Consider the following 123,339-nt stretch of genomic DNA (forward strand, 5'->3'; position numbering starts at 1 on the left):
TTCAAGAATTTGTCTCACTTTTCTCCCATCCTGGTGGTCCACACTAAATCCCAACTCTTTCTCCTTTGCTTTCTTATTCCTGCCTTCCTGATCCACTATGGCCCCAGCATCCACAGCTTCACCATTCTTTTTCTTCACCTTCAGACTGCAAAGTCATTGGGACAAAATGTGAGAGAAGATCTCCAATATGACCAACTCAGTTTACACAGATCTTAACGGTGGTGCTATTGCTTTCCTATCCACCTCCCTCTTTCCAAAGGAGGTTAAGAAAGACTCTGAATCCCTGTCTCAGTTGAAGAGACTGTTCAGCCCTCTGTAAAACTGCAAGGGGTATGGACACTTGTGAATTTGGGAGAAAAAGCAGGCTGGCTCTCTCCCAGGGGCAGGGCTTTGCACATCAAGCTGAAGACAGAGAATCTGGCCCTGCTTTAAACAGGAGGGACATAGTGTGAGTAACTCCCTCTGAAGTCAAAGAATTTTGCCCTCAGATATCCAAGGGCAGAAACCAGGAGCCATAGAGTCAGCCTTTGTGCCAGATGATGGAACAAGCACCCTTCAGCTGTAAAAAAATACCTCTGAACACTGGGATAAAGCTGGAGCCACTGGAAGTGTCCTTGCAGCCACAAACAGATTTATGACCCAAAATTCAAACAGGAATTATCATTGCAACCACTGCTGATGCCAGGAGACATTCATTCCCTGCCTATCCATCCTGTTTGGCTCACAGATCCCAGTGGTCCTCCTCAGGACAGCCACGCAATCTATGTGAAAGCACTTGGCTTCTGTGGATGCCATGAATTTTCTGCGTTCCCTACTATGCACACTCGCCAAGTAAGTCTTGATTTAGCTACAGTAATCTCTGCTGCCTGTTCCCACAGAAAGAAATGTTTATTTTATAGGCTCTGATCTCAAATGGATGGTAATAAATGGCCTGCCTCTGCATCAGAACAAGGTCGCTGACCCAATCTGCTGCCCAGCAAACGTATATATTCAGCCAACCACAGAACTGCAGTAAAAGCCAAGCCTGCCCCTCACCCTGGGCTGCCAAGCTGGCTGCCTTGTGTTGGTGTATTGCAAGCAGAGAAAACCTGGCCTTGTAAATGTGACTTGAGAGATGACGGGACATCAAGGAATTGCACTCTCGGAAGGACAGCAGGCCCTAATTGCTTTTGCCACTGCAGATCCAATATAAGCTACACAACCAAAAGGGAGAGACTTCACAGCTTGGCCAGTGGGAGCTTCCTGAGCTATGAAGGAGCAACAGCACTTTGGCCCTAGAGGGAAGTAGCCCATACACATAGCTGGAGCGGCTTGAGGCACCTCTCCTTCACAGGCAAAATGCACTGACTAGCTGACGCACTGCAGACCAGCTTGAGAAATGGGAATGTTCTGGCAGAGCCTGCTTTCTGGCTATGATGCTTCCAGACCAGAGGACTCAGATGAATGTCTGAGTCGGGCTTGAAGTGTTTTATTGCAAATGGCCACTTTGACACCACCACACACGTGTATACTGTCACGTTTTACAGTAGGGCTCATGGCATTTCCAGAGCCGGCAGCTTCGCAAAGCCTCACATCAAGTTAGCCAGCAATTCAGCATGTGGTCACTGTGCTTCCTTCAGCAGCGGCTCCCTGACCACACGATCCTCAGTTCTTTGGGACTCTGGCGTGGGACTATGGTCTCATTTCTGTCCACTCAGCCAGGACACAGTCAATGGAGTTTTCACCAGTTTTATGAGCCTACACCAGGAGGGCAGATGACACCTGGCCCAGCATAAAGCCTGCCACTACCAAGGGAATCTGCCAGGATGGTTTGAACCAGCAGAGAGCTTGTGCTGGACCAGCATGCTCTCTCATGTGGCTGCAGTGTTTTGGATCCAGTAGTAACAGCCCTAAAGACAGTTTTATGGTGTCATTGGGGTGAGGACTTTGCTTGAACTCCTTTGGTTTAAGCCTTGATTTAAGCTAATACATAATTCATAATGGGGATGATAACAGATGGCAACTTGTTAAGCCACAGGAACTCAATCAGTTCTGATCACATGACAACACCCTAAATAATTTAAATCATATCCTACTACAAGAGCTGTTCTGCTGGGGCCCCGTGTTACAGAGAGACGTCAATGCCACACTGTGGGAGTCATCTTGCAAGGCAGTTGTTACCAAGTCCCCCTGTTTGCAAAGGGAGAAACTGAGGCACAAGAGCAAGTGGCTTCCACATGCTCGCTCCATGAAAGCAGATAGCTGGTGTCCTCCTGCTTCTCTGCACCAGATCCCAGCCATGAGGCCCTGGTCTCTCCTTCTCTATAAGTTGTGCATGTTTACAAAGATATTTGCAAGAGGTAAATTCAGACAAAAAGAATTACTTAAAAAAGGGCTGGGGGGTGCCTGTCCTCCACAGCATGGCTGCTAACTCCAAGCAGACCCTCCGGAGAAGTTTATCACCAGACCAGACCTATTAGCAGGTATATGATCCAACCAGGATAAAGGGGTGATTCAATCCATAAGGAAATCCACTGAAATCAATGGAGCTAAAAACTAGATTCAGATCCCAGCTTTCCACTGGCAAAAACCCACCCTTGCTCCTCGTTTACCTTGCTATACTAGAGAGGTTGCAAGGGCAGGGTCAGGAGAGTGTATTCAGACTACTTCTTACTCCCAATTTTCATACTCTACTCAGCAATGTAGCAAATCAAAGAGCCAGTGGGAAAAAAGACTTCGTAGAAAAGGATTCAAAACTGGAGCAGTCCAAACCATCGTACTCTGAAATATTAAACCCAACTCTAGGACTCCTAATACTGGGTCAAAAAAGTCAGAGCTACATGATGCAAAAGTGATGATCCAACAGAAATTCACAGGTTTACCTTTTGCTGTTGCAGGCTCTAGATTAGATCAGGACTTTGCTCTCTCCCTGCAGCAAAAATAAGAGGATAAAGCCATCTCATCTGCTCTGGATAATTCATCAAAAATGCAAGCGCATCCACTCTTGCTACAGATCCCATTTGTTCTCTGGGTATGACACAGCAGTGAAATGTCAACCCCCATTCTCATGTCAGAATATCTCTTTCTTCTTCAACCATAGGAGGAAACTACCTTTCCAACACATGGCCTAAACCTCAGTGACATGAAGACCCTTCAGTGTCTCTATGAGAACCAGGAGGCCCTGCCAAACTCCTCAGCCACTTCAGGAAGCAATGTGGGATGAAGGACAGCAGGGATTTTTCTCTTATGAGTTTCAGCACCTTCCTTTTCTCTCCATCAATTCCCAAGCTGCCACATGCACATGAAATCCGGAGCTCTGCAGGAAAGTTTCATTGCCAGTGAGCTGAAGCAGTCTTCTGAATGAGAATACTCTTTAGGAAAGAATGTTCCAGAAATATTCCAACACGCTCTGGATTACAAAAATGCTTCTAACATCACAGGGGAAAAAGCACCATAAAGAATACAAACGTTTAATGAATTATTGTTAACATCTCGGCATACTTATCTACTCCTTTGAGAAGACACACTGAGTTTTAGTCTTCTCTGGAATTCCAATCAACCATAATCAGCACAGTTAGTCCCGGCTGAAGCACAGACATTGGCTGCTAACCGTAAGCATAATTAACACAGACTGCTGTCTCCCGCCTCCTGACATATAACAAGGGAACACTGCCTACACTACATTCATCCTTAAACATCACTTGACCACCAGACCATTTTCACTCTTCACTTCTAAAATCACCATCCCCTTTTTTAAACACTTCAAATATAAAAGCACTCATGTGCTGACCAGCTAAATTCTCCTACAGTAACTGTTGCGGGCACTTCATCTCCTGAACAGAAAAGAAACTACCACCTAAAAATCCTTCCCCATCACAAAGGTGTTTGAAGCCCTGTTTGCTGGTCTAAGCACAATGCATGGAGTTCTTCAGCACACTAGTTCTCACCAAATCACAAGCGTGAACTTTCTCTCTGGTGTACTATTAGCACTTGGCAAAGATGTTTGCAGAAATACCATTACATAAAACAAAGCCCTGTGTGTACAAGATGGACCAGATTCTCAGCTGGACTAAACTCTTTGAATTCAAGGCAGCTATACTAAACGACATGAGCAGAGATACAGATCTGTGTTTCCTCTAAATCTGTGTGTTAGCAGTGAAAGACATAACAGTAGATGGTAACAACCCTGTCCTGATCTTCAGGCAATGCTGCAAATCAGAAGATACCTCATGCCATGGAGGATCCTAAAACAGAGGAGCTTCCCCTCCAAAATGATAATCATCCCAAAACTTCTCACAGACAAAGCAGTTTTACATTCAGAAGGAGGCTCTGCAAAATGCCTCTGTGCTGTCTGGGGCAGGGTCCAATTCTCCTTCACCTTGCTAAGTGACTCCAAAAGTCTAGAGAAGTTGCAGCCGGGGGCAGCCAGTACCGAAGCAGGCCCCAAGGAAAGCGTGAACCATGGGTTTAACCACAGAGAATCTGTCAAGAGTGATTTTGTCCATTTGAGTTTGGACCTAAGGAAGCAAAATCCATTTTTGCCACCATGAGTGAATAGTCCCCAGACAAGGCTTACAGTCTCTCCTCCATTCCTCCATCCCCACGGCTGCCTATATGAGAGCCAGAACAGCCAAGCTGCTCTCCCTGGGGTGGGATGCCGGGAGGAACCTCTCACCAGCAGCGATGGACACTGTCTCTCTGCCTCGCCTCAAGCCCAGGCCCAGTGATCAGCCCTGAGGGGAGGCCCATTTTACACACAAGTTATTCAACTTGCTTTTCTCAGAAGGAAATCTGCAGGAACCCACATCACTCACATGCCCACCTGTTCAGGCTCCTTAAGGAATGCCTCTTTCCATCTGAAAAAGCAATCTGACTTTTTTTTTTTATTTCAAGCAAGTAATGACGTCTTTCTTATTGCACAAACCACCAAGGCACTAACTTCAAACCTTACACTTCACTCTCATTACAGGGAATAGAATTATAGGACATTTTTTAACATGGGGAACTGGAGTGGTCTGAACCCAGACTGAACTTAATCTCCTAAACAGGCCCAAACCCAAATCTCTACTCCGAGTGTTTCCGAACTTCAGGGTACATTGCATCTGGCTTATGTCTCTTGGTCCCGAGCATGCCAAGTCCTGCAGTTTCCATGCAGGTCCTTAACACGCTCCCAGCAAACTGGTGCGTTGGCTACCTGCCTCTGGGGAGGAGAGACCAAACAAAGCACAAGATACTGCAACACAGTGACCTTGGGCGATAAAATTGCCCGAGGAAAATGAATAGCCGGGGTTGCAGGGAACAGCTCTAAAGAAACCAATGCCACAGCAAGGAGTGCCAAGGACAGCGAGCTTAGCAGAGGGCGCTGGAGGGAGGGAGGCTGAGGCTGGGAGCGCGGGATGATCAAGCTGAGACAAACCAGAGAGGGAAACGCTACATGCCACGGTGGAAGGGGGTTCTATAGACTATCCAACAGTGTCCCCTGGTGGCAGCGGCTAAAGCCTGCCGCGGTGGCAGGGCTCTCGCCCAGTCACCCACGGCCGGCGTAAATTGCATGTCTCTATCTTCTAATTACATGAGTGACTAATGTAAGTGGATAAATAACGGTTGCTCAGTCATTTTGATCTTGCCTGTAGCTATAAGGTCAGGGTATGGTTTTGGTCAAGCTGAAGCGTGAGAACTGCAAAACAAGTTATCTACGTGAATGCACACACTCCCGCTCTGGACTTCTCCGTGGCGACCTGCGGACTTGCCCAGGCTGGTCACCAGCAGCCGGACCTGCACAAGCTAATCACTCAGCAAGGCGGCTGCCACATGTAAAATGTCTTTTGTGCAGCTGGCCAGCAGGAATCCAAGGCTGTCTTCAAAACCTGGCTTGTTGCATTGGAAAAAAAAAAAAATCCTTTGGCTGTTTTTCCAGCTTACTCTTTTCATTTCGGTTTTAAAGAAAATTCTGGTTCAAAGGCCCGACCTTAGAAAGGTGTAAATCACTATAAAAATACAAAGTGGAGATTTGGAGTGAACTCAGTTAGGCTTGGAGGGTGCCTTTCCCTCAAGCTAGCCCAGACAGACAGTACCAGCACAGAGCAGCTTACTGCTAGCAGTGAGCTTGCAAGGCAACGGAAAGAAGTGGTGAGGCTGGGCACTAAGTCAGGAACTTTCCACTTTCAGATGGCTGGTTTCTCACCAGCACGGGAGCAAGGAAATCACAACACTGCCAGTAGACCACTGATACACGTGAGCAGTCACTGCATGGCAGACTCCCAAAAAAGATGTCACAAACTTCAGAAACCACAGAGGTGACACATACACCCTCCTGAAAGGAGGGATGGAGAAGCAGAGGCGGGGGAGATCCAGCGAGATAGAAGCCATTTCTTCCCGTGATGGCAAATCTGTGCTGAATTTTTTTCATGGAAAGGTTCCCTTTCCTGGCACCCCAACTCCTCCCACCATAATCTGACTTCTAGTGGTCCACAGGCCAAGACCGCCAGGTGTAGCCCAGGGCCTGAAGAAACCCATGGGCTGCCAGAGGAAAAGGCAAGCTCAAGAAATGGGCATGGGGCTTCTCTCCTGCTCACCAAACCCACATGCCAGACGTGTTGTCAATCTGAGCAGTACAGAGAAACCCCAGTGCTTTGGGACTGTGGCTGATGCATGCTCCCCAGCATTATGGGGGCAGATGTCAGCCAAGCTCTGTTAGCCAGCATATGCTTTCCCACCTAATGCTGTGTTTTAGCTGTCACAGGACAACAAGAGCTGGTCAGGTAACCAGTTCCACGTTAACCCAATGTATCCTTGCACCTACAATGCCCCCCCAGGATTCAGAAACCCAAATGAGGCACCTCAGCTGCCCTAGCAAGCATTAGTCATAAAAAATATATTTCTTGGAGTGGGAATCAGCAAAGGCAAGCAAGCAGAAACATTACTTTGGATGCCTCTTCCTCTGAACACTATGTGCTGTCAGGCTTCTTTACCTCCGGAGCTGGGAATGCTCTTCAAGGGCAGGCACTCCCTGCTGTGGGGTACTGTGGATCAGAAGTGATTTTTTCCTTTTAAAAGCATAAGAAAGAGTACCAGCCTGGCAGAGCGCTCAGCAGGTGTCCTGTGCCTCAGGACAGTGGGTTCCTAAAACAGAGAGGTCTCCTCAGGATCTTAGCAAAAGTGCACTGAGAGCAGAGCCCAGAGCCTGCTCCTCCTGTCCAAGCACACAAGGCCTTCTCACGTGGGTAACTCTGCCCCGCTCTACCCCTCTGCTTCCCAGCGAGAGTGCCCCAAGCCCTCCCTCAGCCTGCCCAGGCCTTCCCTGGCAGCTTGTGGTTTCAGGCAGTCTCTGGGACTACGATATGGAAAACCCAGCTCTCCCACTCCCTGTGTAGGTGTCTAGACTTTGACTTTGCCTAGGGTTTGACTCAACAATGTGGGCATAGTCCCCGGGAACTTCCCAGCTGTGGGGAGCCAGACAGTGACAGCGCAGACCAGGCAGTACTGCGGTGGTGTAGAAACAGAGCTACAGGCACACAGGGCGATCTGCAATCCACACAGGAGGTGCACAGAGAGGCAAGGTGACCCCTCGAGTAAGACAGGTAAGAGAGGTGAGACGCTTGGGATCACAGTATCTTTTTCTTTTTTTTTTAGAACTAGCTCTGTGGCTCCATGTGCATTTAGATGAAAAGGGAGATACCCATCAACTTGTGTAGCCCCAGGACACTCACCGTTCTGGGGCACTCTGACCCAAGCACTGCCTATTTCCATCTGCTGCTCCTTCAAGAGTACACACAGTACATATACTTCCAAGTCATATTGGGTTTTGCTGCTGACAACGATTATTTTGATAAAAGACAAAACAAAAGAACACAATCACTCTGAAAAACAGCTAACTTTTCCTAGCCCCTCCCCGTCTTGCTGTAACATGAAATTTCAGTAATCCAAAAAGGAGATAGTGCAGATTAATGAGGTTCTCCAGGACATAAAAAAAGGTTGAACACAATGTCAGACACTGCCAGTACAAAATAACCCACACAAGGGCAGGAACAAGCACAACATGCAGCAGGAATGTGCAGATGTGAAACCATTACATCCCACTTGTTAAAATACCTGTATTGAGCAGTCCAGCACTCAGCTTCACACTAAATCACTCAGGCAGCAGCCAGGGACAGGCTCTGAGCTAGTGTAACCCCAAAGGGCACCGCTAAGATCAAGTCAGAGATGTCTCTTTCAAACAAGTCTCTGTTCCCAGATTGCTCCCACAACTCCGTTACATCTGGAAGTGTAAATTCTCTGAAATGTTTATGTCATAATTATGATTTTCCAACATTTACATAAAACTCTCATTTACAAGAAAAAACAGATTGAAGTCTTCCACCATGTGTTCAAGAATCCAGCTAGCAGATTTCTGCAGTTTCTTACATTGCTTTCTTGCATACAATGATAAAATCATTCATACGTTATTTTTCCCACAACTGATTTCATGCGGTGCTGAAGCTCCACATAAATCCTCTCGTGAGGTCCTGGAGGGGATATTGGAATCACCTACAAAGTCTGTAACTCCGACCCAGTTTATAAATCACAGCACACATCAGATTCCCCCACAAGGCTCCAGCAATCATCCCTTGGCCACCCGGACACTCAGGAAGGGCAGGTTTCTCAGCCCAGATCCAGAGCCCACCTAGGACCAAGAGAGGGCAGTGTGTCCTGCACATACAGCCAGCATGCCAGCAGCTCTCGGGGAAAGAAGCGAGTCTCATTTCCTCACTGCAACCACATAGCATTAGCCTTGTTTCTTATGGCAATTAGGCTCATGCTATCCATTTGGGGTGCATCTCTGTCTGTCTAATCCTACTTGAGTCCTTTGGTCAGCCCTAACCAAGCTGGACACTGAGGTGCAGGCCTCAAAGGTAGATAATTTCCCTCAGCTTCATAAAAACTGGGAGTCAGGCAGAAGAATCATGTTCCCACTGAAGACCGGCTGAGAAGTTTGCCTATTATTAGCCATCAGCAAATCCACATGTGGAAAGGTAAAAGACAATCAGATACCCTAGAAATTCAGCTATATTGCTGTTCAAGAAACTGCATGCTTTAAAGAGTGAGGTGATTTGCACCTTTCAGGAGAGGAATAATGAAAGCAAGTTGCTGCATCTACTTTCAGAAGAATATTTGAGAAGTACAGAGACTAACTCCCGTGTGCCTGAGACTGAACTGCTCCAGGAAAAGAACCATTCCCCCCTGCACACCAGGCTGAATCCGCTCCAGACAGTAAGAGTAAAAGCAAGCAAAGACTGAGGCTGAATGCAGCCCAGGACAGAGCTGCATGCATCTGCTGTGTAGAGGGAGGGGAAGACAGGAGAGGGGGGCTGTGCAGCAGGAAAAGTGTCTCTCTTCACCCTGAAGATGGGAGATCATGCTGTAAAAGGCAAAGCTAATGGGGAAACAGTACGCTGCTTCTCCACTCCCGCTCCTGCCCCCATAAATCCACCCCATTGTAAAGACAATGCTGAGGTTCAGAAGTGGATTATTTTCAACTCTGCCACTAACCTCCTTTGCAGTCCTGGACAGATTCTCCCCTCCTGGTGGGGATTACCTTTAAATCAGAGCATGAGCTAGAGATGTGAGATCTCTCTGTGCATTTATAAATAGCTCACCTACACATTTCACAGGAGGGCTAATGCCAGTAAGCAGCTTTAACGGCAGCCCCAGCAACAACAACGGCAGCAGCAAAAACGCTACCACCTTTCTCCAATGTGTCCTTACTTCCAGCATCCATCATACTAATAGGGACAATTAAAACCTGGAAGAAGCCCCAGGATACTGACAATTAGTGACTGTAGGCCAGGCCTGAAACATAGTCAAGGATCAGTAGTTACGAATCTGTGAAACAGGCTGGGCAAATCATATGAACTGAGCACAACTGGCACCTCTGGTCCCCACCTCATTCTCCCCACAAGCCTGGACCACATCTCACATGTCTTCTGCACCAGGCAGTGGCCCTTCTCCTGCCCACACACCAGCCAGAGCTTTTAACTTGCCAAACAGTTTTGCACAGATCACCGAGTGGGAAAGAGGAGAGGTTTTAAGGTGTAAATAAAATAAGCCCAACCTGGCTAGTGGAAGGAAAGTGATTCGTCACTATTAAATCACATTAGAATCAGCATACTGTGGTCAGGACTCCCAGTGTTAGGGATGTGTTGCAGATATGGGTTGTGCCACTTGGCTAGACCCCATTAGGAGACAAACACCTGGGCAGCCACAGCCTTCCCTGTATTGCATGACCTAGTGCAGCAAACAAGTCCTTCACCCCGTAGCCCAGCCAAGGCCCACCCTTGAGTGTACAGATAAAACGGGTTGGATCACTAATCCGCACCAGAACAGCAGGAATTGACTGCTCTGTAGGCTGTGAGATGGCATGTGTGTTATGCTGGAGTTTCTGCCCCAAATCCTACAAGTGAGGAAGGTTTTGCTAGGTCATCTAATAAGCACCATCTCCAGCAGAACCAGCTCAGATGCTGCTACTGGTCTTGCTTCCAACACTACTAGGAATTTAGCTGATTTTACGCAAATAAGTTTTAAATTATTGTGTTGTCTCTGCTTTTGCCTATTTGTCACTGTAAAAAAACTGTAAAACACAGAAAGTGTTTTCAGTCCTGCTGCACACAGAGCACCTTTCTTTCCACTGAGGTCTCTAGCTTTGACAGAATCGACCTCAAATTAAACAAGATCCAGCCTGGCCAGCAAGAGGCCTGCAATCCTGCTGCAGGACAGGATTCGTCACTGCTCAGTAACGTTAGGATTTACAGACCAGTCAGCGCCCACAGCACCACGTGCTGTACAGATGGAGTAAACAGCCCCTGCCCCATAGTTTTTTAAAAGCAGCAGCCAGACAAATGCAACAGAGAGAAGGAAGTGAAGAATTAACCGTATCATTATATCTCCACATAAAGTCTGATGGAAATTGTCATCTTGTAGTAAAGTGATTTCCACTATGATTATTTGAGGATTGAGGGGATCAAGAGTTTATTTCATGCTTTAGAGAAAAAGTATGGATGTACTTGTGAGAGCAGCGCACAGACAGCAGAGACTGCAGCATTTGTGGACTGATGACAGCCTCGCACAATGTAATACAGCATTAAAAAAAAAGGGAAGTTGTTGCTCCAGTATGGTAACAGATCAAAGGCTGGGAGCATCCTAGGAGTGAAAGGAGTAGCTGATAACAGGGTACAGTAACAGAGCTGATACATGGGTGCGACTCAGCCCTGAAGCGCTTTGCTAGTGAAGATAGCCTTCAAATGAGTCACTGACAGATCAAATGCATTGTGAAAGGGACAACATGGCTGTGTGTGCCAGCGGGCAGATGAGGCAGGAGAAATCCAAGGCTTTAGGCTCTCACAGCCTTGAAGAACCTCTTGGTATTTCTGAAAACTTAAGCCTTGTGTTTGAATCAAAAATAATCACATGCTTCTAGCTCCCCTGTAGTCCCACCTGCAGATCCCTAAGCACAGCACCAAGGCCTTCCTCTGGCACAGAACGGCTGCTGCTTCCCACACAGAGCTGAGTTTCAGTTTCAGCTGTCCTTCAGTCCGCACTTAATAATCTGCATGAAATGACAGAATCTGCCCGAATAAGAAATTGAGAAATCCTGTGCAAACACAACCGAAGCAGTGGTCATGTTAAAGAAATTCAAAAGGGGAAAGAGGTTCTTCCATCACAGCCCCTCTGCCTAAACACCCCCAGATTTTTAGTCAGGATAGTGGTTTTCACCTCTCCCACCTCCAAACTCCTGCATGGGGCTGCTGGTCCCAAGCAGCTGCAGTGCTCTAGTACAAAACCCCGGCAGCAGGAACACAACTGCGGGTTTCCACATCGCTGAGGGCAAACAAGGTGGTGTTTTGATCAGGACGTAGAGGTGCCTCTAAAGAGCAGGAGAGAGGTTGTGGACCAGTCTTTAATATAAACTAGGTTTTTTACACTGATTTAAGCCCAGCACCACACAGGCCTGTGTTGCCATGGAACAGAGTAAAATAAAAAATAAAAGGCACCAGATCTGTAAAATGGTTTCCATTTGGTGATTCTGTCCCTCAGCAGACTCCTTCTGACCTATTCTGTGTTTCACCAGTTAGAGCTTAAAAATCCTCCAGCTTCACAGAATTGTTTCTCAAGCTTCAATACAGAATTTAGACAATGAGAAACTGAAGAAGCAGGTCTTGCTTTAAAGGTCAAAACCTAATTCAAAAGGAACCTGCACAGGGAAAAAAAGCCAGCAAGGAGTTCCCTGTTGCTCTATCACATTGCACCGTATTTCAGCCTACACCAGGGAAATGCCTACTGCTTTTGTTCCTGGATATCAGATACACACATACTACAGAAAACAGCCTTCACCCTCAGAGTACTGCATGTTACTACAAGCACGGTTGCCACACTGCACTGCCCTTAGCTAGACTGATGTAGTCTGTAAGTTGAGCATATCCCGTCAGCGTTGGATTCACTGTACTGTTTCCTACCTGCCTAAACAGTCTCCATGCTGTTCCCCTCCACAGTCTCTGCTTGTTTGCATTGAATTCATACTCCTATTCACAGCTCTACTGATTATAAGACTGCAAAGTCTGTAAATGTTGGATTGGTATCACAACAGCCATGACACTCAAACAGAGTATCATACCGCATCTCCCCTCCCTACAGCAGTGTGTTAACTTCGGTGGCTCCGTATCACAGGATGGGAAGGATTCCTGAGAAGGGATCAGCAAGCAAGGCTGGGACAATTTGAGGGCAAAATAAAAGCACCCCAAGGTTACTCTGTAAAACTGCGTGGTGCCTCACAAACTTGTTCAGTGTAACATGAACACCAGAAGTTTCCATTTCAGATTGTTTTGCTCCTAAAATGTCACTGCATGAGTTTGTCCCTGCACAAACTGAGCTCTACAGTCTACTATTACGTCAAGTTTCCTCAGCTAACTTGGCTGAAGGATACAGTGAGCATTCAAGTGCCTGCCCCCTGGGTGGGTCTCTCAGGGTGCCGCTGCAGCTTGACACTGAATATCCTGTTTGTATTGTTTCTCCCCTTTGCCAGCAGCTCAGCCAGGGCCATTCCAGCATCAGAAATAATTCTGTCATTGCAGTTCATCTGATATTGAACTCACATGTCAACACGTCATTTATCTAAAATGACAGTAAAGAACTGTAACCAACATAGGGAGAGAAATGATCTTTAAAAGAAGTGATTTACCTACAACCACACACATTAAAAATGGATTAGTCATAACTGCAGGTTTTTTCAGGGCTCTGTTCCAAATCTGATTCTACTCAATGGCTTCACTCTGCATTTCTGCATCTTAGTGCTTTCAGCTTGTTTTATGGTTCAGCCATAGCTTTCATTTTCCACAGCTTGTGAAGCTGTTTCAGGAAGAATGAACCACCTCCTTGCAATTGGTTCATTTTCCAGCTCAGAGCCGTGGAGATGTGTTGCAAGACCCACGAGACGGTCTGAGTTGAAGAGCTGAAAACAAACCCATACAGTGAAGCAGAAGAGGCAGATCTGCTCAGCCCCTGGAGTCAGCTGTTCTCTCCTTTCAGTCGTGTTTCCCTCAACATACTGTTCCGCTCACGTCATGCTGCTTCCATTCAAGGGAAGCAGTATGAAACTTCATTTTTGTATTCAGGAGACCAGCGGGTACTCAGCTTCTGCTGCAGAAAAAACAGTCATGGTTCAGCTCCTGTTCCCTTTGGACACCAGAATAACAATGGGGACAGACTTGCTGGAGGAGGCACATCAACACCACGAGATCTGTTCACCTTTCTTCTTTCCCTTTCAGCCCCACTACGGTTTGTAGCAGTTGTAAAAATTAATACATGTTGAGGAGCTAATGATATGCCTCCATCCCCCCATAAGGCTTGTTAGATACCCATCTTAAAAGCACTGTATTAGAGCTAAATATTGTAATTATGATTACTAGTGTACACGAGTCCCAGCTTGAAACCAAGGTAAACTGCCTCTTCGCAAATCACTGCTGACAGCAGGTTTTGCCTTGGCAGTTACCCCAGTACAAATCTCCTTTCTAGCTGGCCAAAAGTTGTGAAGGCAGCAAAAACTCCTAGCGTAGAAAAAGTCTAAAAGTATATGGCATGAATCTGTCAGCTGGTGCTTGTGAATAGACTCACACACTTCTTAACGTCTGCTAAAAATCTTTGTTTTGTGTGAAGCTGCATAGCAAATGCATTTTGTTATCTGTCCATTGCAACTGTACTTTTCAGGGGGTTTGCGTAGTTCTTCGCTACACAAATGCTTTTAACCCCTCTGCTAAAGGCAACCAAACACGATTCATTAATATCTACATATAAGAAATGTGATTTCCAATAATTCAGGGTGATGTGCACTATCTGGTCCCTGAGGCACTTTCTTAAATGCCACCTATTACATTTAGCTATAAATAAAGCAGAAGCAGGAAACTGGAAGAGACTGGGTGGGACAAGGAATAAAAGGAAGGAAGGAAAGATAAAGTCATTCCAGAAAACCTAAATTCTTCGCAACTCTATACAAAAACTGGTTTCTACGCTATCTCAGATACTCCTTCTTCAGGTAGTAAAGAGTTCCTTTGCCCCAACAGCCAGCTACACTAAAAAGCACGAAGTGCCTTGCCCATCCAAACCATAAGATTAGGGAAACCTTTGTAAATATGTTCCTCTTGTCAGTGCTTGGTATGTTTAGGGGTACAGAGAGACAGGATATTTCTCACCAGCAGGTTACCTTCTTGTCTGCATTGGGTGATGAGATTTCCTGTAAGACAATGCCTTTTGCTTTGCTGCCTCTTTTCAAGACTACAAAAAAACATTTACCCTGCAGCCTGTGGAAAGTGTTTCTGTTCATCTGGCAGATAGGACAGAAGCCTCTTCTTATCATCATGAGACCCAACTATATTAGGTGCCTAATCCCAAACCATTAACATCAGTGAGAAAAAGAGTCTTCTTCCCTTCCAAACGAAGGAGCTGGGTTTCATACTGACTCATACATATTCCTCATTCATGCAATAACTGCAAAGGAATTTCTTCTAGCTACTGTAACTCCTGTTTTCATACAATTCCTTCTGTGCTTATGTACCATATAGTGATGGAGCCCTGTAATTAAATTTTGTCCTGATTTCCCATATTTACTCATTATTTATAAAAGATTTATGAACAGTAAGTTTTAGCTAGTACTAAGCTTCCCTTGGTAACATATTCCTATGGTACTTCTAACAAAATATGAGAAAGATGCTCTTTTACCCTGAGTAAAACATATACATGAAATTAAAGATTTGGTGGCAACATAACAAACTTTACCTTCCCTTCTATCAAAGTCTCTAAGTATATATGTAACAATCGTGGCTGGGAAGGCACAACAAAGAGGGAAACAAAATCAGGGTGGCAAAGGATGTTTTCCAATTACATCTGAGATTTTGGCTGGCATTCCCCAACACCTGTAAACAACAAGGGGAATCTTCAAGTTCAACAAGCCAGAGAGTCACCTCTTAGTTTGGCTGTATGTGTATGTTTCACCAGAACAACACAGCTGTTTCTCTTTGAGGGAAAACACTGCATTCGCTGTTTAAATAGTGAGCAAGCTGTAAACACAGGACTGGCTTTAAAACAGGCTTATGAAGAAAAGCATAAAAGCATTTTCAGTTAGAAAGACAAATTAACTGAAGACTCCTACTGTAACATCTCTGCAGAAGTCATTGCAATTCTCCATCAAACTCTGTTTTTAGGCTACCTGGCAACACCATGGTCAACCCAAAAAGCCAGGTTCAATGTCACAGCATGACCACTTACCAAAACAGTAGTTTCTGTTCCAAAATGTCTCTTTTCTGTAACAGAGGGGTTCCTCGTGTCCAGACATGCTTCAGGATACACATATGATGCATTCTGTAGAAAGTAACTACCTTCCATAAAGTAACGCAACCAAATAACTAGTACATGTGTGTCATATCAAACTGGCAACTACACAGGTGCAAACTCCAAGTTATGCAAAGGCAAATCTTGAGGATATTTGCTCCCCATTTCAATTTCTTTCTTTGCCTTGCCTCCTTGCACCTCCTGGTGCCCCATCAGGAAAGACTCATTCGCTGCTTTTCTTGTTCTCAGTTAGACAAGTTTGCTGTGCTTCTCCCTGCAACTTTTCTTGAAGTGACAATGCATGAAAGACATTTGCAAACTGGGACTTCGAGGCTGAATAGCTTCTAGAAAAAGATGCACCCGTTCCTTCACTAAGCTGGAATGTATGATCTTGTCCTTTAAGTAGTCTCAAGAGACATGCTGTCAGGAAAGTCTGTAAAAACTAATTTTAGGAGCAGTACACCTCACTGTCAGTTATGTCGAGCTGCTGCATCCAAGTGTTATCCTTACATATTGGTAAATTCAAATTCCCTTCAAACTTTCTTCAGGACAGCTGGACTACAGAGCGTAGGTAACTTAACCGTAAAGCATTCTCCTCTTTCTTAGTCACCTGGGATTACAATCAGTTCCTCCGTTACTTTCGGTATGTTTTCATTAGTTAGCTCAGCGCAAATTTACAGGAGCACTTCCTTGAAATAAATCTGAAAGCAATAATGACATCTAATAAAAGATATTACTTTTTCCTACAAACTTTTCTTCCATTAGTAGGGGAAAATGATGCCAACTGATTTCATCAGGCTCTGAGAATTAAACCATTATTTATAACATGCTTCAAAAATGAGAAAGTGTAATTTAAATGTTGGTCATGTGAGCAAGCAGTGAGTCAATATTCAGCATATTAATTGAATGCATTTGAAGTGCTGGAATTTTTCTGAAGCCTGCCAAGCTTGAGCCATAACAGTTTCTTTTATAACTGGAGATCAGCACGAATGAAAGACCTTCCTTAGATCCAGAAGCTGAAGTTCAGTGTCATACGCACATTACCTCCATTCCACTGAATGTCAGCCTACAGGAAAAAAAATCGGAGATGAATGAGCAAGATGAAGGAGTCATGATTATCTTTTGGGTCAGTATACAAGGAATATGAGACCACTGGTGGCATACTGCAATCTAAAATTAATCCGAAACCTTGCCAGTCCAACAGACTGATCCATCAGTTTGTCTCTTTCTACAGACAAACTCAGGAGCAGAGACAGACACCGAGCTCTGAAAGTTCATGTAGGTTAGACACCTAAATACTGTTCGTGTCCCCTACACTTGAAAGTTTCCTTTACACTGAATGCGATTTTTATCTAAGACTTCAGACAGCTGTTTCTAGATTCCTAACCCCAGTGCTTTCAGTGATATCAGCCACTGTTAACGCAAAGTAGCTTGCCAGAAAACACGAGCCTCCAAAGGCAAATGTATATATGCAGATACCAGCACTGATACTGACAAATCTTTTATGTTTCCTCCTTCCTCCTCTTCTCGGGACATAGAAAAGACATTGTTAAAACAGGTGATAAATTTTGCCTGGAAGATTAACAGGAGATCCAGATCTCCTGACTTTCGTGCAGTACCAGAGTTCACTAAGTGCATTTAAGAAATATATACAACTTGTTTTCTGCTTTGGGCACCAGCAATTTTTAAAATTTTTTTGCTATCTGATTGCACTTTACTTCATTTTGTACGGATTTGCATCCTCTGTTTGCTATATTACACGCTTGAAGAACACATTTCTACAGAGAAATAAGCTGGAAGCTGGCAGTGATGGCAGCGCTCAGCCTGCAGTTAAGTAATAACTTCTCGGTGCGCTTCTGTGAACCACATCCTCCACTCGGGCAGGCCCAAAACGCCACTGCTCACCTCCTCCATCCCAGGACTCGCCGTCCAGCTGCCACCCACAAGTGCAGGCAGGGCAGGAACTTTCGGCAGGGGCCAGGACTTCGCTTCGCTTTAAAACCGACCCTCATCACCTCAGAGAAGGACACCTGCCCACCCCCTGCCCGAGCAGCTCCCTCCCCACAGTCACCCACCTGGTGCGCCAGCCCCTGCCCGCTTTCCCGCCTTGCCCAGCCTCCCCTCGCCCCCCTCGGGCCTGTTCGTGTTTCGCAGTGAAAGCCCAGCCACCGCCCCGCCGGCCGTGCCCCTTGCGGGGCTTATTCACTAGAAGAGCCGTAGTTAAAGGAGGAACTACCGGCAGCGGGCAGGAGTCCGGGCGTGCAGCCTACACCCGGCAACCCGCCTCCCCCTAGGCAGGCTCCGCCGCACAGGGCCGGCCCAGCCAGCTGAGGCACCGCCAGGCCGCAGCGTGGCCCGACCCTCCCGCCGGGGCCCCGTTCCCCCGGCAACGCCGTTCCCCCTCACATGACCCTCCCCGGCCGCGCCCACCCGCTCCCGTTGCTACGGCGACGGCCGCTCCCTCGCATTCCTCCCCCCCTCCCCTGCCAGTCCATTCACGCCCGGGCTGCACCTCCCCTCTCCTCCCCGCGCCGCCCCACTACTGCCTCCCCCTTCACGTGATGCGGGCCCGGCGTGCGCTCCCCGGCTGCGCTTCGGCCGCCGCTTCCGGGCTGAGGGGGCGCGTGTGTGAGGGCGCGCGCGGGGGGGTGGGGGCGGCCGCCGCCGCGGCGGCTGAGGGGAGAGGCGCTCCCGTCAACATGGCGGCGCGCGGGGCGGGCAGCGCCTGAGCCCGGCGCCCCTCGGTTCGCGGCCCCCTCCTCCCCCGGCGCGGCCCGGCCCGGCCCGGCCCGGCCCGGCGCCGCCATGGAGAGCGAGGAGGAGCAGCACATGACCACGCTGCTCTGCATGGGCTTCTCGGACGCGGCCGCCATCCGCAAGGCCCTGCGCCTGGCCAAGAACGACATCAACGAGGCCGTGGCGCTGCTCACCAACGAGCGGCCCGGCCTCCACTACGGCGGCTACGAGCCCATGGAGAGCGGACAGGGCCCGCCGGGCGGGCACGGTTCTCCCGCCGGCGGGCAGGGACCCCGCGGCGGCGACGGGGACGGCGGCGGCGGCGGAGGAGGCGGCTTCGACCCGCCGCCCGCCTACCACGAAGTGGTGGAGACCGAGGTGAGCTGCGGGCTGCCCCGGGGCCGGCCTCCTGTCAGCGCCGGCCGCCCCGCGGGGCGAGTGGAAGCTCCCCGGGAGCCTCCCTGCTGCGAGCGTGCCGGCGGGCAGGCGTCGCCCCGGGGCGTGGGTCCCGCGGGAGGGTGCCCCAGGGGAACTCCCGCTCCCCGCGGGGTCGGCCCCGTCACCCCACGGGCCGGGGCGGCTTCTTTTCGGACCGCCCTCCCGCCTCGCCGGCTTGCTCCCGTTCGGTGCCGGGGAGTGCGCGCCGTGGCTCTTCGTTGCGATCTCTGCAAGGTGAAGAGCACCCGGGCTCTTCCTTGGCATTCTAGGAATGTGTGGCTACCGTAGGATTTTTTTTTTTTTTCTTTCTTTCTCCACCTCTTGTGCCTTCTTGCATAATCCGAGTGACTAACGAATGCCTAATTTTTTTTAACTGTTTGCACAATGTGAAGGAAAGTGCAGTGTGGGTATTACTTTGAGTACAGTTTTATTTGGATAAGCTAAGCATAAATTCTGAAATAGGAATGCAGTGAGTTCAAGTATTTTCAAAACAAAGGCTTTAACTCATAACTTAAATTATAGCCGTGTTCTAAAATGGACCTGAAATAGATAGAAGTGCTGGAGAATGTCAGGCTTTCCCAGTTGCTCTCCTTCCTCCTTGTCTGCCTTTTTCTCTTCTCTCTTCCATCCTCTTCCAGAACTCTGAACTCCTCAGCCAGCAGATACGCTCATGGTGCTTTTCCTGCTGCCTGGAACAGTCTTGTAGCGCTTACCTATAAAGCCACCGCTTCCTCCAGGTCTTTTTTCCAAAACTTCCCAGAGTGCTCATATGAAAAGAGCTAATTAATAGCGTCCAGACTATGGAACTCGTGGGGATGAGGACAGCACAGCCCTGCTGTGCCGTACCAAAGGGCCACCTTGCGTAGTCTCTGTCTCAAGAAGTGGTCAATAGCAGATGCCTAAGCACGTGAATAAAACCAGGGAAACTCATGTACCCTCCCAGGCTTCAGTGAACAGTATCCTGAGGATTTCCTGCACCAGAAGCGGTATCTTTCTATGAACGTGTGTGTATGTATCTATAAATACATATATATGAAGAATACATGCACATATCTTCTTGTACATAGCTACACTGGCACAGATCATCCATATCCATAGCCTCGGTATATTGAAGTCCAGTCTTGCAGAATCAAGATATGTGATCCTGTTCACTGAATTAACTGGGTTAGATCCTTAGCTCATATAAGCTGATGATGTATGCTTGTGGAGTAAGGTGGTCTGTGGGACGGCATGTGTGCTGTGCAGAAGAGGAGTCGCTGTTTAACTTCACCGATTGAAGCAATAGGGAACTGGTTTCTAACCTTTGCTTTGAAGGGTTGGGAGTGAATGAGAGTTCTGCTTGTTTGCATTCAGATCTGTCTAGCCACCAAGAGGGTGGATTTTACTATCAGATATAGTTACAGTTGGGACAATCTGGGTTGTCAGTGTGACATTTCAAGAGAAGCTGTCAGTGTGAACTTCAGAGAAGCGCCTTTTCCCCCCCCTCTTATTCCTATTACAAACGACACTGACAACTCTGGCTAAGAGGATTTTTTCCCCCTGTTATTTCAGCTTGTGTGTCCAATCAGACTTACTTACACTTTATAGTTTCCTTTGCCACTCATGTTCTTGTTTGTTTTGACTTGTGTTCTTGTTAACCCACAGGAGGGGAAACCAAAACATTTCAATATAGGCAAATGACTGCACAAAGTAGGCATTTCAGAAGGATTGAAGTATCTTGCTACATGAAACTTTATATATAAATTCAGGCCTCGATTTAGTAATTGGATTCATTTGCATATGAGCATCTGTCAACTCCTGCACATGTATGCAAAACAGTATTTTTGTAATATAAGTTATACCTGTAAGAATCTTGAGACTTGGGATTGTTGCCTGTGCTTATTTGTCTAATATTGCAGTACAACCTAGCAGCTTTTGACATATATTTTATAAAAGGGGGAAAAATGATATATGATCAGTTCTTGGGTTTTTTATTCTTCACATGTAATCTAGAACCACATTTAATAAACTACAGCTGTTACTTAGGTGGTTAATCAGTCGGTTTTCCATTCAGCACAAGCTTATGGCATATAAAGCTGTACAGAAAGCCATTGCACAAATAGCTATGTTATTCATTGTAGTCATATACATTACGTTGAAACATATTGTGCCCCATACTATCTTGTGGTAATTCAGATATTATTTCTGTTTTCCTTCCTCTCAGTATCATCTCTCTTTCTAACAGCTCTTAGAGTGTGTATTCCTCCTTCTCATCATAATACCAGTTTTAACTTCTATTTAGTGGGGAGGTAGTGGCGTGTTAGATTTTTGGTTTGATTTTTGGATTTTATGTATCAGCAATGTACATGAACATATAAATCAACAGAGCACAATTATTAGAAATTTTGCCCTAAATAAAATTTTCCGGTCTAGTAATCTTCATGAACAGAATTTAGGATTAGATTGGTTTTTAATTTAAAAATAACAAGAAAGCTTTAGTCATTCTGCAAGACGTGTGTGTAACAGGTCTGTACCTTGTATTTACATTCTTCTTTTGTCTGAGTACAGTTTACCATGCATATAAGAATAGATTTATGAATGATTAAACACTTTACATTTTCCCTAATCAGTAATGAATCCATTATGTTTGCATATGCTTACTTGGTTTCTATTAAATAACGTTAGAATCTGTTCTGTTCAGTAAGCATGTTGATCAAAGAAAGGCTTGTCTGTTGGTTTTCTTTGGGAATAGCACAGCAACCAGATACATATCATACTAGTAAAAACATGTTTTCTTTAGATAAGATAGTAAAACCAGTGTGAATCCTCTTTCGGTGGTCCAGACTGCTGGTCTTCAGGGGTGTCTGGAAGTGTTACAGAAGCCTGAATTTGGAATAACTGGCCCAGAAGCAAGACAGCTGCTATGAGCTGGCCCGACATGTGCTCTATGCTTTCTATGTGAGACTTGAGATGAAGACGTACATAAATTCATTTTCACAAGGGCTAAAACTTCAGTTTCAGTAGGCTAATGTCTTCCAAAGAGCATACAATTGATTCAGATTTAAGTTAATAGCTGTGGCGTGCCTCTGGCATTGATGCTGTTAGCGTGACCATGCTTAACTCATTAAAAGAAAAAGGCCAGACAAACTTGGAAATACAAAGGGGGCTTCACATTCGTTTGTGCAGTCTTCCTGAAATATCAGGAAGTTCAACTTTAGGTTTACAGTTGGTGTGAAGTTTTGCCCTGTGTAGTGCCAAACCACTTTGATAGGCTGAGATCACCTGCTTTTACAAGAGGTAACTTTGCCTGTTTGACATAACTTCTATGTTTATGTCTGTTGGCTGAAGTAAATCTGGTAAGTGTATTTTGGCAAGAATCTGGGATTTCTGTGTTTATTCCTTAGGCAACATACAGATTTTTACAGTGTGATTCTTTGCTGAGTGGGGGGGGTGGAAGGATGGTATACTCATCTTTTCATATGACTGACAATAAGCTGTTTTATGAACTGCTGCTAAATCCTTATAATTTAAGATAAGACTATAAATGAATGTGATGACAATGTCTGTCAGCGTGTCCATGAATTGCTATAAGTGCCACAAGTGCTGACTTTCATGAGTTGGGGAGGAATGGGATGGAGAAGAGGAGGCCAAATGAATGTGGGGATTGTGACCAGAGAACCTAAAATTGCGGTAAGGGGTAGGAACCCACTTACACTAAAAATATTGAACATACAACAACGGTTAATTTTATGAAATTTAATAGTAATTAAATAGTAAAATAATCTTGATTTGTTTTTAAACAGCTTCTGAGAGTCATTACTATGACCTTTTGGGTAAATTGTGATTAACGGATTATATTACGTTCTAGCTATTCCTGTCTCCTTTAGCGTGTGCTTTTTTTGGTTTTTGGTTTTTTTTCAGTTGAACTGGATCAAAAGCTCATATATGCCAGATTTTACTAGATAAGATTTATAATAAAACCTGTCCAAGATTGCTTTTGAGGTGCTGTGTGATTTCAAGAGAAGGGGGTTTTGTAAAAGAAACAGGCCAGCGACTGTAATGAGTAACAGTGCCAGGAACATTCTCACTAGTCATGCTGCAGAACTGTTGTGTTCAAAACCTTCTCTCTCCTCATTAGAGCTTAGTACTGAAAGCAGTTCTGCCACAGATGCGCTGCGTCACGGTGGATGTGTAACTTAAGCTCTGTTTTAGCTTTTAGTGTGTAAAATGAGGATAATGTGTGCTTTACTAGGAGTACCACGGACGTTAGGCTTGTGAAGTTCTTTGATCCTTGAATAGAAGGAGCTATATTTATTTAAAAACAAAAAAGATATTTAGCCTTCAAGCAAATGAGGTGGATTCATGCTACAATTTTATGAATTTAAGTCAGTCTCCTGTCTTGTAAGTAGTGTTGAGCTTTGCAAATTAATATTTCTGGCATTCTCATGGAAGTTTTACAGTGTGGCTTGTGTAGGAATTGGCCTTGTAAAACAATTAAGCAATCAAATAAAGCTCTGTGGTGGATTCTGGCATTGAGTCCCTGGCTGGATGCCATCAGAATGTCAAGTGAAATTAGTATTTTAGCACTCCTGGTTTTTGGCATCACTGTTTTCGAAAATTAGTGGCCCTGATGTAGAACCTCTTTCTAGATTCTGGTTACGTTAATGCTTTCTTGGATTTTGAAAGAAAATACCCCAGTTTTCATTCTTGATATAACACAGACTAATAGAGATGCTACATCAGTTAGGGAAAATAGGGGTAATACTGAGAGGTGCAGTTGGTTAATTTTAAATGTAAGTTTTGTTTTGAATAACTTATAAACTCATTATCATGTAATGTGATTGTCAGAGTAATCTTCGGATTGAGAGGAGCATTTTATAATTACTGGTTCATCAGTGAAGGTGATGCCTGTGGGGTCAGTGGAGGGTAAGAGACAACTCTGTATAGCCAACTTCTCAGCTGGGCAGGAAGTGTCTTTGATGTAAAGTTCTCTGGAGGCATTTTCTGGTCATCTTCCCAGTTTACAGTGCTATTCTGTGGCAGCTGTTTAATAAGGAAGTGAAATACTGAGGAAGAATGAGAATAAAAACAAATTAGCCAGTGTTAGAAGTTAATTCCAGCAAATCATTTGGATTGCTTTTAGATTAAGGAATAGTAGCTCTTTGTATGAGGAGGGCAAAGATGGAAAGGAAGTGCCTGTTTCTTTTGTAAGCTCTTATTTTGAAAAAAGCCGTGTATTTGTGCTGCCATAGGAATAGTCTTTGGTATGTATGTTTCAGTTATGCTTCGTTGGCCAAATTAAAATTAATTAAAGAAAGCCAATGTGCTCAATGTTTATTGCCACTCGATGTTCCTGCTCACTACTTTACAGCAGTTGTGGCTTCTCTTGTTCTGATGCCCAGCAGAGCGTTGTTGAGAGGCATTTAAAGATTTTTTCATATTAGTTAATCACAATTCTGTAATTATATCTTGTAGAACTTGATTTCAAACTCATTGTCAGCTGCTTTGTCAGTTCTAATTTCTGTCTCACTATACATCAGTACATATCCATAGACCAGAAGTACAGATGAGTGTTCAGCAGTGTTATTGAATTGATTCTCCCTTCCAGAGCCTGACCTTGGTCACTAAAATGTTATAATAAATACTTTATCTAGTGTTTCTGCAGCTCTTCTCTATTAATGCCTGGTGTTTTGGCAAAGGGAGATAGGAGTATTGACTTAAAATTAAGTACTGAAATGCTAAGCATTTGTGATTCATTGTTTTATTGTGTTAAAGCACAATGTTTATCTGATATCACACAAAGTTATTTTCAGCTATTTGGAAATAAGCATGGGTTTTATGCTTATGAAAACTCAAGGGTTAGAAGGAATAATGGTATCAACTCAGAGTCTGGCTGTTTGTAGTTACACTAATGGACTAAGTTTTTTAAATATATCCACAGACAATACTGAAAACACATGCAAGATAAGTGTTTTCTCCTTGGTTCCTTATGAATGGCATTCTTAACAGTGCTTTCCATGACCTCTCCCTGGCCTACAATTACTTATCAAACTTTAAAAAATGTTGCCAAAAGTGGTTGTAACAAATCTGTCTCGGATTCCACTAAATACTATGGTAATAGTAGTATAAAAGGGCAAAGGTATTCCTCCTGTTTAAGTTAAACGAATCTTGTAATTCAAATGGGATTTTTATAGAGCCTCAATTATTTTGTTTTGCTGTAATGCTTAATACTGTGTTTATCTCTGAACAGCTAGGCAAGTACATTGGGAATATTGCTTAGTAACATTGCACCATCACCCTGGAAATCAGGGAGACCAGTACAAACAATGTTTTTAGAAAATCCTAGTTAATTTCTAGCTTTGCTGAATTTATTTTTGGTTTTATTTTTCAAATTTATATTGTGTTCTTATTCCCAGTCTTATACAGTTCTTGGTTGTGAGAGATGGGGGGAGCCATGGGGTTTTTGTGGTTGATTTATTATAATCCCTTACAACCACTAAGAAGGGTTTAGCCTAACCATGCATTCTTGATAGTGCACTTGTACTACTCTCAGTTAAGGTCAGTATCCAAAACTTTCTGTGAGAATATTCACTAAATAAATCAGAATTTTCTTAGGACGTCTTTATGGTGAGGTGAGAGTCCAAATCAGCTTCAGTTAGGTGGAGCCTGTAACATAGGATTTATTTTCCTTTAGTGATAGACTGGTATCATTCCTTTACAGTAACATGATGAAATGCTAATATTTTTTCTTATGACAAGACTACATTTGCTTGTGTAAAGTACTGCATAGTAAAAATTTGAACTAAAGAGCTTAATTTCTATGCAAAAAGAATAAAACATCCATGTATTCCCCAATGAGCTTACTTTCTCGTAGCAGAACATAAATAACAAAAAGCATTCCTATCTATCACTGTGCTCAGAAATTTCGCATACAGATATTTTCGTGTGGATGAAAATGCAAGGGCAAGATGCTGTATCTGTTTAGGACTTAAAAGTTAAAAACTGTTACTATACTTTGCAAATAAATGTTTGTTCATCAGTAAAACATTTAGGAAATCACAGTGGGTTTTCTTACTGCCAAATAAGAAACATAATGTGGGTTGAATGAGTTTGATCTGATGGCAAGAACAGGCAACTGGGAAATACTCTTCAATTTTGTTCCCACATCTGCCACTTAACATGAGTTTAAAGAAGTTTTTAAGCTCCTGGTGCACCAGTTTATAAAAAGCAAATAGATTACAGGCATGAAAATGTAACAATTTTTTTAAACATTCAATACCTCATGTTTAGTGTGTTCAAGTGCAAGGTGGTAGCTTTTATTTATTTGAAAGCCTTTTAATTCTTACCCCTGTGATTCAGTTCTAGGTAACAGAATATCCTCCTTTCAGGAGTTAATTAAAAGAAAAAAGAATTGGCATCCAGGTGTGAAAGTAAAAGCTGCTTTAATCAGTAGTTTGGCAGATAGAGGGACTGTCAAGTCATGACTTCAGGATTCATAGCTTCTCCCACAAATTGATGGTCATAACAGATCAGAGAGCAGAGAAATGTTCTGTCTGTTTTTATGGGTTTTTGACGTATTTCTCTTACGTTGTCTCCACCTGAGCATCTTGCAGTACTTTGCAAACACTAGTGAATGGTGCATCAGCATGCTGTGGCAGGGGGAAGTATCACTGTTGACACATTACAGTTGGGGAAGCTGAAGCATTGAAAAATTGATTTCCTCATTATTGCTTAGTATGTTTGTGATAAAAACTGAAAGATGGACCTAGAATTTTTGGCTTCTAATTCTGGCTGTAAGCATTTTTGTCATTACTGCTTTTCAGAGCAATTAAATTTGGTCCTGTTTGTAGGTACATAGTAATAAAATATGGTTTCGGTTTTTTGTTTTTTTAACAATACAGTGAAGCATCAAAAATGTGTTTTCTTGGCTATAAAATGGTGGTCATTTTGTGAAGATCACTTATTAGAGAGGCATGAGGGTGAAGGGAACTGCTTGGTCTGCTGGTATCTTAGAAAGTCTGATCCTATTGCTTGTTGAAAGAAACGTGACTTTGGGGTTCTGTTTCAAAAGTTATACTATTCAAGAGCACATAATGTGACTTAGCTCTGGTGATAATAAAATCTGTTGGTAGCCTTCTACCAAAATCAAATTAACAAATTTAAATTATAATTTGACTGTAATTTCATTACTAAGACTGCTAATTGGCATCAAAACACTTTCTTAAACTCCTTGTTATTTTATGTAAAGTGACCAGTGTGGTAAACATCAGTGGCTTTAGTTAAGCAGTGTTTGATGAGTTAATTAGCTGAATGCTGCAGGAATACATTTTGAAGCTTTGAACTGTGACATTTTGGCAATTAAAGTTAATTTATATTTCATTTTTTGTGTGAGGGCTAATCTTTGTTCTGTGTTAGTATTCCATGGACGGTTTTATACTACAGACTTACACAATGCTTTATTGATCAGATATTTAACAATTTTTGTTTATTCAGCCTTGCAAACAACTCTGGGAGGTGCCAGGTCCCCAGAGCGAGAATCTTGAATCAGTGCTTGAGACTGTTCATGTGAGGATATTTCTCTTGGGAGCCTGCGTGTGTATGTTTGGACATAACTGCATTTTCACACCTTGAAAATAAGTCAAAAGAGTCAAGTAATGCTGTTAGAATGGGGGGGATCTTCAGGGCTTTTGTGTAATAAGAGCTATATCAGAAGGCATAGAAAATGATGTTAAAGGTTTGCCAGCAAATGCTTTTTGGTCTCAAGATTTCAGCTGCATAATGGAGAATAGTGACAGGATGTGTGATGTGCACCATGATTTCCTATCTCAGAAAACAGATGATTCTTACAGACTTTTAAACAGTTTATCTTTGGATGACCTGTTGGCTGCCAGGAATAGCTTCTTTGCTTTTTACTATTCTATTGGTGGAGAACATCCCTACAAGTCCTTAACATGTCAGGTGCCAGTCTAGTATTAAGTCTGTTCAGCCAGAATTGCATAGTCCTGATTTAGGTCATCATCAACTGGCAGACACCATTCCTAAGTCATCTATTTGAGGGGAGGGAGTGAGTTTCTATATATATTAAAAAAACCCAAACCTGTAATTCCCCAAAGAAGAGACCCAGAAAACCACTTTTTGGGAGGCTGACATGGCCTTGTGTACTATTTATTTTCACGTATAGCATACTCTTTCTTTAAAAGCTTTTATTTCACCTGTGGACCCATGTCAGTAGAGTCTGTAGTGACAATTCCTAGCTCCTCAGTTACAAAGTGTTAATTGTGGCTCTGTGTTCAGAGCTGTGATGTGTTGCATTTGTGAATGTCGACAGAGCAAGTGAGATCTTCAGCCTGTGTTGGTGAGTGAGCCAACTTAACATTACGCAAGAGCCGAGCTGACATTGCACCTTGCTACAGCAGCTGCTAGCTGCTGTTAATAAATCCCTCGCTTTAAAGAGCCATACACAAATCAATTTAAAAGTTGGATAGTGGACAGTCTGGGGGGGGGGGGGGGTATGGAAAGACACTAATTATGAAATCAGTAATCTCCAAAAAATGCAGGGTATTAAATTTATTAATGGTTTGAAGGGGAATTTGAGTTTTAAACTACCTGGGCATTTATTTGAGACTGTTGCAGGTTTCACAGTAGCTATGAAGCTACTTGTATGTGATAGGTTCTAAAATTAATAAATAATTAAACTTGATACTTTCTGGGCAGGGTTTTACTAGCAGAAAACTGACAAGCAAGAAGACTTGTTGTCTCTAATTAGTGGAATATGCCAAAGATGTGCTCCTTCAATGCAAATAGTTCCCATTGTTATTAGGGCAATATTCCTAGTACCACACCTGTTGTTACTTCTTGTGTTAAAAAAACCAACCAAACAAACCTTTACACTACATTGTTGGTAGACTCAATCCAGCAATAGGCCAGATGTATCCTTAGCACAATTTATGATAATGCCCTTGTTCGTGGGAGCTGCGTGTACAGTGAAGAACGTGTTATTTCACTCTTTCCTTAGGAATTTCCATAATATTGCAGACACTGGCAATCACTTGTGTGGAAAGAGGTAAATAAAGAGCAACATTGCTTAGATGCAGATGGGGAAGCAGAACAACAGGTGGAGTTTTTCAGCAGCAGTTGAAGGTCTGCACTGCTATTCTAATACCTCTTAAACTAGTGTTAGCAATGAATATTTTTATTTAACATGGACACTTTCCTCCAGGAAATGGAGCAACCATAGCTCAGTTACTGTAATCATTTGTTGAAATGTTGCTTTCCTTTGCTACAAGTCTAGGCTGAACTGAAATGTGGGACCTAGCAATTGGGTGTTTATATTATATTCAGTCTACCTTTATTAGACTAATCATTGTATCCCATACTGTTACTGTAAGGGCTTTCTTTGTAACTGCACATTTATTTTCTACAGGAAATGGATTTGTGTTCTGGATGGGTGTCCTTTACAAAAGCTGTAAACTTAACTGTTGTTTGTTTAATCAATACAACAGGATATTTCCTAGAAAACTTTTGCTTTTATATGCTTTCAGTGTCTTTTCATTTAGACCTTCAAACATCTGTTCTCCAAAACTTGAAGTATTTAAACAGGGCATGATTTGCTAGACGTGAATTACACTAGATTCCATGCACAGTACTGGATCAGATGACTACAGTTTCAGAAGTTGATATTCAGGTCTGTTAAACTACAACTTCCCATAATGACAAACTTAGGACTAAATGTTTTGTAGAGGGTTGTGGGGAGGTGGCACCTTACTTCCCAAACACTGACATGTTGGTTTTTTTCTGAGCACTATTTTGTGTTCCATTCCTATAAACTTTACTGCTGCTCTCCAGAACGTGTTAGTAAGTCCAGCCACTGTGTGCTATCGTCACCTGCACCAGTGAACTTTAAAGGGTAAGCTCTATACAATTGCTGTTTCCTCGGCTTAATATTTTTGAATCATTTTGAAAGTGAGTATGACCCATTTACTTTTTAATAAACAGGTCTAATCCTGCAAATAGCAAGGGCAGGGAGAGAGGTGGAAGCACACTTGCCTGCATACAAAGAATGAAATCAATGTATACCATGTCCTCCTGAGTTCAGTTCTTTCTTTTGGTTTATTCCTTTCTATTTGTTCCATTCACTTTCCTGATACTGGTTCCTTTTACTCTTGAACGTGCTTCCTGCTTGTCCTTCCTCCCTACATGTCCCTGGCTTTGCTCTCGGGGGGATCTTGTTACCATCACTGCACTTGTGTTTTCTCCTGTCTCTGACAGTTGCTCCCGATTGCTGCCAGGCCTGATCCAGGCGTTCTGTCCTTTCTCCTGCTTGAGTTGTCTGCTCTTGTGAAGGCAGGGAAAGTTAGTCCATGTGAACTTTTTGACACATTGGGTAGCTAGCATCTATGTGAGGTTAAAAAATAAAAGAAAATAAATGGATAACTTGTCTACTCTTTCATTTGGTGCTACTGAGGCAGTTACCTCATATGGCACTTAGCAAAGAACATGGGGCTAATTCTGTGTTCTGCCTGTACACAGAAATAGCTGCTGTTTAGTGGCACTAGCAAGGAAACCTGTAAAGCTGAGCTACAGACATCTGCTTGCTTTTTCCCTGTTTGCCTTCCAGAACATTTTCCAGTAACTCATTTTGACTTCAGGGGGAGGACAATTGTAGTTTCCTTGTTGGACAACTATATTTGAGATGTAAATTTTTCTTTGGATAATTAGCTAGTAGAAAAATAATAATCCTGATGTATTGGATTAGTCTTTTTTGTTTCTTAATGTGATGGGGTGAGAGGGTGATGAATGGCCTCCCTTAGAATAAACTATTCCATATTCTACAGCAGTTGTTGAACAGAGGATTAATAGGCAGATCTATGAAGATCAGGGTTTGTATTTCACAGTCTCATAGGGACTGGAAGTACTTATCATTTGGCTCCAGGATCCCATATGCTAAGGAACAAGATTTGCCACTTAAATAGGCAATTAGTCAGCAATTAGTCATGTAAACATAGTAGTTATCACCTACATGAAATACAGAAAGGTATGTAATCCCTTCAATTCAAATTGAAATATTAAATTCTACTTTGAAAAATGCAAACAGCCTCAGGGTAGGTGAGAATTTGACATGCTTATTATAAGCACAGCCACTTTTTCTGAAGCTACTAAATGCTTTAAAGTGTCTAGGAGAGAGACAGAGATAAAAATTGTTTCACTTGAACTTCCTTTTTATTCACAGAAAAATGATGAAAATGGGAATTGCTCTGGTGAAGGTATTGAGTTTCCAACAACTAACTTGTATGAACTGGAGAGCAGAGTTTTAACAGATCACTGGTCCATACCCTATAAGCGGGAAGAGTCTCTAGGCAAGTGCCTAATTGCATCCACCTACCTAGCAAGACTAGGTAAGTTCTCTTTCTACACATGTAAAGATTATCTGTTCAAAGGATTTTATAGACAGTATGGTGGGCAGTTATGTCTTTCATATTAATCTTGCAGTTGTTTACTTAGCACCCTGCAGAATGGTTACATCTCTGTGAAAGTGGTTAACAGTGAACTATTCTGCCCAATGCTGTAAAAAGAATGTCGGTCTCTTTTTTTCCTCTAAAGTAATTTGTTTACTTAATCTTTTTTAAAAAGTGGAGCACATGTTTCTTTATATTCTAATGATTGTAGAAATTACTGTTTTTCAGAGCTGAATTACTGACTCTTTTTTTCATTGTGCTGGTTATTTTCCATTCGTAAAAACAAGCTGTCATCTAAATCCATGCTGTACCACGCTTGTATAACTGCTTGTTTTTCCCTAATGAAATGCTTATACTGCATTAGACCTGAATTTGACTTTTCTGTATTCAGTACTTTGGCTGGGGTTATGAGTGTTAGGAGGTATCGTGCCCAACAACTGGTATATAATAAGAGTGCAAGATAATTTTTCCATCATGCCTGATGGCAGACTAAAAGGACATCGTAATCTGTGGAAGAATGGAAGTTGTTTGGTGGTTCTGGTTCGCTTCTTTGTTTCTAACCTGTGTTAAAAGGGTGTACTTAGATTTGGTTTTGGGTAGAGGCTGTGAAGCATCAGAAAAGATCTGAAGTTAGTGTAAGTTGTAAGCTTTGAAGGGAGAAATACTTATGGTGCTAATAATGCTTGAAGAAGTTGTAAAAGATGGAACATTGGGAAACTTCTTATTTCTAAAAGGCAAGTTCTCTTGACTCACACTTTTTTGTAGCTGAAAAAGCATGCTAGTTATGAATGAACAGTAGCACACTTATTAGTGCTGGTTTTGGTTGGTGTTCCCAAAAACTTGCAACGAGCTCCCTGAGGTAATCTTAAAGTATTTTTATTTTTTTTAAATACTTTAAAAAGCACTCTCCTTTCTGTAAAGGTCTTTCTGATTCTGATGAGAATTGCAAGAGATTTATGGACAGATGCATGCCTGAAGCATTTAAAAAGGTAAGTAGGTACGGTAGACCAATTCAATGTTTCTTTGCGTTGTTCATGGTGGAAATAAGTGTCTTGTAATCCAGACTTCAAAAACTATGGTAAGTAGTGAGTATGTTCTCAGATTAAAATCATAGTCAGATTATTCTCCTAGATTAAAATCATACAAAGTCCCCGTTCTGCAACTCTGGCCAGTTCTGGCACATAACTTTTTTTTTCTTTTTTTTTTCTTTCTTAAATGAAGAGCTCTATAGTAATTAGTGGAGCCTAAAGACAGGTTTAAAGACCCTTGGATACAGCCATTAATGGCAAGTTCAGAATCAGATTTCCTTTAACTCAATTCTTTCTCCTCCTCCTTTGGAGGGTTGCTAAATTCTTTCTTACCTCTTTGCACAATCTGTTTAGAATTTGTCTTTCCCCTCAATGCTTAATGCCTAATGTGCCTCTCTGGCTGTCCTTCTCTGGGTTATTGTGAATTTTCTCTACAGAGCTCCCCAAAACAATTTACTTCCTACTATTCTATCCATTTTGGATACTGCCTAAATTTCTTGCCCAGTTTTCAGACCATATGTATAAAAACATATATACACCTTTTAAAAAGTCACTCAGTCCTAATCTTAAAATACTGAGAATATAAGTATATTTAAGGAAGATAGAAATTTAAGGGAAAAAATATTTTTCTATTTGGTTATTAGAGTAATAACTTTACATATAATGCTTTTAAATCACTTGGTATTTTTTGCATATTAAATAAACCGTGTAGATTGCTCCTCCAGAAGGATAATCTGTAGAAATCTAAGTTCAGAATGTGCTGAATTACAATTTGCTATAATATTTGCAAGAAACTGTCTTGTTTTTTAAAATGGTACAAAATGTAATTGCATTTAAAGTATTAAGCTTTTTAACTGCTTATGTTCAGACACAGCTAGCACAAATTTGCAGATGGACGCTTAATGTCCTTTATAAAGAACCACATTAGACGAGATTTAAAGAACATGTTTCAGTAGGTGGGAAAGCAGCATTAAATACCTCTCTCCATGGTACATGTTCTTTGTTTTCCAATAGAAAACTGCTCAAAAAGTGTGAATTGGTAAATGGTTATTACAGCTGAATCAGTGCAGCTTTGTGGCATGCCTACTTGAAGATTTAATAGTTGTGTCTTCAATCTGCAAACGAATTATTTGCATATTAGTTGTTCTTTGCAAAGGTTACAGTCTTTACTAGTCCATGGAAATGGAAAACAGTTTGCTTTGCTACATTTTATTTTCTGTCATAAACTGTGACTTAAGGTGTTCTTCAACAAAATTACAAATTTAATTAACTTTTAAGCCATTAGTGCAGGAAGAGCATCTGAAAAACACACCACAGTGTTTAGTACACTCAAAGGAAACATTTGCTCTGAGAACAGTCTCAGGGGCTGATAAATTTCTCCTGTTTTGTGATTGTGCTCAAACTTAAAAAAATTACTACTTTTTTTTTTTCAGCTGTTGACATCCAGTGCTGTTCACAAATGGGGAACTGAAATCCATGAAGGAATATACAACATGCTTATGCTGCTAGTGGACCTGGTTGCAGAAAGAGTAAAACAAGATCCTATTCCTGTGGGCCTGCTTGGTGTACTTACAATGGTATTTGACTCTTTGATGCAGTTTCTAATATTTGGGTATTTGGTGTTTCATATTTATGCTGCTGCTGCTTTTTCTAACTATATTTAAGTTGTAGTATATTGTCTTACAATCTGCAGCCATTGCTTGCTGCAGATTTTTAACATCCAGTATGCAATTCATAAAGGGGTGAGTGCTGTTCAAAACTTTTGAAAACTAGCACACTCAAAAAAAAAAAAAAAAAAAAAAAAATCACATCTGCTGTCACTTCACTGTTTATTTTTTAAAACATGAACTTTGAGTTAATCTCCCGCTTTATACAGATATCTGGCTCACATGAGTATTGGATATTGCCTGTACAGAACGGAAGCTTCAGAATGCTTCATACAGTGAGAACTGAGAGGCAGGAGCAGGGGTCTTCTGTTAAACTTCATTTTTTGCTAGATCTTTAACTGTCAACCAGGAGTAATGCTCAACTGAAAAAGTCAGACGTTATCAAGATAAGTTTTGAGACTGGCATAAGCCATGCTGTTCATTGCCTTGGGCTTTTCTTTCAAGGCATTTAACCCCGACAATGAGTATCATTTCAAGAATCGAATGAAGGTATGCCAGAGAAACTGGGCAGAAGTCTTCGGGGAGGGGAACATGCATGCTGTCTCGCCCATATCCACTTTTCAGAAGGTGAGCATGGCCGTGCCCTCAAACCTATTTTTAGGGTAGATGTGTTTGTTTCAGAAAAGATTGTTTAATTAGTAGGTATTTATAACACAAGAAAGCTTAAATGTGTCGCCAAGAATTACAGCAAATACATCTTCAGTATATGTTGGTCTGTACAAATGAATTTGTCCTCTCAAATTGTCACAGTTCTCTGTTAGAGGCTGGATTTAGAAATTCATGTGCTTTCATGTCTAAAGCATCACAACAATCAGATGGGCAGATCTGTTGTATCTAAGGACTGACATCTGTTTGGCTGTTGAGTGTGAAATGACCAGGATAACTTGAAGTGTACAGTTCTAGCAGAGAATTCATGCTTTTCTGACAGCCAAGGTTAGGATATCTTCAAGTCAGACACGCTGGCAAGGAGGCAGTTTTTGAGGTTTGCACTGTCTTGTCACAGTTGTTCCAGGTGGGTGGGTCTAAAAAAGGAGCCTCGGTGGTGTTGCGCTCTCCTTCAGGAAACAAGTTTGTGGCCATAGAAAGAAAATTCTACATCTGCTGCTTTGGGAAAGGTTCTGTAGTAATGTTCCACGCTGCTTATGTGCTATAAATACAGCTGCTTGTGAGTCAGCAGCCACGGTGCGTACTGTTGCCGCAGCACATGGTCAGTCATGTCAAGCAGAGTCCAAAAAAGGACGATGCTAATGAGAACTTCCCAGAGCTCCAGCTCCATGCTTAGTAAAGGAACTGTTACAAACACATTGCTGTTTTCTTTGAAATAATATTGCATGCGTTTGGGGTGTGGGTTAATGGGCTGAATGTGTCTGTCTAAATCTTTGTTTCAGAAGACAAATGTTTAGCATTGATTGTTGCAGCTACTAATTTGTTAATATTTTAATTGTTCAAGGAACCTCATGGGTGGCTGGTGGATCTGGTAAACAGGGTAGGTAAATGTAAACCAAGCAGAATTGTTATTTGTCACTTGAATTCATTGGGCTTCAGAGATAATTTCTTCTTCCCCCTTTCCCCTGACTTGTTTTTCCACTCTTCACTTTTGTGACAACCACAAAAAAAAAATAGTTTAAGATTTTAATCCTGCCTACATGTAAGGAAGGGGCCTTGCTAAATAGATCTTATTGAATTGCTGCCTTCTCCCTTGAGCACCTTTATCCTAACATGATAGCTATGACTAGAGGAAGTCAGCTTAGGCTGCTGTTTCCCAGTCAAACATGCTAGGCCAGTCAGCTGTTGCTATATGTGGTCTAGCTTTCTTCTCTATATCCATTTTTACCTCAGAGAGTGTCCTGGTTTCGGCAGGGATAGAGTTAACTTCCTTTCTAGTAGCTGGTACAGTGCTGTGTTTTGGATTTAGGATGAGAACAAAGTTGATAACGCACCGATGTTTCAGTTGTTGCTAGGTAATGCTTAGACTAGCCAAGGACTTTTTAGTTTCCCATGCTCTACCGACTGAGAAGGCTGGAGGTGCACAAGAAGCTGGGAGGGGGCACAGCCAAACTGGCCAAAGGGACATTCCATACCATGTGACGTCATGCTCAGTACATAAACTGGGGAAAGCTGGCTGGGGGGGGGCCGCTGCTCAGGAGCTGGCTGGGCATCGGTCGGCGGGTGGTGAGCAATTGTACTGTGCATCACTTGCTTTGTGTATTATTATTATTATCATTTTAGTTCAATTATTAAACTGTTTTTTTATCTCAACCCACGAGTTCTTTCTCACTTCTGCTCTTCCAATTCTCTCCCCCATCCCACCGGGTGGGGGGGAGTGAGCGAGCGGCTGCACGGTGCTTAGTTGCCGACTGAGATTAAACCACGACAGACAGTTTCTAGCTTGATGTTTAAACTGGTACCAGGTATAATTGCATTCCCCAGTGTGCCCCTGAATTTCCATGAAAACATAAAACTTATGTTGAATGGGATGTTCCACGGTAAAGGATACTTGTTGGCATTCCAGGCACTCTCAATGGAGTATTTTCTATAATAGCTTATATAAAAGATAAAATACTGTAGTTCATGAACATAATACTTTTATATTAATAATATAATATACATAATATTTTATTTCAGTTTGCAGAGTTGGGTGGATTTGCAGCAATTCAGTCCAAACTCAATTCAGAAGATATCGAACTTGGGGTAAGTTCATCTTCTGTCATGAGACTTCTCCCTTTCCATTACACACTTCATGCAGAACCAGTAGCGTCCCTCTTGGCAGTGCTCTTACCTTTGCTTTGGTACCAGAGCAACATTGCCACAGAGCCCACGAGAAGTGCCGTCAAATTGGAGGTCAAATGAGGTTGTGCATAAGAATCCTGACTGAAGAGCTTCTGAGACATCACAGAAAAGAGGAAGGATTGATGTACCTTTCTGGCTAATATTCAGCCTTCCAGTTAGACATCAATCAGTCTAGTTTCACTGTAAGTTCACAAGTATGTCCCTGATTTTCTGTTTACTTCAGCTGTAGCTGCATTTAGCTCTAAGTGAATTGACTTCTGTCATTTATTATAGAAATCATTGTTTAAGGAAAAAAAATCCTTAGGAAGATAGACACTGTCAAATCCTAAGCAACTTTTCAAGAGCTGTGTCTAAAAACTGACTGGTTCAACATTTCTAAACTATTTTTGGTGACAAAGCCTAACTTGTTTAGTTTTAGCTTCCTAACCTATTTTCAGGAGACTTCATAATCTTTCAAGCTTTGAAGAACAAGGAGGCTAAGGGAAAACAATGTCATTTAGAATCTTGTCCCTCAGTATAAAAATCAGTCTGCTTTCAGTGAAATGCCATTTGGAGAGAATTCAACTTCTTTTCATGGGTATTGATATTTGCTACTTTATAAAGAGAGAGGTTCATATATGAGCATGACAGAAGAATAAGGAAACTCGACTTAAATCCTGATACTGCAATAGAAACTTTGACTTTGTTTAATGACTAATAACTGCTTGCTTAGGAAGGAAGTCTGGTTCAGCATCACTTAATTTAGGCCTTTGATTGCAGTGGACACTCAATTGAGTGCACACTCAATTTCACAATTCTTGATCCAGTGTGAGAAGAAACCAATTTTTATGTTATTTGTTGGCAAACAAATGTCTTTATATGTTTAGTTTCTTCATGATAGATATCACTTAAAAATCATAGAATCTTAGAATAGTTTGGGTATATAATCCCAAATATAGTTTGGGTAGTATAGGTGTATAGTTTGGGTATAAAGTAAATAAGAATAAAATCATGCATTGAAGAGATCTTGACATGTATACGACACATTTAAAAAAGCTTTCTCCCACCTAATGCTTTGGGGAAGAAATTTGCCATATGGCTTTAACCTGAAGTCTTGCCTTCACACTTCTCACTTCTGTAGAGAGCAACCAAAATGTGATGTGTCCCTTTCCATCTGTTTACTTCTGTGACTGAAACAGGATTAGACAGAGAAGACTGAACAGAATGATCAGAGGACCAAGATTAGTGAAAACTGGGAAGGCATTTTTTATTTCAGGCAGAAATATATAACACATACTGTATACCGTAGAGTAAATCTCTTTCCTGAACCATGTGTTGTTGTAAAGGAGTTGCACACCAAAATCAATTTGTAGCAAATGACTGGAAATTATCGTATGAGATAAATAATACTTAATTCACCTTCATTTGCCTTTTAAGGTATGGATCGCTAGCTCTGAAAAGATCTCTTATATGTGCACCTAAACACTTGCCTTATTTCTTTCAGGCAATCTCTGCATTAGTTCAACCATTTGGAGTTTGTGCAGAATATCTTAACTCTTCTGTAGTGCAGGTAAAACGCCTTTGTTATGAGTTCTTTTCAGCAAATAGTAAAGCCTTGAAATGTGATTGTAGTAGTTTGCTCAAATTTAGATGAGGTTCTCTGTGTTACGGTAGATCTTGGGCAGTACGGTATCAGAAAGACAACTACATGAGAACCTGTTCTTTTTATCGTAGGAATTTGAAAAACCAGAGGACTAAAAATTAGTTTACAACTGTGTTGGTGTGAAACTGGTGACTAATTCAAAAAGCCTTCAAAACTCACTTTGCGTAAAGTACAAGAATAATTTTGAGCATCCTGAGGGTGATGGATAGAGGGCTCAGACAACGTTCAGATTAATTTTCAAAGCACAGTGATCTGTAGTCACTTATATACATCTGCAACAGTGAGAAGCTTTGCCACTGCCATTAGTAAGCTTCATCAGTGTAAAGCATGTGGGAAAAGAATCTACTGTGATGGATGGATTTTGTTTTAAATTTAACTTTCTGGCTGAGATTAAGCACATAGATATGAGAGTTTACACTGGAAAAAATTGTGGTACAGGAACAAAAATTCACCATGATATATTTGTACATGCAAATATACCCCAGGCTTCACACCTACACTCACTAACAAAAACTATGGATTTAATAAGTGACTGAAAGTCTTTATTTGAAGAGGAGGTAGTTTAGAAGCCACTGGGAGTCAGAGAAGCATATGCATCTAATAACTGATGCATTTTGAAAGATCTGGTTTGGTTTTTTTTAAACCTGTATTATAGTGGTCTGAAATGGCTTCTTACTTTAATTGCTTCTTTTTCTGGACGTACCTAGAAGGATAGTTTGATGTATGTTGTAGGTGTTGCTTTATGTCTAAGATAACTGTGAGCTTTCAGCTACGTATTTAACTTTGCTGCAGCCAGATCTTCTGAGTAATGTAATTAATTTCATGGAACATAAAATGATTGCCATGCCTTTTCTCATGTTCTTTAGCCCATGCTGGATCCAATCATTCATAAAATGATTAAATATGTACAGAATGTAGAAGAGAAGGACTTGAAAGACAAGGTAATGTTTTATATATTAAATATTTGGGAAGAACTTACTGTGTGTCTTGGAAATGCTGGCAACGTAGACTAGAACAATAGCTTTATTTTCACTGGCAAAAATACAGCCTGTTCTGAATTCTGTCTAAATGACATAGCACAAAATACATTTACCCAATTCCATTCGATACCCTTTTCAGTAGATATCTGATGTCATGACACTTTATAAAAAATTTTGCTGCTGTTGCTATCGGATAAGGTTTTGTTGTTCCCTTTCTGAAGTGTATGGAATGCTCACTTCTCTAACTGACTTGAAGATGCTTACTATCTTGCAGTCTGTAAAATTCTTATAACTTGTGTGCATACAACTGTTGCATTAGCTATTTGCTTCTGAGAATTTGAGAATCTGAGTAATTGTTACAGATTGCAATTACAACAGTAATTGTTGACAAAATGTCCATGTAACTTGTGACTACTTCCTGTATTACCCTGAATTTGGCATTCAGTTCTATTGAATTTTTGACTTTTTACTTAGACTTAAATTGTTAACTGTAAACTGGAAAGTATGCATAGGTTGTGTAACTACAGAGGAGCAATTTAGTGTACCAAATCTGTAGCAGGAGAGTCCACTTCAACCAAAGGTTTTGTTGTCTTAATTTCTAGTGTACAAATACTTTCAGATGTACATGGTACTGCATTTCATAGGTTAAACAGTCTGTATTGGATCACTAAAGCTACTCCTTGTGAATCGGTGAAGTCTGAAACAGAATAGCAAAAATAGCAATGCTTCTATTTGTCCTTTGTTTTGTTTTAAACAGAGACTAGTCAGTATCCCTGAGCTCTTGTCTGGTATCAAACTGCTGTGTATGCGCTTCCAACCTGATTTGGTAACTGCAGTAGATGACTTACGGCTGGACATTCTGTTGCGCATGTTAAAATCTCCTCACTTCAGTGCAAAAATGAATTCCCTCAAAGAAGTAGGTTTGCTTTTTTTGTGTGTGTGTGCATGTGCATGTCTCTAGGTGGGATGGGTTGTTAGTAAGTCATTGAAACCACAATTGAAACCTAAAAAAGAGATGGCGCGATATTTCCTGAAAAATTATGTTGCCTTAGCAAAAGCTTAATAAATACCAACACAAGTTAATATGACAGAGTTGATTGTAATATTAGCAGCTGCTACAAGGACCGTGGCCTCCCAATTAGAAAACAACTAGACATAGTTTGAACCTTTTCTAAGAACTGCAATTTCAGATTGATTTATAAGAAATGGTCTATACTATTCATTGAATATTCACTCTGAGATAACCCTAATAATTCAGAGCATCCTATGGGATATCCCTTTTCTTTCCTCCTCTCATTGAGAGAAAAGGGGGAAAAAAAAACCCAAACGGGACTTAATCCTAGATTGGTGTCTCAGTCCAGTTATATCAGATCATTACACTATGTAATTGTATTTTTTTATTTTGGTTGTACGTGGACACTGTAGTAGCACCTAGGAGCTGGAGTTTATGGACCAGGGCTCTTTGTGCTAGAATCTTATATCTAAGTAGAAGAAGAAAACAGTTTATTTTTCATGGGAGTTGTGGTTTAAGTATAGAGTTGTTCATTCATCTCTTCCTTCCAGAACTTGTACAATTTAAGTGTCCCAAAAAAAGGCATTTTTTTAGTATGCAGGCATTGTAAAGTGTTTGAGAGTCCCTGTTTTGTGCTTTTTGTTTCTTTACTTATGGGAAAATTGAGATGTTAAACCTCATTGCTGTTTGGTTCTTAATCATAAATGCCATGTATCCTTGGTGAAGTTATAAAAGTGTGGCTTTTGAAGGCTTTAGCAGAAATGTACTTTTTCTCCCTAGTGTGAGGAGCCTGTATCGGTTCTGTATTGGATAAAAAATAGGACACTGATTTGAGTGTAACAAGCAGAAGCCTGAGATAACCTACTTCTGGTATATCTGTAGAAAAATACCTGGCAGCACAGGCCAGCTTTTCTGTGTCACAATGGGAATAAGAATCTACTGCATCAGAGATTGATGACAAGGAGGTGATTCTGGTTAGGAATTTGCCTTTAAACATCTTATTAAAAAACAAAACCCCACAAAACAAACAAACAAAAAACCCAAACAACCAAAACACCAATAACAACCAAAAAACCAACCAACCAAAAAAAAAAAACCAATCACCTCCTGTGCTCAAAATATTTCAGGATTCACACTTAAGCTTCGCAGTAAGCCTTTTGAATAGATTTCATTGTGTGCATGTATAATGCATGCAGGAATCATTGTTAGAATCTCATATTTTGCAATTTCTAGGTAACGAAATTAATAGAAGACAGCACTGTATCCAAGTCAGTGAAGAATGCAATAGACACAGACAGATTACTAAATTGGCTAGTAGAAAATTCTGTCCTGTCAATTGCTCTAGAAGGTAAGTACTTTCACAAAGACTTTTGGCATGTGCTTTGAATGTGTTAAATTTAAAAATTTCCTCTGTCCCTTTCAGTACATTTTAATGGAACACTATTAACAAAGGAGTTCAAGGTTTTTGTCGTCTTCAAAACAAAGTAAGGAAAACCCTGCAAATTCTGCTACTATCATCTAGTCCTCTATTTGACATCTGTGCAGATGTCTTCTGCTGTACCTGGGGTTTTTACTCTCAGTTTATCTTTGTATATTGTTAGCCCATATAAAAGAGAGAAAAGAGGTTTTGGGGTTTTTTTCCAAGTAGTAAGGCCCTAAAGGTGTCATCTGCTATCAGATATATGAAGTAAAACAAAATAAAAATGGAAGGAGCCTTTTCTTTTTAGAATCATAGAATCATTGAGGTTGGAAAAGACCTCTAAGATCATCGAGTCCAACCGTCAACCCAACACTACCATGCCCACTAAACCATGTCCCTAAGTGCCTCATCTACATGTCTTTTAAATACCTCCAGGGATGGGGACTCCACCACTTCCCTGGGCAGCCTGTTCCAATGTTTCACCACTCTTTCAGTAAAGAAATTTTTCCTTACATCCAATCTAAACCTCCCCTGGCGCAACTTGAGGCCATTTCCTCTCGTCCTATCGCTTGTTACTTCGGAGAAAAGACCAACACCCACCTCACTACAACCTCCTTTCAGGTAGTTGTAGAGAGCGATGAGGTCTCCCCTCAGCCTCCTTTTCTCCAGGCTGAACAGTCCCAGTTCCCTCAGCCGCTCCTCATAAGACTTGTTCTCCAGACCCCTCACCAGCCTCGTTGCCCTTCTCTGGACACGCTCCAGCACCTCAACGTCCTTCTTGTAGTGAGGGGCCCAAAACTGAACACAGTATTCGAGGTGTGGCCTCACCAGTGCCGAGTACAGGGGGACGATCACTTCCCTACTCCTGCTGGCCACACTATTTCTGATACAGGCCAGGATGCCATTGGCCTTCTTGGCCGCCTGGGCACACTGCCGGCTCATGTTCAGCCAGCTGTCGACCAACACCCCCAGGTCCTTTTCCGACAGGCAGCTTTCCAGCCACTCTTCCCCAAGCCTGTAGCACTGCATGGGGTTGTTGTGGCCGAAGTGCAGGACCCGGCACTTGGCCTTGTTGAACCTCATACAGTTGGCCTCGGCCCATCGATCCAGCCTGTCCAGGTCCCTCTGCAGAGCCTTCCTACCCTCGAGCAGATCAACGCTCCCGCCCAGCTTGGTGTCGTCTGCAAACTTACTGAGGGTGCACTCGATCCCCTCATCCAGATCATCAATAAAGATATTAAACAAGACCGGCCCCAGTACTGAGCCCTGGGGAACACCTCTCGTGACCGGCCGCCAACTGGATGTAACTCCATTCACCACAACTCTCTGGGCCCGGCCGTCCAGCCAGTTTTTGACCCAGCGCAGAGTCCACCTGTCTAAGCCGTGAGCCGCCAGCTTCTTGAGGAGAATGCTGTGGGAGACAGTGTCAAAGGCCTTACTGAAGTCCAGGTAGACCACATCCACAGCCTTTCCCTCATCCACTAGGCGGGTCACCTGGTCATAGAAGGAGATCAGGTTGGTCAAGCAGGACCTGCCTTTCATGAATCCGTGCTGGCTAGGCCGGATCCCCTGGTTGTCCCACTCATGCCTTGTGAGCGCCCTCAAGATGAACCGCTCCATAATCTTCCCCGGCACCGAGGTCAGGCTGACAGGCCTGTAGTTCCCCGGATCCTCCTTCCGGCCCTTCTTGTGGATGGGCGTCACATTGGCAAGCCTCCAGTCATCCGGGACCTCCCCCGTTAACCAGGACTGCTGATAAATGATGGAGAGCGGCTTGGCGAGCACCTCCGCCAGCTCCCTCAGCACTCTCGGGTGGATCCCATCCGGCCCCATAGACTTGTGAGTGTCCAGGTGGCGTAGCAGGTCATTGACTGCTTCCTCCTGGATTACGGGGGGTTTATCCTGCTCGCCATCCCCGTCTTCCAGCTCGGGGGGCCAAGTACCCTGAGGATAACTGGTCTGCCTGTTAAAGACTGAGGCAAAGAAGGCATTGAGTACCTCAGCCTTTTCCTCATCCTCAGTGACAATGTTCCCCCCACATCCAATAAAGGATGGAGATTCTCCTTGGCTCTCTTCTTGTCATTAATATATTTGTAAAAACTTTTTTTGTTGTCTTTAACGACAGCGGCCAGATTGCGTTCTAGCTGGGCTTTTGCCTTTCTCATTTCTTCTCTGCACGACCTAACGAGATCCCTGTACTCTTCTTGAGTCGCCTGCCCCTTCTTCCACAAGCGGTAAACTCCCCTTTTTTTCCTGAGTCCCAGCAAGAGCTCCCCGTTCAGCCAGGCCGGTCGTCTTCCCCGCCCGTTCTTCTTACGGCGTACAGGGACAGCCTGCTCCTGCGCCTTTAAGACTTCCTTCTTGAAGATCGTCCAGCTTTCCTGGACCCCTTTGCCCTTCAGGACCGTCTCCCACGGGACTCTCTCAACCAACGTCCTGAACAGGCCAAAGTCCGCCCTCCGGAAGGCTATATTTCTTTGAACTGATAGATTTGTCTGTAACAGTAAAGAAAGGGTTTTCAAATGAAGATAACTTTGTTCTTCTCCCTTTTAAAAGAACTTGTTTATTCTTATGCATTTAGTGTATCTAATACTGTTTTAAATATATTAATTTAGTTGCCTGCCTTTGTTTCATAGGTAATATAGACCAAGCACAATACTGTGATCGTATAAAGGGAATTATTGAACTGCTGGGCAGTAAATTATCTTTAGACGAGCTCACTAAAATTTGGAGAATTCAGGTAAGCAACCAAGACTCGGCAGGTGCTTTTAGACTGTATTACAAAAGCAGACATTCTAGTGGTGGGATTTTTTGGTTTATAATATAGGCATCTCTTTATTGCAAAGTGGAGGTGTTGAGATTTTAATAGTATAATTAATGCAAAGGCTTTCTTCTACTTCTTCCTTTACTATTTAAAATGAAGTGTTCTGGCAATTTCTTGTAACACAGCTGTTAAATCTTATGAAGAAATTCAGATCTTTGCAACGAGTGTTAAGGGGCTGCAAAAATATTTGACTTGGAATAAGAGGTTGTCAGCCTGAAATAGGTGATAGTGTTTGTCTAGACCAAAGACCATGCCTAAGGATATTAATTTTCGTGGCTGGAGGTATAAATTTGAATGCAGCTCACAGTGTGACTTTAAAGAGAGTGGGCTCAAACTGTATGAATTCCCATTTAACTTCCTGTACATACGTATAATTGACTGACAAGTCATCTTTTCACATTCACTTTATGTATATTCAACTTACCGCTGTGTAGGAAAGGTGGTTTGACTGCTTAATGCAAATGATGTGGAAATTTTGACCAGAAACGTAATCTGCTGCTGCAGGAAATGGTTTTTTTCTCTGTCCAAATGTTGAAGTTTTAGACTAAACTCATTGGACGCTGTCAGATCTGCAGTATGTGTGGGTGTGGTAGCAAGTCTTGCATGCTTAATAGAGCTGAAGTATGATTCTAGCTCGCTCACTTTTATTCTTTAATAAAATGCAATACTTCCTCCCCCCTTCTGGCTGTTGTTACCATGGTGCTCCCATCAGTGTGGGAGGAGATTTTGTATTGCTCACTTTTGAGTAAAGCCTTAAAGAGTGTCAGGGATGGAGCACCCCACACGTGAATTTAACCAAGCAATAAAAATGGTTGTGTTTGTATTGCTGGCACCACACCTTACAGTGGTATGTGCCATTGCAGCATTTGAAGCTGCTGTAATAATGGCAGACCAACTTGTTCTTTCCTGCTTTAGAATTACTTCCAAAGACCTCTGACAGTGAAATGAGGAGCAGAGACAGTTATTCTTACCTTGTGTTTCAAAAGCTTATTCTTTCTCATTAATATGAATAGTAGGATAACGCTTACATGAAGATTTTTCTGTCTCATTTGGGATAAAGACCTACCTTCATGTGTTTTCCTTCCTCTTTTCAGTCGGGACAATCCTCCACTGTGATTGAAAACATACATACCATTATTGCTGCAGCTGCTGTGAAGTTTAGCTCTGATCAGCTCAATCATTTATTTGTCCTAATCCAAAAGGTAAGTTTTCACATGAATTTACATTCCTTAGGAAGAGAATTGGTGATACGTACTCGTGCATCCAGCCTACCAAAAGGCAAATGCCTTGAATACATTTATATTTTCTATATAAAAATATAAATATAAAATTGGCTATAAAATAACACTTCTAATACTGATTTTTTTTTTTTTTTTTTGTTAACCCAAAAGCCTGATCTGCTACTGGTACTGCTAATTGACTTAGATTTTAAGTACATTATATAGGCAGTGCTAAGATACTTAAAAAGTGAGATTTTATTATTATATTTAATCTCTTCTAGTTTATATTTGAAAAAGAGTTGGGCAAATCAGTACTGTAACTCCCAGTAAGAAAAATAAGGAAATATGCATGGTGGAAACATACTTGTTTGTATTTTGATTTGCCTGCAGTAAAACAACTGTAAATTGTATTTTTGTGTCCACTTGAGACTTAAGACTGATGGTGCTTGCTGCTGTAATAGTGAACGTTATTTCTTTGCCACACAGAGCTGGGAAACAGAGAGTGATAGAGTGCGACAGAAGCTGTTGAGCCTGATAGGGCGCATTGGTCGAGAAGCACGGGTGGAGACAACCACTGGAAAGGCATGTGAATGTGAAATAAAATCTATCTTTTTTTTTTTTTTTTTTTTTTTTCTTTATTAAATGTAGGGTTGCTAGTCTCTGTACTTCCTAGGTCCTGACTAATCTTGCACTTCTTCCTCTAGGTTCTGGAGGTACTTTGGGAGCTGGCTCATCTTCCAACATTACCATGTAGTCTTATTCAGCAGGCCTTGGAGGAACATTTGACAATCCTCAGTGATGCCTATGCAGTAAAAGAAGCAATCAAAAGAAGCTACATCATTAAATGCATAGAGGATATTAAGAGGGTTGGTTTATTATTTTATCTTTTCCAAAGTGAAATGTTATCTAGCCTTGATGTTGCCCTTTCTTTCAAGATGCACAAATTGCGTGTCCCATCTGTAAGTTCTTACCTTGGGGAGTCCACGAGAGGGGTAGGCTTTGTGTGAGCCAGTTTGTTGACCATGAGACTCATAGTAAGTCTCTTGCCTTTGTTTTAAGCAAATTTTCAGCACAAGGAGTGATCAGTTTATGGGAAACTACCAGGATGGGCCCAAGGTTAGAATTTGCAAATGGAACCACTGTGAAGGTATGTCAGTATTTTAACTGTCCCTTTCATGTGAAAGCCTAGATTAGTTTTCTTTGAGTTAAGCATGTGTTCTGTCATGGCCATTTAGTCTCAAAATACAAATCAATATTTAAATCATAGTAGTTTTGTATTTTAATAAAATACTTAAACTCTTTTCATCTAACATAAAGAAGTCATTCCCACAGCTGCCTGTGCTAAGATGTTTCCTGGCAGCAGCAAAGATGTGCATGGCTTAAAAGACTGCATATACTTTATCCTGCACTGTCCACATAGCAGGCAGTTTTTCTTGAGGTCTGCAGGAATGCTCCTGTCTTCTTTTTTTCAGTCTGAAGTATACCCCGTAAATAAAGAAAAAGGCTTGTACTTTTTTCATTCATTTATTTCATGGTAAATCAAGTTTTGTCTGTGTTGCAGCATCTGTAGAGGATTTTAGTTGTTTAGGAGGCATAGTATGTTGCTTCTTGATATTGATCACACTTTTTTGCGTGTGTGTGTTTATGAATACAATTTCAAACTTTGAGTTCTCAATCTCTGTAAAACTTGCAGTCTTTTCTTTTGGATCTTCTCTTGTCCTTTCCTGTTCTTGCATTCTTTTTAATTACATTCTGGCAAGGGCCTTAACAGAGGTGCTGCAGTGGGGAACACTAAAGGAAAGCTGTCATTGTAGGCTGAAGGGGATTGGGGTAACCATACAGAAGATGTTTAAAAATACATCATTTTCTTATTTCCCTTCATTAGATGAAATGAAGACATAAACTGGGAGGGAATGTAATATTAAGGCAGTATTCTCAAATACATGAGAGAGTCTTCAGTAGAGAGCTCTGTTATGGGCAGGTTACTTGAATCTAAGTGTGTAGGTGGTATTGGTTGTTGTCAGTATTTAAACCAGACATCGCTTCTCTGAACAAGCAACCTCAGTACTGGTTTGTGTGGTCAAACTTTACAGAAAATGAAGCCTCCCAGAAAAGTGATGAGCAGTTCTAAAAATGAGGTAGGAGGGTTATTCTTTGCAGGATCTCTTTCAAAATGCAGCTTAAGTATCCTTTGCTTCCTCTCAGAGGGCTCCTTGCAGCACCAATCAGAAATTTATTCTTGCCTCTTAACCCTCAGTAGTATTTGAGGTTCTTTCTTCTATTATTCTTGCTTTAGCAATAAGTAACATCATTTGACTGGATTTGCCATTTTATGCCCTAACAGGCCTGCTTCATCTCTCATAATTGAGGAAGGTGGTGGTGATCTTCTCTCCCTGGTGCAATTGAGTTCTTTTTGTCTACTTAATTTGCATGTTCTCTAGCAAGGAGGTGGTACTTTGGGCTTAACAATAAGGATAGCAAAATAGCATATGTGTGTGTCAAAGGACTTCTTGTAGAAAGTGAAGAAGGGCACCTTGAATGTGTTTGGAAAGGGACTAGGAACAAGTAACTGAAGCCTTCAGAGCTAGTAGCTGTTGTTTTGAAACAGCTGCCTTAATAGAAATCGTTAGGCTTCTAGGAGTCTAAGAGGAAAGTTAATCTGTTGTTGAGCATGTACACATGTGTAATTGTTTTTACCTTTCCTACTACTAGTCATCCCAGCACAATAATCCTCAGTTTGTGTGGGTGGTGCCAGCGTTACGTCAGCTCCATGAAATCACACGTTCATTTATTAAGCAAACTTACCAAAAACAAGACAAGGTAAGAATATATGCTGAGATGATTTTTGAAGCCCTTGTTATGTCTGTGTGGCCCTGTTTCTGTAGAACATGGAAGTTTGAATTTAGAAGTGAGGGAAAAAAAAACCCCAAACTAAAAAACACTTTGACAAGTACAGTCTAGTGATGTACCATAAACAAACTGTTCAAGTAGAGATGCTGTGTTGTGTGCCGTCCATTTCTGTGCACGTGTGTGTGTGTATATATATGTATAAATCTGTTTGCTATGTCAGGACTAATTTATTTTATTCTCAGCTTTTTGTAGAATAATTAACAGCCTGTTAAGAAATAAACAATGGCTAATGTTTAGACCAGCTGCTTTGTAATTGAATTGACATTGACTCTTGGAAAACAGACTAAAATACCAGCAAGTCACATGTTATACAGTGGCTGAGTGGAGGTGTGGGACTTTGCAATCTGCAGCACGTGTGTTTCAGCACATGCTGAAAACACCATCATCAGGGGGCTTTGGGTGCTTGGAAGGGATACAGCTGACTGGTGAGGGGGGAACATACTCCTTCCATTAAGAGACGTGTGTGTGCACATGCCTGTTTATCTATTTTCTGAAAAACCTCTTTTCTCAATGTTTTTTTGTTTGCCAAGAGCATTATTCAAGATTTAAAGAAAAACTTTGAAATAGTGAAGTTGGTGACAGGAAGCTTAATATCATGCCACCGTCTGGCTGCATCTGTGGCAGGTCCAGGAGGGCTTGTTGGAGCAACATTAGTGGATGGCCGATATACTTACCGGGAGGTACATGAACCCTGAATTTCTTACTACCTTAGTTTTTTTTAAAGCATGATGTAGTGTATCACTGACCAAGTTGCATAAGATTAGGTGATGTTTCATTTTTGGAATTCACTGGTATGTATGTTCTCTCTGGTGAATAATTACACCAGTTTTTATTTATAGTTCTGTCACTTATCTGTTAGGGCTTGTTGTAGCCTTGTTATTGTATTATAGAGCAAGGGTGGGCAAGCATCACAATCTACAAGTTTCTTAGCAAAGTCTTTAACTGGTTGAGAGCTAGATCTCCCCACCCCAGGAACTCCTGTCTCCAAACCTGTGCAGCTTTCAGCTTCTCCACCAACTTCAGTTCAACTACCCTTGTAGAGACTATACCTTTGAATTTGGTGTGAAGCTCTTGAAATCTGAAACAGATTTTGTAGTTAGGACATAGAAGCCACACACACAGATAGCTTGTAACAGTGTGTTGCTACGGTTTTGATAATTATTTTTTCCACACTAGTTGTGACTTAGTAACTAGTGTCAAATAATATCAATATCAGTAAAGTAATAGCAAATCCAAGGGGACTTCAGTGTTCCTTTTTAGAAAGGTAATCAAAAAGAAGTAATGTTAAAAATTGTGTAAAATAGAAATAAATCTCACTGCAGAAACAATTCCTGTTTTCTAGGCTTTGCAAAGTGTACTGTTACTTGACAACTAAGTTTGCAAAAAAATAAAAAGAATGCTCAGAGTTCTTGTTTCAGAAAGAAAAGTCTTAAGCTTGAGTTTTTGTTTCCTCTTTCTCAGTATTTGGAGGCACATCTAAAATTTTTGGCATTTTTTCTGCAAGAAGCCACCCTTTATTTGGGCTGGAATCGTGCCAGGGAGATCTGGGAGTGCCTTGTAACTGGCCAGGATGTTTGTGAGTTAGATCGAGAGGTAAGAAAAACTTGAAAAGTTGGTGTCTGTGGTTGCAGAGTGAATCTTAATGGATCATTAATAGCACGTGTATTTGTTGAGACGTGTGAAATGTAAGTAGCAAACACAAACTAATAATGCATTTATATGCTTTGTGGATGCATAGTGGAGCCACTGTTACATGTTCACTTATGACTAGGATGCTTTTTTAACATTAAATTTGACTGAAGGAGGAACATTGGCCAGGAGATTAGTTGCAGGTTTATGGATGCTGGTTTGAAAAGGGGTATGTGCAAGTTTGCGGAGTCATAAAAGAGACATTCAGCATTATTTGGGTGAAAGACGACCATGAAGATGAAGTACCCTAATGATGCAATACAGCCTGTATAATATGTGAGGTTACTAGGAGATTAGATTTTGAATCTCTTGCTGTAGATAATAAGATGAGTTACTGTAGTATCTGACATAGCTTGCCAATGCTGTATAAAGCTAAAATATTTGCCATGACAATGAGGTAAAAATACATCTGCCTTTCATTCACAGATGTGCTTTGAGTGGTTTACAAAAGGACAGCATGATCTAGAGAGTGATGTACAGCAACAGCTCTTCAAAGAGAAAATTCTTAAACTGGAGTCATATGAAATTACTATGAATGGTAAGAAAATGGCTTTGGTCAACAGATTTGTTTTTGAAATATAGACCAGAAATTTGCTTCCTATAAGCCTTCAAATTAAATATCCAAACAGTTCTGTAAATCAATATAGTAAAGGGGTCTTTTTCTATCATTTTGAGTTTTAATAGTTGTAGAGGGAAAAGGTCATCTCCTGTATTTATCTTCATTTTTTCAAAAAAGCAGAGAAACTTAGCCTGACCTGAATAAAAACCTTGCACCTTTTTTCACTTTCAGGTTTTAGTTTATTTAAGACTTTCTTTGAAAATGTGAACCTGTGTGACCATCGACTAAAGAGGCAAGGAACTCAGTTGGTGAGTGTTCTGCCAAGTTCGTTCTTGTATACTACCTGTGGCATCTTGGGGATGGGAGGAGGTGAGACAAGGATTCTTTAGCAGCTGTTTGACATGGTCATGTTTGTATTAATATGCAGATTGTCCTTCTAGCATTAACATTGTTAAATTCTGAAGCTAAAACTCCAGAATTACAACAGTTAAAATTCAGCAATTGGTAGCTGGAAGCTGGTACATAGCTTCTAAAACTTTGCAGGAGGAATGAGTGGACCACTTTTTTATTAATGATCATGAATTCTAGTGTGCATTTTTTGCTTCTCCCTAGCAGGGAAATAGTCCTTTCTTTTTTTGTTGTTTTTTTTTTTCTTCTTCTTTACAAGAGATTTAGGCTTACCTTATTCACATTCTGCTCTACAATAATTTTTAACTCTATGATCCTTCAATGTTTTTTGTTAAATTAATGGTTATATGTTAAGTAGTTTTCCATAGGCATTTTAGATCTTTATCACAGAGAGTTAACTTACTTCAAATGCATAATTTTTTGCCAAGTATCATAGCAGGTTTTGTGATGGTTTATTATGTGGTTAGTTACCATGTTGACCTTTGTGAAACAAATTCCATTCCTGATTAAACTTCTCCGTGCTTTTGAAGTTTTTAATTTTTCAGTTGGCTTGACTGAGAGTGTTCTTTGGAACTTGTTTATCCACCTGTAAACAAATTTTTTTCTAGTATAAATATACAAATCCGCAGCTATTGATTTCACTTTGCAGTGTGCCAAAGCTTGGCAGGGTGTTTGAAAAGAAAATTTTTAAGATTCAGTCAAAAGATGCTTTTCCAGCAGATGGAAGACTTCTGTTTCTGTGGTTCAACTCACTCTTGTGTAAGAAATCCAGTCATGTTTTACTGTTGTTCTTTCTTGTGTAGAGTGTAGAAAAACTGGAATTAATAGGAATGGATTTCATTTGGAAGATTGCAATGGAGTCACCTGATGAAGAAATTGCCAATGAAGCTATTCAATTGATAATAAATTACAGCTATATTAATCTAACTCCTAGATTGAAAAAGGTAGGCATATATTTGTACATGAAAGTGCTTTGACATTCATAGACCCTTGATACTCTGCATGTTAAAAGGTGTAATTTGTTGGGTTCTGTCAGTTTATGAGTAATTCCCATGATTTTGGTTTAAGTTCTAACTCATTTGTACGTTTTATCTTTAGGATTCAGTATCACTGCACAAGAAATTCATTGCTGATTGCTACACACGATTAGAGGTAAAGGACAAATTTTAATTGTTCTTGTACCTACACCCTTTTTCAGTTTTGTATCTTAGAATTAGAATAATTGACTACGACAACTCTATTTAAAGAAAAATTTTCTTTCCACAAATATTTCTTGTCCTCTTAGCTCTCCAGGACGTACTAATTGTAAACCAGCACTTACACTCTGCTTTGTATTCTAGGCAGCCAGCTCTGCACTCGGTGGTCCAACATTAACACATGCTGTTACAAGAGCTACAAAAATGCTTACAGCAACTGCTATGCCTACAGTAGCAACATCAGTTCAGTCTCCTTACAGGTAGGCCTGCCTTTAAAAGAATATATATGACAGTAGACATTTGTTCCCAGCTGCTGCCCACATGATTTTGAGTGCTAATTAAAATTATTAGTATTGGTAGTTGTATATTCTGATGGTTTCTCAGTTGAATATTCCAATTACAATGCAATTTGAGTTCCAAAGAAACTTTGAAAAACCTGTGGAGTTAAAAAAAACAAAAAAAACCCCCAAAAAACCACAAAACCGAACAAACAAAAAAAAAAACCACCAAAAAAGAACACCCCCACCCCCAAAAAACAAAACCAATCAAACAAACAGAAAAAAAACCCACCACAAGAAAGCCACCAAAAAACCTACAGACTATTACCAGCCTATTATTTATGTAATATTTCTGGGGCAGCGGGTTGGGTTTTTTTGTTTTGTTTTTAATTGGGAGAGAAAAGGATGGTTTTTCATCCTCTAGCTTAACTTACGCATACCTAAATGTGTGTAGCTTAAATATGTGAGTGCAGGGTGGGACCTTTAGAAACATGAAGCTTCTTATGAAGCTGGCTACATCTCAAGCAGTATAACGCAAGCTTCTTGGCCTGTTTTCCTAGTTAATTTCAACTGAATTAACTCCCAAATTTAAGGAGTTATAGTTGAAAATGGCTAATTCATGGTAGTTACCCATGGGCATTGAAAGTAATCTCTGAGACGAGTTACTCTTGTTTTCAATGTTTATCTCTAGGTCAACTAAACTTGTAATAATTGAGAGACTGCTGCTGTTGGCAGAGCGTTATGTGATAACAATAGAGGTAAGATATGTAATTTCTTACTAGGCAAGGCTAAGAACACAACTTCCAATATTATTAAAAATAGTGAAAGTTATTTAAACCTATGCAACTCTAGTAACTTGTGTTACATACCATCAAAGAAATGTCTTTGTTTTCAAGGGTGGTATTTACTGTCTTCCGTCTCTTCTGTAGGACCTTTACTCTGTTCCCCGAACTATTCTACCTCATGGTGCCTCTTTCCATGGACATCTTTTAACACTTAATGTTACGTACGAGTCTACCAAAGATACCTTCACCATAGAGGTATGTGTGCACAGATTATGTGTGTCATGCGGTGTTGATCATGTAGCTACTCTTGGGTTTTTTGATGCCTGGATGGAACAGAGTGAGCTGGTTTTAAGGACTGCCGTCAACTTGAAAACTCTATTTGAAGATGTTAAGAGTGTGTATAAGGCTACTGTAATGGAAGCGTCTGTAGGCTAAATGTATTTTGATCATCATTCCGGGGTGGGAGAAAGAAGTTGTTTGCTTACTGTCAGCGATGGAGCATTTCTACCGCTGTCCTACCCTGTCAGTCTCTTTTGTGGACAATACCTTTACTACCCTATGCAGAGGAGCAGGAAGACTTTAATAGAAGATTTTTCTTTTTTTTTCTCTTGGAATTTACTGGTTGAGCAGACTTACTGAACCAGTGTCGTTTAATTTTACAGGCTCATAGCAATGAAACTGTAGGGAGCGTCAGGTGGAAGATAGCAAAGATGTTGAATTCACCTGTGGATAATATACAGATATTTGCCAATGACAGCCTGGTACGTTAACTATAAAGAATTCTCATTCTTTATGAAATTGAGTCTCTTTTCCGGAACTAAATGATAAATATTTTCTTGCAGCTAACCGTAAACAAAGATCAGAAACTACTCCACCAACTGGGCTTCTCTGATGAACAAGTCCTTACAGTAAAAACATCAGGAAGTGGGACTCCATCAGGGAGCTCTGCAGATTCCTCAACCAGTTCCAGCAACAGCAGCAGTGTATTTAGCTCATCCTATGCAATGGAACAGGTACAGCACAATAGCCTGAAACCTTCCCTCAGATTTTTCCTGGAGGGGGGATAGTTGGGGGAGACACAGCTGGCATGGAAGAGGTACAGTAAGATGAGACAGAAGCTGTTCACATCAGCTTGAGTATCCCGTCTTTAGCAGTCTGGTTTTGCTTTCAAACTGCGATTGAAATGAAGCATTTAAATACATGCATGCAGATTGGACTTTATAATCTGTATTCTGTGAGCTGTTGTAGCCTGCTTGGTGTTTATTAATCTCTACAAGGGTCTTTTAAACAAACACAACCCATATGACTTAATTTTGAGATTGTATATTTGTTGGGGGGAGACATTTCCAGATTTCCGCTATTAATAAAGCTGCAGTATGAAAATAAACTAAGAAGCATCAACTAGCATGTTCAGACCACTCCTGGTCTGCTTTTTATGTCAACCCTAACTAACAGTTGACTTCAAAAGTCGATTGTTAAAAGGGAAATGGGGTAATGTAAAAATTCAGATGTTGTCTCAGTGTAGAAAGTGGCTGAGATTTCTACGGGCCAGGCTGGCATCTGGGTCAGTTGCTTCGGTGAAGAGCTCTCTTAAATTACTTGCAACAGAGAGGGGAGAAAAAGACCTCTGTGTTTCTGCTTGCTTCTCAGGAGAAATCCCTCCCTGGAGTAGTCATGGCTCTCGTGTGTAATGTGTTTGATATGCTTTACCAGCTTGCCAATCTAGAGGAGCCAAGGTGAGCAAACTAAATGGTTATTAAATATTGAAGAAATGCTCACACTGCAAAGTTTGAATAGCTACTTATTTCACAGTGTGTAGGCATCCACCAGGCCACAGTGTGGCTGAACCCTATTTTGCACAAGTAACTTCTGATAACTTTTCAGGATAACACTGCGAGTGAGGAAACTTCTGCTCTTGATTCCCACTGACCCAGCTATTCAGGAGGCTCTTGATCAGCTTGATTCCCTGGGAAGGAAGGTATGGATTAAACAATAACTAATCTTGGTAGCTTAACAAAAAGGATTTTACTACCAGATTTCTTTAAATCCCCTGTCAGATTGTAGTCTGTGAAGGGTTTGAAACTCTACTGCAGAATAATGCTCATGTTAAGGATTATTGACTTATTTCCAGGCAGCTGGAGGTGAGAGGGTTATTACAGGGCTTATAGGAAATGTATTGCCAGTTACAACAAAATGCGATAGTCTCAAAATATTTCTTCTGTGGCTTATTCCTCCTAGAAAACACTGCTATCAGAATCAAGTTCTCAGTCTTCAAAATCACCATCCTTGTCTTCAAAACACCAACATCAGCCCAGTGCTAGTTCAATACTAGAAAGTCTTTTCAGATCTTTTGCTCCAGGCATGTCCACCTTCAGAGTGCTCTACAATTTAGAGGTAAGAAAACAAATTTACTTCTTTCTACTTGTGTTTCTGAGCACTAAGGTTTAAGTAGTTCTAAGTATCTTGGGCACGTGTCTACCATGACAGGGTCATTATGCAAAATGCAAATGTCATGTCATAGTCTGCTTTTATGTACGTGATAAATTATACACAGAACAAAAGGGGTAAAAAGTTCTCCTTTAGAGGCTTTACTGTGCAGCAAGGCCCCTCTTTTTGTGATTTGCAAGGTGGAAGGAGTATTCTGAAGTAAGTGGAGAGGAGCAAAGAAACATCAAAGTCCTTATTGTTTAGGTAAAATTCCTGCTTGAATCTCCAGAAACTCTTGAGTATGTGATTTTTAGTGTATATATAAAAAAAAAAAAAGTTGGCTCTCTTAAAAATTAATGGGAGCTGTTGTTTAGTTTGATTGGTTTTGCTCGATTCAATTTGAAAGAAAAAGAATGCTAACTTCCCTTCTATATAAGTCTACCATACTCTGTCTGTAGAGGCTAAGGAGGAATATTTTTGAGAAGCGTTCAACTGTGAAGAATTTTCACTATCCAAATGTGCAGGGCCAGAAGCTTCTGGCCTGTTTTAGCTGTGCATGCAAAGAGAGTGGAATACATACAATTTTTTTACCCCTAAGTATTCTCCTGAGTAAGTTCTTTAGCTAAAACACTGGATTGGACCCTGTAAAAAGGTTCTTTCCAAGTGTTCAGTGCATGAATTTTAAAGAGTATAAGAGAATGGTGTCATTGTTAGGACACTGTAATCTGCACACTCTAGGAAGCTGGACGGTTTCTAGTTCCACTTGCAGGTCCCACTGTTTATAAGGACTCATTACAAATATGGTTTGAACAACTTGAAGTTGGAGGACCGGTTGCCAGCAGCTTCAAAAACAGTGGACAAAGTTATTTCATTCCTGGTGTGTGCCAAGATTACTGTAGGAATTTTCTTGTAGTTGCTTTCCTTTGGGTTTCTGCAGTCTAATGTTAGCTCTTCGTCTTCCTACACTGTCATCACACTGCAGCATTAGGATTCCCTCCTTTTCTGTACAGCTGGAATGAAAGATATCTGATGATGTCTTTGAAATATGTTGACAAGTTCTACAACTGAAAGCAAATGGTTTAGCATATCACAGCAAGGGTATCTCGTTGAACTGGCAAGTTATATTACAGTATGACAAGACAGTTATCTGCTGCTTCTATGCCAGAGAAAATAATAAAAGCAAGTAATAAATTGCTTGCTTTTCTGCCAAGGGATGAGAAGTAGTAAATTGGATTAGATGTGTAGATTGTATAAGTGGACTTGTTCCTCAAATCCAGTCAAGCCAATTGGAAGATGATTTCTGTCAGGAAAAGGATGATGTGCTTTTTTATCCCCTCAACTGGTGATCTGTTGAAAATATGGGAACCAGTCTGAACTGCTTTCTGAAAAAATGTGCACAGGAAATTTGCAGAGTACATGAAAGATATGAAAATTAAATGTTGCAGATGTTCAGGGTTATATCATGCAGTGTTGTGATAAGATTTCATGCCTGGAACTCTGTAAACCATTCTTCTGACCTGTGAACCTGGAAAAGATGTATTTTGTTTTCCCACATGCAGCGTTGTTGGCTGTACGTGCCAAAGAGACTTTTCAAGAAAGTAAATAACTTCTGGGGGTTTTCTGGGGTTTTGAGAGGGGCTGGGTTTTTTTTGTTTGTTTGGGTGTTGTTTAGTTTTTTCTTATGTAAAATGAAGTGAAATTGGTTATAAATGTACATGAGATCTGACCTACAGAGACCGCAGACTTCCTTATGGCCGTATTTCTGAGCATAATTGCATCCTGTGAAGTTTAGCGCAGACTTAAAACAGGAGGGATGATACAGTGATGATGTTCGTAAGGTCCAGAATTACCTGGACCATCTTTTACAAAAAAAAACCCACAATAATAGCAATACAGTTATGTTTCAGAAGGCACGAATCAATAAGTAAGCCATCTGTAGGGTGTTGTATGGGATACTGTCAACTGAAAATCTAGAAAGGAGAAGGATTCAGGCTCTTAAGGAGCACCAACTGAGCCTGAAGACATCATTTCATGTGCTAGAGGATGTACTTTATCCTTTCCCTTAACAAGTAAACTGCAGTGAGAAAAAAATGCCCTTTGATACAAAATAAATGTCTGTAATAGCCATAGCTCTCCTGAATATTTTTAATGTGATTTCTCTTTACTGACTACAGCTTTTCATAAGTGTATTGTTAATTGCTTCATTTGTAGTGGATTTTTTTTCCTGTTATACTTTTAACCTTCAGCAGATAAAGAATACTAAGGGCGGGGGAGTGTATGCATGCTTATTTATTCATTTATTTTAGGTACTGAGCTCCAAGCTGATGCCAACTGCAGATGATGAAATGGCAAGAAACTGTGCCAAGTCTTTCTGTGAAAACTTCCTCAGAGCAGGAGGTTTGAGGTTAGATTTCAAAATCTTAACTCAATTTATAACGCTTCGTTTAGCTAGCAGTTCTGCATGGTTTCCGATTTCCACACCGTAGCACGCTAGTAAACCTGTCAGCTTCTTTTTCAGAGAAAAAATATCCACCCAAAGCTGTTTTTTCATTATCCAGTATCTGAAAAGCTACTGTAGCTACCATAGCAATATAACAGAGTACATGTTGTTAAACCCCAAAATAAAATTAGGCACAGATAAGCTTGTGAAGTGTAGCTTTTATTAAGGTAGTTATTTGGATAGTTAGCATTTAAGTGTTTCAGTTCAAATTTGCAAGTGTGTACATTACACTATGTCCTGCATAGATACCAGTGGACATTTTAAGCAGTCAAAGCATAGCTCGTGCAGTGAGAACAAAACTGAATTTTACAGTCTCCAAAATTCAGACCCTTCCGATAAGAGTTGAGGCACAGTGTGAGTGGTTTGGAGACCTGGCAATACTGCTTGTGCTTGTGTCAGACTTATCAAGTATATGTTGCTCTTGGTAATTCTATCCACTCCCCCCTGCCCCATAGATCCTGAAGCATTTTCCAGCAGGAACAGAAAGCTTCCATCTGTAGATGTAGGAGGAGAAAATGGGGATGTTAGTCTCCAAAGATGCCAGTTTGACAGTTTTAACTGGCACTCAGCTGACTGAATAGGAGGAGGGAAGGATAGAGATAAATTAATTGCAGCTCTCTCCTAATGTAAAACATTTTCAAACGGAGTCTGTCTTATTGATTTGTTCTTAAGTTTGGTGGTGAATGTGATGCAGAGAGATTCCATCCCATCAGAAGTAGACTATGAAACAAGACAGGGAGTCTATTCCATCTGCCTGCAACTTGCAAGGTATGTAATTGCTTTTCATTAGAGAAAGTGCTGCTTTCTTGGCTTTTAGAGTGTGGCTTGTAATATGTAAGATTAATTGGTACTTTGAGTTCTGTTTCATTCACTTGCTGTGAACATTCAAAAACAAGCCTGACGTTTTTGCTCTGTGAATGTAGGTTCTTGCTTGTTGGCCAGACAATGCCTACCTTACTGGATGAGGATTTCATTAAAGATGGGGTAGAAGCATTGTCCTCACGCCCGTTCCGTAATGTCAGCCGACAAGCAAGTAGGCAGATGTCCATTTGTGGAACACCTGAGAAGTCATCCTACCGACAGCTCTCTGTGTCTGATAGATCCTCCATTAGGGTAGAAGAAATCATACCAGCAGCAAGAGTTGCCATACAAGTAAGGAAGTGTTTGATTTATGGTGATGTAGTGGTGTCGTCTCCAGTGACAGCTGTGTAACTCCTGGATTTTTAATCAAAAGTCTACCTTTTATACAGGTTCTTGCCCAGGCTCCATTTAAAAGCCTCTGAAAATCCTGACCATCGGTCTCTCTTCTCGATCTTGATCTGAATTTTAACATAGTCTCAGAAATTATTTTGGCAGTACAAAGGGAAGCAGTACCCCAAAAGTGCTTACCAGAAATAGATCTACACAGAAATGTTACTTGTGATTTATTTTCAGTCACGCTTAACTCTAAGATCTTATTCTTGTTAATTTTCTGTGAATAAAAAGGAGAAGGTTCCTGCTTGAACTTGTGGCTTGTAGTCCATGTTTCTTTGAATTAGAAATTTTGGGCAAGATTTTTGTTTCAAATAGCTCATTAAAAATTGAATTTGCTTGATGGTACCCTGGGGAAGAAGGAAATTTTTATTTTCAATACTTTAAGAAAATGCTATTTTTCCCCTTTAATAGGCATGTCAGTGTAATTAACCTGAGGCTGGCTATTTACTAAAACAATCTAATCTGACAAGAACTCAACCCATTTGAAAGTTGAGTCCAGTTGAAAGAAACTTCATAGTTAACGTAATAAGTATGCTATGTTAGGTTCTTGGGCAGTGCTTCCCAAATGGATTGATATGATTGAAATCAGCATGCCTAACTCCAGATAGGGGATAAGGGTATCTACCTTAGTGGAGAATTTAAAAACAAACTACTTCCCAAGGAAAGATCAGTATTGCTCCCTTAATAGGAACAAAAAGGCTCTTGTATCCTTGAGCCTGCTTAGAGAAGAGAGAGGAAAACAAATCCAAATGTCAATTTGACATGATCCAGAAGATACATTCTTCTTATCCCTGTCATTAACAAAGGCTCTTGAATATTGCAGAAGTAACTGCTGTTTCTTGTTCCTTCAGACTATGGAGGTGAATGATTTCACTTCCACAGTGGCTTGCTTCATGCGACTCTCTTGGGCTGCTGCTGCAGGACGACTGGACCTCGTGGGAAGTAGTCAGCCAATAAAAGAGAGCAACACTTTATTTCCTGCTGGGATTCGAAACAGACTTAGCAGCTCAGGTAGGTTAACTATGTCTCTAAGCCAATCTAAAGAAAGTGTTTGGTTTATTCTTAATTGAACACTTTCGAAGCTTGAAGCTGAATTCATTGGAGTTGGACTTGATGATCCTCTTGGGTCCCTTCCAACTCAGGATGGTATATGATTGAATTACACAAATCTGAGCAAAATGCTTTACATTCATGTGGCATTTGGAGACATGGCATTTGGAGAAGTTTTTTAAATTGCAGAGAACTGACCAGAAGCTGGAAACATCTGAAAAATGTAATGGATTACAGCACTTGTTCATTTCTTAATGCAGGAAGTAATTGCAGTTCAGGAAGCGAAGGAGAGCCAACTGCGCTGCACGCTGGTATCTGTGTGAGACAGCAGTCCGTATCCACCAAAGATGCTCTGATTGCTGGAGAAGCTTTGTCTCTCTTAGTAACCTGCCTTCAGCTACGCAGTCAGCAACTAGGTATGAAATAGAATTGGATTACTCACTATTTGGAATACAAGTAAGGTGGGGGAAGGCTTTTGGAGACAGACAAGTACAAAAAAAAAAAACATGGGAAACTTCTGGCTTTGTAAGCTGAAACAGCTCAAGTTAAAAACACAAAATTTCATTAAAAAATACAGGGGTGTTTTTCCAGGACTGAAGAACAGGTGGCATGAAACAAGGCATGTAGTGCTGTGCCTTAATGAAATGTTTTGGGAAAGCTGAGTTACTGCCAGTATATAAATATTTGCACTGGCTTTGAAGTATGTAATTCTGTAAGTGCTGCTGTTTGCATAGCTAGTGTTTAGTACTTGAACCTTTGTGTACAGGAAGTGTAAACATTGGTGGTGGTGGAAGGCGAAGGAAAATGCTGTTATAACGTGGTGCCATGTTGACGGGGGGATATCCTCTAGGTCCTGTGGTATTTTAATGCAAGACTGTAGCTGACTTACTTTAAATTATTATTTTAAAAAAGATAGCCTGGTACTCTTCTGTTCTAGGATCTTTTTACAATTTGCCTTGTGTTGCCGATTTCATCATTGATATACTGCTTGGATCACCAAGTGCTGAGGTGAGGGTCTTTCTCTGAAAATTTCTTAAATGTTATACTTCTGAAATGTGTACACTTTGATCATTTATTATGGTCTGAAGATAAATTGTTCATTACAAATATTCCCACAGTTTTTTGTATTTGAATGAATAACCCTGTATAATTGTTAGTAATTCCAGTATCTAGTGATGTGTTGATAGAAAATGCTGAAGTATTACATTCTTTAGGCTTGTTTAATCCATGAGGCGCACAGGACTGTGCTCTGGCTAGTCTAAAGAAAATACTCTCATTTTGGTGAGACAAATTCTGTAGAACTAGTACTTTAGGGAAAGTTCCAAGTAACTTTCATCTCAAAAGATTTGGGTAAGATTTAATGGACTCTTCTGAACTCTTGAAAAATTCTTCCAAATGTCAGAACCCTCCTAAAATTTATTCTTTCTGATTTAAGATTATTCTGGATATTCTAAAATCTAGAGATTTTCAAGTCACGCTGCTTCATTTCATTGCATCTCATATATTTTGCATGAAGTCATTGCATCTTTTCCCCCTTATCTGAATTTATTATCTGTGTTTAATAAAGCATCAGAGTTTTTAGCTCAGGGATGAAAGTAGATTGCTAAATCCCTATAAACAGAGAAACCCTGGCTGGCGGGTGCAGAGCTCATAGTCTGGTTTACACAAGCTTTTCAATGTCTATTTTTTTCTGTCAGATTTCTAACAAAACAGAAGTGTGGTTTTTGCAACCTTTGAGCAACTGCTAGTGTTTGACAATGACACTGTTTCAGATTCGTCGTGTTGCCTGTGACCAGTTGTACACCCTTAGTCAGACAGACACATCAGCTCACCCAGATGTACAAAAGCCAAACCAGTTTCTCCTGAGTGTTGTTCTTGGTGCCCAGCTGCCTCTTTGGTCACCAACCAGCATCATGAGAGGAATCAACCAGAGGTAAGTCAGATGCGTGTTTATTGAGGAATCAAATCTATCACATTTTTAAATGAGTAGCGCTGTGGAAGCTCTGAGGCACAAGGGATTAGGACTTCACAAGTCTGTAGAAAGTAGACATCCCTGTCAGGCCCCAGATAGTTTTGGAAGTATGTAAATTGAAGGGAAATAAAGCTGAATTCTCAAAGTACAACTCTTCCTCTGTGAACTCTTATAGTTCAGCTTACTTGACTTCCCATTCAGGAGGTGGTAATTGCTAAATAGGCCTGCTTTTTCTAGGATGTGGTCATGGCAGTCAGAACCTAGCTGGAATCCTGCATGAGGCATAGAGGTGATGGGATGTATGACAGTAACATTGAATTTATTTGATAGTATTGCATAGATCCAGATCAGAAACCAATCCTAAAGGCTCCGGCCTTTACAGTGATGTCTTGACCCATGACTTCACCTGATTTCTTGTTGCTTATGTTACCCATTACACCTGTAAAAACTGTAGGTGTCAGTCCTGTTAACTTGTCCCTGACGGGCCAGAGGTTGTTGAATTTAACAGTAACTTAAAACTGCAATTTCTAGAGGAATCTGAATAGAGGAGTAACTGAGAAGTTAAAACATGTTGTTGTTTTATCGTTGTCTGATAATTAACTAAAATTGTTATGAGGTGAAGGAAGAAAGCAGGATTAAATGTTATTCATAACATTCAGAAGTAGCTGTTGGGAAGGAATTTGTTTTAAAGCTGTAGCGTGTGCATGCAGAAGCATACCTAGATAGCTATGCTATTTTGGATTAGATGGACAGAGCGTACAGGCCTTAAAAGCAACTGCGTAGAAAAAAGTTTCTGATTTTAAATTAAACCTTTCTTCTGTTTGTACCTGTTTCAGACTTTTGTCCCAGTGTACAGAATATTTTGACCTGAGATGTCAGTTATTGGATGACCTCACATGTAAGTATCTACAAGTGCACATGTCATTCTAATTGCACCTTCCAAGCATGTCTTCCTTCTGTAGACAAGATGTGGAATTGCCTTCACGGAGGGGTTACTACACATGAACTTGATGTGACCTGCCAGTGTGCTGGCTGTCCTGTGTTAATGCCTGGCATGGACTGTTCTTGGCATTCAGTAACAGCAAGGCAGCTCGCTCCTTTTGGAAAGTGAAACGAGTTCTTTTGTGGAAGGTATACTTTGTACACATTGTGGGGGAAACTAGACCATTACCAAATTGTTTTAAATTCTTTGTATTTGTATTCTACATTTATAGAGCTGTTAATTTTTCTGGGTTTTCTTTTTCTCTTGCAGCATCAGAAATGGAACAGCTAAAGATAAGCCCAGCTGCCATGCTAGAAGATGAGATCACCTGGCTAGACAATTTTGAACCCAACCGCACAGCTGAGTGTGAAACCAGTGAAGCTGATAACATCCTGTTAGCAGGACACTTGAGGCTCATCAAGACTCTCCTTTCACTTTGCGGGGCAGAGAAGGAAATGGTTGGTAGGTATCCCTTTTTAGTCTAAAATGACTAGACTAGTGTGAATTCTGCATAGCACTAACAGATGACTTGATCAGTAGACAGTACGTGTGAAGACATTATAATACATCGGTAGAAGTGATACAGAGCTATAAGGAGTAATTTTGGCAGTACCTTTGTTGTACCTTTGACATTTGATAAAATATTTGGATATGGTTTTTGTTGATATGGTGCTATTAAGTGATTTTGCTATTATGGAACACCTTTTGACATTTGCAGTGATAATGTAAGTACTTAACAGTAGATGTGGATTACTGTGTTATAGGTTCATCTTTGATTAAGCCATTGTTGGATGATTTCCTCTTCCGAGCATCCAGGATTATTCTGAACAGCCATTCTCCAGCAGGCAGTGCTGCAATCAGTCAGCAAGACTTTCATCCAAAGTAAAAATTGGGTTTTTTTGTTTATGTTGGGTTTTGTCCTAGATCTCATGAATGCAAATGTCACACTGAGGCTACAGATACTAGGATTTAATACCAGTGTTAGAGCACTTCTCCAGTTCTCTACATTTTCTACATAAGTGTCCAAACAGCATTTTTGTAAGCTTTTGTGTGACCCAAAACCTTTGCTTTTCTGTACTTCCAAAGTCTGTGCTTTGTTTGTTAGATCAATGATGAACTGCAAGCACAACTGAGTGCTGATTTCATGAGTCCAAAGAGTACTCCTTTAGCTCATCATCGCTTGGGAAGTTGGCTAAATTGGAGCACGAGCAGGAAATTAACTTTCCAAGCCCCTTGTAAATGAGAATCTCAACAGTTCCACTATTTTCTTTTTCCCTTCAAAAGAACTGCATTTTGTAAAAAGCTAATGCCAAGCAAGTCTCCTTGCACCTGAGAGTTGATAATAGCCCAGAATAGATCAAATGGGGAAAAAAAAAGAGTGGGCTTTCTCTTTCCTGTGACACCTGCCTTCTGTTATTGCCATACAATATCTGAAGGGGTGGGTAAATTAGCTTGTGTGGAGTTTTGTGCTGCTGCAGCTGGATTGCTTACAGTACACTGAATAGTTGATTTTAGAGTTGGATCAGGCATATCCACACTGCCTTCCCACAAACCCTAAAGAAGGTTCCAGTGGAGCATTTAGCAACCCCTGAACTAAATGGGACTTGCTACACCTTAGTGTTTTGCTCCAGCTTTGCTCCACTGGAGTTCATCTCAGGCATGCTCTTTTGTTTGCTTAAAGTAAATAAAGCCTTTTCTTTGGCCTTTAGAAGAAAGGGCTAGTGTGTTTGATCCATTGAAAAGAGCTAAGTAGAAGTGCTTTGTACTGGTCTATCACAGCTTGGGTCTAAGGTCATCTCTTGTAGCAAGTAAGTTATCTGGTCTAGCTCTTTCAAAGCTTGTCTCCCTGTAAATAAGTCATTATGTCTCCTTCAGTGTTACAGTGATAGAGAATATCTGTCTGTTTGTCCTCAGACATACAACCAATTCTGTGTCTTCTTTATATGGCACCTGCTTTTCCTTGCTACTGAATGTTTACAACAGGTGTCTCCATGTCAGTAAGGGAGGCTTATTTAAAGGAGTGGAGTGTTCCTGGTGCTGCTCTTCTGATTCAATTCTTCCCTGTTCCCCTTCCCTAAGAAAGAAAAAACAGCACTCTGCAGTCTCTCAGGAGTGTTTTATCATTTAAAGTGTTCCTTTTGAACATTAATTGTCACTTGTTCTGAGTAATATGGCTTTCTGGAATTAGAAATAATTGAGTTATCTACAAAATAGATCTCAAATGTGGTTTTCTTTTCAGGTGCAGTACAGCAGATAGCCGATTAGCTGCTTATGAAGTGTTAGTAATGCTGGCTGATAGCTCACCTTCCAATCTCCAGCTTATTACAAAAGAGCTGCTTTCTATGCATCACCAGTGTGACCCTGCGCTTACCAAGGAGTTTGATGTAAGCAAGAAACCTTTTTAGATTTGTATTAGCGTGGTTTGGAGTACTGTGTATGATGTACTTAACTGCTCCATTCATGAAATTTCCATGGTCTTCAATTTAAAATGACAAAAAGCAGATAAGAGTAAATGCAGACCCATTTGATCTTCCTCAGAAGCAAATACTCCAGTGAGTCTTTGTCAGTTATTATCTGGATAAGAAAGAAGTATTTCCTAAATATCACCAATTTTATTTAGATACATTTTAGGCCATTTTTAACAGTTTTGTGCAAAGTGTTAAATATCTAAATGACCAAATGTAGCGCTCTTGCAATCTTTCAGAGTTTATATTTGTGGTTTTCCATTAAATTTCTCTTAACAGCTCATATAAAGCTAATTATAAAAGCTATAGTGTGTTGTTGGAGTATCATGCTTTTTATAACTGACTGGGACAAAAAAATGTGTTTGTCATTCTAGTATCTTCCACCAGTGGATAGTCGCTCCATTTCAGGATTTGTGGGACTGAAGAATGGTGGTGCTACTTGTTACATGAATGCCGTCTTCCAGCAGCTATATATGCAGCCTGGTCTTCCAGAGGTAATTGGTTCAACATCCAGTAAAGTCCTCTTTTTGGAATTACTGTCACCTGAACTGCAAGTTCATCTTAGCACCATTTGTAGATGATTGTTTAAATAAAACTAAAACTAAAACTGTATATGTGCGTGTGTGTGCATAAATACACACAATAAATACATAAATTATAAGTTGTTGTGCTGTGCGTCATGACAACTTACAGTAATAATTTTGCCAAGAACCAATTTAATAAGGTTATTTGTTTCCTTCCAGGCCTTGCTTTCCATTGATGATGATACAGACAATCCAGATGACAATGTGTTCTATCAAGTTCAATCTCTTTTTGGTCATTTGATGGAAAGCAAGCTACAGTATTATGTACCTGAGAACTTTTGGAAGGTATTACGTCTTTTTGTTTAGAATACTTAACAAAAACTTTTTGTTTCTTACTTAACAAGTAATAATTTATTCAGCCTTTTCTCATTGCAGAATTTCTAGAGATAAAGTAAGTTCTACTTCAGAGTCAAAACGTAAAAATAACAAATGTCTTAAAAAATCACTTTCTTTAATGATATGTATATGGAACAACCACCTCTTTATATATATTTATACTTTATATAGATTTTCAAGATGTGGAATAAAGAACTTTATGTTAGAGAGCAACAGGATGCTTATGAGTTCTTCACCAGTCTTATAGATCAAATGGATGAGTACCTCAAGGTAAAAACCTCAGGGATTTCTTTCCTTGTTTATATGCATCTCCTTGGTACCTTTTCTCTTTCTCCTTTGTTCTTCAGAAAAGAAGGCAGAGAGCCATTTGGCTTATTTTATAATCTACATAGTATTCAGAGGTTTAAAATTCCTGTTGCTTTCTTGGTCTTTCACTCTGCAATATATCCAACTGATGCCTAACTTTACATCTCCAACAGAAAATAGGAAGAGACCAAATATTTAAGAATACTTTTCAAGGAATCTTCTCTGATCAGAAGATCTGCAAGGACTGTCCTCACAGGTAATGTTAAATTTAGTGCATTAGTTACCAAGTTATGTGCTCCCACAACTATTAAAATATGTAGGTCAAAATAGCACAAGAAGGTAGAGACATGCCTTTGTGAGCATCACAGCTGTTGGTAGCTATGGGGCAAATGCAATATTCTCCCCTAAGCATATGTCTTGTTAATGCAAGTTGGATGGGTTCTACTCTGTCAATGCCTTGACTATTTTTCTTCTTGAATTTAGATATGAGCGCGAGGAAGCCTTCATGGCTCTCAACCTCGGTGTGACTTCATGTCAAAGTCTGGAAATATCATTGGATCAGTTTGTTAGAGGAGAAGTTCTGGAAGGAAGCAATGCATACTACTGTGAAAAATGCAAAGAAAAGGTATTGGTTCTTAATGTATGTGAAAGAAGATTCAGCTGTAGCTTGATATTTTCTTAAGCATTACATAGTCATAGAAGCCACGCTTAGGTACTGCTTACTCTTTCTACACTGAAGACATAATCAAAAGGTTAAATCCATAAATCCATGCAGATAGCAGTCTTCGTTCTCTGTAACTCGTATTGTAGACTGAACATTTAGAGGGATGGCAGGATGGTAAAATGTTCTGTAACGTACCAGCCCACTGCACAAACTCAGTGATACCTGTAATAGTACCCTATCTGTATGTATTATAGTCATCCTATGGTCATCCTGCCTCCCGGGGCTGTATTGTACATCGGTTCAAGATGGCTGGAATTGTGCATCTGTAGAAGAATAGTACAGAATGCTTGAGGTATATAGATAGAGGTGATACTCTTTTTTTTCTTTTTAAGAGAACTACAGTGAAGCGCACATGCATTAAGGTCTTACCTAGCCTGTTGGTGATTCACCTGATGAGATTTGGTTTTGACTGGGAGAGCGGACGTTCTATTAAATACGATGAACAAATAAGGGTAAGAAAAATTTCCTGTATGGTGCCCCCCCCCCGCTGCTTTGTGGAGTGGACAGTGGCGTGGACTCTCACTCTTCCTATTCATTCTTCCTTCTTTTCCCCACATTTTGATACAGGGATTTTGAGTACGTGGTACACTTACAACATGATCATGCTACAAGTATTTTTTTCTTAGAGCTTTCCTTGTCTGTAACATTCTAGGGGTCCTTTCAGAAAGCAAGAGCAAAAAAACTCTGTAAAGACATTTTATTTAACTTCTGTGTCATAAGGATAAAAAGTTGCTGTTCCCAGTGTGGGAAGTATTAATACAATTCTCATAAAATTACACTAAGCATGTACACAATATAATCTCTCAGTTAATCTGAAATATCTCTTCAAACAGTTTCCCTGGATGCTGAACATGGAACCTTACACTGTGTCAGGGATGGCTCGCCAGGACTCATCCTCGGAAGCGGGGGACAATGGTAGAAATGCAGATCAAGGAGGCGGAGGCTCCCCAAGGAAGAAAGTTGCCCCTACAGAAAACTATGAGCTTGTTGGTGTGATTGTTCACAGTGGCCAGGCACATGCAGGGCACTACTACTCCTTTATAAAGGACAGGAGGTAATGGCCAAGAAGATTTGTGTGGGGTGTTTGAGAGCGGTCTAAAGACTACTTGTTTTGGGAAGATATAGTGAGCCATTCAGAGCTCTATTGGAAGCACTCTTCCCTTAACACCCAACACTGAGAGTGTTAAGACAATAACATGAGACAATTTATAATAAGTCTCAGGAATTCTTATGTACTTTGTATTGCAGTTTGAGGGCTTCCTATGACATTTAGTTGCAGGTGATGTGCTTCTCATATTTTTAATCAAGCTTATTTTTTTTTTAAATGAAACTTCTACATTGATTGAGCTAAGCTTTCTATTTACTGTCAAAACAAATGTGATTTCAGGGTTGTCACTTCTAAGGTATTCAGGGTGGTTTGGTTTTTTACTGGACAATCAAGTAACTTTGTTTCTGTTGTGTTTCTATTCTGTTTTGATCACAGGGGATGTGGAAAAGGAAAGTGGTATAAATTTAATGACACCGTTGTTGAAGAATTTGATTTAACTGATGAAACTTTGGAATATGAATGTTTTGGTGGAGAGTATAGGCCTAAAGTCTATGATCAATGTAAGCAGAAGTACAGATTGTTTTACAGTAACTTTATATTTCATACTGGTTCTCAGTAGAGGTAGAGCTCAGTCCATTATATCTACTTTGAGTGACTTGGTCTAATAATCCTTATGAAGCAGTTTTTTCGTAACATCTTCTTTACTGAAGGACATAACAGCTTGTATATGGCCTAATATTAATTGAACCATATTCACTGTTGTTCAGCACTTTGTAGACTTAGTAGCAGAGGAGATTAACAAGGTGCCATTTTACTTTTGAAAATAGTTAAGAAAAAAAAAACAAGCACACAAAACAGGCCTTGTTTTAGGCTACTGAAAATGACTGTGGATAGAACATGGTGTGGCATCATATAGTTAAACTTTTCAATGTTCTAAAGAATTAATTCCAAATACATTTTCACCAATATTCACTTGTTTCATAATTCTGATAATTATCTTTTTAAAATACATATGCTTTTTGCAAAAATATTTTAGAATTCAGGTTTTTGTTATTCACTAACATAGACTGATGTTTTAATTTAACAAATAACTTTATACTGCCACAATGTATATTACTTGCACACCCAGTTTCACTTCCCTATAGGAATGAAAAAGGTACTAAACTTTCAAAGGTGGTGTGGTTTAACCCCAGCCAGCAACTAACGACCACACAGCTGCTCGCTCGCTCCTGCCCCTTGGTGGGACAGGGGAGAGAATCGGAAAAAATTTTCTCACCCACGGTGAGAAAAGTCATGGGTTGAAATAAAGACAGTTTAATAGGTAAAGCAGAAGCCGTGCGCACAAGCAAAGCAAAACAAGGAATTCATTCCCTACTTCCCATCGGCAGGCAGGTGTTCAGCCATCTCCAGGAAAGCAGGGCTCCATCACACATAACAGTTACTTGGGAAGACAAACGCCATCGCTCCAAACATCCCCGCCTTCCTTCTTCCCCCAGCTTTATCTGCTGAGCATGACGTCATACGGTGTGGAATATCCCTTTGGTCAGTTGGGGTCAGCTGTCCCAGCTGTGTCCCCCCCCCAGCTTCTTGTGCACCCCCAGGCTACTTGCTGGTGGGGTGGGGTGAGAAGCAGAAAAGGCCTTGACTCTGTGAAGGCACTGCTCAGCAATAACAAAAACACCCCTGTATTATCAACACTGTTTTCAGCACAAATCCAAAACATAGCCTCATACTAGCTGCTATGAAGCAAATTAACTCTATCCCAGCCAAAACCAGCACAAAAGGCCTTCATCAAATGCCTTCTCTCCCATCAGCTAACCCTTACCCTGATGTGCGTCGGCGCTACTGGAATGCCTATATGCTGTTTTACCAGAGAGTGTCTGATCAGAACTCTCCGGTCTTACCAAAGAAAAGTCGAGTGAGTGTTGTGCGTCAGGAAGCTGAGGACCTCTCATTGTAAGTTCATCTTGTGTCTGTAAAGTTTCTTATGTTCATATCTAGGCCCTATCTCCAGAACTAAGAAATTAATAATTCCTGTTCGACAAAGGAGTATACTGACCCTTCTGTTGTTTTGTTTTTCAAGCTGCTTAATGAATAGTCTTTTATTGCTTTTATAATTTCCTCTTCCATACTGCTGTTACTATTGCAGTAAGAAGTTCAAGCTGACTGACAGCCTTACGAAGTACTTAAACTGTCATCTAAATTTGCCTTAAGATAATACTGGCTGTTACTTGTATTTTAAACTTGAACTGTAGATTTGTCATAGGATTTCATTATTCACCTTGAGCTTGTATATATTTCAGATCTGCTCCATCTTCACCAGAAATTTCACCGCAGTCATCACCTCGACCCCATAGGCCCAACAGTGACCGCCTCTCCATCTTGACCAAGCTGGTTCGAAAAGGAGAAAAAAAGGGACTTTTTGTAGAGAAAATGCCTGTGCGGATATATCAGGTAGAGCACTCCAAAAGTGGAGACTAAATTCTACTCATAGGAAATTTAAGCACATAGTAAGAGAAACACAGTAACTTTGAAGGTGGCCTTGAAGTTATTCCCTTCTTGAAAGCAAAGCTAGAAGATAATTCTGGATTCTGACATAAAGTTATTAACAAGCTGCTCAGTGGTACATTATTGTAAGTTTTGCTGTCTGTTCTTACAAAATTGACCCATCATTCTTTGCTTTGAAGAAGCTGCAGGCAAGTTAGTCAAATATGAGATAATGGCAGCAGTCAGCATGCAAGCAGGGAGAGATGAGAGCAGAGAAGATGCTTCATTTGAAGTACACTTGAGGAAGAAGGGAGAAGATGGCAAATTACAGTCATCCTCTAGTTCCTGAGTTCACAAGAATGTAAAAAGGGGAGAAGAGAAACCAAAACCAGCTTCAATTCTGTTCATGTCTGTTAGCTTATGTAGTACTGAATGTGTTCTCAAAGGGGAAAACAAGGATGTTGAAGGCAACTTTAGAAGTCAGGGCTGAAAATGGAGGTGTGATGGCATTGGCAGAGCAGTGAGAGAATGGTAGAACCTGGATATCGGTTAGCTGTTATAAGAGGAAGGTCTCAGTCTGCAGGCCTGCAGCTCTGGTCCATGCAGGAGAGGATACAATCTTACGTACATTTGGTCTTCTGAACACACACCATCCTGCTGATCTGCACATGTGCAAGAGAGCCTACGTCACATACAGAGTCAGAATAAACTGTGTAGGCTACGTATGGCCCTCCACATGGGCTGTATCAGGGCATTAATAGGCATTTTAGGCATTCGTGTATCTGGGGCTGTATTATTACAATAAACAGAACTTGGCTCAAATTTATTGAGAGTCTTTCAGCAAAATCTCATTTGAAAAAAGAGGGGCTTGGCATTTAAGTACATTATTGTGGCTGCAGCTTTTAATTATACCATGGTTTCTTGCTCTGTACATGTAAATTTGCTAAGCAAGCCCTTCAGGTTTGAAGGATGTTCTCTTGGCTTTTTTATTAAAAGCAAGCAAAAATTAGAACTTATCAGCACCTTCTTCCTTTTTTCTTTTCCCTTAATGGTCAAATGATTAAGTCTCTCATTTGTTGTCTTGTGTTTTGTAATATCTTTGGAAGAAAATCACTGGTTTTATACAAATCTTCTAAGTCTCCTATATGTATTTTTCCCCTCTGCTGAAGTAGTGAGTCAGAGCATGAACAGAATAGGTCTGACACTGGTTTTTAGACACCACATGTATTTACATAAAAGATGCAATTTTAGTTAGAGAAATGTACTTTGACATTTTAAATTCTTTTTGCCGCCTTTTACAGATGGTGAGAGATGAAAACTTGAAATTTATGAAGAACAGAGATGTATACAGCAGTGACTACTTCAGTTTTGTTCTGTCATTAGCTTCACTGAATGCTGTAAGTACCTAGATTTTAATCTTAGAGTATTCAGAATATGTTGGGTAGAAAGGGCCACAGAAGCTACTTGGGTCACAACCAGGAAAACTGGAAGAGAAGGGTTGACATGATTTTTCTTTTCCAGCTGAGCAATTCATTGTCTCCAATAATTTTTCACGCTGATAACATCTGTCTCAAAGCTGACTCCGGCCTCCTGTTCTAGTAGTGGGAGAAACATCATTGTGCCCTAGTAAAATTTATGAAGTAACACACCTTTTTCGATGATGTAAACTGAGCTCTAGAGGGACAGAAATTCCTCTCTATATGGAAGATCCAAAAGTTGGTGTTAGTCACCTCAAAGTTGATAGACTTTCCTTGGAAATACAGTTTACTAATTAAGTTTTTCTAAATGGAGTAATAAACAAACCAGTATTTATTAAATTAAATCCACAGATCTAGTGGGCCTTACAGCAAGTTTGTTCCTGTTTTAGCATATTTGTTAACTAGCATAGTCAGCACTGGAGACTGTTTTTCGCACAGAAAAATGCTTTGTTTTATTTTTTCCAAATGAAGTAAATTACTTGAATAAAACATGCGGATGTGTTTTAAGAGACAGCATATGTGCTGCAGGCATACTTCTGCTCTGAAGTAAATTTGATGTTTCTTTCAGACTAAGGTGAAGCATCCTTATTATCCATGCATGGCAAAGGTGAGCTTACAGCTGGCAGTCCAATTCCTCTTCCAAACCTATCTCCGAACCAAGAAGAAACTCAGGTAAGGCTTTGTTCTGGGTATTGTAACAACATATTCTGAGGTTTTCGTGCTTGTTGTACCTACAGCACCTTGAAATAAATACTGTGGGTAGCACAGACATTCACAGGAGTAGCAATACATTTCTGCTTTGCATTGGAATTCCATCGCAAAGAAATCTGAGAGAGGAAGGAGGGTCATACATAACCTGACAGTTTGCTGCCTCTCCCAGCTATCCATTATTTCAGTGGTAGTGGATTGGGCATGGAGAGGTTTTAATGGATTTAAAGACAGCAAGTTGTTCCAAAATACTTCTCTAAGTGTTTTTGTCTTAAGCCATCTAATGTATGTTCAATTAAAGTAAAAATTCTTTCTATTTGGCAATCAAGAAACATGGCTTAGGTTTTGGAGATGTTTTTTCTCTTCCATTACTGACAGTTGTCCCTGTTTTGTTAAAGGGCTGATACAGAAGAATGGATTGCCACCATAGATGCATTGCTCTCCAAAAGCATTGATGCTTGTCAGTGGTTAGTTGAATATTTTGTCGGGCCAGAGGGCCGAGAGCTTGTAAAGTAAGTACTGGTAATTCTGTCTTAGGTGTTTTGTGTCTCATGTATGGATAAAGCTTCCTAATAACATGATCTGGCGTATACTGATGTATTCCTAAAGAGTTGACTGTACACATTCTTTAAAGAGACACTCTAGATAATCACTTAGGTTTTTATTTCTAGTATTTTCTCTGATTGTGCAGCTTTCTGAGTAATTCTGAAAATCTAATAAAATAGTGCAGTGTACGTGGAGGACGATGCGTATGTTTAATTCAGTGGAGTGCCTTGCAATATGTTTAAGTTTATGTCTAGTCACTCCTGCAAGTGGAGAAAGCATTTGGGGTAAGGTAAGTTAAATACTTACTTGACAAATATCACAGATAAACTGGAAAGAATTTTTCTCGCCAAGCTCAAGATCAGCTAATAGGTGTTTTGAAAACACCCAAGACAAATTCTTGGAAAACTGACACGCTTGGAGAGGTGTGTCAATGTAAAGAAAATTTTATCTCTGAAGTTGCGTTGAAAGACAGGATCCTATTATAGCTTTTAGTTTTAACTTTTTTGTTACTTGAATGAATAAATATAAAGTAATATTATAGGCCTTACTAGTGACAAGCGGGAGTGCAGGAAAATAAGTTAAAGCTTATCCACAGAAGTACAATACAAGAAGTATCTGGACTGTTTTCCTTTTTAAAATAATAAACACCACACTTAATCATAGTAACTGTGTACACAATTCCAGTTCTATTTGCAGCTTCGCCTTTTATCTTCCAGGACTTTCCTCCTGGAATGCAGTGTAAGAGAGGTGCGAGTTGCTGTAGCCACTATTCTTGAAAAAACCCTCGACAGTGCCTTGCTTTATCAGGAGAAGGTTAGTGTCACCTCATCACCAATGATCCTGTTGGTTGTCTCTAACGGCGCTTGCTGTGTTTGCAGACAACACTGTATGATTTGTAAATGACAAGGTGAAAGGCCCTCGTCTTGATTGTGCTTGTAGCTCTTCATTTCTTGAATAGGTTGATGCTTGTCTGTTCCTACCCTAGGAGGTAACATGCTGCTGTAATTCTCAGAATTACTTATAAACAATTCTGCCTAATTTCAGCTTGTCTTATAAACTGGTATCACATATTCTTTTAATGGTTTGGAAACAGTGTTTTCTTAAGATTTATTCTCTTTTTTTGATTGCAGAAATCAGCTTAATTTTTAACTAATTCTCCTTCCTCAGTCAGAAACCTATAGCAGTAGTAACTGAGTTATGTTGTTCCAGAGAGACCATAAGTACGGTTATCATTCAAAGGTTTCATTTTCTATAAGAAAATCTTGGGAAGCAAGTTTGGGAAGTGCAGCTTTGTTACATTTTGCTGACCTTAATATTCTAGAAAAACCCAGCAGGAAATTTGTGAAAAGGAGTAGAACATTTGTAGAATGCTTGAGATTTTACCGGTTTCTCTTGGGGTACCTGAGCCAAATCATTTGCATTAAGATAACTCAGGCAGAAGTGTTATCTGTGTTCTGGCATGTTCCTGTAAGTTGTCAGTGGGGGCTTGGACACTTTTAAATGTCCAAGCCTTGTTTAGTCTGAATTTTTTTTTTTTTTTACGTCACACTTCAATATTTGATGCGATGGGATGTTTTTTCTATCCAGTTTCTGGGATCTATCTATTCTTTTTCATCCAGTGTCATGGATGGAAGGCACTACTGTTGTACAGGCTTCTGTTAAGAAAGTTTGTCATATTTAGAGCTTTAAGGAAAGATTGCTATGAGGTCCTACAAGCTGAACACAGTAGTAGGGAGATGAAAATTTACAATATAATTTGATAGTTTTGATTACTTCCTCTTGGCTGTTAAGTTGCTATCTGTTAACTGAAATGTAATAAATTATATACCAGTGTGTATATCCTTAGCGTGCTTTGATGCAAACTAAACTAACATTGCTTTTTGCATAGTGTGATAGTACGCTAACATGAGACCTTGAGTGACAGTTTACTTCTAATCTGGTTTGTTTTGCATTACTGTAATGACTGGAACATTTGAACATCAGTTCAAATCAACATCATTTGAATTGCTTCAAAAATATTGCAAACTTATGTAACTGCTGAATTCCACCTCTTTTGAGCAAGTTACCTATGTACCAATGCTTTCATTGCTTTCCTGTTTAATGTATGCAGCATTCATTCAGAAGAGTTAAAAATGGGAAGGCTGCAATCCTATGTTAGCTATTCATATTCATCACAGCAAGCGTATCTGACTGCACATACGATATTGTTAACCATACCTTAACTCTGATATGTGAAACACTTGTTTTTTAAGCAGTAGACAACTCTTTAAATTCAAATTAATAATTTTTTCACAGTTAAAAAGTCTACATCAATTATTGGAGGTGCTACTTGCCCTGCTGGATAAAGATGTACCTGAAAACTGTAAAAACTGTGCTCAGTACTTTTTGCTATTCAATAACTTTGTACAGAAGGTAAGAAACCATTTTTTTTTTAATGCTAGTTTAGTTTTAAAGGACAATAGTAAAGCAGCTAGTCATCCATATTCGTAGAAGGTTTAAGCAGCACAGTGAAACTCTTCCAGAACTTTTATTTTTCCTTTTTTTTAATTTTTTGAAAAGTAAATGGCTTTGAACACTGGATTAGGATAAAATCACACAAAAATATACCAGCAAAGTATACGAATTGAAGATGTCATTTCCAGAGTCTGAATTTTGGGTTTCTGTTTTGGGGGGTTGTTCTTGGCAGTTCTAAAAAAAAAAAAAAAAAACCAAAAAAAATCCAGTGTTCAGGATTTTTGTCCTATAGGAAGCAGAATAACTGACTGGACTGGACTGTTCACCCCAATATGGCTTCTCTCCATTCCCCTATTCTTTTTTCTTTTTTTTTTTTTTATATGACACTTATTTTGCTTATGCTGATTCTGGTGTGGTTTATATAATGTGCTCTATATAACGAGACAGCATTTTAGAGGTGTACCTTATTGATCCGTGTGACTTTTTTTTAGAGTAGAAAATGCGGTGTTTAGCCTATGTATTTTACTTTTGTTCCCTAGAACATTAACTCTTTACCTGCACAGGAATGTAACTTTTTATTGTTGTCTAAACAGCAGGGTATAAGGGCTAGCAGTCTTCTTCTCAGACACTCTGCTTTGAGGCACATGATCAACTTTCTCCTTGGCCCCAACCGGCAGAGTAATCAGGTAAAGCTTACACAGCGTGTGTTTTTATGATGCTTAAATTATGGATAAATACTTTTCGTGTGGTAGGATAGACTAATCCTTGGATTATTCTGTAAATTTCATGCAAGTCTTAGTCTACCTATGTGTAGTTAACATGGAAATAGCTGTTTTGGCAGAAGTGAGTGTCATGATTCTGGTAATAACATTTTCACCAACTTCAAAGTATTAGAACATGGTGGTGGACTATTAAGGACATTGCTTTGCTTTGTTTTGACTTAGCAGAAGTTGACTAAATCAACCAATCAAAAGTTAATTAAATCTCTTCTTTGGCTCAAGCAGAATCGCAGGTGGAGTTCAGCACAAGCACGTGAGTTTGGATATCTTCACAATACTGTAGCACTACTTGTTTTGCACTCTGACGTCTCCTCACAAAGAAATGTTGGTAAGAATTGAGTTTTTGCCTTTTGGTGACTTTACATTTCAGTTACTTTTACTGGGAGTAACTTAATATCAGTGAGAAAAAATGCAATCACTTTGAATTTAAGGCAGTAATGGTTGGCATGCATTTGATTACTTCTTTTTTTGCTGTAAATGTACTGAGAGTCTGTGGCAAACAGATAGTATTACAGGCACTTGGGGGGGGGGAATCTTGATATTAACATTATTGTGCCTTCCCCCCTCCCCCATATGCCTAAAAGATCTTTCCTCATGTGAGTGTCATTGTTGTCTGGGACAGACTCACAGCCTAATAGGCTGTATTTTGCTTAGATTTGTTATGCCTTTTGTTAATCTGAAGGGGAGTATTTAGACTGACCTACTGAATAACAAGCAGTGAAATACTTTCTTAGATATTTCTTACGAGAGACAGAGATATCCAAACAAAGGAATAAGTTGAGATCTTCGGTTTCCTGAAGGAGGAATTTAAAGTTGTCTTTTAAAAAGAATAACTTGATTTCTGTCTAGGGTTAAAAGTTTCTGGAGTTGGAGGGGGTCAAAAATCATAACGTTTATCATCCTTCTTTTACTTTCTGAATATGATGAATATGCAACAGTGATTGGAAGTGAAACTAAAGCTCAAAGTACTGATAGCAAATATGAACATTTTGCTTAGGTGAATGAACTGCAAGAAGGCCAATGTTGTCACTAAAGTAAGTGACACTAGTGTGCAAGAGATTTGTTACTTGGAGTGGTACCATACAAGCTATAAGCTAGTTGAGATGAATGTCATTAGAGATTACATGATGCCAAATGAGCAGCAGTGTCTTCAAGGTGTGTAGAACAATCTAATTTATTAGTGGATTGTTTTTGTATTTGCTATTATAGCTCCTGGTCTCTTTAAGCAGTGTCCACCTCTAAGCATCACCACTTCAGGTCCACTTTTGACGCTCCATGAAGAAGTGGAAGCCTTGTTATTCCTGTCTGAGGGAAAACCTTACTTAATGGAGGTATCTGTTCTAATTTCTGCCCTGCTTGAAACTAAAAGCTGATCTGATGTTAGTTCTGTGAAATATCCTTACATGAAAAACACTGAATATTGAAAAGCCGACAGCTGGGGAGTATGTGGTTATTATTTTGAACCTAAACAGGAAGGCACCTTTGGTTTCTTCTTGACACCTTCTTATTTTCCAGTATAGGGGTCTGGTTAGAGAGTTTACGAAGTTAGCAAGGACAGCTGAACACATTTTGCAAGTGCCCATGCAGTCAATTACCATATGTCAGCTGGAGGTGCTAGCTTGAATTGCTCTGACTTAATGGATCATGCTTGACCAGACCCTTGGAGGTGGGCAGGAGCTGAATGGAGTGCTATGAGGGCAGGGGTTCAGCTCACTGGGCCATGCAGGTGCTGGGAGAAAAAACTGCATCCTTCTTGGAAAAGACTAACATTCTATTATAAACTTGATCCGTGTCTTAGAAATAATTGTATGGCTGTGTCTGAAACTGTTTGCACCTTTCCATTAGGTGATGTATGCATTAAGAGAGCTAACTGGATCTCTGTCAGTTCTCATTGAGATGGTGGTCTACTGCTGCTTTTGTAATGAGCACTTTTCCTTTACTGTGCTACACTTCATCAAGGTATGGAGATAATCAAGATAAGCTTTTTGCATAAGTGTTTCTTCTAGGTTTTGGTCATACTGTGTCTTACAGGTTATAATGGCACTGGGATCTGCAGAACAATCTGTACAATTTGCTGGATTGGGGGGGGTGGTCTTTTTAAGCTTTTACTGTTTAAAACAACAAACTTTCAAAAATCTGTAAAGCTGTCTTGTAATTCTTTGCATCATCAACAACATATTCTACTATCTAAGTAACTTTATATTTGTTACATGTAGACTCAGCTGGAAACTGCTCCACCTCATGAACTGAAAAACATATTCCAATTACTCCATGAGATACTGGTAGGTGAAGGGTAAAGACTTATACAGGAATGCATAATGAAAAAAGTCAGGACTGCATTGGTAATTTCAACATCCATGTATCTTTTAATCCTTCAGTTTGGAGTTTTTATTACTTTTTAAATTGCTGTCTTGATAATCTGGTGATGTATGAAACTTCACAAGTCTTATTTGTTTTTCATGTTGAGGTAGTTCAAAACCATTTTGTAGAATAGATACAGGTATCACACACAACTTACTTCTATTGATCTTTTTCTTTCCTAACAGGTTATTGAAGACCCATTACAAGTAGAGCGCATCAAATTTGCCTTTGAAACCGAAAATGGATTAATAGGCAAGTAAGCCAGTGGGTGAATGCTCCTGTCTCCTACTGACCCTTATGTTGATGATGGTTCATATCATCTCCTAGTTTCTAATCCTTCTAAACTGTTTTACTTCTCAGGGAAAATAACTCAACACTACTTGATTTAGCCACCACCACCCCACAAAATGCTCTAAGAAAATCCAAAATAAGCATTAGAATATTACAGTAACGGCAAACTGCAAAAGAATTTAACTGGGAAAAATTAATTATCTCCAACAACAGCAGTCAGTGAACCCAGAGAAGAGTGATACTTAGGTAATTAGAAAGTGACGTTAAGGAACCTTAACCAAGAGGTTGGCAAGAGGGATAACTTACTGAAATAAGAAGCAGATCAGGCTGTATACATAATGCGGGGGAGGGGGGGGGGAGTACCTTGGATTAACATAGCAGAGTAGCTCTATGAATCCTGTAACCTTAAAAATTAATTTTTATCTCCTACGTATCTCAAGAAATTGCCAATCTTTTTGTTTCGTCAGCATCCTAATTACCATGAAAAGAAACTGGTTCAGCATGGAAGGATGCTAATACTACTAACTGCAGGATAGCCTCATAATCTGACAGGTGGCTCCCATTTGCTGCTGCTCATACAAAGTGTTGTATCTCCATTTGATACAGAAACTTTACTGAAATGAAGTTATTAAAGCATTCAAAAGCAACAGAAAAGTCCCAGAAGTGATGAGAGCTTACTTCACACGAATCAGGAGAAGAGGCTTTGTGTGCAAGAGAAATGTGGGGTAGCCACATGGTGCTCAAAGAGCACCTCTGATGAGTTACTGCAGCTTGAGCATCTCTTTCATAGCTGTTTGGATGAGAAGCTGCTTTCACCTTAAGTTGTTTTGGATTCTGTTTTAGTGAGAAGGAATATTTAGCTTTGTTCTTTATTTCTCTCATATTTCAGTGCTCTTCTGTTTAGTAGTTTCCATGTATGACTGATAGAAGAGAAGGTAATATGCAGCAGTGTAAGAGAATACCTAAGTGGTTATTTTATTTCTGGGTAAATTGATCCCACTTGGACCAATTTTGTTCTGTAACTTGGGCAATACAGAAACTTTTTTCCGCTACAGAAGAGAGGTGCAATTATTCAATTGGATTTTTATGTTGAAGGCTTCAAGAACTGCTGTAAGTTTTGGGAGTGAAAGTTGTAGTTTTACCTTGGAGTTTCCTTGCAACAGCACTGAGCAGCATCCAGTCTCACTGCATGTGGACCGTGACCTATCTGTAACACTGGCTAGTTTTACTCCGAGAAAGGAAATCAGCAAATAATAGTTTTCTGTGGTCCTCAATAGGGTGTTTGTGTGTAATCTGCAGTATGCCAGTGCTGTAATTTTAATCATCTGCTCTGCTTTGACAGTAAAAAAACTGGTAATTTGCAGTTCCTTAGCAATTATTTGCCAACTTTAGAGGTTTCACTACAGTGTCCTTTGACTACTATGGACAGAGCAGAGCAACTTTTGAGTAGCAAATCCAGTTGTGGCAGCTCCGTGGAAATCTTTGTGCTTCTCCTCAGTCAAAGAATTTTGTTAAAAGATGTGAGAATTCACAGTGTGGAAAACTTCCTGGTAGGAATGGCCTGGGGTTTTGCCCAAGTCTCCCATAGAAGAGTTTCACGGGTGTTGAATTCTGCTGTGCTTGTTTGTGTGAAGAAGCTTTAAACATTCTTCTAGCTTTGCAAATTTTGATCTAGGTGGAAGCTGGTGATCTGGTCCATTTATGAGGGTTTCAAACAGGGTGGTTTTTTTTCCTTCAGATAGATGTAACCGTAGCGATTATCTAACATAGAATGGATTATAGGGGAAGAATAACTGCATTAGGAGAGGACTGTTTAAATTTCAGGTACTGCATTTGAAAGAATTACTGCATTTTCACTTTGATCTATTTTTAATCCAATAGAGTTGTGGAAGTACTCAAAACTGCCAGCAATACAGCAGTGTGTTTAACACAAATACGCGTGCTAACATCTGTAGAAATAACTTCTACCACCCAAGATAAAATTTTAGCTTCATCTTTGTTATGTTTCCAGGCTGGCTGGTACACAGAAATCTGAATTGTGTTTTTTAATCCATGTGTTTCTCCCCACAGCCTTGATGCACCACAGTAACCATGTGGACAGCAGCCGTTGTTACCAGTGTGTCAAGTTCCTTGTTACTTTGGCTCAGAAGTGAGTAATACGGGTTTCAGAGTTTAACCTCATCCCTACCTTAGGCCCCTCTGTGACTATTTAGGCTGCTACTCCTTCTATCTTTTTTTACTGTGATATAAGTGGTGCTCAGAGGTCTTGATAGTACATGTGTCAGTATGAAGTGAAATCTTTATTGATTAGTACCTGAGATGGATTTATCATATAACAACTGATAATTGCTATTTATAAAGGCAAGGGTCAGCTACGTTCTGTAGAGCAGGAGTCTAGCATTAAGACCAAGATAAACATAAGGAAACTGTCCCAGATTTTTGAAATATTGATTCCTAAATTCTCTTTGTTTAGAACTTGGCATATGTCCCAATAAAGTGTAGTTCTGAAATATGTGAATCTGTGTAAGATAGACTACTTCGTGTAAACTTTGCTAGGCATTATTGCTCTTGCTAATTCAGTTAATAATGGGGCTGTACAGTCTAAGTCAGAGATTGCAGTGATGACTGCATACAGAGGGCAGCAGCACAAAGAGAGAAGTCTTTGGATTTTTTTTTTTAAGTTTGCCAGAATGCCTTGTTCATGACTAATGAATATAATTTCAATTTCCAAGGTGCCCTACTGCAAAAGATTATTTCAAGGAGAATTCCCACCATTGGAGTTGGGCTGTGCAGTGGCTACAGAAAAAGGTAATTTGGCTGTAAGTGTACGGAGAAACTGTCATTTTGTTTACAATGAGAATTATGAAATCTCCATCCTCTGTATGGCGCTCTGAGATGACTCTAAAGACAAAACACAAGCTACTTCATTTTTTTTTTTACAAGGACAGTTTGGATGCAGCTAAATCTGATGCATGCAAGGACTTCAGTAGGCTCCCACATGTTTCAGGCGTAGATGCGTGTATAGTGAATAAAACCAAGTGTGAATGGTTGTAATGATTATTCCTTGCCATGTGGGAAGCTTTCAGTGCCACTGTATTTGTGTTAGAAGGTTTCACTTTTTTAAAAAAGCAGTTTTCCTTTGCCTGCGTGTTGATGCAAGAGAATGCATAAACGAGTGGTTTCCTTACAGAATCATTGCAGCTTTGCACAAAACATAGCTGTTGACAGATACAGCTTTTTCCTCCCACACGTATAGTTTTTGTTCTTCCCTCTAAACTTAACATAGGTTGGCCAACACATCTTTAATAAATACCCAAGGACACTTTGGAAACTTAAAGCTCAACAGAATTGGCCCGGGTTTGCCTGCAGTCAAGCAGGGCCATGCTTGGTCTCCCAGCACTGCATGTACAACACGATAGTATCCCAGCTCCAGGCTGCCTTTCTGTCCTGGCAGCTGCTGCCAGGCAGATGTCAGATGCATAAACTAGTACTGTACTGAACGCTGGAAGCAGAATTAGTGGGATGCTTGCAGTGCAGCTGGCACAACTTGTTGCCACTCTTCTCTTGAAACACAGTGAACTGACAGGTCTGGATAGTCCCGCTGTACCCATTTTTACTTTGTACTGGCTCATGTAAACCCTGAATCCACCACTCTTCAGCTGGCATCCAGTAGATTGCACGCATGTACAGTTACCAAATAAAGGGAGTTGGTTGCTAGTTTTCAGCTGAGGGGCAATAGCCTCTCTGACTGTTCTGGCTGCATTAAAAGTGCATGCTCGTCTATGCCCCAGATCTCCAGCTCATTGCTGAAGGATTCAGGAAGCTTGTTACAGACTTGTTAGTTCACCTACCATCACAAGTGGATGAGGCTTCACACATGTAAAACTCGTATGGCAATTTTATGGCTTTCTTGGCTTTTTATGCAGATGTCTGAACATTATTGGGCTCCACAGAGTAACGTATCCAATGAAACATCAACTGCAAAAACCTTCCAGCGTACTATTTCAGCACAGGTATGTGCCACAGTCTTGGCAGACAATGTTAAACTTGTATTATTTTCTTTTTTGCTTTTCAGTTAGTGTCTTTGGTTTTGGCAACTTTAGCACATTCCAGTGCACTTAAGTCCATTCGTCCTTTAGAGGCCCAGACCCTGTGGTTGTTCCTGAAAAAATTAACCCTTAAATTATATTAGTCAATACCTCACAATTACCAGTGGTAACTCAACTATCTCACTACAGCAGCTATGTTGTTTCAGAATCAACTTTAAAAAAAAAAAAAAATAATAATAATAATGATGATTATGAGATGAAGGTATCACCATGGCCCCTGACACTCTCCTGGACTGTTTCCAACTCAGGACACGCTGGCCTATGCCACAGCCTTGCTGAATGAGAAAGATCAGTCTGGAAGCAGTAACGGGTCAGAAAGTAGTCCAGCCAACGAGAACGGAGAGAGACATCTGCAGCAGGTAACAATAAAATAAGGGCATGTCTACCTTCTGTTGCATTGCTCTGTTAGACAGCTTGGTTCTGACCCAAGCCCCAGGAACATCACTGAATACAGGCACAATAACTGTGTGCCTTATAAAAATAACGTGCCATATCTTTCTCTCCCCATCCCTTCTGTGTATTGAAAGGGCTCAGAGTCTCCTATGATGATTGGTGAGCCTAAAAGTGACCTTGATGATGTTGACCCATAGAGGATACTTATGAACGCAAAAACAGATCGACTCAAACATTTAATGCCTGGTACCTACTGAAACTGGAGTCCCATTGCTTATGCTGTTAGAAGAGTCTGGAAGAGAAGTGGCTTTATAGGATCGGAGGCAATGCTGGAGGAGGTTGTTTCCCTGAAAGCTAAAAGCATTTTTTAGCCACGAAGGCTTCAGATCAATAAATGCTCTAGAAAACTGCATCTTCACCTGCAGTAGCTTATGACAGTCCAGACACCGAAAAAAATTCGTCAAGAAGATTTTATCAAATACACAAACGCTAGTGGTTGAATTTTTATGTGAACATTAAATGAGTGAATGTAAAACCGTTGCTTTTCTGTGATGCTGCAAAAAAATTCTTTTGGTTTTTATACAGGAAAAAAAAACAGACTGCCCTTATGTATGGAGGGCAAATTTTTAATCTTTCTGATAATATTGAATAGGAATATTCAAACTTCTGTAAAGATGTGTGATGACTTACATTTCATTGTAAAATATTAGTTAAAGAATGGGTTTACATAAGGACTTCTGTATTTAATATGTCTCCCTGCTAATTTGTAAAGCTCTTTATGAGAAGGATCATCAAGATAGCTCTGTAAGGAGAGTGATTGCTTACAGAATGGTTTGGTCAAGGAGCTCTGGAATGGGTTGTCTTTTCTGGTACCCTTCCAAAAACCACAGGCAATTGGGAAGGGCAATAAAAGAAAAGCTTTGTTCTCTAGATATGCGAGTGTTCATTATTAAAGGATGTTGGTGGATTTAAAAAAAAAAAAAGTTAATGAGTAGTTTAAAAGAAAAAAGCACTTTAAGATGGAATTCTGTTGTAGTTTTACTCATTAAATTTTTTTTAACCTTTGGAGACATATTGAATAAAACGTAGTCTCAATCATGTGATCTGCAATCACTTGCTTATGCTTTGAAATTACTGAGAAAGTTGGTATTGGTTGTATATGATGAATAATTCCTTGAGTGAGTTGGGGGCACTGTTGTGCAGATTTTATAGCAATTTTAACACGGGGAAAGAATGATTTGGCTTTGTTTGTATTTTCACTTGACCAGGCAACGTTTAAAATATCACAGCTCTTTTGATTTGCTCACAAACAACTGGAAACCAGTTGGGATGATTTGAGCACAGTTTTGTTTTCCATGTCAAGTGCAGTTCAGTGATTTCTGGCTCTGGATACAAGCTTCTCTTGTGCCAACTAACTCTTCATCTTTTGTACATTTTGCGTTTGTCACATTTTCTGCACTGCTTTTTGCCTTTATTTATGGATTCTGCCTTACTTTAAAAAAATTATATAAACAAACATGCACAGAAATGGGGGACATCTTAAGGAGTGCCTGGGTACCTCCAGAATAGATAAATTTGCCAAGTTAAAGGCACAACCAGCCAAAAAGTGCCTTTTTTTCTTTTTACATACTGTTGCTGAAACAAGAAGCAGCAGACAGCTTTTCACTGTTGTGCACTAATATTGAAATTAACCAGTCATTTCACTGTTGGAAGTAAACATCCAGTCTGATTTCAGCTGTACAGCTTTATAACTTATTGCGGGTTAAGAGAGCAGTTGTCATAAATTGCAAGTGCAAAGAAGTAAGGGTGGCATTGTAGTGAATCTCTCACTTTCTTTTCCAAACAATGTCTTCATAGACACATGGCAGAGTTAGCATTTTATAAATGTTTCTGATAATGTGCTGGGACATTTTAAATGTGATGTTTTAAATTAATTTTGAATAAATTGTTTCTTACGGATACCCCTTCTTCCTTCCCCCATCCCTAATACTTTGTTAATGGGTCATGAATCATCACAAGAAGTCAGTACGCAGCGGTGATGGTGATGGAAGAAGCTGGTAATGTTCCTATGGGTTGGCACCACTTGTCACTTCAGGTTCCTGTTATTTCCTATGGAAACAACGTCCTCGATTACCGCAGGCCCAGAGAAGCATTGATACGAGAATTGCCTCAGGATGGCTCATCACCACTGTATACTTGAAACCAATACAAACTTTTTCATGGTTCTGCTCACGCTTGTACAAAGTCAATGGTTATGATTTGCAATAAGATGATACTTGGTCAATTATTTTTGTTTCCAGCTGCTGTCATTTGAACCTGCTGAAGATTATTTTTTGGAAAACAGAGTTCAACAAAACTAGTTTTTGTGTAAATTGTGATGCATTTCTATGTTGTAATTTTTACTGCCAATCTTTTTGGATGAAAATGTTTTTATACAGCTTACAAAATGTTCAGTGAGGAGCAGCTGCAGCCTGCCTGTGAGCATTCGGGGAGATACTGTCTGATTAATACGTAGACATTTGGCACTGGAAAAATAGGCAGTCTTGATGAACAGTCTTGGGATTCCTGGTCAATGGAATAAAGTTATTCCTTTCACAGAAAACTAGTGTAATCTTTAGACTGCACATACACTGCTACGCTGTTGTCTTGTTGATGCTCTTATCTTGAAACTTCTTAAGGCAGTCCTGCAGATGATAAGCTCTGAGAAGTTGCCCTGATTGCCATTTTGGCTCCTGTCCAGAGTAAATCAAAGCAGCTGAATGGCCCTTGGAGCTGCGCCACTGTATATCCTTATGCCGTGGCATGTTCTGGTGCACTGTCAGATTTGTATCTGTGTGTAGTTTCTTCCCCTGACCTTCTTAGCAGAATGATTTGCCCTGGCTATGCTTGCAGTCATGGATTAGACCGGCTTTTGTGTGTCAGATAGCAAGATTTGCAGGCATTCTGGACTTGAATTAATACTGCTTTTTCTGTTGGTGCAAGGTACAGAAAGCTGGACACACGGCAGTGCCACGGTGCTGGTATTCCCCTGCTCACCTGTCTGCTGCCTTCATAAGCAGAACTAGGAGCTACAGACAGGGCTGCTGTCCTGGCTCTGCCTTCCTGACAGGTGCTTTTGTCCTCTGTTCTAAGGACAAAGACTTACATTTCAAGCGTGACCCAGCCTGTGCTCTCCACTGGCAGTGCCAGTCCTGGGAGCGTGGACTGGATATTGCAAGCAGCGTGCTGACGGGACTGTCCGCAGCGTACCTGGGATCGACGCTGCTTTCTCCTGAATGAGAGACGCCTACCCACATTCAGGATACTAAGCAAAGGCTAATCTTCTTTTTAATATTGTTTCCTTCCACCAGGCTTATGCATGCTTGAACTACACTGTGAAAGCTGTATCTGGCTTACTGTGAATGGAACGTGCTCGCACCTTCTGCTGGGAGCCGGCGGGTGGGCATGCAGCAGGATCTTCCCCTCTCACAGGGAAGTCAGCAGAGGTGAAATATCTGATGCATGGTTTGAGAGGTTACAGCCTAGTAAGTCTGCTGAAAAATTAACAGCTGTGTCAAAGCTGTTCAGGAGCTCTCAGGCTAACATCCCTTTTTCTTTTCCCCCTCTTTGTGCAAAATTCAGATTATAGCTGATAAAATCAGGGGCTGTAATTATATACATGTTATGTAATTACATGTTTAGATTAGGGTTGGCCTTTTGCCATCTTTAGGTAACAAGTTTAGAAATAGTTTAAACCTTTCAAAGTGGTGCTTCCTACTGGGTCTCTGTCTTCTCTCGCCAATTAAAGCTGGAGTAACGGATCTGTAAGGGGCTTTTTGATGGGGAAAAACGCCCAACCCAGAATAGCCGAAGTTTGACAGGTTAAGCTGGTGCTTATGGTATCGAGCTTTATTTTTTTCATCTATCCTCAGGTAACATCACACAAATTATATATTGTAGTACCAGGAGGCTGCTAATCACCCAAAAAAAAAGTGAGGCCCAGCTTTGGTGGCTTCTGGTACTTCTCAGCCTTTCTCTGCTGCTGTGCTTCTCTCTTTGAGCATCTATGCTTTATCTTCTTTCTGAGGCTTCAACGCTTACCAAGTGAAGCCCAGTGTTACTAGCGACAGCAATAAAAAGCACGAGGGCACTGTTCCCCAAAGCTGGATGATGGTTTGTTTCCGTAACTGGAAGCTCTTGTCCTACACCACTGTTTTAAAAACAAACTTCTGTTCTTGTGTGTGCATGGGACAACAAGACTCTGCCCCTGGCCTCTGCACCAGTCCCAGAGCTCAGGCCAGCTGTGGGCAAGGGGAGGGTGCCCACGCTGCCTGCGCTGACCTCTGAGGATGCCAGTGGTTGTCCAGGGGCACATCCTACCGGAGGCAGGGATTAGAGCCTGAGGTGGTGGCCTGTGGCTGGCTTGCTAACGAAGCAGAGCTCGTTTGGGGGAGCAGCATCCCTGCCGGATGGGTACCAGCTCCCCCTTGTATACTGATTCCCCATGGGGATGTACATGAAGCCAGACGATGGATCATATCTACTGAGCACTGGTCTATGAATTTTATTTTAAAAAGACATTTATAAAATGTTTATTTATAAAATTTCAAATAAATATTTAAGGTACAAATGTAAAAACCAAGGTACTATGAAAGCTTTTTCTTCTTTTTTTTTTTTTTTAAAAAAAAAAAAAAAAGGAATTACAGCCGGTTCTATGTGTCTTGGGAAGCCCTGAAAGGGAAACTGTTAAAGCAGCGCATAACACCAGCAGATCATTAACTTTGACTTAACAAAAAAAACCACTAACAAAGCAGTAACTGACTCTGTAGCAATGCAGATTAAAATCTAATTAAACAAGCAGACTGTTTAAACTAGAGCCCTTACACTTGACTAAAAAGTATTCTCCTAGATACATGAGTAGGCAATTATAAAACTGTCCAAAAATGGCTAAACTATGATTTTCCAGGTGCTAAGTGGCATTAGCTGACATCTAATGAGCAACTAACCAGGAAAGAAAGGAGTAATCCTCACCACAATATTCTTTTTTTAAAGGTGGTGGTTTTGTCATATGTTAGGTGACAACATGAACAAACAGCCTCGAGACGGCTTATACAGTCGGTATTTACAGAAAGACCCAGTGCGTGGCAGGGAAAGGATGCCGGGATGACTCCTGTGACGGGGCAGGGCTCTGGCTGTGCGGGGGCTGCTTGGAGAGCTCTTGCAGAGCCCCCTGGGTCTCAGCCCCACTGTGTGCGAGAGGGTGATGAGCTTGTACCCCACCATCATGGCAGCCCAAGCGCAGAGGTCATCAGTAGCTGCATGTCGGAGCGTGGACTGTGCTGGGAGCGGCAGTTCGGCCCCAGGAAGGTACCAAGCCAGGGATGCGGCAGTCCAGCAAAGCACCCATCCCTGCTACACCAGGCACGCCAGGCCAGGGCAGCTGCGTCTCCAGCTCAGCCCATCCCTACTGCCGGCTCCGGCAGCAAATGGCGATGACCACAGCTGTGCTGCTGCCAGGGATGCTGGCTGCCACACAGGTATCATCCACGGCGTAGGCTCCCATGGTGCCGGGGCTCTGGGAATGGGCATTACAGCCCGTCAGCGTCCAGCCGTCATCACAGGACACCATCACCTAATAGAGGAGAAGAGGTCATTCTCCGTGGGTCAGCAAAGGGGCAGGGGTCTGCCTGTCTTTGGGGCTCAGGGTGATGTGGCTGGTGTCACACTGAGCCGCTGGACCCCAGCTGGGGTGGGTGTCCCATTACAGGTGGCCAACTGGGGACACCAGTGAAGGCTGGGGTTGGGGCGGCCGCAATGAGATGCCAAAGCCAACCCAACCCCCCTTCAGGGTGGCAGAGGGACAAGCAGAGGCGAGGACAATACCACGGCAGAGGAACGTGCACCATCCCTACCTTCCCCGCAGAGCCCAGGGACGTGTGCTCCTTCACCCGGCACTCGAGGCCAGCGGCGGGGCAGCACAAGGCGTGCGCCATCACCTCCATCCTGCTGGCACAGTGGCTGGGCCCACTTCCCAGCCCCACAACAGGTCTGCCACCATCACCCAGCACCACAGCAGGGGAGTGGAAACTGCACCCTGCCGAGAGGAGAGGGGCTGTCGGCACGGGACAGCCATGGCAGCATCCCAGGGCACACACAGGTGCTAAGGGATGTCCCCACTGAGCCCTGAGCCTTCCCTGCCTCCATGCACGCAGCACGTGTCCCCCTTCCCTGTCAGCTCAGCACTCACACCCACCCTTTTACCCCCAGGTCTCACAGTTTTTCTGGAAGAAACACCCTTGGCCATCAGGGTGCTGGCTCAAGGGTCTGTAACCCGCCATGTTGGGCATTACCGGTCAGCACGTGGTCCCGCAGGGAGCAGCCGGCCCCCTCGGCCACCGGGGAGCTGACGTTGATCCAGCACTCGGCCCTGGGCCACATGCAGCACCTGGCGATGGCGTAGACGCCCCGGCCCCGGAAAGCATTGTGGGCCACACACTGCTTCTGCCCATCCTTGTCCTGCAGCCGGGGCAGCACAGTGTCACCGGGGATGCTCAGGGGCCTGGGGATGCCCCTCCGAGGCCAGCAGGCACCCCACAGGCAGTACTTCTGTCTCTGCATGCTCTGCTCACCTCCATGTGCTCCCCCAGCCGCCTGCCACTGTGGGAGAAGCTGGAGCAGCTGAGCATCTCCTCGGCACTGGCGCAGCGAGCCACGGCCGTGGCGTGCCAGGTGAGCCCTGAGCGCGCTGACCACACCGAGCGGCAGTACAGCTGCTTGTCTGCAATGGGGCAGATGGCATCAGTGGCAGGGTGGATACCCACAGCAGCACCCAGAGCCCACGGCACAGATCGGGCTGCCAACGAGGGCTGGCAGGTCTCCCCGCTACCCTCTGCATGCAAATAGCTGTGCTCGGGCTCAGCTGTTCCCAGCACAGCTCAGGGAGGGACATGCCCTGCCGATGTGCCGTGCTTTCACCCAGGCACTTCTTTCCCCAGTAAGGGCAGAGCTCTGCCGGGCACCCAGCAGGCAGCCGAGGTCTTTACCTGCACCCAGCTGGGTGGGCAGCCCAGCAACGCTGTTGGGCGTCTGGAGCCGCTGCTCCTCGGGGAACCATGCTGTGTCCATGACGTTCTTAGTGGCGAAGTGCAGGAGGCGCTGCCGGAGCTCGGCGAGGCTCAGTTGGGGCTCGGCGCTGAGCAGCATGGCGGTGATGCCTGCCGAGAGCCCAGTGGGGCCACAGTGAGAACCAGGGGCCATGCAGCCACCTACATACGACTCCCCCAAGCAACACAACTCCAGAGAGACAGGAGAAGGAATCACTGCAGCCCATCATCCACATGCACAGGATGCGGAAGCTCTGTGCAGGCTGCAGCACCCAAATGAGCCAAACATGCCAAAACCGTGGCACCATGGCATGCAAAAATGTCCCCAGCGCAGGCAGCCCTGATGCCCTGCACCTGCAGGGACGTGTGTGCAGCACCAGCAAGTGGAGGGCCAGCCCTGCCTGCCACCCCAGAGCCCAGCTCACCTGCCACATGCGCAGCCGCCTGCGACGTCCCACTCTGTGCTGTGAAGCACGTGCTGCAGTCGCTGGAGGCGCCGATGATGTCGTCCCCTGGGGCAAACAGGTCCACGCAGCGGCCAAAGTTGGTGCCCAGGGTGCCGATGGAAGCGGGCTGGTCCTCACTGTTGGTGGCACCGACTGTGATGACCTGCCAGGGCAGTGACGGAGGGGGACATGGGCGGGACGAGATGCGCAGCCCCAGCCCACTCAGCTGACTTGGCGCTGGAGCGGATGAGCCTAGGGAGGTGGCAGCATGTCCCCGCACATCCCCACACCTCAGGGAGCCCTCCCAGCCTGTACCTCCGGCTCGGACGCTGGCGAGTACAGGCAGGCATCATCCTTGTAGTTACCGGCAGCCGCGACCACCACCACCCCCATCTGCGCCATCCGCCGACAGCCAGCATTCAGTACACGGCTGTAGGCACCAGCAAAGGGCAGCAGCACCACCAGCGGTGCATAGGGCTGAGCCTCCAGCGTCGCCTTGATAAACTCCAGGCCTGGGGGGGACAAGACAAGGGACAGGACACTCTCGCAGAATGGGGACAAGGCAGGGGGCTCCGGGAGGGAACACGCTCCTCTCCGGGGTGTGGGGTGACTCACCGATAAGGGTCCCGCTGATGGTGCCCTTCCCCTGGCAGTTCAGCACACGGAGGCTGCGGACGTTGGCGCCTGTGGCCACACCGGCGTCACGCCCGCTCAGCACCCCTGCCATGTGGGTCCCGTGGCTGTCACACTTGCTGGCCTGGCACAGGCACCACAGTTTTACGCCCCGGCCCATTGCATCAAAGCAGGTTTGCAACACCGCAGTGTCCTCCCCATCCCACGCCACCCCTTGTGCTTTGCACCAGCTAAATCCCACTGCAGAATAAATCTTCAAAAATATTTGGGGGGGGGGGAGATTAAAAAAATCATCCTGTGCAGAAGGAGAAAAGCTGGCAGAAAGGATGGGGGATGCAGCCAGCCTTCCCTGGGGCTGTGCTAGGGCTGGGCTCCCCTACCCACGCATTGATGCAAGCCATGCAAGGCAGCACTAGCACCCACCGCAGGACGCAGGCAGCCTTAGCAGCCCTGGGTATGGAGTCGACCTTGATTCCCTCTTGCAATGACACCTTGACACGCACCCATGCTCCCCCCAGCCTGCTTTCCCCGGAAAGGAATCATAGAATCATAGAATAGTTTGGGTTGGAAGGGACCTCTAAAGGTCATCTAGTCCAACCCCCCTGCCGTGGGCAGGGACATTTTCAACTAGAGCAGGTTGCTCAGAGCCCCGTCCAGCCTGGCCTTGAATGTTTCCAGGGACGGGGCATCCACCACCTCTCTGGGCAACCTGTGCCAGTGTTTCACTACCCTCAGCGTAAAAAATTTCTTCCTTATATCTAGTCTGAATCTACCCCCCTTTAGTTTAAAGCCACCCCCCCCCCGTCCTGTCGCAACAGGCCCTGCTAAAAAGTTTGCCACCATCTTTTTTATAAGCCCCCTTTAAGTACTGATCGGCTGCAATAAGGTCTCCCCGAAGCCTTCTCTTCCCTAGGCTGAACAACCCCAACTCTTTTAGCTTTTCTTCATAGGAGAGGTGTTCCATCCCCCTGATCATTTTTGTGGCCCTCCTCTGGACCTGCTCCAACAGGTCTGTGTCTTTCTCATGCTGAGGGCTCCAGAGCTGGACACAGTACTCCAGGTGGGGTCTCACCAGAGCAGAGCAGAGGGGCAGAAATCACCTCCCTCAGCCTGCTGGCCACGCTGCTTTTGATGCAGCCCAGGGAAGGAGCCCTGCCCAGCTCAGCCACAGCCCCAGACAGACCATGTTGAGTGTCCCAACATCCCCCAGCACCACAGCTCCCGCTGCTGCATGTCCTGCCTGGCATTTTGCCACGAGCCGAGTGACTCTCCTGTCCTGGGAAGCCCTGCAAGCCCATTCAGGGTTTGGTGGGTGCAGGGCAATGCTCTTGCCAGGCTGCAGCATGCAGCACCTCAGGGCTCACCTGCCTGTGGAAGCGGGTGCCATCCTCCTCAGGGACACTCTCGAAGTCGGTCACAAGCACCCTGCCCTCGATCTCCCGATGGGTACTCTGCACGCTGGTGTCCAGCAGGTAAATCTCCACCAGGTCACCTTTATCTACCAGGGACGCAGCCAGGGGGAAAGGCAACCACCGCCACAGTCAGCCCAGGCCACCTGGGATGCTCCCAAAAGGCAGCTCCAGACCCGCAGCACCACGGGGCAGGGGGATATCCCCATTCCCTCGAGATCAGGAGAGGGGACTGGGTCACTGACCCTTCCCCATACCCCCATGGTCCTCCCCCCACACCCCAGCGCTTACTGGGAGGGCTATAGGCGCCCGAGCTGGGCTGTGGCGGCACGATCCTGCCCAGGTTCCAGGGGATGCTCTGGGCAAAGACGTAAGCATCCTCCTCGACGTAGTCCACATGCGGCAGCTTCAGTGCCTGTGGAGAGGAGGCACAGCGCCCACCGTGGTGGCAAAGCTCCTGTTCCCCCCCGAGGCTGGGGCTACCACTCCCCACCAGTGCCCACCCCTGCTGCTGCCCCCGCGGCGACCCACTGCCCTGGGACCTGTCCTCCGCCCCACGTACCATGTCCAGAACGTCGCTGCTCATCTTCACCAGGAAGGCGGGCAGGAGGTGGAAGACGTGCAGCAGCTCGGTCAGGTATCCCCGCCGAGCCGCCCGGGCCTGCAGCCTCCGTGCCGTGCCTCGCACCTCGGCGTCACCGCCCTCCGGCCGCAGCACCACCACGTAGCGCCCAGGCAGCCGCCACGACGCCTGCGGGGACACAAGCACCGGGCCTGGGTTTGGGGGACAAACAGGCGTGGCCGCCCCAGCCGCCCCCACCACCCCACACCCCTCACCTTGGCGGCGCGATGGAAGGCGGCGGGCCCCGACGGGGTGGCCCCGACGGCGGCCGCCTCCTCCTCGGCCGCCCCCAGGGCCAGCACCAGCTCCTCCGCCAGCTCCGCCGCCGCCCGCGCCAGCACCAGCGCCAGCACCAGCGCCAGCGCCCGCGGGGCCATGCCCGCCCGGACCCCCGACGGGGAGCGCGGAGATGCGCGGAGCCGCCGAGCCCCCTCGGCACGGCGCAGCCCGGACCGCGGAGCCGCTGCGCGCCCGCGGAGGAGCCGGAGCGCGCCCGCGGAGCCGAGAAGCCGGAGCGCACCCGCGGCTGCGGCTTTGCCCGGCGCGGCGGGGCGGGGATCACGCCACCGCCGCCGGCCCCATCGGCCCACCCGGGCGGGTTAACCATTAACGGGGCCGCGGCCGGGAAGGGGCGGCGGTGGGGGCGCGGGGCGGCGGCACGTCGTGGGGGCGCGGAGAGAGGAGGGGAGCTGGCAGCGCTGTCCGCGCCAGCCTCTGCTCACCAGCGAGCTCGAAATTCCCCGAAGAGTCCCCGTGCATCTCTGGGAGCTCTGGCAAGCAAAACGCAGACGCTCAAGGACTATTTTCAGAAAGGGCTGAAAGCTTTTATGTGCCTCTTACTGGCGTACTTCAGAGCTAAATTTCCATGAAAGTCTCTAATCCTGTTTAGGCATTTTTTACAGAGTCGTCACACATCGCAAATACTATTTTTCCGGGATACGCTTGGTGCTTTCCCGTGGCTCTCAACGCTGCCTTCCACCTCTCCCCTCCCGCAGCGCCGGGGTCCCACGCTGCCCCGACATCCCTGGTGACCTTCGGCAAATCCCTTCCCTGCTCCCTGCTTTTGAGGGAAATAGAGAATTTTATTTTTTTTACTGGCTATTTATAAGCTCCTCAGATCTTATGTCTTTTATATGGATGTATATGCTTTATATGGGTGTGTATGTTTTATAACGATGGATATGGTTTATATGGATGCACGTTTTACATGGGTGTATATGTTTTATATGGATTTTTATATTTTCTTTTTAATGAGACCTCGAATGGGTGCCTGTAGGGAAGAGATCCGTTTCCCATTCTAGCAGCAACTCCTGCTGCTGCTGAGAGCAGCGGTACCCTCCAGCTGTGTCTGTAAAGGGGGGGAGGTGTCCTGCTGGTGGGGGGAGGAAGGAGAGAGCAGAAAAGGCAACAGAGAAGATCCCAACAAGAGGGAAAGGGCACCTACATCCCCTGCTGCCCTCCAACCCCGTGGGAGCCGCGGAGTTCTGGGGCAGTGCTGGCAGAGGGCAGGGTGATAGAGTGCTGGGGGCCCCCGAGGGCCCCCCTCGCATTCCGCTGTGGCTGCAGCAGCGGCAGTCCTCGGGACAAGAAAAGAGGGCCTTTTCCCCCCACGTTTATTGGGGTAGCTCTGTATGATACGGTTAACTTAGAAGCTGCAAAGGCGCGGCAGCCGCCCACCCATCCGTGCTGCACCAGCCGGGAATCGAACCCGGGTCGCAAGAATGGGAATCTTGCATGATACCACTACACCACTGGTGCGCTGGTGCTGCCCTCCCCCGCGCGCCGCCAAGGCCACGCGGCGGACCCCCTCCTGCGTGGGCTGCGCGGGCGGCGACGCGACCCCGCTCCCCCTCCCCGACCGGCTCCCTGCGGTGGGGACGGTCCCAGCCCGGTGTGGCCGGGACGCGGGCGCCCCACAGACGCGGGGTTCCTGCAGGTGGGGTGAAACGCGTGGGGGAGCGGCCGGGTGCTGCGCCCCCCGAGAGGCGAGCGGGCGGCCGGGCCCTTGGGCTTTGCGGAGCTCTTAGTTTCATACAGGTATGTCCCGTTTCTCGCAATGTTTAACCTCAGCCGGCGTGGGGAAGCTGAACCCTTTGGCTCTGGCAGCCTTTGTGCCCGGGGTCCTCCCGCCTGTGGGCACGGCAAGGATGCTTTGCTGAGGGATGTGGGGACACAAATCCAGCTGCACAAAGGGTTCCTGGGGGGGGAAGAGGCTCCAGACCCCGTCTCAGCCCTCTCCTCTGCCCCTGCCCAAGGAAAATGTTTTTGAAAATTAAGTTTCTTTTGCCAAAAGTGGTAGTGAGTTCTGGCACATGAGATGGGCAAAAGCTTTCAGGTCTCTACGAGAGTCCTAAACTGAATACGCAGAGCGACGTCCTGTACCAGGCACCCTCCGGAACCCAGCGAGACGTGTCCCTGTCCGAATGGTGTCCCTGCAGCCACCACGCTCCCCCCCACCGGGAAGGACAGGCAGGAGTCGAGCAAGTGTAAACAGCTGGGTAATGCTTCCTCTTGGACAGCCGCTCCCAGTCCTGCTGGCAATATTTAGCAAACACCGGCGTCTTCGTTCCCCACCCTCCTGACAGCACCGGCGCTGCCTGCCCTTTTCCCCTTGCTGCTGTGGTGACATGAAGGTGAGTAAGAGGTGCAGTAACACCAGGAAGGGAGTCACAGGGGCATGAAGCCCCCATGTAGAGCCATTTCTTGCACCACCCTGGATTGTTCCAGCAAAGCACTCCCCGGGTGGCAGGGGAGCGCCGGGAGCATCGTTTCCAGGGTTCCCATGCTCCATCCCCCTCGGGTGCCAGAGGACAGCTTTCCCCCCACTTTTGGGTGTGTCAACCCGCATAAATTTGCTGAAGAGCCGCTCTGCCAGCAGATATGTGCTCCCAAGCCTCCTGGGGCCATGCTGGGCACATGCAGCATCCAGCCCAGCTTTCCCAAAACGGGGTAAGGGACTCTCAGCATCCCCATACTATTGGATCCACTGATGCTTTGATCCAAACCCAGCTGCCCCGGGGAGGCTCAGCCATGCAGATCCCCGCGGCCCCGAGCAGCCAAAGGGCAGGCGGAGGTTGCAGCTCCTGCCGGCGCTGCCATCTCTGCGTGTTGCAAACAGGCTGTGGAAAGCCACTGTGTTGCCCCTGTCGTGGAGACAAACCAGGCTTACCTCCATCAACGTGACTTTAAATGAACGCTTATTATTCAGAGGGAGTTTGGGGACGGTGGGCACTGGCATGCAAAGCCACCCACAGCGCTGTGGCTGTTGACACTGACCCAGTGGAGAGAGAAAATATTGCCCAAAGCCACCACCTCGAGCGGTCCTCGGGAAGCCACAGCCATCACCAGGATTTCGGCTCAGCTGAGTCCTCCGCCCTCTGCCCCCGCTGGTGCTGGAAGCTGGTCCTCGTGCAGGAGATGTGGGACAGCACAGTCTGTCCCCCCCATCACTCCTCTCCCAGCCTGGAGTCATGAAAGCTGCCTGCTGCTGGAGTTTCAGGATCTAATTTTAATTCCAGGGCAACTTTGATAAGTGGGAAAAAGGCTTTGTGGACATCTCTGCCTCGTAAAGCCTACCTGGGGTGAATACATCTTTACCTACCTAAACGCTGATCCTGTTTCAAGCAGCAAAGCTAATGTTTTCACTTCCTAAGGACATTATTTAGCCCAGATCCTGCCCAGCCCGGCATTCGCGCTTATCTGTGCCCACCCAAAGCGCTCCAGCAAGGGGGGCCTTGTTGCTGGCTGTCCCCTCTGCTGCAGAAATTTGGGGGTCAGGAGATGGTGATGCTCCCCTCAGGTTTTGCAGGATGGCAGCCTCCTGTGCAGCTGGGTGGGCGCGAGGGGCGCAGCATGGCACGGGGGACAGCAGGATCCTGGGGGCTCCTCCACACTGCAGGCACTGCACTTTCAGGGGGCAGCCCAAGCCCCTCTCTTCCAAGCGGTGATGTCTGCGTCCCCTCCATGAGATGGGTCCATGCCAAGTGGCCATTCTCTCCAGGAAATCAGTTTTCCAGCTCAAAAAGGCAGTCATTATCCTCGAGCAGAGCATCCAGCCCCTCTCGGAGCCCATAATAGAGGTCATCCTCCTCTCCGCTGCCTTTGCGGGGAGAACCGGGGTGCTCTCCCCCCGCCGGGGAGCTGGTCCGGGTGCAGCTGGAGCGGGCAGCAGATGGTGGGGGGGGTCGGCCCCGTGGCACGGGGCTGCCGGGCACGGAACCCTCCAGCGACGCCGTGTCCATGTCCTCCAGGAGGCATGCCAGCGGCGCGTCCCCTGGGGCCAGCCGGGGGGGGCTGCAGGAACAGAGAGGGCTGAGGGGCAATGGTCAGGGTGGGGGTTACACTAAACACAGCTGGGCTGGAGCTGGGGTTTCCCCCAGAGCCGGCGGCTGCTGGGCTCAGCACTGCTCAGCACTGCTCAGCCAGTGTCCCAGCATCACCAGTCCCCTTGCTGGGTGGCTGGACCACCCCAGGAGGGCCCTATCTCAGCCCCCGGTGCCTGCCTTTACAGGGACAACCTGTCAGGTTCCCTCTCCAGCCCATGGGACAAAGTAGTGGCTGCCCTCACACACTGTGCCCACATCCTGAGGAGAAAGCAGAGCACCCCCCTCCCAGCTGGAGATGCATTTTGGCAGAGGGGGTGCCTGAGTCCTACGCCCCGAGGCTGCACAGTGACCCCCATCACCTGCAAAGCACTTTTGGGGTCTCCTGGACCAATGCATGGGCATCATACATGGCATCTGGTTTGAGGGACACATACTGAGCGTCTCATTTCTATCAAAATCTGACCAGGAACTTGGGATTTATGCTGGTGAGGGACATTGTTTATATTTATAAAATGAAATAAAAACAAAATGCAAATCACAACCAAAGGCAGCCCAGATTTCCTCCTGATTTCACCCTGGTAAATAATTTGGTACTGAGAGACCCCATGGGCTGAGGCACTGTCCAGGCTCCAGCTGGGAGGTCTGGTGGTTGCTGCTATGCGAGCAGCAAAGACCCCTCTGCCCCCTCTCCCTCCCCCCACACTGGGGGTCTGAGCCCCCCCCAGTTTCACCCTGCATCCCACTGGTGCCACCTCGACCCCATGGGCCTCACGTACCAGCTGCCTGCCGCCGTTTCCAGCCGAGGCGCCGGCTCTCCGGGGTGGTCTCCAGCACCACCCAGCTCCCAGTGGACCTCTGCTTTCGCCTGCACCGCCAGCTGGGAGCAGCTGCGGGGTCTGGGCTGGGCCGTGGGAGGGAGCGGGCCCGAGCCCACCACCTGCCCCTGGATCTGCTCGTAGGACGGCAGGCTTTTCTCGTAGGTGCTGGTGGCCTCTTGGTTGGGGCAGGGTACAATCAAGCTGCGGGTGAAGGAGGAACAGGGTGCTGAGCAGGACCTGGACACCCGCAGAGCCAGGAGATACTTGGGGACACGCACATAGGACTCCATCAGGTGCTTTAGAGGACACTGAAGCCACACCACTGCCCATGCCAGCAGCAGAGCCAGCAGGTCCTTGCAGGGGGGTGCCTGCAGGAACGCAGCTAGACGCTTTGCACTGTCCAGCATCGCTCTGGCTCTGGCCCTGGGGGACTCAGCCAGCCCTTGCCTCCCCCACCCCGGCCCCTGCTTGTCATTTTTTGCTGCAATAGGTGTAGTTGTCCCCGGTGCCAGTGTGCTCAGACACTGCCCTTGTCCCCAGGGGCATACAGATAACTGTGTGTACAGATGAAAACACCCACCGAAAGGAAAACGGCCGCTGGGGCCGGGCACTGGGACCTACCAGGTGTCCCTCTCCGGCAGTACGATGGGTTTGTGGTCCAGGAACCGCTCGGCCTCGAGGTCCACGGGGACGAATGTTATCTGGGGGGAAAAGAAACGCAGCGCCCGGGGGGCTGCACTGGGCATCACAGGGACCCTCAGCCCTCGTTAGTGGTAAAAAGTCTGGGGTGTCCCTTCAGCTGGGTTTTCGGTCTTTTCCCAGCGCGTTTGAGTGTCTTGCTTGGAAATGTTTTTTTGGGGGGGAATCAATAAGTGATTGAATGAACCCACCACTGCCTCGCTCTCAGCCCCTTGTTCCCTGCAGGGTCATGCGTGTCCCTGAGCCCAGGGGGGATCCCAGGGCCCACGAGGGAGGTCAGTGGCCAGGGACAACCCCAAGGGTGCCCCATCCTTGAGCCCTGAGCACAGTGACAATGCCACATCTCCCTCCTTGCCGGGGCTGAGCTCAGCTTTTGGGGGAGCTGGGGTCAGCTTCACTGCAGTCCCAGGGGACTCGGCCGGTCCTGGGGGTCCCAGCTGGTCCCGAGTCCTGGGGTCCCATGCACCAACCCACATTTTGGGGTGCAGCCAACCTGTTGATGGGCCATCCTGCAGCACTGAGATCAGCCTCGCAGCCACCCGCTCCTTGGAAAAAAGCCTTTTCTGCCAGCTCCGTTTCCCGGGGCAGGGACGCGTGGCCACCCTGCCGTGCTGGCGGTGCCCTCTGCCAAGGAGACCGGCAGGTGAGGGCTGTGCTTGGGGGGGCTGGGACCCTCCGGACCTCCATGGCCATGACAGCCCCTTCTTCCAAAGCCCTGGGAGCCTGCGAGCCCCCACAGGTGCAAGGAAGGGGCTGGTTTGGGGGGGATTTGCATGGGAGAGGTGAACACGAGCTGATTTCCTTTGGTTTATTCCCCACTGCTGCTTGGCAAAGACCCAGCCTCGGGGCACAGGGGGGCGAGGGAGAGGGGCCACATCCTGCAGACATCAGCAGGGAGGTGTAGCAGGGTGAGAGCCCCCAAACGAACACTCCCCCCTCCGGATCGCCCCAGCTGGCTTTCTCCAGCGGGACCTGCCACTACCCCACCCTATGGATGGGGAAACTGAGGCACAGCCTGAGGCTACACGTCCACAGTAGCGAAGTGGGACAAGGAGCTGAAGCCACCCAAACCCGGCTGAGTCCTCGAGCTCCCCGAGGCGCACGGTGGCAGGACAGACCCTACCTTTGGGTAGCACTGGCACATGCTCCAGGTGATGCCCACAGCTATGAGCAGGATGCCTAGGGTGCAGAAGGTGATGTAGATCTGGGGTTTTTCCACGCTCATGATGAACATTCCCGTCATCACCAGGAAGAAACCCAGCATGATGAACCCGTAGCGAAAGGTCTTCTCCTCGGCCATGGGCACCGGGTGGGAGAGGCAGGGGAGGAGAGATGCCAGGAAGCCCGTTTACTTGCGGCTGCTGCCTGCTGAGCACACCTCCAGAGTAAGGCAAGGAGTGGTTTCTTTCTCTGGAGGCTGCCAGGGGCTGAGGATCAGCTGCACGTTGAGCCTGATCCTGCCCAGGGCTGAGCCAGCCAGTTTTTAACGGGTTTGTAATGAATGCAAACACCGACCCGCCGTTCACACTCCAGTGAAGCCGCCTGGCACGTGTCCGGGTAACCTTCCCTGAAGGCATGCGCAGCCAGACCCCATGCCTGGGGAAGGGACGGGGAGGGAGAAGGGGGCACGGTGGCAGAGACGGGGACCTGGAGAGCGGCTGGTCCCGACGGGACTTTCCCAGCCCTGGGGGCTGGAGCTGGACTTGGCTGTAAATCGGAGCTGGCAGAGCCCCAAAATAAGGGGGACACCAGGGCGCAGCATGTTTTCAAGGGCTGTGGGGCTGCAGCAGGGGAAGACGGCGTGCTCCAGGGTCTTTTTGGAGGCTGGTGGGTTGGGAATAGCCCCCACCTTCCTCCGGCTGGGTGCTGGGGAAGCACCGGTGGGGCTGCCTCGGTGGGGCAGCAACCAGGCTGCAAAGGGTAGGCTAAAGCCGGGGAAGGATGGAGCAGGATCGGTCCACCCAGGGGAGTGAGGACATAACGTCCATGTGCCCTGTGTTTGCTTGAGATTGAGGTGTCCCCTTCCCACCGCACATCTGACAGCCAGGCAGTAGCAGTGGCTTTAATTAGCCTTCGATTTGTTCCCTTGCTTGCCTGCCCATGTGGAAAAGCATGTACCTGGCTTATGAAAAATAATATATTCTATTATAAATAATGTTATATTTGGCTGTGGCTCCGCAGCCACTCTGCAGCCCTGCAGGTCTGCAGGGGGCCCAGGGCAGCCCATTATTTCAGTGGGATGGAGCAACCGGCAGCAGCCCCCGATGAAGTTGGCATTTCCTCTGGGCAAGGATGCAAACCCGTCCGCGGTGGGCAGGGAGGGGGGTGAGCCACTCAGGGTGTCTTTTTATAGGATACTGCCTGAAATGCCAAGTGCACTTGGATGCCCTGAATGCATGCACAAGCCACTGAACACCTCTAAACCAAATGAAGTGAAGCATGGGAGTCAGTATGTGGGGAAAGCAAGGTGGAAGGGATGGAGATACAGCTGGAAGGGGCATTGAAAAGGCAGAGGAGCGAACAGGGCAGCACGGAGCTGGTTTTTCTATGGCCGGATTCCTTGTTCTTTGCTGCAGTTTTTATTATATAGCTCTTGCTTTGAGTGTGCAGCCCCTGACCTGATACGAGCTCCCCACGGTAGGTCAGAGCAGGGAATGCAAAGCATCTGCAACCAGCAGTGGTTTTATTAAAAATACGAAGGCTTTCAAACATGCCAGTTACCCCCACCGCTCCGAACACATCGCCCACAGGACCCACAATCCTGACAGCCCTGGACTGATCGCTCGGAAAGAGAGACGGACCCCTCTGCCTTCCCCCTCCTTGCTCACCCTCCTCTCACCCCAGCAAAGGAAGGGACTCGGTTTAAAGCCGAGGGACCGGGCAGCCACCCTCAGAGTCCCGGCCCCCCACCGCCACCAGCTCAGACGCCCCGGATGCTGATGTTTTCGTAACTGGGGGGAGGCGTTGCCTGCAGCTCCCCGGGGTGCTGGGTCTCCAGCCAGGACAGGCTGGGGCGGAACAAGGCGCTGTCAGAGGAGCTGCGCCGGTGGCCACCCTGCCAGCTCTCGTCCTCCTCCAGGTAGCGATACAGGGGCGGCGTGAGCTCCTCCTTCCTCCTCGGGGGCTGAACGTAGGCTGGGGCGCCATGGGCAGGTCTGCAGGTCAGGGCTTCTTCGTAGGTCGGGATGGTGCTGGTGTCCCAAGTACTGCAAAGGAAGAAGAAACCCAGCAGCGCACCCTGTCAACCGGAGCATCCCAGCACCCAACAACTGGAGCACCCCAGCACCTGTCAACTGCAGCATCCCTGTGCCCTCTCAACCAGAGCATCCCAGTGCCCCATCAACCAGAGCATGGTGGTGCCCCATCAACTGGAGCATCCCAGCACCCCATCGGCTGGAGCATGCCTGAGCATGGTGGACATGCACGTGCTGGGGACAGCAGATGGGCAGGTTTTGCATGCCTGAGGTCATTGGAAAACTGTGTCAGCGGCTTCCTGGCACCAGGAGGGTGAAGAGCCATGCCGGAGGAAGGGCATCATCCATCAGACCTTGCAACAAAGCAACATCGCCCAGTTCCCACTGAGTTTATTAACCCCTCACCCAAGAAGAGGAAGGGCAGCCTGGCAAGGCAGCCTCGAAGAGCTGCCACCTCCGGTGTTAAGAGCAACAACTGCAGGTGTGACTGACCACAAAACAGCAGAGGTGCTGGTTCTCGAGACATCTGCCCCTTCATTCTGCACTGCGCTGCTTCCCACAGGCAGGAGAGCATCCTTGTCGTCTGCCTAACCCCAAAGTCACTCCCCAAAGCACAGAGGCTGCCGGCAGCTGACTGAGTGGTTTGGCATGAGCAGCCAGGTGAGAGCTAGGCATCCCGGTTCAATGCGGTCATACCCCACCCTCATGCCCGCCGGAGCCCTCCATGCACCGGCCAAGCCTGGTGCCACTTCCAGCAGCGCTTTGCTGAGCAAACACGGCTTGTGTACAGGGAAAACCTCCACCCAACCTTTGCCCTGCGCACGGCCGCTCTCGACACCCTACGAAACGGTGCGGTCCCGAAGACGGGGAGGCTTTGAAAAAAACCCACCATCCACTTGCTTTTGCAGTTGAAAACCCAGTGAGGCATGCTCGGGGAGGCTGCAGGCACCAGGGGGGCACAGCTTGTCCAAAGGGAAAGCTGCAGGGCTCTGCAGGCATGCCTCCATCCCAAACTCAGCAGCCCCCTGTCCCGGACTTGCTGCCCTGGGCATCCGCACCGTGGCTTTCGCCAAACAGCCTCAGCTTGCAAAGGGATGCTGCCTTGGACATGCAGAGAGGGCGGTTTCTGCCAGCACAGGATGTCACGCTGCCAACCCTCTGCGGAGCGGCGTTTTCTGCTTTGGAGGGCTTTGCTGCGCGAATGCCAGCGCAGCTGGGGCTGCAGGAGCTGCTGCAGCACCAGCGATGCTGGGGCAATGCCTTCCTGTCCAGCATGGGAGCTCAGGGAGCTCAGGGAAGGGGACACTCCCCGTGGGGAACACAGCAAAGCCCTCCATGGGAGGAGGAAAACCCCCCAGACTGCCCAGACCAGCTTATGATCTCACCCCCTGATATTCACATGGGCACCGAAACGCCCAGAGAACCACAAACGTGCCTCCCACCCCGACCGAATTTTTATGGTTTTATGTTCTTAAGTTTCTTTTAGTGCTGCTTTTCCCCAGAGCCTGATTTATGCTGGAGCCAAGATCTTCGCTGTGACCCCATAAAACAGCACTGGGAAGGGCCGGCTGGCTCGGCTTCCACAGCAGTCTCTGGAAAAAAACCCTTTTGATCAAAAAACTTTTAAATCAAGAAGTGGGAATGAATCTCAGGCTCACACAGGAAGAGTCTGGGGACCCAACAAGCAGCAGTGGTGTTTGGGGGGTGAGGGGTCTTCCCACACCCCAAAACAGGCTTCATAGAGGGACCCTCCACCTGCACTCCCATCTCAATGCCAATCTGAGGATTATTTTCCTTCTTTTTTTCTTTTAACTCCCTTTTAACACAGATTTTGTTTCCATTAAAGATGGCACAAACCCCATCATCCTTACAGAGCACTGCAGACCTGTGGCACCGGGGAAGGTTCCAGCAGCTGGAGGTCTGGATGAGCCCCCCACACCCAAATCCCGGCGCGCTGCCAGAAAACCTTCTGGCGGCCTTCTGCTTGGTGGCTCTGCTAAGGAGATGTCTGCCTCAGCCGGTGATGGTCCCACAGGGCAAGGAGAGCCATCTGTGGCTGAGCCGGCTGCGGGAGCAGCCAGCATGGGCATGGAGGGTGCCTGCAGGGAGGGGAGGGTGCAGGGGCTCGGGCTCGGGTTGACACTAATGAGGAAAAGCTTCTTCTCAGGGAGCAGGAGAGCACAGAACGGGGTCTGAGCAGCAGCCAGCAGCACGGCAGCGTTACTGCTCATCTGAGCTCGCCCACAAGCAAGCCTGAGAGCAGGCTTAGGTACACGGCCATGCCGGGACAGTCAAACCCACCCTCAACTTCTTCCCACCCAAGCGCCACAGGGGGTTGTGGCACCCACCTGCAGTTCCACTTCTCCAGAGGCTCCGCGGTGAAGTACTGCAGGTCCCTGGGGAAATGGTACTGGTAGCGGCGGGAGACCACCCTGGCGTTGGCTTTCACGGACCAGAGGAGCCCAAAGAGGAGGAGGATGCCACCGATGCCACAGCAGAAGAAGCTGACGGAGCGGAGCAGGGCACTGGAGGAGGAGCTGGACACCACCTCGGCTTCCCGGGGAGGCAGGAGGCGAGCCCCACTGCTGGCCGGGGTGCCCACCTCTCCATCGCTCCACCAGGCGAAGCACAGCGTCCCCGTCACCAGCAGCACGGCCCCAGTGATGGTCATGCCGTAGCGGAAAGAGGCGGCTGCCATCCTTCAGAATGAGATTTTAGGAGGGGAGAAGAGCGAGACAGGGCATGAGAGAGCCCACGTCCTGCAAGACAAGAAAGGGACCAGGTTTGAGAGGGACAAGGTCATGGAAGAAGACATATCAGAGGAGAAAACTACTGAGCTAGGACCTCTCTGGGGATTGCACACTCTTCAGCTACTTATTATTGACCATCAGAAGGGGCATTTCCACCATCTCAGATGCGAAGTCCGTGCGCAGAGCAAAGTCAGCCACCAGTCTGGACCCATAAATGTCCCAACAGACTCGTAAAAACATCCTCATTTTCAAGAAATGACCCAGCGCTCCCATGGAGACAGGATGAAAACCCCAGCCAGGGGAGCTATGGAGGCGGCTCTGGGGACTTGCATAGCTCTTGTCTTTGGGTTTTATTCCAGACTTCCTCCCAAGCTCGGAGGAATGCCAGCTGGGTTTCTGATCAAAGCAAGGCTTATGGAAGAGGTTAGGGAGAGGGACATAAATTTAAGATGTCATTGTTTCCGAATTATCAGTGCACATGTTTTCTCCTCTGAAACTGGAGGTAAATTGGTCCTGCGGTGACAGTAAATGTCTGGCATCACTGCTCAAAAGCCCGCAGCCCAGGGGATTTGGGGCTGCGCTGCCTCTTGCTTTCTCAGGGAAAAGGGCCAAGTACCATCTCTGAAAGTCACAGAGATGCTATTTCAGGGAAAAATCAACACTCAGATGCTGGCAACCCAGGGTACCTCATCTAGGGATGGCTCCTGAGACGCCAAGCCAGCGGGGACCCCAAAGAGTCTCCTGTGACTGATGGAGCCCACAATAGCTGCGGTCCCCACCATCACCAAGCTCGGAACAAGGATGGGAGCGGGAATCACTCCATATCTCCGATAAAAGTGAGGAATGTGCTGGGTACAAGCTAAACCCTTGGAGAGGGTATGAACTACTGCTGAAGTAGGTGTTTCTGCTATGCTGGTCAGGGGGACTGAGGCAACAGACCGCAGAGATCTATGAGGGTCCTGCTGACCCAGCTATGATGTCCCATTTCAAGACACTCCAGAAGCACAGAGGGGCTTCAGTTTATTTTAAAGGTGAGGTAAATACCCTGATGCTGGAAGAGTCCGCTCAATCTTCATCCAAACGAGCTTTTGCACATCAAATTTTGCTCCCCTGGGTCAGCTCCAGCGCACATCTTCTCAACTCCCCGGCATGATCAATCCCGCAGGTGTTATCACCACCTTCACCGTCCCTATCAGGGTGGTTTGGGGTTGGTTTGACAACCAAAGAGATGAGGCAGTGCCACATGTTTCTATTGGGTGGCACTTCTCAGCTCAATGTCACACACTGAGAGCAACCGTCCTTCCCCAGCACGGGAGAATTTGGGGAGGGGGAGCTGGTTTCTGATCTCTGAGGCTCTCACTCCCCCTTGCTTTCTCCAGCAAACAACAAGCATCTGCTCTCTGGGCTTGGGGATGCCCAGCCCCCAACCAACCAAACAGCACCAGCAACCAGGGAGGCAGAGAGGTCCCACCACGTCCCCTCTGGCCTTGCTCACTGCCCAGAAAGAAGATGCAGGTTCAGCTCCCACTTCTTGATGAACAAAAAGCTTTGGACCATGCGGGAATTAAGCACCAGCACCCCCTTACAGATTCAGTCTTGGCTGACTCCTCTGCAAGGACTTCTCGTGGTGTCAGTGCCAGTGGAGAGCCTGCACGCTGGGGGCTGTCCCGGATGGAGATGGGGCTCAAGCACAGAGGTGGATAGAGAGCTGAGTGACCCACACTCAGCCCCCACCTCTGCCTTCACCACTTTGCTTGTATGTCAGTAAAATGAAGATAATCTGGTGGCTTTGGTCTCCATTCCTCCAGGCAGGGCTCTCCTCCTACAGCGGGGACTCAAATTGTACCCTGAGATCTGGAAGTGCCAAGCCAGAGCTAAGGATGGAGCAGAGGTCCAGCACAGGCTCAGTGTGATCAAGGGCGGGTGGAATTACATTATTTCAAGCCGTTATTTATCAGATGGGCCCACTAAATGGAAAGCCAAATTACTTTGTAGTGAAAGAAACACCATCTGATCTAATCTACGTTTAATGAAGAAATCCGATGAGAAGTGGGATTTAGGAAACTTGCAGGAAGGCTGCAGGACTGGGAGCCCCGACAACACACTCCGGCTCTCGTCCCACGGTCACGAGCCCGAATTGCCGCCTGGGCTGGTGGTGGCCGGTGGTCCCCACCAGCAGCCACAGTCACCCGCCAGGAAGGAGGCGGTGTTTCTGGGCTGAGAGGAGGCCCATAATGAGAAGACATGTTTAGATGCTCCTTCCTGAATGGCAGGGGCTTGGCTGAGCTGAGACAGAGAAGGGACTGTTAGAGACCAATTAGAGATGTTGTTAGGTGCTATTAGGGATCAGCGTCCTCCAGCTCACCACCGAACACGGGCAGGACACAGCAGACAAGCTGGGCTTATGTTGCCTTGCAGCAGTAGATGCTCAGGAGAGCGCAAGGACCCTACTGACCCATGAATCCAGCTCCTTTTGAGAGCATTGCATTTTCCTGGAAAATTTTCAGCCAATATTATTTGGAAAAAAAAAAACAAACCACAACCCAAAAACCCTACAGCAAAGCTCTCGATCCAACTGCATGGAAATTACAGGTCACTCCACACTGAAAGTCTGGATTGAAACAGCACCAAGAGTTGAAATGTTCAGCTCCTGCAATCAACACTCTCCTCATTTGGGGGTCAGCCTGGTGAGGTTTGGGAGATGCTGTGATTCCCCTGCCCAGGCACAGGGAAATTTGCAGCCCCCGGCGCTGCGCACATCTGGGAGCACTGGCAGCGATGGGGAGGCGGACGTGGAGAGAAGGCGGAGAGCCTCTGGGAGGTGACGGATTGACAGCTCAAGAGAATAAACTCTTCTCTCTTGACAAAACCAGCGCAGCGCGGGGAGCAATGCTAAAAGCTCCTCCAGCCTACCCGGCACATGCTCCCGTAGCACGTGTGCGGGGGCGGCTCCTCTGCGCGGGGTGGCATTGCCATCGCACCGTCCCATTGCCAAACCCCGTCTCGGGCTGGCATGGCTCTCCTGAGCCTCTTTAAAAGACCCACAATATTTTTCTCAGTGCACCAACCACTGGAAGAAGAGGCCAAAGGAGCAGGGGTGGGAGGCAAGGTGTGATGCTGGGGCAGGACCCGAGTCCCTGCTCCTCGAGCCTGCTCCCGGCTCCGCTCCCAGGGCACTCAGCATCCTGCACATCAGGTCTCCTGCTGAGCATTTCCAGCGCAGGCTTCCCCGGAGGGGCTGTCCCTCCGAAGATGGCAATTGCTGGCTCCCAAACACCCATCTCCACCCGCCGAGCCACCCTGACATTTTGTTCTGCCCCGTCTCCTCCTTTGACCTGCTCTGAAATAGTCTTTCTGGGGAAATAGATTTGCACATTGCACAGACAAACAGATACAAATGGTAATAGTTTACATAGTTCCAGTAAGATGCTGAGAATAGCATCCCCCATATAAAGTTATGCAGATGGTGATTCATAGGGTCTACTAAGCATTACTCAGAAAACCACTCTCTTCCAGTGACACAAGAAATGAAGAGTTTTGAATCTCTCCGCCATCAAGCAGAAATCCACCTCCACACCCCGTCCCTCCACGGCGCTTACAGCCTGTCCTTCCACACCATGCGGGCTGGAGACCTTTAACTAGGCGCAGACGTGCCAAGAGGAAGGCCGGGGAGAGACACGCCGAAGCGCAAGCATGTCATTAGGAAGATTCCTTCCTGCCTTTATCTGAATTTGCTATTATTATTATTATTGTTGTTGTTGTTGTTGTTGTTGTTATTTAGGGCTTTGGTAGCCATCCAAACCACAGTAATGATGAAGCTTTTGAAAGAGCATCCGAGAAGCTCTGGCATCGTCAGCCTCTCAAACGCAGGTTCGGATGGAGGGGAGCCCTCACGGAGCGAAGCACATGTATCCCCCCCGAGCCGCTGTGCCCCCAGCAAGGCCAGCCACCGCTTCGGCCGCCCCGACGGCGGCGATGCCTGAACCCGACGTCCCCTCTAAAGAGCTGGCTGTCACCCGGTGGCACCCCCGGGGGACCCGTCCCCGCCGCGGCCGGTGCCCCCGCCGCCTCTCCCCTCTGGCAAAGCGACAAGCCGGGGGCGGTCCGTCTCCCCTTCACCCCCCCCGCCGCGGACCCGCCGCCGTACTCACCCGCCGCCGCCAGCCCCGCTCCGGCCGAGCGGCGGCTCCCGCGGAGCCCGTCCCGCGGGGCGGGCGGGGCCGCGGCCGGGCGGGGCCGGGGGCGGGCGGCGGCGGCGGGGCGGGCAGGGCGCGCCGCTGCCGGGCGCCCATCGGTCCCCTCCCGGCCCGCCGGGGCAGCGGCCCGGGTCGCTCCTCGGAGCGCCGCTCCCGTCCCGTCCCGTCCCGTCCCGTCCCGTCCCGTCGAGGCGCGGCGCGGCGCGGCGCTCCCGTGCGCCCCGGCCCGCAGCCCCGGCCCTGGGGAAAGAAAAAAGAGAGAAAGAAAAAGGCAAAGGAAACTCTCCCCGCAGGCACTGTATTGCTGTATTCTGCTCGTTAAGGAGGCGACTCGCTGGGGGGGAATCTCATGGTCGGCGAGTGCTGGGGAGGGAAGGTCGGTAAGGCTGGAAGTGCCCCGGGTGTGTTGGTTCGAGCGGTGGTGGCACTGCCCGTGCTCCTAAGGGACGGGTAGCACAGAGCCCGGTCACCCCCGGGGCACAGGAGCCAGGGAACAGACGTATCAGGGACCTGGAGAGAGCTTCGGGCTGCAGAGCCCATGAGAGGTACCCTGCGGGCATCACTACCCCGTGGGTGGGACACCTCTGCCCTGTGGGCATCACTACCCCGTGGGTGGGACACCAGTACCCCACAGATGGGACATCACTGTCCTATGGGTGGGACACCCACGCTGCAGCATGGGGGGATCTCTGCCACAAGCTTGCTTTGTGACCGCTTCAGTTCTCCTCACCTCTCTGTCAAATGCCAGTATTGCCCCTTTTTTCCCGTTCCAGCTGGATCTTTTTGCCCTGCAGCATCCATGAGGATACCTGGATGTTAAACAAGCCGAGGGTGCTCTGATCTGAGGTTCAGGATGGTCCGTATGACTGGCACCTGGCTTCATGCACGCTTCCTCGTCACACAGGTGGAGGTAGATTTTATTAGCAGCTGTCGTGCTGCTCTGTGCTATTGCTGTGCACTCTCACAGATCCATTGCATTGCTCTTGAGCTACAGCTGAGCATCACTGACAGACAAAGCCATTTCTATGGATACATCTGCGCCGTAGCTGAACCCTGGGCTGCTGTTCCTGCGCTGCTTGCAGCTCCTCACCTTGCTGGTTCAAAAGCAGCTAAGGGTTTATCTGCACAGACTGCAGGGACTGATGCAAAGCCCCGTTGCGAAATTCGTATCTGCTTCATGTATGCTTGGCAGCCACTCAGCCTAGCTGAAAACGTGTGAGTGTGCAGCCCCTTTTACCTGCAGACACTGAGGCGTTTGACAAATGGTAAACTGAGGCACAGGAAGGGCTGGTTCACACGGGGCTGGCCCTGTAGCAGGTTGGGTCTCCATCGCAGAGGAACATGAGGCAGGAGTCCCCGAAGCCAGCACCCCAGCATGGCCTCACCCCCTGGGCTGGGATGCAGCAGGGTCCTTGAACCCCAAGGTGCAAATCCCCAACAACAAATCCCACACCTCCTCGAAACACTGTGGTCATCACTCCTTGGCAGGACAGAGTTTGGCCCCGGGGATCCCAGGAGCGAACAACTGGATTCCTCTGTCGCAGATACACCAGTGCTGAGCACTCACGTTAGCATCCATGAGTGACGCAGGCACTGTGAATCACCAGTTCCCCTATTAAAGGACCATGAAACGTCGTCTTCTGCTCATTACCTGCTCGGATATTATGTTTAACGGAAATCTGATTGTCAAATGGCTTCTGAAGCACTTCAAGACAGTGTTTGCACATGGCTCTGTGTGCTCTTCCTAGCACAGGGCTGCAGAGCGTGAGGTGTCTCAGTGCCAACACATTGCTCTGGCCCTTTGGTCCTCCAGCCCCATAACTAGCTGGCATCTTGTGTCTTCCCCAGAGAGCTGGCCTACAGGCAGCCACAAACTCACAACAAACATTTTGCAACAGGGCAGAATCTGTAAGTGCTGAGTGTGCCCATCACAGAAGAGTGCCAGCACCTCTGTCTGCTTAGCAGCACCTTGGCCAAACTTCATTTTCCCTCTCTGAGAACTTTCCTGCTGGTGGACAAGGTGCTGCAACGCATCACAGGGCACGGGCAAAGGGCTTCTCCAGAATAAAGACAGAATATCTGTACAAAAGTATGTAAAACATCCCATGCACAGTGAAACCGCAGTGGAGAAAACAAGAAGATATAAAAGACAGTTACAGCCCCTGCAAGAACAGGAACAAAGGAGGAACAGAGAAAGAGAGATTGTTCCAGTAATTGCCTCCCCCAGGTAAGGATGCTGTGCCTGATCAACGCTGCTGGCACAGAAAAGTACTGCTTTTTGATTCACCGTTCACGACATTTTGTTGCTGCAGCAAATTGCATGTAAAATAGTGTATTTCACTGTTATAATCAGTCTAAATAAGTTAGCTTTTTCAATACCTCTCTGTGCGCGCATGCGCATGCATGCACTTTCTGCCCCATCACAACAAGGTGGTTGATACCAGACCACCAAGTCAAGAGTGAATTTGGGTGCACCAGGGCACCAAGTCCAGAGAAGAGGAGCCCAGGCTCCCTGCCAGGGCCCTCATACCTGGGACGGGAGTGTCAACACCCTGGGCCAGGTCACAGGTCTCCATCCATGTTTTGGCACCCGGGCCACTCTCCCCGCGCCCAGCTGCCCCCGACAAGCACCGCTCAGGGTGGTGCTGCCACCCATGACAGAGCCACTAAAGAGCCACTAATGAGGGCTTAGGGGACACATCTCTGCAGGCATAAGGTGCTCACGTTGTCTAGATCCATAGAGAAGCCATTCCCAAAGGGGCTGGCACACCTCGCGTTTCCCCTTAGCACAGGCCACTGGGCACAGCAGAGGTGGGTGCAGCCTGCCAAGCTGATAAGGGGCTACAGCACGCAGCCGTGAGGATGCGCAGATGGGAAGGAGTTCCTGCACCCGGCACACGTAAAGCAAGGGAGAAACCTCCTGCTGTTTATCTTTGCCTTAATTTGCATCTTTTTAAAATGCCTAATTAGTTGCATTAGTTGATAGACTGGCTTAGGCACTCCTACCTAATCCAGTAAGTAAATCTAGGCATTGAAAATATGTCCTACATCTTCAAATGATGCAATGTTCACCAGTGCCCTTACACTTATTTGGAGTTGAACCTGCAGCTGGCCATCGATCTGTCTTTGGTGGTTCTGCTATATGGGAAGCTGGAGTGTTTGGGACTACTCATTCTTCCTCTCCAGCAGGAAAAGCCTTGCATTTGGATGTGGAAGGTGATCATCCCCATGACCACAAAGTGGTGTTTGTTTGTTTTGGCCAGATTCACCAAGAAGTACTCTTTCTGTGGACAGCTATGTTTTTGCCCTGAGACTTTATTGACTCCAGAAGCCCATTTTGTACGTAATATATCTTATTACTTAGTTCCAATGGCTTTTACTGGATTTGAATTATAACAGAAGAGCAAGAGGTGTATAAGCTACATTCAGCTCGATCACTTGTTTAATATCTGTTTCTGAAATGGTTTCTGCACTAGCTATGTCCATCATCTAGCAAGCCTCTGGACCCAAAACCGCTGAGTGTTTTAAAGCTTAAATGTGTGCTAACCTGACCATAACGGTGTCCTAACCAGCAGTTTGTAAAGCTGCACCATGCTGAGGAACGTGGCTGTGGTGGGAAGTCCCGGAAAGGGAGAAGTACAGATACCCTCATCCACAGAGAGCTTTATGGATGAGCAAGGATCTCAAATTCCTTCTGCTCTTCATTTGGGACTTGTGTTAGTACAGGAGCACCAGGCTGACGTGCCACCTCCCGCTGAGGCTGTTGTGTAGATGAACGGGCATGATAAAGTTGTGGGTTTCCTGCAAAAGAAATTTCTGTGTTGCAAATCGGGACAGTAAGAGCTTCCTAGAAGCTTTCCACCAAAATCTGCAAAGGATTTGAAATTCGCCTTAAAAGGGGTGGGGGAAAGAAAGAGTTAAATCCTGATGCCTATGCTTAATCTTTAGTCAGGCAAAACTTTTCTTGAGCTCCTGGAGATTTTTGCCTTAGGGAGGCCCCACGTGCTCTGCACGTTTCAGGTCTGAGCTTCTTTCTCTGGGAAGAGGTACAACCGTTGTGCTAACGCGCACGTAACCCACCACCCAGCGTGTTTTACACGCTGCAGATGTTGCGGCTCTGCTAGAGCATGAGCTGCCATCTGGTTTGCGGTGAAGAAACATCGATTTTCAGCCTTGTAGGCTCTTCAGTCAAGCTTGATGCCGGTCGTGAGTGCAGCCATCACACCTGAACAGAGGGAGCTATCGAAGATCTGTGCTGGCTGCTGAAACATGGCAGCAGTTAGCTTTACTCCACACATTGAATATCTGAAGATGGAGCTCCTGTGTATCCTTGATTCCAAATCCTGATGGTCAAAACAGTAGCACGCACTTATAATCAAAGACAAAACTGGCTAAATTTGCTTTCCAGTGAACTCGGCATTACACGCGGGATGAAGTCCAGCTACCCTGACATCCCCAAGACCCTATGCAGTCTTCATGTCTCCACTGCGCTCAGCTATTACAGTGGTCTCCAGGGAGTAGGTAATGGGCTTATTTTTATTTTTTTTAGCATAAAAATGCAAAAGAGAAGCTTAAAAGTAGCATTAATTATGATTTTTAGCAAGAGGATAGGGCAACCATCTAGCTCTTCTTATTGCCACCATGTGCGGAGCCACAGGGAAGCCCTCAGTGCCTAACACACACCCATCCCAGATGCTCCACGGCTGGTTTCCTTTCCCAGTGTCCCCTGCATTATCTCACCTCCTGATCTGGCATGGGGCTGCCCACAAGCACTTGCTTACATCAGTGCACTGTGCTGGGAGGTTGCTGAGGAATATTATGCTGCCAGCAAACCCTGCAAGACTTTTGTTGCAGGCATGACAGCCTGAGGAGATACGCAAGGTATGGCTGAAAGGAGAGGGAGCACTTTTTATTAGTCTAAGGGATATATAGCTGGAAAAAAACCAAACAGGCTTTCAGGCACAAAAGCCCTTCTGCAGGTCAGAGTATTTGGGGCAGCACCTGGTGTCTGAGGGTTATAGGTGGTGAGGCGTATGGGAAAGGTGCTGTGTTTCTTACGCCAGCTTAGGAGGTAGGTGTTGTTTAGCTTGCTTCTCTTTTCTTCACACCACGTGGTCTCCGTTTCAAACAGTGAATGTCACTCTTCCTTCCAGCAGCAGTGATGTTGCTCTGGCTCTACTGCTGTGCCCAAAAGCTTGTCTGCTTTCTTCAAAGTTTGTCTGCAATATCATCCGTTGACCTAGTAAAAGCTGTTATTTCTGCCTGCATACCTTGCCTCGCTGTTAACCTGGAATATTTACATCTTCTTACCCGAATTTCTAGGTAACTGGAGACAATTTCAAAATCCTGCAAAAATGACAGGAGGTGAGTTTGGGAAATAAAGGGCTGCAACTTCTCCGTAATGGCATTAAGTGTCAGAGACAGGCTGACTGCGGATATCAACACACGTCTCCAACGAAGCCAACGGCAGTGCCGTGGCTCCCTCAATGGTGAATTTGGCTCACACTCTGGCTAGCTCTGTAGTTTAAGGCCCCAATCCAAACACGTTCTCCTGATTTACTCCTGAAAGAAACAGCGGTAGTGGAAGCTTTCTCCTATGGAGGTGTAGGAGCAAGTTGCTCCTATCTCTTCCCTTGATGTGTCAGAGAAAAACAGTCCCTATACTGGCCTGGGAGAAAGAGAAGGACGTGAAGGTGAGTAACAGACGTTTATAAAGATGCACGTGAAGAAACACATGGAAGACATTGCCTAAATTACTTACCTTCAGACTGAAAAAAAAGGTCTCTATCTCCCATATCCAGACGACTTACCATCAGCATCTCAGACTGTGGCAGGACCTCAGAGAAAGCACCCATAAGAAGTACCATCCCTGAGACAGAGACCTGCCATCCCTGATGGAGAACATCGGCTTCCCTGTGAAGTCATCTGGGACCCAGAGAGTTAATCATTCTCCCCAAAATGTATCCTGTCCTTTCCTTATCTAGGAGCTAGCCTGGCTACTCATCTTATTTGAAAGAGTGTAGTTTCACTTCCCCGGAGGTGTAAATACTCCTGTGCCAGAAAACTGTCAACTCTTGTTGGCGGGCGACTCCTTGCCTCGCAGAGGGATGAAACTCTCCTCCCTCGGTGATTCACTGTGCTACTTCCAGCAGGAGGGAGAGCTCATCCCAGCCCCATAATCTCCATCGGTCAGGATGTGAACGGACACCTCCATGCAATGAAAGTTCAGAGCTTATTACAGGCTCTTAGCTGATACTAGAGATAATGGTAATTAACCGCTCTGGGATGACAATGGTTTATTGCTGGCTGATCTCCCGATGCTTTTCTTAAGCATTTTGTAAAAAAATGGGCCTCGACGAGGATGGAGAAGGGCAGAAGGAGACAGAAAGCAGTTGTGAGTCTCCAGCTCAGCACACGAGGCTTGAGAAGCACACCTAGGTTTTAACGTGAGCTGGAGACAGGATCTGTGCGTTTACCCATTCTAAGATCTATTTTGGGAGTCACAGGATTTCTGTGGGGGGTATAGAAAGGCCACTGCTCCCCATCGGCACAGTTTTGCAGCCATCACATTTCTGCGCTTGCTAGAGGTATGAAAAAAATGGGTTTTGATTGTGTCAGGAGGTACTGAAATCACTGTCTCATTTTACTAGGTATTGCTATAATCAAGTCTGCCAAACTGAATTTTACAGGAATTTCTTGTATTAAAGGAGACTGAGCAATCACACCTTCATCACCTTCCCATGCAGACACCTTTGCTGATCGCTTATTTGCAGGGGTGAGGACCAGTCTATTTATTCAGTCCTCAGTCTGAAATCGTTCCGTATCTCCATGAGATGATCCACACGCGGAAGCACGTCTTGTCGCTCGATAGAAAGGGGCAGGAACCTCTTCTCAAAGCCTCCAGCTTCCTTCTGCTCAGCTCCATACACGTGGGAGTCGCTTCCCAACGTGGATTGCCACCAAGGCACATCTGCCGTCGAAAGGAGGCAAGCAACTCGGAGGGAAGTAAAATGCCTTAACAAATATCGGCAATCAGCTTTTGACCTGATTTTATACTGAGTTTTCTAGTGAAAAAGGGGCATTTGTAGTCTATCAGCATAGCACTGAACCATATTAAATACGCCTCCATTTATCTTCAATAAGACTAATACGGTTCCTTATTATTGGAACAATGGTATATTTTTGTCACCCTTAATTATTAACTTATCTGGCTGCGATTGCTTTGCTTATGAAAAGGATATGCTAGGTAACTATAATAGCTATACAACTCTTACATAACCAACATTTTAAACTGGTTTTTTTCAGCCGTTCTTTTCCTTTTTTGCTTTGCTTACAGCTTTTCTATTTTTCTTTGGCATAGGTAAGTAAACCCAAAGGGCTAGATCCTACAGTTACACTGATGTTTTTGGAGCACGGCCTGGAGTTTTATCAGTTTACATCATCTGGGAGTGGGCCCATGAAATTTTTAAAACGTTGAAATAAATGAAAGCAGACAGGTGACGGAGTGACAGCACCAGACGGAGAGAATGGTGACGGCCAAGGCAGCGAAAGTCTTAGCTTTATTTGGAGGAAAAGGGCCCACAAGTACATCTGGTACCGGGAGGCTAAACACACACGCAGATTTGCTGGGAGCTGAAAACGGGAGAAAAATGTAGCCTGTACAGAAAAATAACTTCCAGTGTTTTCCTCTGGTGACATTGGCAAGCCTTCATGGCCACGTTAGCCCCGAATGCTTTTTGCATGTTCCCACAGCATTTGCCACTCCAGGCAAGAGGAGGCCAGAGGCAAGTGACGAGAGAAGGTATCCTGGAGACGTTCATCACCAGCCATGGTTCACAATTGCCTTCACGACAAAGTTCACCCTGGGCATCTTGGAGGCCACTGGCACCCGTGTCCATTATATGGAGATATATATATACATCATGAGTCTGAAATAACATATTTAGTGCACAGGGTGGGCCTTTCAGTGACTGCAGCTCCTTTCTGATGCCCAGCACAGTCGGTGTCTCCAGGATCTCACCAATGGAAGGAGACAGGGGACCGACACCACTTCTCCAACTGCTGCCCCTCCTCACTCTCGGACAGCCTCATGCCCAGAGGGGCCATGAAGCCAACTGATGGTTGCCCGTGAGCTCGCTCTCCTCCACTGCTCACCCACGAGGAGTGCGGCCTCCCTCAGTTTCTAGTTTCAGTGCTGGAACCCCAGGTCCTTCAGCAACCAGCTCACCATGCCAGCTAGTTTGCCCCAGCCATTTCATTTTTGCTGCTGAGGACGCTGGCCCCAGTGACAATGAAGGGAGGGCTGAATTCCTTTCCCAGCCCGGCTCTCTGTTTTGACAAGTGATTCTTTTTATAAATCCCAGACAGCATGTCTTTTCACAGGCAGTTGTAAAGCTGGATTTAATACACGTCAGAGAGAATACACGAAAGCTCTCGCACGTTCTGCAGCATGGTTTTTTTTCAGCAGCTCTGTGAACATGCTGACCGGCAGCTGACCTTGCCTCCTGACGCAGTGCACAGCCACCGAAGGATGGGCCCCATTCTGCCATCGCTAATGTTCCAGATTTCACTTCACACCCTACATCTGCTTCCTCCCAAGACGACAACTGGGGTTCCACCAGCTGTCTACAATAACTCATTGCTGGAGGAGTGGGGCCATGCAACACAGCCAGTATGCAAGCACATAGGGTACAGCCCAGGCATCCTTGGCTCCTTGTCCTGCCTTGCAGCACCAGAGTTATTCCTTCTCTTGGAGAAGCCCTTCCCAGTGCAAACAGGGTGAGTGCAGCCTTGAGAGGACAAGGGGAAGGCAAGGAAGGAAGAGCAAAGTCACCCTGAGGACCAGGTGTGTTGAGCAGGCTGGGCTACAGCCGCCGGGAAACCCTTCCCCATCACAGATGTTAAACAAGTCCTTCCACATCAGATTAGGTCCACCTACACCTAAAATAGCCTAATCATCCTGAAGATCCTTCTCTAAGCCTTCAGATGGTGATTCACTTTCCCTGAGAGCTACCTGGCCATTTCTAAAGTAACTATAATCCCATTGTCCCTTTTTGATCGATTTTCCGACAGCCACCACAGCTACAGTTGTTGTACTAAACCCTCTGCCCTCCTCCTCCTCAAGTCGTCATGCATCTCTACTCCCTCACGCGAAATATTTGTGAAACCTGAGAAGCAGGTCCTGGATAATGGATATTCTATTGCTAAATACCTTTCAAAAAACAGCATCTGGAAGCCGGGCAATCAAGCAACATAAGATAAACCACATTCTTCCCATACACCCTCTAAAGAGGTTTTCTAAGGTACAGCATGCAGGTTTCATGAATCAAACATCAGTAGAAATGTCTCTGCTGTCTTTTGAAATCTCCTGGGCCTCGCAAATGTGCATCCAGGTAGAGAAAGGTCACACGGAGCCACTCCAGTTCCTAAGTCCCTGATCTTCAGACAGGTAGGACTGTCACACCAGCTATTTTCCATTTAGATTTACACTATCAAAAGGGTTTAGCAGTGTTTGGCCACCCTTCCCCCTATTCCTTGGAAATGTACCCCAATCCCAGCACGTGGCTGCCAGGTACAAGCTTCTCCTGCCCGTTACAGCCCTGCTCCCCCTGAGAAAGGCACAGAGCACTCCCCAGACCAGGCTGGCTTTAAAATCTTGCTGTGCCACAAAGCGACTTTTTTCTTTCAGAGGTGATACCTAAGTATGTGTCATCCCTCTGGAATATTCTGGCAGTTGGTCTGATATCATCAGTCTATAAAACAGCTGATAATATTCCCCTGTATTTTTTCCTTCAAGCTGAAGTTTGACATTTTTCCTCAATTACTGGATGTACAAAAGCTCTCAAGATTCGTTCAGCCCATATCCAGAACAACACGTGCCAACCTGTCAGTGTCACACAGAAAGCCCCACTCCGGCCTATGTCCCCCAGCAGGCTTTTCCTTCAAGGCGGCCGAATATACTTTGGTTTTCTCAGTAGAGGGAGCTTCTCACACAGCAGTTTGAACACCACATCCCTCCAACCCTCTGAAACCACCTCCCGTTTCTGACGGTACCAGCTCTGTGCCAAACAAACGTGCAGGAAACCTGAAGGTAGGTGATTAGGGAAAGGTACTCGTAATTCCTAGTAACCATGGGCTGGTTTGTTTATTGAATTAAGAAGGCTGCAGCCTTCCCAAAGTTCTTTATTAGCTTTCATAACTATGACTATTAAAATGCCCGTCCTTTCGACATCCTGGTACCACGCAACAGCAGCTCTGTGGCAGTCAGTACCAGGGCTATGAGAGCTCGCGTGAAAAAAGGGCTTTCTAATGCTTTTCAGTGCCTTTCTTTGCTTCCACTGAATGCCTCTTGATACTTTTCTTACGGAGACAGAAGTTTTCAGCCTACTTTTGTCTGCAGCTCGAATGTTCTGTACATTATTATCATGTCCCTTTTAGCTGTCTCCTTAGACAAACAGCTGCATCTTTTCATTCTTTCTTCGTCCAAAAGCCTTTGCACAGTTCTTACTAAATCCTGCTTGGTAACGAAGAGAGTCCTGCACAGTATCGGCAGGGCGATCTGTGGTGAGCTCTCACCAAGGAGATGGGTATCTCCGGCACGGTCAATGAGAGGCCCCTGCCCTGCTCCCTGCACCCCACTTACACAAGCGTGTGTGGGGTGAACTCCACCAGAGAGCTGATCCAGGCAGAAAAAAATTGATCTAAAAAACAGTCCAATTCTTCAGTCAGATCAGTTCCCCAACCTGTTTTACTGAGTGACAGGAGAAGCATTTGTACTGCACAGCGTGCCCAGAATGGCATGAGTGGGCGGATGGGATGGCAGGAGCTGGAGGGAGGAGAGGAAGGGAAGCGGACTGCTTTTTTAAGAAGCAGTAACAGCTAAAACACACTTAAAATGTTAATTTAATTGAAGAGACCAGGGATTTTAGTCTTACCAAAGACACCAAGGGAATCTTAGCTTTTCAAACCAGATTTGCAGATGATGTTTTCCTAAGCCTACATAGATTGTTGGATGATGTTTTGCTCACACCTAAAATAGCTAAAATTGAAAAAGTCAGCATTTAAAACATCTGTCTCCCCTTCCCTCATCCCCTTCTGATTCCTGTGTTTTCTATGCTTGGCATCACTAGGTACACAGGTGATTTCACCATAATCTTAATGGTGATTCACTCCTCTGTTTTAAAGCACGGTTTCACATTGCAATCTTTGAGCTCACCTACTCCCTGCTTGCTGCCCAGGGCCTTACAAAAACAAGAGCAGAACATGGAAAACATTAGAAACACTTTTAATGGGTCTTCATAAAAACAATTTCAAAACAGTATTTACACTGAAGGTATAAATATCCCCTTATGAATAAATGATGCTCTTATCAAATAAGCCCTGCACTTGATCACACTCAGATCAAGAATAATTATTTAGCTCCTTCAAAGAGGTTAAAATAACCTCTCTTAGGGCATGGAAAACTTATTTTCCATGCGTAATTCCAGTCAGCAGACAAATCAGTAAACAAAAGCAGATAAGATCAACTCAGATGTAAGAAGGCACAAGTGCAACAAATATAATTTGGCCGTGAATAAATTTAGGCTGGAAATCAGGAGGCCATTTTCAAACATCAAAGCAGGGAAGTTTCAGACCAGTCTTTCAATAAAAGCAGTGGGACAAAAAAATGAACTGAGTTCAAAACAAAGCCTGTGCGTTGTCTGAAGGAGAAACTACAAGGTGTGGCTGCCTGCCATAGCTGAGCTCTGAACCTTGATGCAGCAATCCCTCACAGCCTGGTGCTCCCGAGTATCTCCTGTGGCAGCTAAAGGCAAAGGTGACTGTTTGTCCTGCTGACAAAGAGGCGCCACTTGACACGTTAGTGTGGTATGTCACCGTGGTAGCGTCCTCACGAAACACCTTGACACCATGTTTCTCTCTGAACCCCGCGGTGCTGTGGCAGGGTCTCTCTGTGCCATGCCGGGGTCCCTGACGGCACTGCGCTGCATCAGCACCTCCTGGGGCAGTCACTGCCTGCGGGGCACCTCTGCCACTGTCCTCTCAAACAGCACACCTCTTGAGGGAC

The 123,339-nt window shown here is 44.7% G+C and overlaps 4 protein-coding genes and 1 non-coding gene across 9 annotated transcripts; 1 reads left to right on the plus strand and 4 right to left on the minus strand.

Annotated features, from left to right (window-relative positions):
- Positions 1 to 18,591: 18,591 nt before the first annotated feature.
- USP24 (ubiquitin specific peptidase 24) lies at positions 18,592 to 87,703 on the plus strand. Of its 3 annotated transcripts, none has more exons than XM_076340137.1 (68): positions 18,592 to 18,945; positions 31,214 to 31,379; positions 32,361 to 32,428; positions 33,901 to 34,044; positions 34,579 to 34,701; positions 35,585 to 35,620; positions 36,760 to 36,825; positions 38,408 to 38,473; positions 39,433 to 39,507; positions 40,304 to 40,462; positions 41,792 to 41,906; positions 44,615 to 44,718; positions 45,897 to 46,004; positions 46,509 to 46,604; positions 46,727 to 46,888; positions 48,116 to 48,160; positions 48,735 to 48,842; positions 49,463 to 49,612; positions 50,394 to 50,525; positions 51,048 to 51,159; positions 51,412 to 51,488; positions 52,392 to 52,532; positions 52,687 to 52,740; positions 52,929 to 53,044; positions 53,754 to 53,820; positions 53,992 to 54,102; positions 54,510 to 54,608; positions 54,690 to 54,860; positions 55,498 to 55,583; positions 55,732 to 55,825; positions 56,086 to 56,241; positions 58,581 to 58,678; positions 59,447 to 59,542; positions 59,698 to 59,926; positions 60,880 to 61,039; positions 61,339 to 61,494; positions 62,016 to 62,086; positions 62,851 to 63,011; positions 63,887 to 63,948; positions 64,303 to 64,494; positions 64,797 to 64,914; positions 66,272 to 66,416; positions 66,872 to 66,991; positions 67,241 to 67,366; positions 67,589 to 67,687; positions 67,897 to 67,979; positions 68,207 to 68,348; positions 68,780 to 68,899; positions 69,281 to 69,501; positions 69,931 to 70,055; positions 71,310 to 71,451; positions 71,799 to 71,949; positions 73,284 to 73,379; positions 74,029 to 74,132; positions 74,567 to 74,680; positions 75,431 to 75,527; positions 77,010 to 77,126; positions 77,762 to 77,854; positions 78,170 to 78,275; positions 79,157 to 79,278; positions 79,793 to 79,906; positions 80,164 to 80,229; positions 80,494 to 80,560; positions 82,670 to 82,748; positions 83,332 to 83,407; positions 84,526 to 84,612; positions 84,957 to 85,067; positions 85,236 to 87,703. In XM_076340137.1, the coding sequence occupies exons 1-68, from the start codon at positions 18,637 to 18,639 to the stop codon at positions 85,296 to 85,298; spliced, it is 7,845 nt and encodes a 2,614-aa protein (XP_076196252.1). In that variant the 5' UTR covers positions 18,592 to 18,636; the 3' UTR covers positions 85,299 to 87,703. The 3 variants fall into 3 exon arrangements, with proteins under 3 accessions (XP_076196252.1, XP_076196254.1, XP_076196255.1); XM_076340139.1 differs by having other exon boundaries at positions 78,173 to 78,275; XM_076340140.1 differs by lacking the exon at positions 48,116 to 48,160.
- Positions 87,704 to 89,628: 1,925 nt separating this feature from the next.
- Positions 89,629 to 95,875, minus strand: PCSK9 (proprotein convertase subtilisin/kexin type 9). Its single transcript, XM_076340141.1, is given in 13 exon segments — positions 89,629 to 90,712; positions 90,993 to 91,174; positions 91,431 to 91,596; positions 91,710 to 91,858; positions 92,124 to 92,294; positions 92,609 to 92,792; positions 92,945 to 93,141; positions 93,245 to 93,386; positions 94,627 to 94,760; positions 94,963 to 95,086; positions 95,234 to 95,422; positions 95,509 to 95,784; positions 95,786 to 95,875. Coding segments are annotated over 13 exon segments (2,172 nt in total). The 3' UTR covers positions 89,629 to 90,544.
- A 1,105-nt stretch (positions 95,876 to 96,980) lies between these two features.
- On the minus strand, positions 96,981 to 97,051 carry TRNAG-CCC (transfer RNA glycine (anticodon CCC)). The gene has a single exon. It is a non-coding gene; the product is annotated as a tRNA-Gly (tRNA).
- A 1,427-nt stretch (positions 97,052 to 98,478) lies between these two features.
- Positions 98,479 to 102,557, minus strand: BSND (barttin CLCNK type accessory subunit beta). Of its 2 annotated transcripts, none has more exons than XM_076338218.1 (4): positions 102,259 to 102,557; positions 101,058 to 101,137; positions 100,395 to 100,637; positions 98,479 to 99,586 (listed from the first exon to the last, which is right to left on the minus strand). In XM_076338218.1, the coding sequence occupies exons 1-4, from the start codon at positions 102,433 to 102,435 to the stop codon at positions 99,298 to 99,300; spliced, it is 789 nt and encodes a 262-aa protein (XP_076194333.1). In that variant the 5' UTR covers positions 102,436 to 102,557; the 3' UTR covers positions 98,479 to 99,297. The 2 variants fall into 2 exon arrangements, with proteins under 2 accessions (XP_076194333.1, XP_076194332.1); XM_076338217.1 differs by having other exon boundaries at positions 98,479 to 99,604.
- Positions 102,558 to 103,790: 1,233 nt separating this feature from the next.
- Positions 103,791 to 111,285, minus strand: TMEM61 (transmembrane protein 61). 2 transcript variants are annotated; one of them, XM_076340142.1, is made up of 3 exons: positions 111,231 to 111,285; positions 106,678 to 107,088; positions 103,791 to 104,341 (listed from the first exon to the last, which is right to left on the minus strand). In XM_076340142.1, the coding sequence occupies exons 2-3, from the start codon at positions 107,025 to 107,027 to the stop codon at positions 104,056 to 104,058; spliced, it is 636 nt and encodes a 211-aa protein (XP_076196257.1). In that variant the 5' UTR covers positions 107,028 to 107,088; positions 111,231 to 111,285; the 3' UTR covers positions 103,791 to 104,055. The 2 variants fall into 2 exon arrangements, with proteins under 2 accessions (XP_076196257.1, XP_076196258.1); XM_076340143.1 differs by lacking the exon at positions 111,231 to 111,285 and adding an exon at positions 108,124 to 108,250.
- Positions 111,286 to 123,339: the final 12,054 nt, after the last annotated feature.

Source organism: Aptenodytes patagonicus, chromosome 5 (assembly GCF_965638725.1).
Source record: "Aptenodytes patagonicus chromosome 5, bAptPat1.pri.cur, whole genome shotgun sequence".
NCBI lineage: Eukaryota > Metazoa > Chordata > Aves > Sphenisciformes > Spheniscidae > Aptenodytes > Aptenodytes patagonicus.

Excerpts from the sequence above, each read along its gene's own strand:
- BSND (XM_076338217.1), bottom strand. The coding sequence starts at position 102,435 with ATGGCCGAGGAGAAGACCTTTCGCTACGGGTTCATCATGCTGGGTTTC. Across the intron at positions 101,138-102,258 it reads TGTGCCAGTGCTACCCAAAG|ATAACATTCGTCCCCGTGGA; the intron begins GTAGGGTCTGTC and ends TTTTCCCCCCAG. Across the intron at positions 99,605-100,394 it reads GAAACGGCGGCAGGCAGCTG|CCCTCTCTGTTCCTGCAGCC; the intron begins GTACGTGAGGCC and ends ATTGCCCCTCAG.
- USP24 (XM_076340137.1), top strand. The coding sequence starts at position 18,637 with ATGGAGAGCGAGGAGGAGCAGCACATGACCACGCTGCTCTGCATGGGC. Across the intron at positions 18,946-31,213 it reads ACGAAGTGGTGGAGACCGAG|AAAAATGATGAAAATGGGAA; the intron begins GTGAGCTGCGGG and ends TTTTATTCACAG. Across the intron at positions 59,927-60,879 it reads CAGCAAGAGTTGCCATACAA|ACTATGGAGGTGAATGATTT; the intron begins GTAAGGAAGTGT and ends TTGTTCCTTCAG.
- TMEM61 (XM_076340142.1), bottom strand. The coding sequence starts at position 107,027 with ATGGCAGCCGCCTCTTTCCGCTACGGCATGACCATCACTGGGGCCGTG. Across the intron at positions 104,342-106,677 it reads CTGGAGAAGTGGAACTGCAG|TACTTGGGACACCAGCACCA; the intron begins GTGGGTGCCACA and ends CTTCCTTTGCAG.